Raw genomic sequence first — 144,179 nt, forward strand, 5'->3', positions numbered from 1 at the left:
GCATTCTGCCACATGGTCTCCTGTATTGCCCCAGTGTGTCCAGCATTCTGCCCCATGGTCTCCAGTATTGCCCCAGTGTGTCCAGCAATCTGCTCCATAGTCTCCTGTATTGCCCCAGTGTGTCCAGCAATCTGCCCCATGGTCTCATGTATTGCCCCAGTGTGTCCAGCAATCTGCCCCATGGTCTCCAGTATTGCCCCAGTGTGTCCAGCATTGCCCCAGCCCCAGACAGTCAGACATAAAGAAAAAAAAAAAAAAGTAAAATCCTCACCTCTCCCGTTCCTAGCGTAGGTCCGGTGCAGTCAGCGTCTCTCCGGCTCTGCGACGCTCAGGACAGAGAGGCAGAGCGGCGCGCACAGTAGTGACGTCATCGCGCCCTCTGCTCTGAGACGTCGCAGAGTCAGAGGACGCTGAAGCCGCAGGAACCAGGAGAGGTGAGTATTAGAGCGGGGGGCGGGGTCCGGCGGTGGGGGGAGCTGGCCCTGGTCGTGGCGGCGGACGGCGCCGCCCGAAGATTTAAAGGGGCGTCTTTTTTTTTTTTTTTTCTTCTCCTGCAGCGCCGGCCGCCCCCCACATTGTGCCGCCCGGGGCGGACCGCCCCCCCCGCACCCCCCTTCCTACGCCACTGGTAGGCCGGGTCGCCCTCTGTGGTTTAAAGGGTCCGTGTTGCATCCCTGGGGGACACGCACCCCACGCCTTCTGAGGTTGGTCGGCTTGGGGGCGTCTATGGGCTGGGCCGCATTTGCAGCTGCAGCTGACCGTGACAGCAAGATCTCAATCCGTGGGGTCAAAATGATCACAAGAACAGTGATCAAAAATCCAGAACCACACCGGAGGACCTAGTGAATGACCTGCATAGAGCTGGGACCACCGTAACAAAGTCTATCATCATTAACACACTACGCCGCCAGGGACTCAGATCCTGCAGTGCCATATGTGTCCCCCTGCTTAAGCCAGTACATGCCCGTCTGAAATTTGCTAGAGAGCATTTGGATTATCCAGAAGAGTATTGAAAGAATGTCATATGGTCCGATGAAACCAAAGTAGAACTGTTTGGTAGAAAGAAAACTCGTGTTTTGAGGAGACAGAATGCTGAGTTGCATCCAAAGAACACCATACCTACTGTGAAGCATGGGGGTGGCAACATCATGCTTTGGTGCTATTTCTCTGCAAAGGAACCAGTACAACTGATCCGTGTACATGAAAGAAGGAATGGGGCCATGTATCGTGAGATTTTGAGTGCAAACCTCCTAACATCAGCAAGGGCATTGAAGATGAAATGTGGATGGGTCTTTCAGCATGATAATGATCCAAAGCACGCCACAAGGGCAGCGAAGGAGTGGCTTTGTAAGAAGCATATGAAGGTCCTGGAGTGGCCTAGCCAGTCTACAGATCTCAACCCCATAGAAAACCTTTGGAGGTAGTTGAAAGTCCGTGTTGCCCAGTGACAAACCCAAAACATCACTGCTCTAGAGGAGATCTGCATGGAGGAATGGGCCAAGATACCACCAACAGTGTGTGCCAACCTTGTGAAGACTTACAGAAAACGTTTGACCTCTGTCATTGCCAACAAAGGATATATAACAAAAATTGAGATTAACTTTTGTTAATGACCAAATACTTTCCACCATAATTTGCTAAATAAATGTTGCCAAATCAGACAAGGTGATTTTCTGGATTTGTTTTCTCATTTTGACTCTCATAGTTGTGGTCTACCTACGATGTCAATTACAGGCCTCTCTCATCTTTTTAAGTGGGAGAACTTGCACAATTGGTAGCTGACTAAATACTTTTTTCGCCACTGTATAATTGGCCTCATATACTGCTCCATATGTAATTGGCCGCAAAAGATGCTCCATATATAATTGTCCCCATATATTGCTCCATATATAATTGTCCCCATAAGATGCTCCATGTGTAATTGGCCCCATATACTGCTCCATGTGTAATTGGCCCCATATACTGCTCCATGTGTAATTGTCCCCATATAGTGATCCTTATATAATTTGCCACATACACCGCTCCATATGTACTTGGCCCCATAAAATGCTCCATATATAATTGACCCCATAAAATGCTCCATATATAATTGGCCCCATATATTGATCTATATATAATTGGCCCCATAAGATGCTCCATATGTAATTGGCCCCATATATTGCTCCATACATAATTGGCCCTTATATACTGCACCATATATAATTGGCCACATATAATGTTCCATTTATAATTGGCCCCATATATTGCTCCAGACATTAAAAAATTTTTTAAAAAAAATGAAATACCTCTATTCGCAGCCGCTGCTCTGCTCTGGACTCCTCACCGTCGGCGTCTCTGCGCTGTGACTGTTCAGGCAGAGGGAGCACACTAGTGACATCATCGCGCCCTCTGAATGTCGCAGTGAGAGGATGGATGAAAGACGCCACAGCAGTGGAACCGGGAGAGGTGAGTATCGAAAGTACCGGAGCAAGCGGAGTGAGACCCACTCGCAGGTGTCAGCACTGGCACAGGCATCGGGATCCCATAGCGTGCTGGCGAGTGGGCCCCTGTGCCGTCCCTGACAGATGTTCTGGTGCACATCTGTACATGGAAAATGACTGATAGCACAGTGCAAATTTTTCCTTTATGTACAGCATTATGCATAACATAGCACTATGCAAAATAGAGCAGGGGTGGGAGATTAAGTTTCCCAAGGGGCCACATGACAGACCGTGACTATTGAGGAGGACAAACGAATAGGCTAAAATTAATTCTGCTCAATATTAATATAAAATAAAAAAAATAATTATTAATAATTGTATGATTTAATATTGAGCAGAATTAAGTATGCCGACATCCCCTTCTGCAGTATGAGCCCCCACATAGCCCACTACATACAATATGAGACCCCACATAGTCCCCTCAATCAACAACCAAAGCGATCAAACTATGGGGTCCTTATACATGTAAACTATAACAAAAAAACTTTAAAAATTCTCTTTTATTTAGTTAGTTTAAAAACCCAATACATAATAACATGCCATAAATGCACACACATTTGCACAGAAAACCAGTGATTTAAAAAAAAAAAAGAGCAGAAATGAGAGGAAACAGCGATTAGTTTTGCCGTTCACAATTCCCTTCCTGACAGCGGAGGCTAGCGCTCTCTAAGTTAAAACAGTATGGCACCCCCGCTTCTTGTCGACTGCAACCATGTAGCCCTTCCACTACTGTCTGACCAGGCATCCTCAATAGATGATCAGATAATATGTAATTAACATATATAAATATATACAGTATAGAAACTACTGGGCTAAGGGGGATATATATATATCATCAATATTTTTCAACAATCTGAGCAGAAAAACCCCTATCAAAGTCCAAGAAGAAACATATATGATGTCCTTGTCAAACAAAGAATAACTCTTCAGATCATAAATGGCTTGTCAAGTGGTAGAGCAATTAAAACCACAAAACATCCATATACCTCATAGTCCTCGTTCTATGGACATGGACTTTTCTTCCTACGCTTTTCCCTCCTTTTGGTAATTCAGGATTTTATCAGGGAATTCCTTCAATCAGGGCAAGAAAAGGAGACCATAAACCTTACTGCAATGAGTATAGCATATCACAGGCCCAGGCAATGAGCCCTCACACAGCCTCCCTATATAGAGTATAAGCCCACACACAGACCCCTACATACAGCATGAGTCCTTACACAGCCCATAGATACAGTATGAGCCTCCACATAGTTACCTATATACAGTATAAGGCTCATTTAGCTCCTACAGTATGAGTCACCACATAGCAATCTAGATACAGTATGAGCACTCGCATAACTCCCTATAAACAGTATAAGCCCCACATAGCTCCCTATACACAGTATGAGCCCCCATATAGCTTCCTATTTACACTATGAGCCTGCACATAGCTCCCTATATACTGTGAGACACAAATATACTCCCATATACAGTATGAGCCCCCATATAGCCTCCTATATATAGTACGAGCCCCCACAGTCTCCTGTATATAGTATGAGCCCCCATATAGCCTCCTATATACAGTATAAGCTCCCACATTGCCTCCAATATACAGTATGAGCCCCTATATAGCCTCCTATATACATTATGAACTCCTATATAGCCTCTCATATACATTATGAGCTTGCACATAGCCCCTATATACTGAATGAGCCCTTATATAGCCTTCGGTTAGTGATGAGCGAAATATTCTCGTTACTCGAGATTTCCCAAGCACGTTCGGGTGACCTCAGAGTATTTTTTTAGTGCTCGGAGATTTCGTTTTCCTCACCTCAGCTGAATGATTTACATCTCTTAGCCTGCTTGATTACATGTGGGGATTCCCTAGCAACCAGGCAACCCCCACATGTACTTATGCTGGCTAACAGATGTAAATCATTCAGCTGCGGCGATGAAAACGAAATCTCCGAGCCAGTAGCGTAGCTACTGGGGGGCAGAGGGTGTGGGCGCCCCGGGATCGGTGCGCAGAGCGGGCCCACCCGGAGCTACGATACAGTTACCTTCTGCGGCAGAGCAGGGAGAATCGATCTCCCTGCTCTGCCGCTATGGGGCCCCTGAGCAGGTGGGGGGGACGGTGCCAGCACTGGGCCCCCCTGCCTGTCATCGCAGGGTCAGCTGTATCGGCATTTAGCCGATACAGCTGACCGCAATGATGAGGGAAGGAGTGCTGCGCTGTGCTCCTTCCCTCATCATCCCCCTGTCAACGTCTGACGTTGGCGACGCTGACAGCGGGCGCGATGAGTCACTGCCCGGCGCCCGCTGTCAGGAGACTAGCGGGCGTTCAGAGCAGCGCAGGAACCAGGAAGAAGAGGAGTATTTTTTTTTTTAAGGGTTGCTGCCTTATACTACATAATCTGACTATGGGAGGGTGGGGTGCGGTCTTATACTACAGGGTCTTCCTATGGGGGGTCTGCCTAATACTACAGTGTCGGCCAAATACTACAGGGTCTGCCTATGGGGGGTGCTGTCTTATACTACAGGGTCTGCCTATGGGGGTCTTCATTATAGTACACGGTCTGCCTATGGGGGGTCTGCCTAATACTACAGGGTCTGCTTATGGGGGTACTGCCTTATAGTACAGGGTCTGCCTATGGGGAGTGCATTATACTATATTGAGGACTATCTGGTGCATTATACTATATTAAGGACGATTTGGTGCATTATACTATATGGAGGCTATCTAGAGGGGCATCATACAGTGTGGAGATTACAGTGTTGGAGCCATCAAACAGTTTGGAGGCTACTTAATGGTCAGTATACTGTGTATAGGGGAGCTGTACAGGGGAGACCCGGGACATTATTAAATGTTAAGTGGGCACTTATTGTTATACGGGAACTCAGGTTACTGTGACTATCAAAGGGGCACATAGGGCAATATTATTTTCTAGGGGGCAAAATGTGTGCACTGTTTTCTAGGGCACTTGCACCCGGCATTACTGTATTATAGAGGGGTGCCTTAGAATTTAGAGGGCACACAGAACCACACAGCAAGTGCAGTAATAGGGACACATAGGGCAGAGGCTCAGCATTGGGATATCAGCAGGATGAGGAGTTTGTGCAGGTTGGGAATAGATCGTGATGGGGCTGGAACACGAGAAGTGAAATGTGTCTGTTGTAATCTCTGCAGCCGAGTCGTGGCTGGAAGAAGTTGTCATGTCGGTCTGGGCCAGATGGAAAAGACGGGATAAGTGACGACTCCATCATAAAGAACGTCAGCGGTAAGACATTATCTGTAACTGTGCTGTGATCTATGTTCTGTAGGACTGGTATCTACCACTGACCATATGGCGGTAATATCCATGTTGGTCTTTATATAGAGATTATCTTCAGTAATAGTGCGGTCATCTGCTGAGGTTCTTCTCCACTATTAGGGTGCGTCACCGAGTTGTAATCAAGGATACCTGGTAAGGGGCCCACTCAGAGGCTTGCAAACCCCCCCCCCCCCTCCCAAACCAAAACCCTAGCTACGCCTCTGCTCCGAGCACTAAAAAATACTCGGAGGTCACCTGAGCCTGCTCGGGAAATCTCGAGTAACGAGTATATTCCCTCATCACTACTTTCTACATACAGTATGAGCCCCTGTACAGCCTCTAATATACAGTATGAGCCTGCACATAGCCTCCTATATGCAGTATGAGCCTGTGTATAGCCTCCTGTATACAGTATGAGCCCCACATTGCTCCCTATATACAGTATGAACCCCTATTTTGCCTTCTATATACAGTACGAGCCCCTACATAGCCTCCTATATACAGTGTGAGCCCTCACATCCCAATACACATATTAATAAAAAAATAAACAAACGCATACAGATATACTCACCTCGGTCCCAGTCCCCGAGGCTTCATTTCTATTGGCCAGCGTGTAAATTCTAGCGCGATAATGTCATTGCGCCGGCACAGCTGATGATATCACCGCACTGTCACATCGCAGCAGAAACGATGGGCACTCCCCTGGTGCTGCGCTGCAATTCTATGTCATCGACAGCGCAGTGCCATTGCAGCTGCCTGCTGGGATATGTGCACTGCATCGGCAGCGTGCAAAACATTATAATGAGGGCAATCTGGCAATAGGCCCCCCCGGATGCTTGGGAGGTAGCCTATAAATGGGCAGAGTGTGACCTTAATTCAGTGGCATGCTGACCGAAGTTTACTATGCATGCCCAATCACAGCTGTAACCAGGGCTATGATGTTGGAGTCGGTGTACATTTTGGTGAAGTCAGTCAGTTTAACCTATTCACCCCGAAGCCTCTTTTCACCTTCCTGACCAGACCAATTTTTTTTAAATTCTGACCACTGTCACTTTACGAGGTCATAACTCTGGAACTTTTCGATGGATCCCACTCTTTTGGAGACTGTTTTTTTTTGTGATATATTTTACTTCATGATAGTGGTAAAATATCTTTGATATGACTTAGGTTTATTTCTCAAAAAATCAGAAATTTGGCGAAAATTTAGCAATTTTCAAACTTTACATTTTTATGCCCTTAAATCAGAGAGTTATGTCACACAAAACAGTTAATAAATAACATTTCCCACATCTCTACTTTGTCAGCAGAATTTTTGAATCATAATTTTTTTTTTTATTAGGAAGTTATAAGGGTAAAAAGTTGATCAGCGATTTTCTCTTTTTTTTAAAAAACAAAATTTACAAAACCATTTTTTAGGGACCACATCACATTTGAAGTGACTTTGGGGGCTATGTGACAGAAAATATCCAAAAGTGACAACATTTTAAAAACTGTACCCATCAATGTACTCAAAACCACATTCAAGAAGTTTATTAACCCTTCTGGTGCTTCACATGAATTAATGGAATGTGGAAGGAAAAAATAAACATAACTTTTTTTTCACAAAAATGTTTATTTTTATAATGGTACCTGAAGAAATTGCACCATACAATTTGTTTTGCAATTTCTCCTGAGAATGCTAATACCCCATATGTGGGGGAAAACCACTGTTAGGGCGTACGGCAGAGCTCAGAAGATAAAGAGCGCCATTTGACTTTTTGAATGGAAAATTTGCTGGAATAATTAGCGGATGCCATGTCACGTTTGGAGAGCCCCTTATGTGTCTAAACAATGGAAATCCCCACAAGTGACACAATTTATTATTATGTTCTGTTATATTTGAGCAGTAAAATCATCTGCCCTGATTATTCATTGATTTAAGCTCTTCTAAATGTCGGTTCCTATATGAGTCTTTACACAGGAGCAGTATTGCAAATACGTGTCTTGGTAATTCTACTCCTGTTATTTCTTCAATAATATTTAATTGTGGATTATTCTATCCAGTTGTGTCAGCATACAGGTTTTGGTAACTCCTTGAATAATATTTAATCATGGATTAATCCATCTAGTTGTGTTAAAATACAGTTGAGTGTGAATTGGTGAGTTTAATTGTTTGTCAGGTGTTTTATTCAACACAATTTTTTAAACACAATTTATTTAAAAGTTAAAATTTAACTTATTGGTCCCACCCTGCTTTACTCACAGTACGATTCAGGTGCGGACTGGGGATGAAATTCAGCCCTGGCATTTGAAATCACACAGGCCCATGCTGTCCCCATCCCCAAGCACCAGATGGGATATATTCCTAATATTACCCCGGATGGAGGATAGGAAGATTTTCTACAAGACCAATATTTCTAATGATACCCGTGGCCTGCTGGGGTAAGTGTCTGAGTCCGTGACTTTGTGCTCCATCACAACTCTTAACAGTATGGGTATCTTGAGAACACCGATTCTGTTAACGTTGCAGACAAGGCAACCCATGACCAGACAGGCCCTACTGGCATTTGCCGGAATTGCCAGATGGCCAGTCCGGCCCTGGTAGGATTACAGCAATACCCCATTTATATTGTTTTTTTTTATGTTTTGGTGCTTTTACACAATAAAAACTATTTTTATTATACCATGTTTATTTACATTCGTCTTTTTCATCACGTTTTATTGCACTTTTTGTTCAGCAGTATGATGATAAAGCATTGTTTTTTGCCTCGCTTTTTATTTTTTTTTACGATGTTAACTAGTGAGACAGTTTTAGACAGTGGGTCATTACAGATGCGGCGATATCAGCTATGTGTACTTTTTGTTTATTTTTTTTACCTAAATAAATGTATTTATTGGAATAATGTTTGTTTGTTGTTTCTTTATTTGGGGATTTTTAAAAAATATTGTTACTTTTTAATAGCTTTTTTTTAAATACTTTTTTTTACATTGTCCCAAGATGGGAACAAAGCGATCGCATCGCGTTCTTCTGATGGGAGCACACAGGGAGCCCCCTCCCTACGCAATGCTCCTCGATATCGCTGTCACAATTGGCAGCGGCATCAATGGGATTAAACGCCTGCGATTGGCGCTAGCACTGATCCTGGGCATCGCTGCAGGGTGTCAGCTCTCACATAGTGCTGACGCCCGCATCCAATCGCCACAGCGCTCAGCGTGAGACCGCGCAATCAATGTGCCATACATATACTGCTCTTTGCTGGAACGCAGCTCCCGCAGAGCAGTATATGTATGGTGCATATCGGGAAGGGGTTAAAATGGACTAACTCTAACTCACAAAATATGTAATAAATTGGATACAATAGTACAATGCATGATGTGCTGTAAATGTTTTCGGAAGAATTTGGGAAAGTTATGAAATGTCCTATAAATTCTGTTTTGTTCCTGATCTATGGATCTCAGCTTTTAGTGGAGATGAATCTGTGCTGCACTTTATGTACATGCTCAGTAGTGAGGTCGTGCTGTGGAGTTGGAGTCGGGAGTCAGAGAAACTGAGGGGTCGGAATCAGAGGTTTGGCTTATGGACTTCACAGCCTAGGCTGCAACCACATATTTGGGTGATATAGGGAGCAAAGAGGGCACTGGAAAGATATAAAAAACATGTCTTTGGGCATCATATTGACTTGCTGAGCTGGACTTGGAAGTAAGCGCACACATCCAGAACTATTTATTATCATTATTATTATTATTGCTATTTATATAGCACCATTGATTACATGGTGCTGTACATGAGAAGGGATTACATCAATATACAAATATCACTTACAGTAAACAAACTAACAATGACCGACTGATACAGAGGGGGGGATGACCCTGCCTTTGCAGGCTTACATTCTACAGGATTATGGGGAAGGAGACAGTAGGTTGGGGGTTGTAGTAGCTCCAATGGTGTTGAAGTGGCAGCGTGGTCATTACAGGTTGGCTTTTTTGAACAGATGGGTTTTCAGGTTCTGCCTGAAGGATCCAAATGTGGTGGATAATCGGACGTGTTGGGGCACAGAATTCCAGAGGATGGGAGATAGTCGGGAGAAATCTTGAAGGCGATTGGGTGAGGAGTGAATAAGTGTTGTGCAGAGAAGGAGGTCTTGGGAGGACCGGAGATTACGTGAGGGAAGATACTAGGAGATTAGTTCAGAAATATAAGGAGGAGAAAGGTTATGGATGGCTTTTTAGGACAGTGTTAGTAATTTAAACTGGACACGCTGGGAAATTGAGAACCAGTGAAGGGATTTGCAAAGAGGGGAAGCAGGAGTGTAGCGAGAAGAGAGATTAACTAGTCGTGCAGCAGAGTTAAGTTGGACTGGAGAGGTGCGAGAGTGTTAGAAGGTAGGCCGCAGAGGAGGATGTTTAAGTAGTCGAGGTGGGAGATGATTAGGGCATGCACAAGCATTTTGGTAGAGTGAGGGTTGAGGAAAGGACGGATTCTGGAAATATTTTTGAACTGGGGGCGACAGGAGGTGGTGAGAGCTTGGATGTGCAGTTTGAAGGGCAGTGCAGAATCAAGGGTTATTCCAAGGCAGCGGATTTCTGAGACAGGAGAAAGTGTGATGTCATTTATTGTTATAGATAGATCAGGTAGGGAAGATGTGCGTGATGAAGGAAAGATAATTGGTTCAGATTTGTCTACATTGAGCTTGAGGAAGCGAGAGGAGAAGGAGGATATGGCTGATAGACACTTTGGGATTCTGGACAGCAGAGAAGTGACATCTGGGCTGGAGAGACAGATCTGAGTGTCATCAGCATATAGATGGCACTGAAAGCCATGGGACTTTGTGAGTTGTCCGGTCCTAGGACAGAGCCTTGAAGGACACCAACAGATAGAGGGCTAGATGAGGAGGTAGTGTGGGAGTAGAAAACACTAAATGTGCGGTTGGTAATGTATGAGGAGAACCAGGATAGGGCAAGGTCTTTAACACCAAAGGAAGAGAGGATCTGTAGTAGGAGGCAGTGGTCAACTGTGTCGATGGCAGAAGGCAGGTCAAGTAGGAGGAGTGTAAAGAATTGTCTGTTAGTTTTGGCTGTAAGTAAGTTTGGTCAGGGCAGTTTCAGTGGAATGGTGGGGATGGAAGCCAGATTGTAGGTTGTCGAAGAGTGAGTTAGATGCAGTGTGAGAGGAGAGTTCAGCGTGGACGTACTGCTCAAGGAGTTTGGAAGCAAATGGGAGCAGAGATATGGAGCGATATCTGGACATAGTGCTCGGGTCAAGGGATGGCTTTTTGAGGATAGGTGTGATTGTGGCAGGTTTGAAAGCAGAGGGGAAGGTACTAGAAGTTGGTGATTGGTTGAAGAGATGAGTTAGGGATGGGATAAGTGTGGTGGTGAGATTGGGGAGGTGAGATGGGATGGGATCAAGTGCACAAGTGGTGAGGTGTGATTTGTAGAGGAGATGAGCAAGCTCTCCGGAGAGGGAAGGGGTTAGGGCATTGGTCTGGTATACAAAGGTGTTGTGGTGGTCAGACAATAAAGACTTGCCTTGTTTGGTCTATCTAGTCTGGTTAATTACAATATGTTGCACTACCACTATTCAATGATTTTAAAATTTTGCAGGGATCTTTGCCTAAACATTTGGGTTGCTAGAAAAGCAGTGTTAAATGATAAATGCTGCTCTGTATTTATGTAATAGAAGTAAATCCCGCTGTCAGTTTCTTTTAACTATTTCCATGTTAAGGACCTGAAAAGAGTTTCAGCTTTAGTTCTGTGTTGAAATCCTTAACACATTTCACAAAAGTTCTCATACTATGCATGTTAATGGTGTTTCTGAAATCTACATGGATAATTTTACTGCTATGCAGAAAATAAATCTGCAACAGAAATAAGTATCTGGTTACTAACTTTAAGCAGAAATTCATCATAATATTACAATTGAACTGTGTGTGTGATCTGCTGTCATTATATGATAATAGAGCTAGTGCCGATGTGATCTCTTGTATACCCATATCGTAACAACTTTTTATGGACACTGCCTTAATTCTAACGGAGTAAAATATATAAATTACTAGTTTTCGTTCTTCCTGCTCTAAAACGTACCCTGTTATCGACCTGGTGGTTAGGAGCACCCGGAACGACCTGATGGTTAAACTCACACAGGACAAGCTCTGGGAAGTGGGAGCTCTGCTGACCGCAACCCCTAATCCTATCACACAACTAGAAATAGCCATGGAGCGTACCTAACACGGCCTAGACGCCTCTTCACAGCCTAAGAGGTAACTAGCCCTAGAGACAGAAAATAAAGCCTACCTTGCCTCAGAGAAATTCCCCAAAGGAAAAGGCAGCCCCCCACATATATTGACTGTGAGTAGAGATGAAAGTCACAAACACAGAAATGAAACAGGTTTCAGGAAAGGGAGGCCAGACTTACTAAACAGACTGAGGATAGGAAAGGTATCTTTGCGATCAGCACAAAAAACTACAAAAAGACCACGCAGAGTGTGCAAAAAGACCTCCGCACCGACTCACGGTGCGGAGGTGCCACTCTGCATCCCAGAGCTTCCAGCTAGCGAGACAAAATCATGATAGCAAGCTGGACAAGGAAACAATGAACAAATAATTAACTAGCAGGGACTTAGCTTCTGCTGGAGTAGACAGGTCACTAGAAAGATCCAAGAGCGAACTGAACCAGTACAAGAACATTGACAGCTGGCATGGAGTAACGATCTGATTGGAGTTAAATAGAGCAGCCAGCCAAAGAATAAACTACGTCACCTGTGGAAGGAACCTCAGAAGCAGCAGCTCCACTCACAGCCACCAGAGGGAGTCCATGGACAGAACTCGCCGAAGTACCATTCTGTTGTGAATTCTGTTGTCGGGCTCCCTCCTGTGGTCATGAATGGTACTTCGGCTGGTTCTGTCCATGGACTTCCTCTGGTGGGTGTTTCTGAGTTTCCTTCCACAGGTGACGAGGTTAATTCGTCAGCTGCTGCTCTATTTAACTCCACTTAGATCTTTGCTCCATGCCACCTGTCAATGTTCCAGTATTGGTTTAGTTCACTCCTGGATCGTTCTTGTGACCTGTCTTCCCAACAGAAGCTAAGTTCCAGCTTGTATTTCTTTGGTTTGCTATTTTTCTGTCCAGCTTGCAATTTTTATTGTTGTCTTGCTTGCTGGAAGCTCTGGGACGCAGAGGGAGCGCCTCCGCACCATGAGTCGGTGCGGAGGGTCTTTTTGCGCCCTCTGCGTGGTCTTTTTGTAGGTTTTTGTGCTGATCGCAAAGTAACCTTTCCTATCCTCGGTCTGTTCAGTAAGTCGGACCTCACTTTGCTAAATCTATTTCATCTCTGTGTTTGTATTTTCATCTTACTCACAGTCATTATATGTGGGGGGCTGCCTTTTCCTTTGGGGAATTTCTCTGAGGCAAGGTAGGCTTTATTTTTCTAACTTCAGGGCTAGCTAGTTTCTTAGGCTGTGCCGAGTTGCATAGGGAGCGTTAGGCGCAATCCACGGCTATTTCTAGTGTGTTTGATAGGATTAGGGATTGCGGTCAGCAGAGTTCCCACGTCCCAGAGCTCGTCCTTATTATCAGTAACTATCAGGTCATTCCGTGTGCTCTTAACCACCAGGTCCATTATTGTCCTGACCACCAGGTCATAACAGTACAGGTGGCCCAAAGTACTAATGCATCTCAATAGAGGGATAAGAGAAGTTCTGAGACCATTTTTTTTTCTTTGCAGTGTGTTTTGTCTCTTTTTTCCCCTTTACCTCTGGGTGGTTCAGGACACTGGTGTAAACATGGACATTCAAGGTCTGTACTCTTGGATGGATAATCTCACTACAAGGGTACAAAACATTCAAGATTTTGTGGTTCAGAATCCGATGTCTGAGCCTAGGATTCCAATTCCTGATTTGTTTTTTGGTGATAGATCTAAGTTCTTGAATTTCAAAAATAATTGTAAATTATTTCTTGCCTTGAAACCTCGCTCCTCAGGTGACCCTGTTCAACAAGTAAAGATCATTATTTCTTTGTTACGTGGTGACCCTCAAGACTGGGCATTTTCCCTTGCACCAGGAGATCCGGCATTGCGTGATGTTGATGCGTTTTTCCTGGCGCTTGGATTGCTTTATGACGAACCTAATTCAGTGGATCAGGCAGAGAAAATCTTGCTGGCTCTGTGTCAGGGTCAGGATGAAGCGGAGATATATTGTCAGAAGTTTAGAAAGTGGTCTGTGCTCACTCAGTGGAATGAATGTGCCCTGGCAGCAATCTTCAGAAAGGGTCTCTCTGAAGCCCTTAAGGATGTCATGGTGGGGTTTCCCATGCCTGCTGGTCTGAATGAGTCTATGTCCTTGGCCATTCAGATCGATCGACGCTTGCGTGAGCGTAAAGCTGTGCACCATTTGGCGGTACTATCTGAGCATGGGCCTGAGCCTATGCAATGTGATAGGACTTTGACCAGAGCTGAACGGCAAGAACACAGACGTCGGAATGGGCTATGTTTTTACTGTGGTGATTCCACTCATGCTATCTCCATTTGTCCTAAGCGCACTAAGCGGTTCGCTAGATCTGCCACCATTGGTATGGTACAGTCTAAATTTCTATTGTCTGTTACTCTGATTTGCTCTTTGTCATCCTATTCTATTATGGCATTTGTGGATTCAGGCGCTGCCCTGAATTTGATGGACTTGGAGTATGCTAGGCGCTGTGTTTTTTTCTTGGAGCCCTTGCAGTATCCTATTCCATTGAGACGAATTGATGCTACGCCTTTGGCCAAGAATAAGCCTCAGTACTGGACCCAATTGACCATGTGCATGGCTCCTGCACATCAGGAGGATATCCGCTTTCTGGTGTTGCATAATCTGCATGATGTGGTCGTTTTGGGGTTGCCATGGCTACAGGTTCATAATCCAGTATTATACTGGAAATCTATGTCTGTGTCCAGCTGGGGTTGCCAGGGGGTACATGGTGATGTTCCATTTTTGTCTATTTCGTCATCCACCCCTTCTGAAGTTCCAGAGTTTTTGTCGGATTATCGGGATGTATTTGATGAGCCTAAAGCCAGTGCCCTACCTCCTCATAGGGATTGCGATTGTGCAATTAATTTGATTCCTGGTAGTAAGTTTCCTAAGGGCCGATTGTTCAATTTATCTGTGCCAGAACACGCAGCTATGCGGAGTTATATAAAGGAATCCTTGGAGAAAGGCCATATTCGCCCGTCGTCATCACCGTTAGGAGCAGGGTTCTTTTTTGTGGCCAAGAAGGATGGTTCTTTGAGACCTTGTATTGATTACCGCCTTCTTAATAAAATTACAGTCAAATTTCAGTATCCTTTGCCGTTGCTATCTGATTTGTTTGCTTGTATTAAAGGGGCTAGTTGGTTCACCAAGATAGATCTTCGAGGGGTGTATAATCTTGTGCTTATTAAACAAGGCGATGAATGGAAAACAGCATTTAATACGCCCGAGGGCCATTTTGAGTACCTGGTTATGCCATTCGGGCTTTCCAATGCTCCATCAGTATTTCAGTCCTTTATGCATGACATCTTCCGAGAGTACCTGGATAAATTCCTGATTGTGTATTTGGATGATATTTTGGTCTTTTCGGATGATTGGGAGTCTCATGTGAAGCAGGTCAGAATGGTGTTCCAGGTCCTTCGTGCGAATTCCTTGTTTGTGAAGGGGTCAAAGTGTCTCTTTGGAGTTCAGAAGGTTTCATTTTTGGGGTTCATTTTTTCCCCTTCTACTATCGAGATGGACCCTGTTAAAGTCCAGGCCATTTACGATTGGACTCAGCCGACATCTGTGAAGAGCCTGCAGAATTTCCTGGGCTTTGCTAATTTTTATCGGCGCTTCATCGCTAATTTTTCTACTGTTGCTAAACCATTGACTGATTTGACCAAGAAGGGTGCTGATGTGGTCAATTGGTCTTCTGCAGCTGTAGAGGCTTTTCAGGAGTTGAAGCGTCGTTTTTTTTCTGCCCCTGTGTTGTGCCAGCCAGATGTTTCGCTCCCGTTTCAGGTTGAGGTTGATGCTTCTGAGATTGGAGCAGGGGCTGTTTTGTCGCAAAGAAGTTCTGATGGCTCGGTGATGAAGCCATGTGCTTTCTTTTCTAGAAAGTTTTCGCCTGCTGAGCGTAACTATGATGTTGGTAATCGTGAGTTGTTAGCCATGAAGTGGGCATTCGAGGAGTGGCGTCATTGGCTGGAAGGAGCCAAGCATCGCGTGGTGGTCTTGACAGATCACAAGAATTTGACTTACCGTATCTTGAGTCTGCCAAACGGTTGAATCTGAGACAGGCTCGATGGTCGTTATTTTTCTCCCGTTTTGATTTTGTGGTTTCGTACCTTCCGGGCTCTAAGAATGTGAAGGCTGATACCCTGTCAAGGAGTTTTGTGCCTTACTCTCCGGGTGTTCCTGAGCCGGCGGGTATTCTCAAAGAGGGGGTAATTTTGTCTGCCATCTCCCCTGATTTGCGGCAGGTGCTGCAAAAATTTCAGGCTGATAGACCTGACCGATGCCCAGCGGAGAAACTGTTTGTCCCTGATAGATGGACTAGTAGAGATATCTCTGAGATTCATTGTTCAGTGTTGGCTGGGCATCCTGGAATTTTTGGTACCAGACATTTGGTGGCTAGATCCTTCTGGTGGCCGTCTTTGTCACGGGATGTGCGTTCTTTTGTGCAGTCCTGTGGGACTTGTGCTCGGGCTAAGCCCTGCTGTTCTCGTGCCAGTGGGTTGCTTTTGCCCTTGCCGGTCCCGAAGAGGCCCTGGACGCATATTTCTATGGATTTTATTTCGGATCTCCCCGTCTCTCAAAAGATGTCGGTCATTTGGTTGGTTTGTGATCGCTTTTCTAAGATGGTCCATTTGGTACCTTTGTCTAAATTGCCTTCCTCCTCTGATTTGGTGCCATTATTTTTCCAGCATGTGGTTCGTTTACATGGTATCCCGGAGAACATCGTTTCTGACAGAGGTTCCCAGTTTGTTTTGAGGTTTTGGCGATCCTTTTGTGCTAGGATGGGCATTGATTTGTCTTTTTCCTCGGCTTTCCATCCTCAGACAAATGGCCAAACCGAACGAACTAATCAAACTTTGGAAACATATCTGAGATGCATTGTTTCTGCTGATCAGGATGATTGGGTGTCCTTTTTGCCGTTGGCTGAGTTCGCCCTTAATAATCGGGCCAGCTCGGCTACTTTGGTTTCGCCGTTTTTCTGCAATTCTGGTTTCCATCCTCGTTTCTCTTCAGGGCAGGTTGAGTCTTCGGACTGTCCTGGTGTAGATACTGTGGTGGATAGGTTGCAGCAGATTTGGACTCATGTGGTGGACAATTTGACATTGTCCCAGGAGAAGGCTCAACGTTTCGCTAACCGCCGGTGCTGTGTGGGTCCCCGACTTCGTGTTGGGGATTTGGTTTGGTTGTCGTCTCGTTATGTTCCTATGAAGGTTTCCTCTCCTAAGTTTAAGCCTCGTTTCATTGTTCCGTATAAGATTTCTGAGGTTATCAATCCTGTGTCATTTCGTTTGGCCCTTCCTGCTTCTTTTGCCATCCATAATGTGTTCCATAGGTCGTTATAGCGGAGATATGTGGCGCCTGTGGTTCCATCCGTTGATCCTCCTGCCCCGGTGTTGGTTGAGGGGGAGTTGGAGTATGTGGTGGAGAAGATTTTGGATTCTCGTGTTTTGAGACGGAAACTCCAGTACCTGGTCAAGTGGAAGGGTTATGGTCAGGAAGATAATTCCTGGGTTTTTGCCTCTGATGTTCATGCTGCCAATCTGGTTCGTGCCTTTCATTTGGCTCATCCTGGTCGGCCTGGGGGCTCTGGTGAGGGTTCGGTGACCCCTCCTCAAGGGGGGGGTACTGTTGTGAATTCTGTTGTCGGGCTCCCTCCTGTGGTCATGAATGGTACTTCGGCTGGTTCTGTCAATGGACTTCCTCTGGTGGGTGTTTCTGAGTTTCCTTCCACAGGTGACGAGGTTAATTCGTCAGCTGCTGCTCTATTTAACTCCACTTAGATCTTTGCTCCATGCCACCTGTCAATGTTCCAGTATTGGTTTAGTTCACTCCTGGATCGTTCTTGTGACCTGTCTTCCCAACAGAAGCTAAGTTCCAGCTTGTATTTCTTTGGTTTGCTATTTTTCTGTCCAGCTTGCAATTTTTATTGTTGTCTTGCTTGCTGGAAGCTCTGGGACGCAGAGGGAGCGCCTCCGCACCGTGAGTCGGTGCGGAGGGTCTTTTTGCGCCCTCTGCGTGGTCTTTTTGTAGGTTTTTGTGCTGATCGCAAAGTAACCTTTCCTATCCTCGGTCTGTTCAGTAAGTCGGGCCTCACTTTGCTAAATCTATTTCATCTCTGTGTTTGTATTTTCATCTTACTCACAGTCATTGGGCTGCCTTTTCCTTTGGGGAATTTCTCTGAGGCAAGGTAGGCTTTATTTTTCTATCTTCAGGGCTAGCTAGTTTCTTAGGCTGTGCCGAGTTGCATAGGGAGCGTTAGGCGCAATCCACGGCTATTTCTAGTGTGTTTGATAGGATTAGGGATTGCGGTCAGCAGAGTTCCCACGTCCCAGAGCTCGTCCTTTATTATCAGTAACAATCAGGTCATTCCGTGTGCTCTTAACCCCTTTCTGACATAGGACATACTATCCCGTCGAGGTGGGGTGGGCCCCCATGACCATGGACGGGATAGTACGTCCAGCGCGATCGGCGGCGCTCACGGGGGGAGCGCCACCGATCGCGGCCGGGTGTCAGCTGCCTATCGCAGCTGACATCCGGCACTATGTGCCAGGAGCGGTCACGGACCGCCCCCGGCACATTAACCCCTGGCACTCCGCAATCAAAGATGATCGCGATGTGCCGGCGGTGCAGGGAAGCATCGCGCAGGGAGGGGGCTCCCTGCGGGCTTCCCTGAGCCCCCCGCAGCAACGCGATGTGATCGCGTTGCTGCGAGGGTCTTACCTCCCTCCCTGCCTGCTCGAGCCCCGGATCCAAGATGGCCGCGGATCCGGGTCCTGCAGGGAGGGAGGTGGCTTCACAGAGCCTGCTCAGAGCAGGCACTGTGAAGCAGCCTGCACTGCTCTCAGATCGGTGATCTGACAGAGTGCTGTGCAAACTGTCAGATCACCGATCTGTGATGTCCTCCCCGGGACAAAGTTAAAAAGTAAAAAAAAATTTTTTCAAATGTGTAAAAAAAATGTAAAAAAAATATTCCAAAATAATGAAAAAAAAAAAAATATTATTCCCATAAATACATTTCTTTATCTAAATAAAAAAAAAACAATAAAAGTACATATATTTAGTATCGCCGCGTCCGTAACGGCCCGACCTATAAAACTGGCCCACTAGTTAACCCCTTCAGTAAACACCGTAAGAAAAAAAAAAAAAGAGGCAAAAAGCAACGCTTTATTATCATACCGCCGAACAAAAAGTGGAATAACACGCGATCAAAAAGACAGATATAAATAACCATGGTACCGCTGAAAACGTCATCTTGTCCCGCAAAAAACGAGCTGCCATACAGCATCATCAGCAAAAAAATAAAAAAGTTATAGTCCTGAGAATAAAGCGATGCCAAAATAATTATTTTTTCTATAAAATAGTTTTTATCGTATAAAAGCGCCAAAACATAAAAATATGATATAAATGAGGTGTCGCTGTAATCGTTCTGACCCGAAGAATAAAACTGCTTTATCAATTTTACCAAACGCGGAACGGTATAAACGCCTCCCCCAAAAGAAATTCATGAATAGCTGGTTTTTGGTCATTCTGCCTCACAAAAATCGGAATAAAAAGCGATCAAAAAATGTCACATGCCCGAAAATGTTACCAATAAAAACGATAACTCGTCCCGCAAAAAACAAGACCTCACATGACTCTGTGGACCGAAATATGGAAAAATTATAGCTCTCAAAATGTGGTAACGCAAAAAATATTTTTTGCAATAAAAAGCGTCTTTCAGTGTGTGACAGCTGCCAATCATAAAAATCCGCTAAAAAACCCGCTATAAAAGTAAATCAAACCCCCCTTCATCACCCCCTTAGTTAGGGAAAAATTAAAAAAATGTATATATTTCCATTTTCCCATTAGGGTTAGGGCTAGGGTTAGGGCTAGGGTTAGGGCTAATTCTAGGGTTAGGGCTAGGGTTAGGGTTAGGGCTACAGTTTGGGTTGGGGCTAAAGTTAGGGTTCGGGTTGGGGCTAAAGTTACAGTTAGGGTTTAGATTACATTTACAGTTGGGAATAGGGTTGGGATTAGGGTTAGGGGTGTGTCAGGGTTAGAGGTGTGGTTAGGGTTACTGTTGGGATTAGGGTTAGGGGTGTGTTTGGATTAGGGTTTCAGTTATAATTGTGGGGTTTCCACTGTTTAGGCACATCAGGGGCTCTCCAAACGCGACATGGCGTCCGATCTCAATTCCAGCCAATTCTGCGTTGAAAACTTAAAACAGTGCTTCTTCCCTTCCGAGCTCTCCCGTGTGCCCAAACGGGTTTACAACATATGGGGTATCAGCGTACTCAGGACAAATAGGACAACAACTTATGGGGTCCAATTTCTCCTGTTACCCTTGGGAAAATACAAAACTGGGGGCTAAAAAATAATTTTTGTGGGGAAAAATAAGATTTTTTATTTTCACGGCTCTGCGTTATAAACTGTAGTAAAACACTTGGGGGCTCAAAGTTCTCACAACACATCTAGATTAGTTCCCTGGGGGGTCTAGTTTCCAATATGGGGTCACTTGTGGGGGGTTTCTACTGTTTAGGTACATTAGGGGTTCTGCAAACGCAATGTGACGCCTGCAGACCATTCCATCTAAGTCTGCATTCCAAATGGCGCTCCTTCCCTTCCGAGCTCTGCCATGCGCTCAAACAGTGGTTCCCCTGTTGTGAATTCTGTGGCCAAGCTCCCTCCTGTGGTCGAGAGTGGTACTGTGGCTTCTGAGTTTCCTTCCTCAGGTGATGAGGTTAAGTCGTTAGGTGCTGCTCTATTTAACTCCACCTGGTGCTTTGATCCTGGCCTCCAGTCAATGTTCTAGTATTGGTCTTGCTTCCTCCTGGATCGTTCCTGTGGCCTGTATATCCTGCATAAGCTAAGTTTTGCTTGTGTTATTTTTTGTTTGCTATTTTTTCTGTCCAGCTTGCTTTATTGGTTTTTCTTGCTTGCTGGAAGCTCTGAGACGCAGAGGGAGCACCTCCATACTGTTAGTCGGTGCGGAGGGTCTTTTTGCCCCTCTGCGTGGTTGTTTGTAGGTTTTTGTGTTGACCGCAAAGCTATCTTTCCTATCCTCGGTCTATTCAGTAAGTCGGGCCTCACTTTGCTAAATCTATTTCATCTCTGTGTTTGTATTTTCATCTTACTCACAGTCATTATATGTGGGGGGCTGCCTTTTCCTTTGGGGAATTTCTCTGAGGCAAGGTAGGCTTATTTTTCTATCTTCAGGGCTAGTTCGTTTCTCAGGCTGTGCCGAGTTGCATAGGGAGCGTTAGGCGCAATCCACGGCTACCTCTAGTGTGGTGTGTTAGGATTAGGGATTGCGGTCAGCAGAGTTCCCACGTCTCAGAGCTCGTCCTTTGTTTTTGGTAATCGTCAGGTCACTTTGTGTGCTCTGTACTTCTATGTCCATTGTGGTTCTGAATTACCTGATCATAACAGTACTGGAGGCCCAAAGTACTAATGCTTCTCAATAGAGGGAAAAGAGAAGTTCTGAGACCATTTTTTTTTCTTTGCACTGTGTTCTGTCTTTCTTTTCCCCTTTAAATCAGGGTGGTTCAGAACACAGGTGTGGACATGGACATTCAAGGTCTGTTCTCTTTGATGGATAATCTCGCTATAAATGTACAGAATATTCAAGATTTAGTGGTTCAGAATCCTATGTCAGAACCTAAGATTCCTATTCCTGAGTTATTTTCTGGTGATAGAGCAAAGTTTTTGAATTTTAAAAATAATTGTAAACTATTTCTGGCTCTGAAAGCCCGCTCCTCTGGTGACCCAGTTCAACAAGTTAAGATCATTATTTCTTTATTACGTGGCGACCCTCAAGACTGGGCATTTTCCCTTTCACCAGGAGATCCTGCATTATGTAATATTGATGCGTTTTTTCTGGCGCTCGGATTGCTGTACAACGAACCCAATTCAGTGGATCAGGCAGAGAAAAATTTGCTGGCTCTGTGTCAGGGTCAGGATGAGATAGAGATTTATTGTCCGAAGTTTAGAAAGTGGTCCGTGCTCACTCAATGGAACGAATGTGCACTGGCAGCTATTTTCAGAAAGGGTCTCTCTGAAGCCCTTAAGGATGTCATGGTGGGATTTCCTATGCCTGCTGGTCTGAATGAGTCTATGTCTTTGGCCATTCAGAGCATGAACCTGAGCCTATGCAGTGCGATAGGACTTTGACCAGAGCTGAAAGGCAAGAACACAGACGTCAGAATGGGCTGTGTTTCTACTGTGGTGATTCCACTCATGCTATCTCCGATTGTCCTAAGCGCACTAAGCGGTTCGCTAGGTCTGCCACCATTGGTACGGTACAGTCGAAATTTCTTTTGTCCGTTACTTTGATCTGCTCTTTGTCTTCCTACTCTGTCATGGCATTTGTGGATTCAGGCGCTGCCCTGAATTTGATGGACTTGGAGTTTGCTATGCGCTGTGGGTTTGTCTTGGAGCCCTTGCAGTGTCCTATTCCATTGAGAGGAATTGATGCTACGCCTTTGGCCAAGAATAAGCCTCAGTATTGGACCCAGCTGACCATGTGCATGGCTCCTGCGCACCAGGAGGATATTAGCTTTCTGGTGTTGCATAATCTGCATGATGTGGTCGTGTTGGGGTTGCCATGGCTACAAGTCCATAACCCAGTATTAGATTGGAAATCAATGTCTGTGTCCAGCTGGGGTTATCAGGGGATACATGGTGATGTTCCATTTCGTCTATCTCATCATCCACCCCTTCTGAGGTCCCAGAGTTCTTGTCTGATTACCGGGATGTATTCGATGAGCCCAAGTCCAATGCCCTACCTCTGCATAGGGATTGTGATTGTGCTATCGATTTGATTCCTGGTAGTAAGTTTCCTTTGGGGGTGAAGCAGGTCAGAATGGTGTTCCAGGTCCTGTGTGCTAATTCTTTGTTTGTGAGGGGGTCAAAGTGTCTCTTTGGTGTTCAGAAGATTTCATTTTTGGGGTTCATTTTTTCTCCTTCTACTATCGAGATGGACCCTGTTAAAGTTCAGGCCATTTATGATTGGACTCAGCCAACATCTCTGAAGAGTCTGCAGAAGTTCCTGGGCTTTGCTAATTTTTATCGTCGCTTCATCGCTAATTTTTCTAGCATTGCTAAACCGTTGACTGATTTAACCAAGAAGGGTGCTGATGTGGTCAATTGGTCTTCTGCTGCTGTGGAAGCTTTTCAGGAGTTGAAGCGTCGTTTTTCTTCTGCCCCTGTGTTGTGCCAACCAGATGTTTCGCTTCCGTTCCAGGTCGAGGTTGATGCTTCCGAAATTGGAGCAGGGGCTGTTTTGTCGCAGAGAAGTTCTGATTGCTCGGTGATGAAACCATGCGCCTTCTTTTCCAGGAAATTTTCGCCTGCTGAGCGAAATTATGATGTTGGCAATCGAGAGTTGCTAGCCATGAAGTGGGCATTCGAGGAGTGGCGTCATTGGCTTGAAGGAGCTAAGCATCGCATGGTGGTCTTGACTGATCACAAAAACTTGACTTATCTCGAGTCTGCCAAACGGTTGAATCCTAGACAGGCTCGTTGGTTGCTGTTTTTTTCCCGTTTTGACTTTGTGGTTTCGTACCTTCCGGGCTCTAAAAATGTGAAGGCGGATGCCCTGTCTAGGAGTTTTGTGCCCGATTCTCCGGGTTTGCCTGAGTCGGCGGGTATTCTCAAAGAGGGTAATTTTGTCTGCCATCTCCCCTGATTTGCGGCGGGTGCTGCAAAAATTTCAGGCTAATAAACCTGACCGTTGCCCAGCGGAGAAACTGTTTGTCCCTGATAGGTGGACGAATAAAGTTATCTCCGAGGTTCATTGTTCGGTGTTGGCTGGTCATCCTGGAATCTTTGGTACCAGAGATTTGGTGGCTAGATCCTTTTGGTGGCCGTCTCTGTCGCGGGATGTGCGTTCTTTTGTGCAGTCCTGTGGGATTTGTGCTCGGGCTAAGCCCTGCTGTTCTCGTGCCAGTGGGTTGCTTTTGCCCTTGCCGGTCCCGAAGAGGCCTTGAACACATATCTCTATGGATTTTATTTCGGATCTCCCCGTCTCTCAAAGAATGTCGGTCATTTGGGTGGTTTGTGATCGCTTCTCTAAGATGGTCCATTTGGTGCCCTTGTCTAAATTGCCTTCCTCCTCTGATTTGGTGCCGTTGTTTTTCCAGCATGTGGTTCGTTTACATGGCATTCCAGAGAACATCGTTTCTGACAGAGGTTCCCAGTTTGTTTCGAGGTTTTGGCGAGCCTTTTGTGCTAGGATGGGCATTGATTTGTCTTTTTCCTCGGCTTTCCATCCTCAGACAAATGGCCAGACTGAACGAACCAATCAGACCTTGGAAACATATCTGAGATGTTTTGTTTCTGCTGATCAGGATGATTGGGTGTCCTTTTTGCCTTTGGCTGAGTTCGCCCTTAATAATCGGGCCAGCTCGGCTACTTTGGTTTCGCCGTTTTTCTGCAATTCTGGGTTCCACCCTCGTTTCTCTTCAGGGCAGGTTGAGTCTTCGGACTGTCCTGGTGTGGATACTGTGGTGGATAGGTTGCAGCAGATTTGGACTCATGTAGTGGACAATCTGACTTTGTCCCAGGAGAAGGCTCAACGTTTTGCTAACCGCAGGCGCTGTGTGGGTCCCCGACTTCGTGTTGGGGATTTGGTTTGGTTGTCATCTCGTTATATTCCTATGAAGGTTTCCTCTCCTAAATTTAAGCCTCGTTTCATTGGTCCATATAGGATTTCTGAGGTTCTTAATCCTGTGTCTTTTCGTTTGACTCTTCGGCTTCTTTTTCCATCCATAACGTGTTCCATAGGTCATTGTTGCGGAGATACGTGGCACCTGTGGTTCCATCTATTGATCCTCCTGCTCCGGTTTTGGTTGAAGGGGAATTGGAGTATATAGTGGAGAAGATTTTGGATTCTCGTGTTTCTAGACGGAAACTCCAGTATCTGGTTAAGTGGAAGGGTTATGGTCAGGAGGATAATTCCTGGGTCTTTGCCTCTGATGTCCATGCTGCCGATCTGGTTCGTGCCTTTCATGTGGCTCATCCTGGTCGGCCTGGGGGCTCTGGTGAGGGTTCGATGACCCCTCCTCAAGGGGGGGGGGGTACTGTTGTGAATTCTGTGGCCAAGCTCCCTCCTGTGGTCGAGAGTGGTACTGCGGTTTCTGAGTTTCCTTCCTCAGGTGATGAGGTTAAGTCGTTAGGTGCTGCTCTATTTAACTCCACCTGGTGCTTTGATCCTGGCCTCCAGTCAATGTTCTAGTATTGGTCTTGCTTCCTCCTGGATCGTTCCTGTGGCCTGTCTATCCTGCATAAGCTAAGTTTTGCTTGTGTTATTTTTTGTTTGCTATTTTTTCTGTCCAGCTTGCTTTATTGGTTTTTCTTGCTTGCTGGAAGCTCTGAGACGCAGAGGGAGCACCTCCGTACCGTTAGTTGGTGCGGAGGGTCTTTTTGCCCCTCTGTGTGGTTGTTTGTAGGTTTTTGTGTTGACCGCAAAGCTATCTTTCCTATCCTCGGTCTATTCAGTAAATCGGGCCTCACTTTGCTAAATCTATTTCATCTCTGTGTTTGTATTTTCATCTTACTCACAGTCATTATATGTGGGGGGCTGCCTTTTCCTTTGGGGAATTTCTCTGAGGCAAGGTAGGCTTATTTTTCTATCTTCAGGGCTAGTTAGTTTCTCAGGCTGTGCCAAGTTGCATAGGGAGCGTTAGGCGCAATCCACGGCTACCTCTAGTGTGGTGTGTTAGGATTAGGGATTGCGGTCAGCAGAGTTCCCACGTCTCAGAGCTCGTCCTTTGTTTTTGGTACATTAAGGGCTCTGCAAATGCAATGTGACACCTGCAGACCATTCCATCTAAGTCCTCATTCCAAATGGAGCTCCTTCCCTTCCGAGCCCTCCCATGCGCCCAAACAGTGGTTCCCCCCCCACATATGGGGTATCAGCGCACTCAGGACAAATTGGACAACAAATTGTGGGGTCCAATTTCTCATGTTACCCTCGGGAAAATACAAAACTGGGGGCTAAAAAATAATTTTTGTGGGAAAAAATTTTTGTTTTATTTTTACGGCTCTCCATTATAAACTTCTGTGAAGCCCTTGGTGGGTCAAAGCGCTCAGCACACATCTAGATAAGTTCCTAAGGGGGTCTACTTTCCAAAATGGTGTCACTTGTGGGGGGTTTCTACTGTTTAGGTACATTAGGGGCTCTGCAAACGCAATGTGACACCTGCAGACCATTCCATCTAAGTCTGCATTCAAATGGCACTCCTTCCCTTCCGAGCCCTCCCATGTGCCAAAACAGTGGTTCCCCCCACCTATGGCGTATCATCGCACTCAGGACAAATTGGGCAACAAATTTTGGGGTCCAATTTCTCCTGTTACCCTCGGGAAAATACAAAACTGGGGGCTAAAAAAATAATTTTTGTGGGAAAAAAATTTTGTTTTATTTTTACGGCTCTGCATTATAAACTTCTGTGAAGCACTTGGTGGGTCAAAGTGCTCACCACACCTCTAGATAAGTTCCTTAGGGGGTCTACTTTCCAAAATGGTGTCACTTGTGGGTGGTTTCAATGTTTAGGCACATCAGTGGCTCTTCAAACGCAACATGGCGTCCCATCTCAATTCCTGTCAATTTTGCATTGAAAAGTCAAACGGCGCTCCTTCCCTTCCGAGCTCTCCCATCCGCCCAAACAGTGGTTTACCCCCACATATGGGCTATCAGCGTACTCAGGACAAATTGTACAACAACTTTTGGGGTCCAATTTCTTCTCTTACCCTTAGGAAAATAAAAAATTGGGGGCGAAAAGATAATTTTTGTGAAAAAATATGATTTTTTATTTTTACGGTTCTACATTATAAACTTCTGTGAAGCACTTGGTGGGTCAAAGTGCTCACCACACCTCTAGATAAGTTCCTTAGGGGGTCTACTTTCCAAAATGGTGTCACGTGTGGGGGGGTTTCAATGTTTAGGCACATCAGGGGCTCTCCAAACGAAACATGGCGTCCCATCTCAATTCCAGTCAATTTTGCATTGAAAAGTCAAATGGCGCTCCTTCGCTTCCGAGCTCTGCCATGTGCCCAAACAGTGGTTTACCCCCACATGTGGGGTATTGGCGTACTCAGGACAAATTGTACAACAATGTTTGGGGTCCATTTTCTCCTGTTACCCTTGGTAAAATAAAACAATTTGGAGCTGAATTAAATTTTTTGTGAAAAAAAGTTAAATGTTCATTTTTATTTAAACATTCAAAAAATTCCTGTGAAGCACCAGAAGGGTTAATAAACTTCTTGAATATGGTTTTGAGTACCTTGAGGGGTGTAGTTTTTAGAATGGTGTCACACTTGGGTATTTTCTATCATATAGACCCCTCAAAATGACTTCAAATGAGATGTGGTCCCTAAAAAAAAATGGTGTTGTAGAAATGAGAAATTGCTGGTCAACTTTTAACCCTTATAACTCCCTAACAAAAAAAAATGTTGGTTCCAAAATTGTGCTGATGTAAAGTAGACATGTGGGAAATGTTACTTATTAAGTATTTTGTGTGACATATCTCTGTGATTTAATTGCATAAAAATTCAAAGTTGGAAAATTGCGAAATTTTCATAATTTTCGCCAAATTTCCGTTTTTTTCACAAATAAACGCAGGTACTATCAAAGAATTTTTACCATTGTCATGAAGTACAATATGTCACGAGAAAACATTGTCAGAATCACTGGGATCCGTTGAAGCGTTCCAGAGTTATAACCTCATAAAGGGACAGTGGTCAGAATTGTAAAAATTGGCCCGGTCATTAACGTGCAAACCACCCTTGGGGGTAAAGGGGTTAACCACCAGGTCCATTATTGTCCTGACCACCAGGTCATAACACCATTCATGACCACAGGAGGGAGTTCGATAACAGAATTCACAACAGTACCCTAAGTCTTCTGAAGGGAATTACGCTACTGTTTTGGGTTAGCTTCAGACCCGTTTAATCGAAGCTGGTGGCAGCATACATTTGTACAGTGCCTTTGGGTGTCGTAGCGACTGCGGTGTTGATAATTATTGTTCCTGCCTGAGTGGGAGTAGTTAATTGCGTCGCTGCAGCGTGCCCAATAGCCAGTACATAGCAGGCAGCCTTTCTGGCGACTGATTACCCTAGGTGCAGTACCTAATCTGACCTGAGAGTAAGGGGGGGCGCCAGAGAGCTGCAAGTTTCAAGTGGAACTGTAAGCGGGATATACATCCCTGCAGTTTGTGATATATTGCAGAGCAGTGGGATACCTAGAATAAGCCCCTGCTGTAAACTAAGAGGTCAATAGCCTTGTGTGTGTTTTTTCATCACATTGTGGAGTGGAGGGATAACTAAGATAAGCCCCCCTGCACATGTGATAGCCGTCTTTTGGCCTAAAGTCACCCCGACCCGTGACGTGGGGGTGACGGTCACGGTGTGAATCGTCACATGTAAAGCGCCATGGAATAAATGGTGCTATAACAATAAATAATAATAATACCCATGTCCCATTTTTTTTTCCGCTTCAGATTTTTTAATAAAATACAGATTTAAAATATGCATTCCCAAGTGTGAACAAATCCTGATAAGTTGTTTCCAAAGAGGTTTTAAACTTGCAATTATAAGAAATGCCACATGGTGGAACTAGTGGTTAATAAATTCCAATTATGTACAATGACAATGTTTGAATTCCCTTCTTAATCATTAAATCCAGGTTTTGGATACCCAAGCTACTGCAATGCCCTACATATGGCAAAAGCGACATGGCGAAATCAGAAGAATTATACTGCATATTTAATTGAAAGTATTTTCTAATATTATTATTATTACACTTACTACATATTGGAATAAGATCTTGGAGATGGGAATACCCCTTTAAATCCATTTAGTATAGGTTGGTTAAAGATTGCAGTGCACACATATGCCCCCGCTCCTCATAACATCAAAGCTTCACTTTTTTTTATAATTTTATTTTCCCCTAAACTTTAAATTCCCCTTGAGTTGAACCCAGACACGAACTGAAAATACAGGATTTATGAATCGCATACCCGGTGAGTGTCGTTTTTAATTTTTTTCTTACATGCATGATTTGAAATTCGATTGTGAGCGCCACTGATAGATATGATGTACGGCATATTGCTCTGCAAGAGAGATTTCTGAAAACTATCTATACCGCCATATGCTGGGACTGGTGCCTGATCAGCTTCTCTGGACATTTTTAATTGTTTGCACAGGATATGTTGAGCACTCCATAGCTGAGCCAAAAATAAAAGGGACTATAATTGTAGACTTGGAGGGTGGTTACCTTGAGAGGGGACACAATAACCAAGTATGGGATTGACAAAGCTACGGTTAGGTGGATTTATATCGATACAAGTAAAACAAAAAAGCAGCCAGCTCACCGATCCCACCGGGAAGCAGGGAACTCCGTCCTTGATGAGACGTGATGAAGCACACTTGAGAAGAAAAAAAGAGGTTCCAGCTTCTCCATATAAAATCCAAACGCTTTATTATTATGACATCTTTAAAAAAGAAGAATAAACAGCTCCCGAGACATCACCAATACCAGTAATACAGCTATTGGTGATGTCTCGGGAGCTGTTTATTCTTCTTTTTTAAAGATGTCATAATAATAAAGCGTTTGGATTTTATATGGAGAAGCTGGAACCTCTTTTTTTCTTCATAGGTGGATTTATAGCTGGCTCATTGATCATACTCAAAGAGTGGTAATAATTGATTGCATATCCAATTGGAAAAGTGTGTCAAGTGGGGTACCACAAGGCTCTATCCTGGCCCCAGTGTTGTTCAATATTTTCATAAATGATCTAGATAAGGGAACTGAAGATTAACTGATCAAATTTTCAGATGATGCAAAGCTAGGAGGGATAGCTAACACTAGAGAAGACAGAGAAAGGATTCCGAAGGCTCTAGATAAGCTTGAACAATTGGCAGCAACTAATAGAATGGTATTTAACAGGGAGAAATGCAAAATTCTACATCGTGGGCAAGAAAAACTAAAATTGCATCTACAGAATGGGAGGAATAGAAGTAAGCAACAGCACGTGTGAAAAAGACTTGGGTATACTAATAAATCACAGAGTGCGCATGAGTCAGCAGTGTGATGCAGCAGCAAAAAAGGGAAACACAGTTCTAGAAGTAGAGAGTCTAGATCATATGAAGTCATTATCCCCCTCTACTCCTCCTGGGTCAGGCCTCATCTGGAATACTGTGTCCAGTTCTGGGCACCACATTTTTTAAAATATATTGGAAAACTGGAGCAAGTTCAGAGAAGAGCTACCAGGATGGTGAACGGACTGAAAAGAATGTCCTTTGAGAAACTGTTAAAGGAGCTTGGAATGATTAGCTTGCAAAAAAGAAAGCTAAGAGGAGACATATCTGTCTACAAATATCTGAAGGGATGTCACAGTGTAGAGCAGAATTTCCCAAACTCCAGTCCTCACGGACCCCAACAGGTCATGTTTTCAGGATTTCCATACTGCTGCACAAGTGAGAGAACTCATGATACTTCCATCACCTGTGCAATACTAAGGAAATCCTAAAAACATGACCTGCTGGGGTCTGTGAGGACTGGAGTTTGGGAAACACTGTAGCGAGATCATCCTTATTCTCATTTGTACATGGAAACACGAGAAGAAATGGAATTAAACAGAAAGGGATAAGATACCAACTAGATATTAGAAAAATCTTTTTGACAGTGGGGATCAATGACTGAAACAGGCTGCCACGAGAGGTGGTGAGTTCTCCTTCAATGGAAGTCTTCAAACAGGCTGGACAGACCTCTGTCTGAGATGGTTTAGTGAATTCTGCATTGAGCAGGGGGTTGGACACAATGACCCTTGAGGCCCCTTCCATCTTTAACATTCTATGATTCTATGAAAATATAAAAAAGGGGCAGCATAGGGGTACATTGTCAGAGCATTGTATGGAGAAAATGCAATATGGGTGTGGAACACTGAAATTAGGCAATGTGGAGAGACAGATTAGCGATAGGGAGAGCATGAAAGGAAACGGTGGAGAGGAGACAGTATAAAAAGAAGGCAGTGTGGGGGACAATGTGAAGATGGGAACAATGTGGAAAAAGGACTGCATGAGGGCAGCATGACACAGGCACAGCATAAAGGTAAACCGTGGAGAGGGTATATTATGAAGTGGGGATGGTGTAAAGGCCATAGTTCATAAAGGAGGGCAGCGTGGAATCATGTGAAGAAAAGTGCTCAGCTTACCCTTAGTAGTCTCCCATTGGAATCCACGGGACGAAGCGCGGGATCACGTCCCTGCAAGACGAAGGAGCGAAGTGCACATCAAAAGAAAGATCCATCTTCGATAATGAAAAGTTTAGCGTCTTTATTTGAATGATTAAAATAAAGGCAGTTGTTGTGATAACAACAAAAATATAGTTGGGGTATGGAAAATGCAAAAAAATAAGGTACACTGGACGCATTTCGAACACCTGACGTGAGTTTAAGATCACATCAGGTGTTCAAAACATGTCCAGTTTACCTTGTTGAAACTCAAAAAAGCAGAGGGCACCATCTACTATAATAGATTATTGGGATCTACCTGGAACATGTCACAACAGTAACAGAAAACCAAAAGAAAAAGAAGACATGCTATATAGCTGGGACCACCAAAATGTATACAATATTAAAGTTTATTAAACACCACAAACACCAAAATATTATATTAATTTAAAAACATTTAAAAAACGACAACCGTAATATACATCCCAACAGCAGGGACCAGCCGCCGGACAAAAACTAGATACACGCAATTAAATAATTCAAGGTATAACATCAAAAATACTGACAATAATATCAGAACTGGATCATGCGTTGAAGAAACATGGGGGTGCTAAATTGCCCAACCCCCTAGAAGAAATTACAAAATTCTAAGCCAAAACTCGCAATAAGAATAAAAGCAAGAATGAGTGATCAGCTGCAGAGGACATAAAGTGCCTAGTGCAATGGATGAAACGGGAGCAGGAATGGCCAAAACCCACTCACATATCCATGTGTGCAAAATAAGAAACAAATTGTTGCAGCTTCACAGAATGAAAGAGATTGACTAAAGCCTTAAGTCAGGCTGAAGAATGGTTTACCCCAAGGAATAAATACCTAATGAGCATGACCAGTAAGGATAAGGGTCCAAAGTCCGGGGGCACTGAAGCCCAACTCGTATCGCCACCTGTTGTGGCTTCTTCAGGAGTAGGCTGGTCCCTACTGTTGGGATGTATATTACTGTTGTTGTTTTATAAATGTTTGTAAAATACCGTAATATAATATTTTGGTGTTTGTGGTGTTTAATAAACTTTATTGTGTACATTTTGGTGGTCCCGGCTAAATAGCATGTCTTCTTTTTCTTTTGGTTTTCAGTTTACCTTGTTGTTTGCACCTTCTATACCCCAAATATATTTTTATTGTTGTCACAACAACTGCCTTTATTTCAATCCTTCTAAAAAAGATGCTAAACTTTTCATTACCTAAGCTGAATCCTTCTTTTCATGTGCATGATGTGGAATCATACCTCTTGAGGAGACAGACAGTGTAGTGGCTATTTATAGTCTCTACGGTGGATAGTGTGGAGATTATAGTATATAATATTATAGTTCATAAGGGGGATAGAGTGGCAGTTGTAGGTAAAAAGAGAGGATGATTAGGTATCAGTTCATAAGGGGTGACGGTGTGGCGGTTAGATTTCATAAGGGCAGTGTTATGATTGTGTTACAATTCACCCGGGGAAATAAGGAAACAAACTAAAAACTGCAACTGTCCATCTCTGTTCCTATACAGACTAGAGATCTTGATCATCGATCCCTCAGGGTATGTGCACACGCTGCGGATCCGCAGCGGTATCCCATGCGTTTACAGTACAATGTAAACCTATGGGAAACGAAATCCGCAGTGCAAATGCTGCGGAAAAAAACGTGCGGAAACATTCCGCAGCATGTCAATTTTTTGTGCGGATTCCGCTGCGGGTTTACACCTGCTCCAATAGAAAACTGCAGGTGTAAATCCGGAATCCGCAATAGAAACCGCAATAAATCCGCAGGAAAAACCGCAGTGGTTTTGCACTGCGGATTTATCAAATCCGCTGCGGAAAATTCCGCAGCCCTCACAGATACGTGTGCACATTACCCTAAAGGTTCCTGGGTGAGGAGAGATAGCCCTAACTACAGACTAGAAGATGGCAGCTCAGACCTAAACTACCTGAAAGGTGGTCGAGTGCTTTACGTTCCTCCTAAAGAATCGGAGGGAATTCAGAGAGTAAATTACCTACAAAAGGGAAAGTGTGCTGAAAAGAGGAAACATCCCAGGGTGAGTAAAATTAACCACAAAATAAAGTATGTACTGTTAGTTTATATGCTGCCTACTTCCTAAAAAGAAACAGAAGGTAGGTGCAAAGTAAAGAACAGAATCAGCAAGGAGATAAATCCTAGCTGAAATTCACTGACTGACTATAAGCTATAGCAGAAATGCTTCAGGGACATACAGAGTCAGCAGTTAGAAAGCACACATCAACGCGTTTCTAGTGTCTGCGTACCCTTCAACATGATTCTCTTCATTTTTCATTTCCCACGCCTTGGTGCAGCATTTCTGCGCACACCTCCAGGATGCAAATCACAGTGATCTGGACTCTATTTCTAATAAATGAAAACACCTGTTAACCTACAAAGACTAAAGCAAGGATAACAGACAATAAACACTCTGAAAAAAAGTTGCAATTGCTGTGGATCAGCGGACAGAGAAGCCAACCACAAAGCACAGGCTCAAGGGTTTGAAACCAGATGCATGACAGGTGGACAGTGAGACATAATTTATAAAATGGGACAGTGTAACAATTATTGCTCCTAAAAGCGGATAGGGTGGCAGTTATCTACTATATAATTGTCTAATGGTCACTTCTGTCTGTCAGTCTGTCTGTCACGGATATTCATTGGTCGCGGCCTCTGCCTGTCATGGAAATCCAAGTCGCTGATTGGTCGTGGCAAAATGCCCACGACAATTGCCACGACCAATCAGCACCGGCCACAGTCCGGCGGCAAAATGGCCGCTCCTTCCTCCCCGCAGTCAGTGCCCGCTCCATACTCCCCTCCAGTCAGCCCTCACACAGGGTTATGGCAGCATTAATGGACCGCGTTATGCCCGGGTGTAACGCACTCCATTAACGCAGCTATTAACCCTGTGTGACCAACTTTTTACTGTTGATGCTGCGTATGCAGCATCAATAGTAAAAAGATCTAATGTTACAAATAGTAATTAAAAAAAAATAGGTTATTCTCACCCTCCGACGTGGCGCGCTGTCCTCGACAGTGCAAGCGGCAGGTTCCGGTGCCAAGGATGCTATGCGATAAGGACCTTCCATGATGTCACGGTCATGTGACCGCGACGTCATCACAGGTCCTGCGCTCATACCATCCCTGCGACCGGAAGCTGCCGCGTGCACCGCACACAGGCGCCAGAACTTCAAGGGGCCTTCGGCAGGTGGGTATATGTTTATTTTTTATTTTAAAGGGACACTGTCACCTGAATTTGGAGGGAACAATCTTCAGCCATAGAGGCGGGGTTTTTGGGTGTTTGATTCACCCTTTCCTTACCCGCTGGCTGCATGCTGGCTGCAATATTGGATTGAAGTTCATTCTCTGTCCTCCATAGTACACGCCTGCGCAAGGCAAGATTGCCTTGTGCAGGCATATACTACGGAGGACAGAGAATGAACTTCAATCCAATATTGCAGCCAGCATGCAGCCAGCGGGTAAGGAAAGGGTGAATCAAACACCCAAAAACCCCGCCTCCATGGCTGAAGATTGTTCCCTCCAAATTCAGGTGACAGTGTCCCTTTAAGTCTTTTTTTAACCACGCATATAGTGCCCACATTGCTATGTACTACGTGGGCTGTGTTACATACTGAGTGGGCTGCGTTATATATTACATGGCTGCTATGTACTACGTGGGCAGTGTTATATACTGCGTGGGCTGCGTTATATACTACATGGCTGCTATATACTATGTGGGCAGTGTTATATACTGTGTGGGCTGCGTTATATACTACATGGCTGCTATATACTACGTGGGGAGTGTTATATACTGTGTGGGCTGCGTTATATACTGCATGGCTGCTATATACTACGTGGGCAGTGTTATATAATGTGTGGGCTGCATTATATACTACATGGCTGCAATATACTACATGGGCTGCTATATATACTACATGGGCAGTGTTATATACTATGTGGGCAGTGTTATATACTGTGTGGGCTGCATTATATACTGCATAGCTGCTATATACTACGTGGCCAGTGTTATATACTATGTGGGCAATGTTATATACTGCGTGGGCTGTTATATACTGTTTGGGCTGTGTTATATACTGCGTGGCCACTGTTATATACGGCGTGGCCTGTATTAACGCATCGGGTATTCAAGAATATGGTGTGGCCTGTGCTATATACTATGTGGCTGCTATATACATACGTATTCTAGAATACCCGATGCGTTAGAATCGGGCCACCACCTAGTCTACTTTATAATTGTCTAAGGGTCACTTCCGTCTTTCTGACTGTCTGTCTGTGACGGAAATCCGAAGTCTCTGATTGGTCACGACCAATCAGCGATGGGCTCAGTCCGACCGCGAAATGGCCGCTCCCTACTCCCCTGCCGTCAGTGCCCGCTCCATACTCCCCTCCAGTCAGCGCTCACACAGGGTTAATGGCAGCGTTAACGGACCGCGTTATTCCGTGATGTAATGCACTTCGTTAACGCTGCTATTAACCCTGTGTGACCAACTTTTTACTATTGATGCTGCTTATGCAGCATCAATAGTAAAAAAATCTAATGTTAAAAATAATCTAAAAAATAAAAAATCATTATATTCTCACCTTCTGTCGGCCCCCAGACACAGCCCAGGCCTTTCCAGCTCCTCGCGACACTCGGATCCATGCATTGCGGTCTCGCGAGATGATGACGTAGCGGTCTTGCGAGATCGCTACATCATCATCTCGTGAGCCCGCATTGCACTCTTGGGACCGGAGCGTTGCGAGGAGCATCGGTAAATGCCTGGGCTGGATCCGGGGGCCGACGGAAGGTGAGTATATAACTGTATTTTATTTTAATTCTTTTTTTAACAGGGATATGGTGCCCACATTGCTATATACTACGTGGGCTGTGCTATATACTACATCTCTGTGCTATATACTATGTGGGCTGGGCTATATACTATGTGGCTGTGGTATATATTACATGGCTGGGCAATATACTACATCACTGTGCTCTATTCTACGTGGCCTGGGTTTTATACTGCATGGGCAGTTTTATATACTACGTCTCTGTGCTATATATTACGTGGCTGTGCAATGTATTACGTGGCTGGGCAATATATTACGTGGCTGGGCAATATACTACGTGTCTGTGCTATATACTACATGTCTGTGCTATATACAACGTGGCTGGGCAATATACTATGTGGCTGTGTTATATACTGCATGGGCAGTGTTATATACTACGTCTCTGCTATATACTACGTGGCTGTGCAATATACTACTTCCCTCTTCCCTCTCCTAGTGTATCCTCACCCACCCCCTGCAGACTGTGAGCCCTCGCGGGCAGGGTCCTCCCTCCTTATGTACTCGTGTGCCTTGTTATCTGCTCATGTTTAATGTATTTGTCTATATTTGCCCCGTATTCACATGTAAAGCGCCATGGAATAAATGGCGCTATAAAAATGTATAATAATAATAATAATAATACTACGTGGCTGGGCAATATACTACGTATCTGTGCTATTTACTACGTGGGCTGTGTTATATACTACATGGGCTGTGTTATACGCTACTTGTCTGTGCTACATTTCTCTGCTGTATCTGTACATCATGAATCGTGATATGTGGTAAAGAGGGGGGACAACTGAGACTCTTTCGCCCGGGGCCCTCAAAAACCTGGAGCCGGCCCTGACTTCACTGATTGGTCACGGCCAGGCGTGACCAATCAGCGACAGTCGCAGTCCGCAGAATTTGAACCATGCTTCGCTAATTGGTCGCAGCCGGCCGAATCCTGTGTATAAATTGCATTATTCTGAAAACTTCATAAATAAACTACATATTCTAGAATACCCAATGCGTTAGAATCGGGCCACCATTTAGTAGTTTATAAGGGGGAACAGAGTGCCGCTTGTAGCTCGTAAAGGATTGGAGCTGGCATGCACACAGAAATTGACAGCAGCACCTAAATGGTTAACAGCAGTGTTTGAAGCTTCGCTCTGGCCGCTGCTATAACAGACAGATGCTGGCTGTGTAACATAGTCATCATCTATCACATGTTGAATAGACTCCGTTTCTGAGCAAAGACCGCAATTCCTGACCTGACCAGCCAATTGGTTGTGTTGCAGACCCCTTTACTGCTATTGTGACTCTCCTGTGCCAAGGACTTCATACGAGATTATGATTTTGTCTTATTTTCTTGCAATGCCAAAGAATTAAAGTTGAATATAGTTGAAACCTAAGAAACTAAAAAATTAAAAACGTGTTTAAAAATTAAAAAATAAATGAATCATCCTCCTCACCAGTTAAGAATAAAGAAATAAAACTCTGGTCTATCAAAATTATAAAATTAATTAACACCTCTGTTAAAGAGAAAAAAAAAGATCAATTTGTTAGGATTGTGGTTTTATTGTTTCTAAAAAGATGTTTGTATTTTTGCAATGTAATCCCACTGACCTGTAGAATCATGTTCATGGATGATTTTTCCGATAAAATGAATACAAAGAAAATACAAGAGATTGAATTGCATTTATTCACTGTAGATTTACGTTGCACTGTCGGGAGACATTCAGACAGCAGGAAAGCTGGACTCCACCCCAGAGCATTGGTCTTTGCATATTTATGGCCTGATAGGCAGGAATCCATAAGCTTCAGTTAAGAGAGTGAAGCATTTACACCGAGCTCTTCCCCTTTTCTTCTCATTTGTCTTCATCTCAAAGCTGGAACAACACCCGTCAGACATTTATGGCATCATTAAATCTGTAAATGACTTTGCTGTGGAGCACACCTTACACCTTTCATGCCGCCTTAGCATCACATAACCTGCAGCCTGAGATATATGTGATCAACTTTGAAAGCTAAAGGGTAAAATTACTGCAAAATTGTATAAAACAAAATACAACAAATTCTGTATGCCGCAGGGTAAAGATAAATGCAGTAAACTGCATACAATAAAAAGTTCATGAACCTATTATGCGCTGCCAGTTCTCTATTCCTGTAGCTCCGCTTCATATGTGTAATGTGATTTGTTTTCCAGACTCTACCCTCCAGGTATACTTTTCTACATTAATGTTTTTCATGACACTTACATGTGATGTTCGCTCTCTTGTATGTCATATTCAATAAAATGTATTGAGCCATAAAAAAAAAACAGTATAGTCTGAAAAGCAGGTGGAAATGGATTCACAGGGACTCTCTGTTCAGTATATTTTCTGACCAGCACATATCAACATAGCCTTAAAAAAGTACCGTATACCCATCTCAGACATGTATGGGATATTTACAGAATATCGGCACAACTGAAAGGGTTAAATCCAGCTCACTGGTTCGGTGCTTGTGTAGTATGAGGCTTTCCTGTCACCTGGTATCATCCATTATAGAGTAGAAAAAGGCATACATGCAAGCCATCCTTATGCAAGATTCATATGTTTAGTAGATATTCAAAAAGTTACATAGTTACATAGTTTTAAAAAAAAGGCCTAGGTCCATTATGTCAGTCTTTCTCGACCAGTTACACATCATCTGTGAACAAATTATTATTAATCCACAATGACTTTTATTGTGACAAAAGTAGTCAATATATGGAGTAATATATGGGGCCCATTATACTGTATAGAGTAATATATGGGGCCCATTATACTGCATGGCATAATATATGGGGCCTGTTATACTGTATGGAGCAATATATGGGGCCATTATACTGCATTGAGCAATATATAGGGGCCCGTTATAATGTATGGAGCAATATAAGGAGCCATTATATACTGAATAGAGCAATATATGGAGAATTATACTGTATGGAGTGTTATATGGGGGCACTATACTGTATGGACCATTATATGGGGCCCATTATACTGTACGGAGCAATATATGGGGCCATTATATAGTGTATGGAGCAATATATGGGCCCATTTTACTGTATAGAGCATTATATGGGCCCATTATACTGTATGGAGCATTATATGGGGCCATTATACTGTATGGAGCATTATATTGAGCCCATTATACTGTATAGAGCATTATATGGTGCCTATAATACTGTATGGAACAATATATGGAGCCCATTTATACTGTATGGAGCACTATATGGTGTCCATTATATTGTATGGAGCAATATATGGGCCCATTATACCGTATGGAGTATTATAAGGTGCCCATTATACTGTATGAAGCATTATATGGGGCTCATTATACACTATAGAGCAATATATGGGACCCATTATTCTGTAGGGAGGACTATGTGGAGCCCATAAGACCGTTTGGAGGACTCTGTGGTGCTCATAATACTGTATGGAGGACTATATGGTGCCCACAATACTATACTATCCGGTCTAAAATGATAAGTCTGCAGTCACTCTGTGTGCTCTGCACTGCAAGCATTCGACGGTTTCTGAGCTATTACAATAGATATCACTCATGTAATGTAAGAAGTAAGTGAAATCTTTGGCATTGTACTATACCTATATTTCTTAACTGTGCATCATGAATCGTGGTGTGTTAAAGGGGCCCACTGAGACTTTTTCGCCCAGAGCCCATGAAAATCGGGAGCCGGCCCTAGTCACTATCTACAGTATGTGTGTGATCTAGTGAATCTATGAGCCAAGCAAGCTGAATCCACTATTTTTGCAAGTTCACAACTTGTTTCTATTTTCTAACAGATATCATTGAACACAGACATTTTGTTTTATTGAAATAACTTTAATAAATCACAAAGTAACAATAAATGACACGTAATGAGACACTGATCAAAGGCACAGTACACAATACGAAAACACTGCAGAAGGTAAGGGCATTGAAAGAGTGGTGCAATGGCATTGCAGTTCTGTGGTAATGGATCAAATACAGACTGTGTTCTTATGAAATGCAGCCTAGGTTCACATGTTCAGATTATTTTGAACACTCTATCTGAGAACAAGTTTCTTCTGTTGGTTGTACTCGGCATGTAGACAGTCAGTATGAAATCGACTTGAAGATGACCCTTCACCAGTTTGGGTAAGTGGCTAGATCGTAGAATAATTGATGGAGATCTGAGAATAGTCCAAGTGGCATTACTGGGGTCACGCACTTCTTCCTCTGTATGATGTTGACTAATTAAAAGAAGGCAGCAACATACATGATGAAAAAGAACAGACTTATAATAGGCAATAGCTTAGAACAGGCTTTCTCATGAATGAGTCATGTAAAACAGTCTGCTCTCCTCCCTTATTGCACTGTTGTTGCTCAAGTGTTGAGAGTATAGCAGCGATTGGGATAATTTCCACTTTCATCTCAGTGCAGTCAGTGTGGAGGAAGGGTTGAGCCAATACTTCTGTGAGAGGATAGCAGCTACTGCAGAGGTGTTTCTAGTGAACACAGCACTGCCCCTCCCCCTACACTGACTGCTGTGAGATGAAAGCTGAAGGTATTAGTAATTTTTGCTCTTCTCCTGGCACTTGTAATCACAAATGAGAAAGTGTCACATCACCACCAGGACTGGCTACGGCGATGTCTGTTGCCAGTTGCTGCCATATTCATACTGCAGGCGGCGCTAGTGACTGAAGAGACAATAGAACCAGAAGCTCTGGATGGTGCAGTCTCTGTCCAGCAACTACTTAAATTTGAGTGGCTGGGACATGCAGTGATATCCAGTCTGGCTGTATGGGTATGTGTGTTGTCCAGCTTGAGTTATCAGCTCCATGCTCCAGCCAATCGGAGGGCAGCACACCTTACATAAAGGAAACCTTTCACCAGAAAAAATACTATTAACCTGCAGATATAGGGTTAATCTGCAAGTTAACAGCTTTATAATGCTGATCATTACCTGCACATAGCTTAACATTGCGGGCAGAAAATTTTTCTTCCAAGCAGCATTCTCGTTTCAGTCATGGGGGCGCCGATGTAGGTTCAGTTAGCAGTGACAGCACCCCCTGCACTAATTGACAGCTAAGCCTTTATGCAGATGGAGCGCGGTTACAGCCACCACTCTGTATACTTAGAGCATTGACTGAACCCGCACTAGCGCCGCCCTCATGACTGAAACTACATACCAGGCCCTGACTGACAGCCAGCCCCAATGCTGAGCCAGTATCAATCAGTGTTGGGGGCACGGTTTTAGTCACAGGGGAAGTGCTGTTTCAGTCACGACTCTGAGAATACAATGCAGTGATTGTAACCACCCCCTCGCCCTGACTGAAACTCCCTTTGTATTTCAGCTCCGCTGTCAGTCAGGGCCGGGGAAGCAGTTACAACCACCGCTCTGTATACTCAGAGTGGTGATTAAACCAGGGCCAGCTCGGCCCCCATGACTGAAACAGGAACACTGCTGGGGAGAATAAACTTTATTTTCTCGCCCCAGCGTTAAGCTATGTGCAGGCACCAGCCAGCATTATAATGCTATTAACCTGTAGAATAACCCCATATCTACAGGTTAATAGCATTTTTTCTGGTGACAGGTTCCTTTTAAGCTTCCAGCTTACTGCTGGAATCTGCCAATTATAGCTTCGTGTTTCTCTGATTTAGGTTCATGGATTCTGCTCCTGTGTTGTATTTTTGCTTTCCTGTTTTGAATTATGCTTGTTTATTGATGCTTCTCCAGCCTGACGATTTTTTACCCTTGCAGCCTTCTTGGTTTTGACCGGCCACCTGACTATCCTTCTTGTCACCTCGTGCCACTGAACAGCAGCTGACTCTGTGGCCCTTTCCCTGAGACCTCTGTGTAAGTCCAGATCCCTGTACATGGATTAAAAGGTAAAGGCCAGTGCAACCCCAGAGTTCCTTGAAACTAAGTAGCTTGCGCCGGGCTTGTTCATGGTAGCCATTCTAGAGAAGCCAGGCGACCACTGACAGAGACACCTTCAGAGAGCAGGGCTGTCATCACATGTCTCAGACATGAGAAAACCTGTTCTAAGCTATTGTGGGGGGGGTACTTTTTTCCTCTGTATATTACTGGCTGCTTATGATTGGTCAATGTCATACAGAAGAAGAACATACCCCCAGACAAAATTCTCTAGAACCACCCACCTGGACTTAACATAAATGATGACCTAAGTTTTACAATCTAATATATCTGCAACTGAGGTGAAATTAAAAAATAAAAGCTACGTTTTATTGAGCTCTTTAGCCATTATTCCATGTTGTCAAATTTTTTTGATGCTCAAACTGATGAAACATCCTCTTTAATGTATATTGTTAAGAAGAATGTAACATAATCTATTCAGAAAAGTAAATTCATCATTCCTTTTTATGATATTCGATGGTCTCTTCCACAAGAATTCAATGACTTTTCAATATTTCTATATTTATTTCCATTTAGGGCAATGTATAAAGTCAATTTATTCCAAAATTTCTTATTGTAGAAGCTCCATCATACCAATAACTTAAGTTTAAATTTTCATACGGCCAGAGAGGAAATGACTTGATTATAATGAAGCAGAAGAATACTAATGCTGTTATATGTACAATAAACATACCTGAGTGTTTGCCACTAGAATTATATACCTTTATTTTACCAAAGGCATTATGTGACGGTCCTTTATTACACATGAAAGCAAAAAAAATGTGTACTTGTATCAGGTTTTTGATGGCAAAAATAATCTGCAGGACTATTCTTGCAAATAACAAGTAAAAGAAGCTAAAAGACACATTGTAAGTCAATAGGATCTATCAAGAGTTACTGAGATCTGTTGCAAAACAGATCTATCAAGGCTGTCATAAACGCTTAAAAATGACAAGATTAAACTAGTTCTGTGCACAGGCGTGGCAGGGAACTACATTTTTCATGTGATTTTATTAAAAAAAACTTTTGACACAGCTCAGCATGTTGCAGTATTTTTTTCATGATCATGACAGACACCGTAACAGAAATCATACTGACACCATAACTCTATTTGTCATGGGATGGATCTGTTGCCTCATGATATCTTGATCTGTTGCCTCATGATATCTTTATCTGTTCCTTTAAAGGGGTTCTCCAAGAATATAGTAAAATGGTCCCCATGACGTGAATCAAGCTGTAGCCCATTCCAGTTAACAAGTTAGGATGCTTTGCAGTGTGAAGAAACACCGCTCTTGAGACCTGCGTCTCAGCTGACAGGAGCTGTATCATAAGATCACATATTGGAGCTGCAGCCAGAGAATTACTGTATGTGACAGGAGAAGAAATGTATCTTCTGTTCATGGGAGACTGAGCACAAATGGTTTGTTTCCACCGGTAGGTGTGCTTATAATTCAGCACCTGCCAGTTTAGACACAGGTCTCAGGAGCTGTTTTTCCCAGACTACAGCCTGTCATGACACATGACTAGGACAGGCTGCCTTTTGAATTATGTGATAAGGCAGTTTTATTACATTCTAGGAGAAACCTGTTAAGGGAGCTTCGAATACTGATGTGAACCTAGCCTTCTTTATAAGCTCTATTGATTATAATAAACATTTGAAAGAATGGAAACCTAGAACCGATCATTAGAAGCTGAAGCCAATCCTACATAGCAGATCCAAAATGTAAAATAAGTAGTGTATGTGATTCCTGTATATTCATTCTGCTGCCAACCTTGTGGCTCAGAATTACTTCTTTTGAACAAGGAGAAGTATTTTACACAACAAAGACAACCTGCAAACACTGTATTACCAAAATTAACCAATAGGTATAAAATGCATTTAATCGTATGAAAATATGTGTATTTAATAAAAATGATCATCAATTCAAACACTGTGGATACAGGCACATAGACATTAAGAAAAATAAAAGATGCCATAATACTGAATGAACATCTAATCCCTTGGTACATGTTGAGAATACAGTCTGACAACTTTCAGTTTGGTCACATAGACATGTGTCATTAAGGCATTTTTCACCATTTTAAATGGTTGTATTTTATAAATGGTACTGTAGTTTTAACTCTTGTTCCATGTTTTCAAGGTGCTATATATTATGAACGGTATGCTTATTTTTTTGCCTTGTGCATTAGGGATTTATGGTATAAGTCAATTATTTCTCTATAGATATTCAAGTGCCTAGTGAGTAGTGTTGAGCATTCTGATACCGCAAGTATCGGGTATCGGCCGATACTTGCGGTATCGGAATTCCGATACCGAGATCCGATACTTTTGTGGTATCGCTATCGGATCCATAGGGATGTGTAAAATAAAGAATTAAAATAAAAAATATTGATATATTCACCTCTCCGGCGGCCCCTAGACATCACGCTGGTAACCGGCAGGCTTCTTTGTTTAAAATGAGCGCCTTTAGGACCTGCGAATGACGTCGCGGCTTCTGATTGGTCGCGTGCCGCTCATGTGACCGCCACGCGACCAATCAGAAGCCGCGACGTCATTCTCATTCACTAAACTCCTAATTCTAGGAATTAAGGACCTGCGAATGACGTCGCGGCTTCTGATTGGTCACGTGGCGATCACATGAGCGGCACGCGACCAATCAGAAGCCGCGACGTCATTCGCAGGTCCTAAAGGCGCTCATTTTAAACAAAGAAGCCTGCCGGTTACCAGCGTGATGTCCAGGGGCCGCCGGAGAGGTGAATATATCAATATTTTTTATTTTAAGTCTTTATTTTACACATTAATATGGATCCCAGGGCCTGAAGGAGAGTTTCCTCTCCTTCAGACCCTGGGAACCATCAGGATACCTTCCGATACTTGGTGTCCCATTGACTTGTATTGGTATCGGATATCGGTATCGGCGATATCCGATATTTTTCGGGTATCGGCCGATACTATCCGATACCGATACTTTCAAGTATCGGACGGTATCGCTCAACACTACTAGTGAGTATAAAATAGCACATAAAACTGAACTATATCAAACCATGGAGCTTTCTATATACAGCTAATCTAAAAATGAATAGAAGTGGAATTACTATAATGTCTTGACCCCTGGTAGAACATAGTAAAGCAGAATTGCTTGGCCGGATCTATAGAATTAGATAGCACCAGTCCAGAATGCTATGATCACCTCTAACATCTTTGGAGATTCATACCATCTATTGATAACTGCATTTAATAAGAACGCAATCTGATTTTACTAGCGGATGACAACACAATTGAAAACCTTAATATATACAACAAGTTATTTGTGATAAGAAAATGATCCGTTTGTTGCTGAAATTACACAGGAAGATTTTAAGAGCCCAAACAAATTTGTGTCTCAAGCTCTCACATATATCCTTGTGCACACTACATCATCAGCACCAAAGACCTGTAAAAGGGAACAGTTCAGTTAGTTTAAATTATTGCCAAAGACTCAGTGAATAATTTAATTCAAGAAAAACATTTTCTACATGAATAAAAAATTATACTCGGTTATTCCAGAATACAGATATTCTCACATGCCAAAGACATACTGATAGGGAATTTAGTAAACCTACACACAAATGGCTTAGAGAAAGGCACTTCCCAAATTAGCAATGAATCCCAACAGAGCAAGGAAGCATTTAGTCAAAAAGGTAAAATTAAATAATCTTTATTAACAGAAATCTAGAATCGAATTGAATTAAAAATATGAAGATACAAATACAACAGACTAAAGTCTAATAAGGTAATATACCGAAGTCTGACTGGACTAATGTCACCATATAGAGCTTATCCATAAACTCTAACCATATCACTGCCAAATAAGTAATCTCAAATACAAAGTCCTTGTAAAAAGGTTCAACTACAGATAGAGCACATGAAATTAGGCTAACTAAACCTGAGTAGCAAATTACATAGAGACAGTATATTAAAGGGAATCTGTCACCTACTTTTTCGTATATAAGCTTCGGTGACTGCCATCAGAAGCTTATCTATAATATTCTGTAATGCTGTAAATAAGCCCCCGATGTAACCTGAAAAGTAAGAAAAAGAAGCTCAATTATACTCACCTGGGGGGGGCGGTCCAGTGCGGTCCTGTCCGATGGGCATCGTTGTCCGGGTCCGGCGCCTCCCATTTTCATGCGATGACGTCCTCTTCCTTGCTTCCTGTCACGGTTCTTGCGCACGCGTACTTATCTGCCCTGTTGGGGGCAGAGAAAAGTACTGCAATGCGCAGGAGCTGGGCTTCTCAGACCTTTCCCGGTGCCTGCGCACTGCAGTACTTTGCTCTGCCCTTCACAGGGCAGATAAGTACGCCTGCGCAGTAGCCGCAACAGGAAGCAAGGAAGAGGACGTCATCGCATGAAGATGGGAAGCGCCGGACCCGCACCGCGATGTCCATCGGATCGCAGCGGACCGCCCCCCCAGGTGAGTATAATATACCATGTTTTTCTTATCTTTCAGGTTACATCGGAGGCTTAAATAAGCCCCTGATGGCGGTGGCCGCAGCTTATATGTGAAAAGGTAGGTGACAGATTGCCTTTAAAGCACTTATTACTAAAAAAAGCCAGTATATGTGTAATACAAAACTCCAGTTACCATATATACTCGAGTATAAGCCGACCGAGTATAAACCTAGACACCTAATTTTGTCACAAAAAACTGGGAAAACCTATTGACTCGAGTATAAGCCTAGGGTGGGAAATGCAGCAGCAACTGATAAATTTCAAAAATAAAAATAGATACCAATTAAAGAAAAATTAATTGAGACATCAGTAGGTTAAATGTTTTTAAATATTCATATTGAATTAGGAGCCCCATAAGATGCTCCATACAAAAATATGCCCCATATAATGCTGCATAAAAGTTAATGATGGCCCCATGAAATGCTCCATACAAAAATATGCCCCATATAATTCTGAACAAAGGTTAATGATGGTTCCATAAGATGCTCCATATAACGCTGCTGCAATAAAAAAAAATACATACTCACCTCTTGTCGCTGCTCTTCAGAGTCACCGGCTCTCTGCAGTGACTGTTCAGGCAGAGGGCACGCACTAACCACACCATCGTGCCCTCTGACCTGAATGTCACCGCCAAAGGACCCGGAAGACACAGTGCAACGGTGGAACGGTGTTATGAACTGGTGGTTTAGGAGCAACATGGGACGAGCTCTGAAGGAGGTGGTACCTGTACTGACCGCAGTTCCTAAGCTTAACACAACACTAGCAGTAGCCGTGGGATGTTCCTGTCACTCCCTAGACACCTCGTCACAGCCGGAGAGCTAACTACCCCTAAAGATAGAAACAGAAAAGCTATCTTGCCTCAGAGAAAATCCCCAAAGGATAGACAGCCCCCCACAAATAATGACTGTGAGTGGAGAGGGAAATGACATACGTAGAATGAAACCAGGATGGAGCAAAGGAGGCCAGTCTAGCTAGATAGATAGAACAGGACAGAATACTGTGCGGTCAGTATTAAAAAACTAGAAAAATACACACAGAGTTTACAAAAATCTCCACACCTGACTAAAGGTGTGGAGGGTAAATCTGCTTCCCAGAGCTTCCAGCTTAACTGAATAAATCCATACTGACAAGCTGGACAATAAACATAGAAAGTACAGAACAATTAAGTCCACTACATGTGGACAGAAAAGAGCAAAGCAAGGACTTATCTTTGCTGAACTGGTCAGGATATCAGGGAAATCCAAGCAGAGATGTGAATCCAACCAGGAACCATTGACAAGTGGCACTGGCTGAAGGAAAGAGCCAGGCATAAATAGCCAAGCAGAAAGACAATCAGTGGAAGCAGCTGCAGACTGCTAAATCCAAGGAGCAGCCATTCCACTTAAAACCACCGGAGGGAGCCCAAGAGCAGAACTCACAAATGTGCCACTTACAACCACCGGAGGGAGCCTAAGAGCAGAATTCACAACAGAATGGGGACAATTGAATATCGCATGGCTCACCCTCCCCCAGTCCTACTCACCCTCCTGGCGCTATATATCAGTCCCTGTATCTCGGGCGCCGACATCTCTTTTCCTGTCTTTCTTCCTGTGCTAAGCGGTCAGTGATACTGCTCATTAAAGTAATGAATATGCGCTCCATGCCTATGGGAGTGGAGACGCGTGCATATTCATTACTTTAATGAGCGGTACCACGTGAACACTCAGCACAGGAAGGAAGACAGGATGACACCAGGAGGGTGAGTATGATGTCTTCTGCTCCCCCGCCAGCAATGACTCATGTATAAGCCAAAAGGGGCGTTTTCAGCACAAAAAAATGTGCTGAAAATCTCGGCTTATACACGAGTATATACGATACTTATACAAATTACAACTGTAGGAGATCCTAGACATGCAAATGAAGCTATGCCTCAAAAGGATTAATTAGATAAAGTGAATTGTGCTGGTATATATAATGTGTCATAATGTGCAGCTCCTAAAAGCGCGTTTCGCGTTCAGCTTCTTCCTGCACACAGGAACCCCCCCCCAGGAAGAAGCTGAACGCGAAACACGCATCAGGGAGCTGCAGTCTGATCTGGTCGTATACCCTGCACTTTCTTCTGCACACATGTAGTATTTTTGATCTCTTTTTTGATTACACTGATTACTAATCCGCTTGCTGCTATACTTTAGGCTGGTGCCTTCTTGAGACACGTGCAAATGGCAAATGGTATCTCTTTCAATATTTTTGTAGTCTTTAGGACACATTATACTGTATATACCAGTACAATGCACTTTATTGATTCTTTGGAAGACATACATCTCTATTTGCATGTTTAACATCTAGAGATCCCCTACAGTTGTGATCTGCATAAGTAATTTAAGTCTTGGTTATATACTGGCCTCTATGCATTTGATCTCTTTGCCACTTTCACTGGCTGCTGCTATATTTGATATGTTTACTCCTATTTTAATATTGTTGTAGTCTTTGACACATCTATAATATAACGCTGGGAGCGTCACTCTATCCGAACCCTTTATAGACTGCGCAAGCGCCGGCGCAGTCTGGCCCCCACAGAGTGACGCTCCCAGGAAATCGCGGTATGCGTAAACATTGAACGCACACCGCGATCTCCACCGGAGAGTCAGGGACCGCCAGGAGGGTAAGTATCTGCTATATTCACCTGTCCCCCGTTCCAGCGGTGCGTGCGGCTCCATCTCCCGGGTCCTCTGCTGTGACGTTCACAGTTCAGAGGGCGTGATGACGCGCTTAATGCGCGCCGGTGCCGCCCTCTGACTGAACAGTCACAGCCAGAGCAGCGGTGGAACGGGACAGACAGGTGGGTATAGCAAGTGCTGGGGGCCTGAGCTAGCAGTGATACCGGCACCTGACCCCCACAGCGCGCCGGTGTCCCCGCCTGCTCAGGCCCCCAGCACTCGGCACCCAGCGACCATAGGTGAGTATGGTATTTTTTTTTTTATATATATATGGCAGCAGCATATGGGGCATACACTATGGAGCATCTTATGGGGGGCATATAATACAATGGGGCATCTTATGGGGGGCATATAATACAATGGAGCATCTTATGGGGGGCATATAATACAATGGAGCATCTTATGGGGGCATATAATAAAATGGAGCATCTTATGGGGCCATCAACCATAATGGAGCAGTGTACGGGGGCATATATTATGGAGCATCTTATGGGGGCCATAAACCTTTATGGAGTAGTGTACGGGGGCATACACACTGGAGCGTCTTGTGAGGGCCATAAACCTTTATGGAGTAGTGTACGGGGGCATACACACTGGAGCGTCTTATGGGGGCCATAAACCTTTATGGAGCAGTGTACGGAGGCATACACTATGGAGCATCTTATGGTAGCCATCAACCTTTATGGAGCAGTGTTCGGGGGGCATACACTATGGAGCTTCTTATGGGGGCCATAAACCTTTATGGAGCAGTGTACGGGGAGCATACACTATGGAGCATCTTATGGGGGCCATAAACCATAATGGAGCAGTGTATGGGGCATATACTATGGAGCATCTTATGGGGGCCATCAACCATAATGGAGCAGCTTATGGGGCATATGGATGGGAGAAGCAAATTAAAGAATGGTGGCGCAGGATGGGAGCAGCACATGACAGAACGGGGGCGCAGGATGGGAGCAGCACATGACAGAATAGGGCAGCACATGACAGAACGGGGGTGCAGGATGGAAGCAGCACATGACAGAACGGGCGCAGGATGGGAGCAGCACATGACAGAACGGGCACAGGATGGGAGCAGCACATGACAGAACGGGGGCACAGGACGGGAGCAGCACATGACAGGATGGGGGCGCAGGATGGGAGCAGCAAATGACAGAATGGAGGCGCAGGATGGGTGCAGAACGTCAGAATGGAGGCGCAGGATGGGTGCAGTACATGTCAGAATGGGGGCGCAGGATGGGAGTAGCACATGTCACAATGGGGGCGCAGGATGGGAGCAGCACATGACAGAATGGGGGCGCAGGATGGGTGCAACACATGACAGAATGGGGGCGCAAGATGGGTGCAACACATGGCAGGATGGGGGCGCAGGATGGGTGCAGCACATGACAGAATGGGGACACAGGATGGAGCAGCACATGTCAGAATGGGGGTGCAGGATTGGAGCAGCACATGTCAGAATGGGGGTGCAGGATGGGTGCAGCACATGACAGGATGGGGACGCAGGATGGAGCAGCTCATGACAGGATGGGGACGCAGGATGGAGCAGCACATACCAGGATGGAGACCATATACCAATATAGATGCTCGCCACCTGGGCGTAGAGCGGGTTCAATAGCTAGTTATATATACCAGCACAATGCACTTTATCTAATTAATCTTTTTGAGGCATATCTTCATTTGCATGTCTAGGATCTCCTACAGTTGTAATTTGTGTAAGTAATTTGCGTTTTGTATTACACATATTCTGGCTTTTTGAGTAAAAACTACTTTAATTTTCTGTCTCTATATAATTTGCTACCCAGATTTAGTTAGCTTATTTTTATGTGCTCTATCTGTAGTTGAACCTTTTTGCAAGGACTTTGTATTTGAGATTACTTCTTTGTCATTTATATAGCATTAGCAATTAGAGTTTATGGATAGGCTCTGATTACATTAATCCAGTCAGACTTCGGAATATTACCTTATTAGACAGTAGACTGTTGTATTTGTATCTCCATTTTTTTAAAATTCAATTCTAGTTTAGATTTCTGTTAATAAACATTATTTAATTTTACCTTTTTGGCTAATTGCTTCCTTGTTCTGTACAGTTCTATGGACTTAATGGTGTTATAGTAGTGAGTAAAATAAATAGAATATTTGCAACATCACTGCAACCCTGATTACTAAGATGATCTCTTAAAAAATAAAGCCTGTGCTATGAAATATAGGTATAAATTACATTTATGTGATCAAATAACTAAAAATTGGTATGTGCATATGTATTCACCCATTTTCCTATGAAGCCCCTAAAAATTTCTGGTGCAAGCAATTACCTTCATAAGTCACATGCTTAGATGCACACAGGTGGTCTTCTTTTCACTAAGTGTCACATCATCTGTCAGTATATGAACACCTTTTCTGAAAGGCCACAGATTCTACAACACCATTAAGCAAGAGGCAACACTAACCAAACAACGTCATAAAGACCAAGGAGATCTCCAAAGAAGTCGGCAAAATTACTGAGAAGCACAAATCAGGGTTGGGTTATAAGAAATATAAGAAAAATCTGATGATCCCCCGAAGCACATCCATTATCCTCAAATGCATAGAACATGATACCAGGGCCGGCATCAGCACCCAGACAAGTGCCGGGGTCCTGAGCAGGTGGGGGGGCCCACTCGCCGTCGGGGACATGGCGGGCTATGGGGGCCCTGTGCCGTCGCCCACGAGTAGGCCCCCCTTTCCACTTGCTCAGGGTCTTGGTATTTGAGATACTTACCTGTGCATGTTCCTCCGCTGCCACGTCTTCCGCATGCTCTGACTGTGACGTTAAGGTCAGAGGGCATGATGACGTGACTAGTGTGTGCCTTCTGCCTGAACAGTTACAGTGCAGAGAGTCGGAAGATGTTGACGCTGAAGAGCAAAGCAACGGCCAGCGAGGAGAGGTGAGTATTTCATTTTTTCTTTTTTTTATGTTTGGAGCAATGTATGGGGCTCATCATATAGGGCCCATCCTATATGGAGCATTATATTGGGCCCATTATATATATATATATATATATATATATATATGGAGCATTATATGGGACCCATTATATATGGAGCATTATATAGGGCCCAACATATACTGTATGGAGCATTTTATTGGGCATATTCTGTATAGAGCAATATATGGGGCCCATTATAAACTGTATGGAGCATTATATGGGGCTCATTCTGTATGGAGCAATATGTGGGCCCATTATAAATGGTATAGAGCATTCTATGGGGCTCATTACACATGGAGTAATATATGGAGCTCATTATACTGTATGGAGCAATATATGGGGCTCATTATACTGTATGGGGCCTATCATAAACTGTATGAAGCTTTATATGTGGCCCATTATATATGGAGCAATATATGGGGCCCAACATATACTGGAGCATTATATGGGTCCCATGATATACTGTATGGAGCATTATATGTGGCCCTTTCTGTATGGTGCATTATAGAGGGCCAAGCAAATACTGTATAGACCCATTATGTATGGAACATTATATGGGCCCATCATAAACTATATGGAGCATTATATGGGGCCTATTTTGTATGGAGCATTATATGGGGCTCATTATGTATGGAGCAATATATGGGGCTCATTATACAGCATGGAGCATTATACTGTATGGAGCAATATATGGGATTCATTATACTGTGTGGATCATTATATGAGGCTTATACTGTATCGAGCAATATATGGGGCTCATTATACTATATGGGGCCCATCATATACTGTATGGAGCATTATATGGGGAGCATTATTTTTGAAGCAATGTATGGGGGCCTATCATATACATTATATGAGGCCCATTCAGTATGGAGCATTATATGGGGTAAAGCGTATACTGTATGGAGCATTATATGAGGCCCATAATGTATGGAGTAATATATAAGGCTCATTATACTGTATGTATCATTATATGGGGCTCATTATACTGTATTAAGCAATACATGGGGCTCATCATTATTTATGAAGCATTATATGGGACCCATTATACTTTATGGAAGAATATATGTGCTGATTATACTGTATGGAGCAATATATGTGGCTCATTATACTGTATGGAACAATATATGGGGCTCATTATTTTCTATTGAGCACTATGTGCTACCCATAATACTGTATGGAGCAATATATGAGGCTCATTGTTCTGTATGAAGCATTATGTGGTGCCTAAAATACAGTATGGAGCAATATATCCTCTGTATCTAGCTATCGCCCTATATCTCTTCTCCCTTATGCCTCCAAATTGCTGGAGCGACACGTCCATCTTGAACTGTCCTCCCACCTCTCCTCCTGCTCCCTCTTTGATCGGTTACAATCAGGCTTCCGTTCCCATCACTCAACTGAAACTGCCCTAACTAAAGTCACCAATGACCTACTAACTGCCAGGAGCAAGCGACACTACTCTGTCCTCCTCCTGGACCTGTCTTCTGCCTTTGACACTGTGGACCACTCCCTTTTGCTACAAATCCTCTCATCTCTTGGCATCACAGACTTGGCCCTTTCCTGGATCTCGTCATATCTTGACAGACCGAACATTCAGTGTCTCCCTCCCCCACACCACCGCCTCACTTTGCCCCTTGTCAGTCGGTGTTCCTCAAGGCTCTGTTCTAGGACCCCTACTCTTCTCCATCTACACTTTCGGCCTGGGACAGCTCATAGAATCCCACGGTATGCAGTACCATCTCTACGCTGACGACACGCAGATTTACCTATCCGGACCTGACCTCACTTCCTTACTTACCAAAATCCCGCACTGTCTGTCTGCTATTTTAGCCTTCTTTTCTGCTCGCTTTCTACAACTGAACATGGACAAAACAGAATTCATCATCTTTCCCCCATCTCACTCGACCCCTCCACCAGACCTATCCATCAATGTCAATGGCTGCTCACTTTCCCCAGTCCCACACGCCCGGTGCCTCGGTGTGATCCACGACTCTGCCCTCTCTTTCAAGCCACATATCCAAGCCCTTGCCTCCTCCTGCCGTCTCAAACTCAAAAATATTTCCCGGATCCGTGCTTTCCTTGACCGCGACACCGCTAAAACGCTAGTGCATGCCCTTATCATCTCGACTACTGCAACCTCCTACTCTCTGGACTACCCTCTAGCACTCTGGCACCACTCCAATCCATCCTACACTCTGCTGCCCAACTAATCTACCTGTTTCCCCGCTATTCCCCAGCCTCTCCCCTATGTCAAGCCCTTCACTGGCTTCCTATCGCCCAGAGACTCCAGTTCAAAACCCTCACAATGACATACAAAGCCATCCACAACCTGTCTCCTCCATACATCTGTGACATGGTCTCCTGGTACCTACCTACTCGCAACCTCCGATCCTCTCAAGACCTCCTTCTCTACTCCCCTCTCATCTCTTCTTCCCACAACCGCATCCAAGACTTCTCCCATGCTTCCCCCATACTCTGGAATTCTCTACCCCAACACATCAGACTCTCGCCTACCATAGAAACCTTCAAAAAGAACCTGAAGACTCACCTCTTCCGACAAGCCTACAGCCTGCAGTGATCCTGAAGTTACTGAACTGCCGCACAACCTGCCCTACCCTCTCCTAGTGTTTCATCACCCATCCCCTGCAGACTGTGAGCCCTCGCGGGCAGGGTCCTCCCTCTTTATGTACCCGTGTGCCTTATTTGCTCATGTTTAATGTATTTGTCTATATTTACCCCGTATTCACATGTAAAGCGCCATGGAATAAATGGCGCTATAAAAATGTATAATAATAATATATGGGGCTCATTATTTTGTATGGAGCACTATGTGGTGCCCATAATACTGTATGGAGCAATATATAAGGCTCATTACTGTCCGGTTTCTGAGCTATTGTAGAAGTTACAATAGATATCACTAATGTAATGTAAGAAGTAAGTTAAATCTTTGGCATTGTACTATACCTATATTTCTCTACCATATCTGTGCATCATGAATTGTGGTATTGTCATGCTGGGTGACTGAGAAACTTGGTGCACAACAACGGAAAGAGTGTGGGGAAGCTCAAACACTAGGAAAGGGGGAAGTGGAGACCATTAGGCAGATCTGACAACACCCTGTCTCCCCTAATGTCCCTAAATAGGTTCCACACCTATCGCTGAGCAAGAGCCTAATCCTTGCCTGCCCTTAGCGATAGGACCTGGATAGGGAGGGGATGGGATGTGCACTAGTCAGCCCCCACTACAACTAAAGACAAATAAGGTAAACAAATGAGGGAATACACTTAGCTTCAGAAGACACCAAAGAGATCATGCCAGCTATCCTCCAAGAAGGGACTAGTCAACTACGAGAACTTCCAACAATACCGAAGGAAATAGAACTATCACCATTGCCATGCTAAAGTGACTAAAGGTATTTAAACATCCAGCAAGGGTGTGTTAATCAGCAGCTGATGGTGGAGATCACTAGTTCCTAGAGGGAGAAGGATATCACTCCACAGCAGAGATGCAAGATCCAGAAGGTGCCCGCATAGCCAATTGCATTCACCTCTGATGCAGAAACCTACATCGTCTTTTCTGGACCATAACCCCTCCAGTGTACCAAATACTGCAGGGAATGATGCTGAAGATGAGAATCAACAATCCACGAAATCTGGAACTCCAAATTACCATCAACAATGATTGGCAGTGGCAGCAGGGGAGAGGACTGAAGAGGTTGAACATATTTCTTGAGCAGAGACATGTGGAACCCATTGTGGATTTTAAGAGCCTGAGGTAACTAAAGACGAAAAGCTGCAGTAGTAATGATGACACTTGTTTTATAGGGGCCAATAAACCTGGGTCCCAGCTTCCAGGAAGGGGTCTTCAACTTGATATTCCTGGTAGACGTCTACACAGTCATTTACACTTAGGTCTGGAGCTGGCGAGCGTTTCTTGTCAGCCATAAGTTTGTACCTGTCTCCCATGATCTTCAAATTACTCTAAACCCCCTGTCAGACAGAAGAAAGCGACAAAGCAAAACGTTCCTCCTCAGGGACTCCCGAAGCCTTTCCCCCACTAAAAGTACCAAACTGTGGATGGAAACCATATGCACCAAAGAATGATGACCTGCCGGTAGATTCATGACAATGATTATTAATAGCAAACTTGGCCAACAGTAACTAAGATGCCCAATCCTCCTGGTTTTTGGAGACAAAACACCTGAGGTAAGTCTCTAAATTCCAATTAATGCGCTCGGTCTGTCCATTTGACTAAGGATAGAAAGCAGACTAAAAGGACAGCTGCACCCCCAGTCGAGAACAGAAAGCTTTCCAGAACTTAGTAACAAATTAGGTCCCCTGATCTGACACCACATAGGAGGAGGTTTCACAATCTCATTAATAAAAATCTGAGAAAGAGACTTGGCGTTCGGAAGTGCCGGTAGTGCGATGAAATGCACCATTTTACTGAACCTACTGTATATACAACCACCAGAACCACTATCTTGCCTGCCGATACCGGTAGGTTAGTAATAAAATCCATGGACAGAGATGTCCATGTTCTACTAGGAATGGGCAGTGGAAGAAAAGGACCAGACGGACGGGTATGCGATAAGTTACAACGCACGCAAACACTGCAAGCAGACACCCAATGCAACCCTGGCCACCAAAAACGAGAAAGGAGGTTCACAGTTGCCTTACCCCCTGGATGACCAGCAAGCACCATGTTATGATGTTCCCTAATAACTTTATGGCGCAAATTATACAGTACAAATAACCTCCTCGAAGGGTAGGAGGCAGGAGCGTCCCCTGAGCCTCCAACACCTCTCCCTCCAGGTCAGGGTACAAGGCCGAAATGACTACCCCCTTCTTCAAAATTGAAGCAGGGTTCTCCTGATTACAACCACCAGGGAAGCTCCGGGACAAAGCATCAGCCTTGTTGTTTTTAACTCCTGGATGGAAAGTGACCACAAAATTTTACCTAGTAAAGAACAGGGACCACCTAGCTTGTCTAGGGTTGAGACATTTAGCAGATTGAAGATATGACAGGTTGCGATGGTGTGTTAATCAGCAACAGAGGGTGGAGATCACCTCTAGGTGCTAGAGGGAGAAGGATATCACTCCACACCAGAGATGCAAGATCCAGAAGGTGCGTGCATAGCCAAGTGCATTGACCTTCTACAGCCGGATTCAGAATGACTGTCTGTCACACCTGACACACCCGTGATGGGTATGTATTAAAGGGGCCCACTGAGATTCTTTGGCCTGGGGCCCACGAAAACCTGGAGCCGGAGCTGCATGATACCAGAACAAACCTGCCAAGAGAGGGCCACTCACCAAAACTCTCAGGAGGAGGGCATTAATCAAGTAGAGAGGCAGGACTGAGACCAAAGTTAACCCTCAAGGAGCTCCAGAGTCCCTAAGCAGAAACTGGAGTATCTTTCCATCTGACCACAATAAGTGATACACTCAATCGAGGCGGCCTTTAAGGAAGAGTGGGCAGAAAAAAACCTTTTACTTACACCCAAAAATTGTAAGGCTAGTTTTGAGTTTGCCAAAAGACATTTGGGAGACTCCAAATGTATGGAGGCAGGTGCTGTGGTCAGCTGAGATCAAAATTGAACTTTTTGGCCACCAAGGTAAATGCTATGTCTGGCGTCAAACCAACACAGGTCATCACTCCAAGACCACCATCCCCACAGTGAGACATGGTGGTGACAGTATCATGAAGTGAGGATGTTTTTCAGCAGCAGGGACAGGAAAAATGGTGCAAGTCGAGGGGAAGATGGATGATGGGAAATAATGGGATATTCTTGAGAAAAACATGTTTCAGTTTGTCAGTGATTTGAAACTGGGACAGAGGTTCACCTTTCAACAAAACGACCCAAAGCCACTGCTGAATCAAGACTTGAGTGGTTTAATAGGACATGTGGAAATGTTTTGGAGTGGACTAGCCAAAGCCCAGGCCTTAATCCAATTGAGAACTTGTGGTCAGACTTGAAGATTGCTGTTCACCAAAGGAAACTTGCAGGTGCTGGAACAGTTTTGCCTCAAAAAATGGGCAAAAATCCCAGTGGCATGATGTGGAAAGCTCATATAGACTTATCCAAAGCGACTGTCGGCTGTAATTTGTCAGGAGGCTCTACAAAGTACTGACTTTAGGGAGAGGGAATAAATTGCACTGTGCGCTGTAACATTGTGCTGTAATGACAGCTTGCTACGCACACACACATTCTGCAGAAAAGGCTGTCAGTCAATCTGCAGGCAAATAGTGTTTCTGAAGGGCACAGGTTCCCGTTAAGACCAAAACAGTAATATCATCCAGTCTGCATAAATCTCTCTATCCATGTCACAAGCTGAAATATGGGTCATTGAGCAAAATCGTAGCGCTATAGATCACCATCACAGTTTTTCTTTATCTTGGAAAAATAGCAGCTCTTCATAATAAAAGCAGATTTTTCAGCAAAATATGTTGTTCTAGTTATTATGCTGACCTGGATCTGCTTTCAGAAGTGAAGAGCCACTGTTCTTATTAGAGAAGGATCACAAACCCTGCCAAAAACTACTCTTTGTATGTCAGCTTTATGGTCTTTTTTGAGTGTGATCTGGAACAAATGAGTGAAGTGTATGTAATGTTCCCTTCTTACATTGACAATTTACTTAATCCTAGAAGTCTTTTCTCAGGGCAAAAAGTTGGGTGACTTTTGGCAGTAGTGCAAGTGAGTCAGGTCTGTGATGAATGAAAGATGTGAAAGTGAATGTTATAATTAGGGCAAAAAAGTTAATATTGGCAATTTCAGGGGAAACCAGTTTTTCACACTAGGGTTTTAATGAGCAAGAGCACAATGACCTCTTTGTATATGGATAATGCTAATGAGAGTTTGGTCAGAAAACAAAGACCTTATTGTGTTAATATGATGTTCTTATTGACCTCTGTGTCTGGCCAGCTCATCAGTATATACTAATGAGGTGCATTAGTATCGTTGAGTGTCAATGCAGCCTGTGTACAATGTCATTTAATAATTCCTCTGTCATACACAACAATGGGTGCCAGATATAGCACTTTTTACTCTGTCACTTCTACATAGACTCATTAGTAGAATAAAGTAAACTCTTTTATCAGAAAATATGTTAACACATATTTTGGCCTTCTATCTCTCTCATCAAACATGCAACAATGCCAGGGAAAGAGGCCCACTAAAAATGTGGCTTAATGTACCATGCATTTCTTGATTAAATTCACATTTACATCATTTGATATATGGTAAGGTTTTAATTCTAGAGGTTCGGACATGTTGGGAAGACTTTTACGTTTTGTTTTAATAAAAATTATGTTACCTAAATACCCTATGTTATTTTCATGCACTATTGCTATTTATTCATTTACTCCAGGTATTTATTCTTTTTTTTTTTTATCTTGGGTTTTGTCTATTTAGTGACCAGTGTGAACATGCGCCCTGTTGTGAATTCTGTGGTCAAGCTCCCTCCTGTGGTCATGAGTGGTACTGCGGCTGGTTCTGTCCATGAGCTTCCTTTGGTGGATGTGAGTGGGGCTGCGGCTTCTGAGTTTCCTTCCTCAGGTGACGAGGTTAAGTCGTTAGGTGCTGCTCTATTTAACTCCACCTAGTTCTTTGTTCCTGGCCTCCAGTCAATGTTCCAGTATTGGTCTTGCTCTCTCCTGGATCGTTCTTGTGGCCTGTCTGCCCTGCATAAGCTAAGTTTTGCTTGTGTTACTTTTGTTTGCTATTTTTTTCTGTCCAGCTTGCTATATTGGTTTGTCTTGCTTTCTGGAAGCTCTGGGACGCAGAGGAAGCACCTCCGTACCGTTAGTCGGTGCGGAGGGTCTTTTTGCACCCTCTGCGTGGTTGTTTGTAGGTTTTTGTGCTGACCGCAAAGCTATCTTTCCTATCCTCGGTCTATTCAGTAAGTCGGGCCTCACTTTGCTAAAATCTATTTCATCTCTGTGTTTGTATTTGTACTCACAGTCATTATATGTGGGGGGCTGCCTTTTCCTTTGGGGAATTTCTCTGAGGCAAGGTAGGCTTATTTTTCTATCTTCAGGGCTAGCTAGTTTCTCAGGCTGTGCCCGAGGCGCCTAGGTTTGGTCAGGAGCGCTCCACGGCTACCTCTAGTGTGGTGTGATAGGATTAGGGATTGCGGTCAGCAGAGTTCCCACGTCTCAGAGCTCGTCCTATGTGATTAGCAACTATCAGGTCATTTTCTGTGCTCGTATTCACCAGGTCCATTGTGGTTCTGAATCACCAATTCATAACAGTACTGGAGGCCAAAAGTACTAATGCTTCTCAATAGAGGGAAAAGAGAAGTTCTGAGACCATTTTTTTTTCTTTGCAATGTGTTTTGTCTTTCTTTTCCCCTTTACATCAGGGTGGTTCAAACACAGGTTTAGACATGGACATTCAGGGTCTGTCCTCTTTGATGGATAATCTCGCTATAAGTGTACAGAACATTCAAGATTTGGTGGATCAGAATCCTATGTTAGAACATAAAATTCCTATTCCTGAGTTATTTTCTGGAGATAGAGCTAAGTTTCTGAATTTCAAAAATAATTGTAAACTATTTCTGGCTTTGAAACCCCGCTCCTCTGGTGACCCAGTTCAACAAGTTAAGATCATTATTTCTTTATTACGTGGCGACCCTCAAGACTGGGCATTTTCCCTTGCGCCAGGAGATCCTGCATTATGTGATATTGATGCGTTTTTTCTGGCGCTCGGATTGCTTTATGATGAACCTAATTCAGTGGATCAGGCAGAGAAGATCTTGCTGGCTCTGTGTCAGGGTCAGGATGAGGTAGAGATATATTGTCAGAAGTTTAGGAAGTGGTCTGTGCTCACTCAATGGAATGAATGTGCCCTGGCGGCAATTTTCAGAAGGGGTCTCTCTGAAGCCCTTAAGGATGTCATGGTGGGATTTCCTATGCCTGCTGGTCTGAATGAGTCTATGTCTTTGGCCATTCAGATCGATCGACGCTTACGTGAGCGTAAAACTGTGCACCATTTGGCGGTATTATCTGAGCATAAACCTGAGCCTATGCAATGTAATAGGACTTTGACCAGAGCTGAACGGCTAGAACACAGACGTCAGAATGGGCTATGTTTTTACTTTGGTGATTCCACTCATGCTATCTCCGATTGTCCTAAGCGCACTAAGAGGTTCGCTAGGTCTGCCACCATTGGTACGGTACAGTCGAAATTTCTTTTGTCCGTTACTCTGATCTGCTCTTTGTCATCCTATTCTGTTATGGCATTTGTGGATTCAGGCGCTGCCCTGAATTTGATGGACTTGGAGTTTGCTAGACGCTTTGGTTTTTTCTTGGAGCCCTTGCAGTATCCTATTCCATTGAGAGGAATTGATGCTACGCCTTTGGCCAAGAATAAGCCTCAGTATTGGACCCAACTGACCATGTGCATGGCTCCTGCGCATCAGGAGGATATTCGCTTTTTGGTGTTGCAGAATCTGCATGATGTGGTCGTGTTGGGGTTGCCATGGCTACAAGTCCATAACCCAGTATTGAATTGGAAATCTATGTCTGTGTCCAGCTGGGGTTGTCAGGGGGTACATGGTGATGTTCCATTTCTGTCTATTTCATCATCCACCCCTTCTGAGGTCCCAGAGTTCTTGTCAGATTACCGGGATGTATTTGATGAGCCCAAGTCCAGTGCCCTACCTCCTCATAGGGATTGTGATTGTGCTATCGATTTGATTCCTGGTAGTAAGTTTCCTGTTGTGAATTCTGTGGCAAAGCTCCCTCCTGTGGTCACAAGTGGTACTTCCGCTGATTCTCTCTGTGAGCTTCTGTTGGTGGAGGGAAGTGGTACTGCGGCTTCTGAGTTTCCTCCCTCAGGTGATCTGGTGAGGTCGTTAGGTGCTTCTCTACTTAACTCCACCTAATGCTTTGATCCTGGCTTCCTGTCAATGTTCCAGTGTTGGACTTGTTTTTCCCTGGATCATTCCTGTGGCCTGCTGCTCTGCATAGCTAAGTTCTTCTTTGCTATTTGTTTGCTATTTTTTCTGTCCAGCTTGTCTAATTGTTTTGCTGGAAGCTCTGGGACGCAAAGGGTGTACCTCCGTGCCGTTAGTTCGGTACGGAGGGTCTTTTTGCCCCCTTTGCGTGGTTTCCTTTAGGGTTTTGTGTAGACCGCAAAGTTATCTTTCCTATCCTCGCTCTGTTAAGAAAGTCGGGCCTCACTTTGCTGAATCTATTTCATCCCTACGTTTGTCTTTTCATCTTACTCACAGTCATTATATGTGGGGGGCTGCCTTTTCCTTTGGGGTATTTCTCTGAGGCAAGGTAGGCTTATTTTCTATCTTCAGGCTAGTTAGTTTCTCAGGCTGTGCCGAGTTGCATAGGCAGAGTTAGGCGCAATCCACGGCTGCCTCTAGTGTTGTTTGGAGAGGATTAGGGATTGCGGTCTGCAGAGTTCCCACGTCTCAGAGCTCGTTCTATGATTTTGGGTTATTGTCAGATCACTGTATGTGCTCTGACCGCTATGTCCATTGTGGTACTGAATTGCCTCTCATAACAGTACAGGAAGCCCAAAGTACTAATGATTCTCAATAGAGGGAAAAAAGAAGTTCTGAGACCATTTTTTTTTCTTTGCACTGTGTTTTGCCTTTTTTTTCCCCTAGACATTTGGGTGGTTCAGTACACAGGTGTAGCGATGGACATTAGAAGTCTGTCTTCATCTGTGGATCAGCTCTCGGCAAGAGTACAAAAGATTCAAGACACTATTGATCAGAAATCTATGTTAGAACCAAGAATTCCTATTCCTGATTTGTTTTTTGGAGATAGAACTAAGTTTCTGAGTTTCAAAAATAATTGTAAATTATTTCTGGCCTTGAAACCTCGCTCCTCTGGTGATCCAGTTCAACAGGTTTTGATTGTTATTTCTTTTTTGCGCGGTGACCCTCAGGACTGGGCATTTTCTCTTGCGCCAGGAGATCCTGCATTGAGTAATATCGATGCGTTTTTCCTGGCGCTCGGATTGCTGTACGATGAACCTAATTCAGTGGATCAGGCAGAGAAAAATTTGCTGGCTCTTTGTCAGGGTCAGGATGAGATAGAGGTATATTGTCAGAAATTTAGAAAGTGGTCCGTGCTCACTCAATGGAATGAATCTGCGCTGGCAGCTATGTTCAGAAAGGGTCTCTCTGAAGCCTTTAAGGATGTCATGGTGGGATTTCCTATGCCTGCTGGTTTGAATGAGTCTATGTCTTTGGCCATTCAGATCGGTCGACGCTTGCGTGAGCGTAAATCTGTGCACCATTTGGCGGTATTACCTGAGCTTAAACCTGAGCCTATGCAGTGCGATAGGACTTTGACCAGAGTTGAACGGCAAGAACACAGACGTCTGAATGGGCTGTGTTTCTACTGTGGTGATTCCACTCATGCTATCTCTGATTGTCCTAAGCGCACTAAGCGGTTCGCTAGGTCTGCCACCATTGGTACGGTACAGTCAAAATTTCTTCTGTCTGTTACCTTGATCTGCTCTTTGTCATCGTATTCTGTCATGGCATTTGTGGATTCAGGCGCTGCCCTGAATTTGATGGACTTGGAGTATGCTAAGCGTTGTGGGTTTCTCTTAGAGCCCTTGCAGTGTCCTATTCCATTGAGAGGAATTGATGCCACGCCTTTGGCCAAGAATAAGCCTCAATACTGGACCCAGCTGACCATGTGCATGGCTCCTGCACATCAGGAGGTTATTCGCTTTCTGGTGTTGCATAATCTGCATGATGTGGTCGTGTTGGGGTTGCCATGGCTACAAGCCCATAATCCAGTATTAGATTGGAAATCCATGTCGGTGTCCAGCTGGGGATGTCAGGGGGTACATGGTGATGTTCCATTTCTGTCAATTTCGTCATCCACCCCTTCTGAGGTTCCAGAGTTCTTGTCTGATTACCGGGATGTATTTGATGAGCCCAAGTCCGATGCCCTACCTCCGCATAGGGATTGTGATTGTGCTATCAATTTGATTCCTGGTAGTAAATTCCCAAAAGGTCGACTGTTTAATTTATCCGTGCCTGAGCACGCCGCTATGCGCAGTTATGTGAAGGAATCCCTGGAGAAGGGGCATATTCGCCCGTCATCGTCACCATTAGGAGCAGGGTTCTTTTTTGTAGCCAAGAAGGATGGTTCGCTGAGACCTTGTATAGATTACCGCCTTCTAAATAAGATCACGGTTAAATTTCAGTACCCCTTGCCATTGTTATCTGATTTGTTTGCTCGGATTAAGGGGGCTAGTTGGTTCACCAAGATAGATCTTCGTGGTGCGTATAATCTGGTGCGAATCAGGCGAGGAGATGAATGGAAAACTGCATTTAATACGCCCGAGGGTCATTTTGAGTATCTAGTGATGCCATTCGAACTTGCCAATGCTCCATCAGTGTTTCAGTCCTTTATGCATGACATCTTCCGAGAGTACCTGGATAAATTCCTGATTGTGTACTTTGATGACATTTTGATCTTCTCGGATGATTGGGAGTCTCATGTGAAGCAGGTCAGAACAGTTTTTCAGGTCCTGCGTGCTAATTCTTTGTTTGTGAAGGGATCAAAGTGTCTCTTTGGTGTGCAGAAGGTTTCATTTTTGGGGTTCATCTTTTCCCTTTCCACTATCGAGATGGATCCTGTTAAGGTCCAAGCCATCCATGATTGGACTCAGCCGACATCTCTGAAAAGTCTGCAAAAGTTCCTGGGCTTTGCTAATTTTTATCGTCGCTTCATCTGCAATTTTTCTAGTATTGCCAAACCATTGAGCGATTTGACCAAGAAGGGTGCTGATTTGGTCAATTGGTCTTCTGCTGCTGTGGAAGCTTTTCAAGAGTTGAAGCGTCGTTTTTCTTCTGCCCCTGTGTTGTGTCAACCAGATGTTTCTCTTCCGTTCCAGGTCGAGGTTGATGCTTCTGAGATTGGAGCTGGGGCTGTTTTGTCGCAGAGAGGTTCTGATTGCTCAGTGATGAAACCATGCGCTTTTTTTTCCAGGAAGTTTTCGCCTGCTGAGCGAAATTATGATGTGGGCAACCGAGAGTTGCTGGCCATGAAGTGGGCATTCGAGGAGTGGCGTCATTGGCTTGAAGGAGCTAAGCATCGCGTGGTGGTATTGACTGATCATAAGAACTTGACTTATCTTGAGTCTGCTAAGCGGTTGAATCCTAGACAGGCTCGTTGGTCGCTGTTTTTTGCCCGTTTTGACTTTGTGATTTCGTACCTTCCGGGCTCTAAAAATGTGAAGGCGGATGCTCTGTCTAGGAGTTTTGTGCCCGACTCTCCGGGTTTGTCTGAGCCGGCGGGTATCCTCAAGGAAGGAGTAATTGTGTCTGCCATCTCCCCTGATTTGCGGCGGGTGCTGCAAAAATTTCAGGCTAATAAACCTGATCGTTGTGCAGCGGAGAGACTGTTTGTCCCTGATACGTGGACGAATAAAGTTATCTCTGAGGTTCATTGTTCGATGTTGGCTGGTCATCCTGGAATCTTTGGTACCAGAGAGTTAGTGGCTAGATCCTTTTGGTGGCCGTCTCTGTCGCGGGATGTGCGTACTTTTGTGCAGTCCTGTGGGATTTGTGCTCGGGCTAAGCCCTGCTGTTCTCGTGCCAGTGGGTTGCTTTTGCCCTTGCCGGTCCCGAAGAGGCCTTGGACACATATCTCTATGGATTTTATTTCAGATCTTCCCGTTTCTCAAAAGATGTCAGTCATTTGGGTGGTCTGTGATCGGTTTTCTAAGATGGTCCATTTGGTACCCTTGTCTAAATTGCATTCCTCCTCTGATTTGGTGCCATTGTTCTTCCAGCATGTGGTTCGTTTACATGGCATTCCAGAGAATATCGTTTCTGACAGAGGTTCCCAGTTTGTTTTAAGGTTTTGGCGAGCCTTTTGTGGTAGGATGGGCATTGACTTGTCTTTTTCCTCGGCTTTCCATCCTCAGACTAATGGCCAGACCGAACGAACCAATCAGACCTTGGAAACATATCTGAGATGCTTTGTTTCTGCCGATCAGGATGACTGGGTGTCCTTTTTGCCTTTGGCTGAGTTCGCCCTTAATAATCGGGCCAGCTCGGCTACCTTGGTTTCGCCATTTTTCTGCAATTCTGGGTTCCATCCTCGTTTCTCTTCAGGACAGGTTGAGTCTTCGGACTGTCCTGGTGTGGATACTGTGGTGGACAGGTTGCAGCAGATTTGGACTCATGTAGTGGACAATTTGACCTTGTCCCAGGAGAAGGCTCAACTTTTCGCTAATCGCAGACGCCATGTGGGTCCCCGACTTCGTGTTGGGGATCTGGTTTGGTTATCTTCTCGTCATATTCCTATGAAGGTTTCCTCTCCTAAGTTTAAACCTCGTTTCATTGGTCCGTATAGGATTTCTGAGGTTCTTAATCCTGTGTCTTTTCGTCTGACCCTTCCAGATTCTTTTTCCATACATAACGTATTCCATAGGTCATTGTTGCGGAGATACGTGGCACCTATGGTTCCATCTGTTGATCCTCCTGCCCCGGTTTTGGTGGAGGGGGAATTGGAGTATATTGTGGAGAAGATTTTGGATTCTCGTGTTTCTAGACGGAAACTCCAGTATCTGGTTAAATGGAAGGGTTATGCTCAGGAAGATAATTCCTGGGTTTTTGCCTCTGATGTCCATGCTCCCGATCTTGTTCGTGCCTTTCATGTGGCTCATCCTGGTCAGCCTGGGGGCTCTGGTGAGGGTTCGGTGACCCCTCCTCAAGGGGGGGTACTGTTGTGAATTCTGTGGCAAAGCTCCCTCCTGTGGTCACAAGTGGTACTTCGGCTGATTCTCTCTGTGAGCTTCTGTTGGTGGAGGGAAGTGGTACTGCGGCTTCTGAGTTTCCTCCCTCAGGTGATCTGGTGAGGTCGTTAGGTGCTTCTCTACTTAACTCCACCTAATGCTTTGATCCTGGCTTCCTGTCAATGTTCTAGTGTTGGACTTGTTTGCCCTGGATCATTCCTGTGGCCTGCTGCTCTGCATAGCTAAGTTCTTCTTTGCTATTTGTTTGCTATTTTTTCTGTCCAGCTTGTCTAATTGTTTTGCTGGAAGCTCTGGGACGCAAAGGGTGTACCTCCGTGCCGTTAGTTCGGTACGGAGGGTCTTTTTGCCCCCTTTGCGTGGTTTCCTTTAGGGTTTTGTGTAGACCGCAAAGTTATCTTTCCTATCCTCGCTCTGTTAAGAAAGTCGGTACTCACTTTGCTGAATCTATTTCATCCCTACGTTTGTCTTTTCATCTTACTCACAGTCATTATATGTGGGGGGCTGCCTTTTCCTTTAGGGTATTTCTCTGAGGCAAGGTAGGCTTATTTTCTATCTTCAGGCTAGTTAGTTTCTCAGGCTGTGCCGAGTTGCATAGGCAGAGTTAGGCGCAATCCACGGCTGCCTCTAGTGTTGTTTGGAGAGGATTAGGGATTGCGGTCTGCAGAGTTCCCATGTCTCAGAGCTCGTTCTATGATTTTGGGTTATTGTCAGATCACTGTATGTGCTCTGACCGCTATGTCCATTGTGGTACTGAATTGCCTCTCATAACAGTTTCCTAAAGGTCGACTGTTTAATTTGTCTGTACCTGAGCACGCCGCTATGCAGAGTTACGTAAAGGAATCCTTGGAGAAGGGTCATATTCGCCCGTCGTCGTCGCCATTGGGGGCAGGGTTCTTTTTTGTGGCCAAGAAGGATGGTTCGCTGAGACCTTGTATTGATTACCGCCTTCTAAATAAAATCACAGTCAAATTTCAGTACCCCTTGCCGCTGCTGTCTGATTTGTTTGCTCGGATTAAGGGGGCTAGTTGGTTCACCAAGATAGATTTTCGTGGTGCGTATAATCTTGTGCGTATTAAACAGGGCGATGAATGGAAAACAGCATTTAATACGCCCGAGGGCCATTTTGAGTACCTGGTTATGCCATTCGGGCTTTCCAATGCTCCATCAGTATTTCAGTCCTTTATGCATGACATCTTCCGAGAGTACCTGGATAAATTCCTGATTGTATACTTGGATGATATTTTGGTCTTCTCGTATGATTGGGAGTCGCACGTGAAGCAGGTTAGAATGGTGTTCCAGGTCCTGCGTGCGAATTCTTTGTTTGTGAAGGGGTCAAAGTATCTCTTTGATGTTCAGAAGGTTTCATTTTTGGGTTTCATTTTTTCCCCTTCTACTATCGAGATGGACCCTGTTAAGGTTCGGGCCATTTATGATTGGACTCAGCCGACATCTCTGAAGAGTCTGCAAAAGTTCCTGGGCTTTGCTAATTTTTATCGTCGCTTCATCAGTAATTTTTCTAGTATTGCTAAACCGTTGACTGATTTAACCAAGAAGGGTGCTGATGTGGTCAATTGGTCTTCTGCTGCTGTGGAAGCTTTTCAGGAGTTGAAGCGTCGTTTCTCTTCTGCCCCTGTGTTGTGCCAGCCAGATGTTTCGCTCCCGTTCCAGGTTGAGGTTGATGCTTCTGAAATTGGAGCAGGGGCTGTTTTGTCGCAAAGAAGTTCTGATGGCTCGGTGATGAATCCATGTGCCTTCTTTTCCAGGAAGTTTTCGCCTGCTGAGCGTAATTATGATGTTGGCAATCGAGAGTTGCTGGCCATGAAGTGGGCATTCGAGGAGTGGCGTCATTGGCTTGAAGGAGCTAAGCATCGCATGGTGGTCTTGACTGATCATAAGAACTTGACTTATCTCGAGTCTGCCAAACGGTTGAATCCTAGACAGGCTCGTTGGTCGCTGTTTTTCACCCATTTTGACTTTGTGGTTTCGTACCTTCCGGGCTCTAAAAATGTGAAGGCGGATGCCCTGTCTAGGAGTTTTGTGCCCGACTCTCCGGGTTTGCCTGAGCCGGCGGGTATTCTCAAAGAGGGGGTAATTTTGTCTGCCATCTCCCCTGATTTGCGGTGGGTGCTGCAAAAATTTCAGGCTAATAGACCTGACCGTTGCCCAACGGAGAAACTGTTTGTCCCTGATAAATGGACGAGTAGAATTATTTCTGAGGTTCATTGTTCGGTGTTGGCAGGTCATCCTGGAATCTTTGGTACCAGAGATTTGGTGGCTAGATCCTTTTGGTGGCCGTCTCTGTCGCGGGATGTGCGTTCGTTTGTGCAGTCCTGTGGGATTTGTGCTCGGGCTAAGCCCTGCTGTTCACAGCCAGTGGGTTGCTTTTGCCCTTGCCGGTCCCAAAGAGGCCCTGGACACATATCTCTATGGATTTTATTTCGGATCTCCACATCTCTCAAAAGATGTCGGTCATTTGGGTGGTTTGTGATCGCTTCTCTAAGATGGTCCATTTGGTACCCTTGTCTAAGTTGCCCTCCTCTGATTTGGTGCCATTGTTTTTCCAGCATGTGGTTCGTTTACATGGCATTCCGGAGAACATCGTTTCTGACAGAGGTTCCCAGTTTGTTTCGAGGTTTTGGCGAGCCTTTTGTGCTAGGATGGGCATTGATTTGTCTTTTTCCTCGGCTTTCCATCCTCAGACAAATGGCCAGACTGAACGAACCAATCAGACCTTGGAAACATATCTGAGATGTTTTGTTTCTGCTGATCAGGATGATTGGGTGTCCTTTTTGCCTTTTGGCTGAGTTCGCCCTTAATAATCAGGCCAGCTCGGCTACTTTGGTTTCGCCGTTTTTCTGCAATTCTGGTTTCCATCCTCGTTTCTCTTCAGGGCAGGTTGAGTCTTCGGACTGTCCTGGTGTGGATACTGTGGTGGATAGGTTGCAGCAGATTTGGACTCATGTAGTGGACAATTTGACATTGTCCCAGGAGAAGGCTCAACGTTTCGCTAACCGCAGGCGCTGTGTGAGTCCCCGACTTCGTGTTGGGGATTTGGTTTGGTTGTCGTCTCGTTATATTCCTATGAAAGTTCCCTCTCCTAAGTTTAAGCCTCGTTTCATTGGTCCGTATAGGATTTCTGAGGTTCTTAATCCTGTGTCTTTTCGTTTGACCCTTCCAGCTTCTTTTTCCATCCATAATGTATTCATTATGGTCATTGTTGCGGAGATACGTGGCACCTGTGGTTCCATCCATTGATCCTCTTGCCCCGGTCTTGGTTGAGGGGGAGTTGGAGTATATAGTGGAGAAGATTTTGGATTCTCGTATTTCGAGACGGAAACTCCAGTACCTGGTTAAGTGGAAGGGTTATGGTCAGGAAGATAATTCCTGGGTCTTTGCCTCTGATGTTCATGCTGCCGATCTGGTTCGTGCCTTTCATTTGGCTCATCCTGGTCGGCCTGGGGGCTCTGGTGAGGGTTCGGTGACCCCTCCTCAAGAGGGGGGGTACTGTTGTGAATTCTGTGGTCAAGCTCCCTCCTGTGGTCATAAGTGGTACTGCGGCTGGTTCTGTCCATGAGCTTCCTTTGGTGGATGTGAGTGGGGCTGCGGCTTCTGAGTTTCCTTCCTCAGGTGACGAGGTTAAGTCGTTAGGTGCTGCTCTATTTAACTCCACCTAGTTCTTTGTTCCTGGCCTCCAGTCAATGTTCCAGTATTGGTCTTGCTCTCTCCTGGATCGTTCTTGTGGCCTGTCTGCCCTGCATAAGCTAAGTTTTGCTTGTGTTACTTTTGTTTGCTATTTTTTTCTGTCCAGCTTACTATATCGGTTTGTCTTGCTTGCTGGAAGCTCTGGGACGCAGAGGAAGCACCTCCTGTTGTGGATTCTGTGGCCAAGCTCCCTCCTGTGGTCGTGAGTGGTACTTCGGCTGGTTCTGTCTATGAGCTTCCTTTGGTGGATGAGAGTGGTACTGCGGCTTCTGAGTTTCCTTCCTCAGGTGATGAGGTTAAGTCGTTAGGTGCTGCTCTATTTAACTCCACCTGGTGCTTTGATCCTGGCCTCCAGTCAATGTTCTAGTATTGGTCTTGCTTCCTCCTGGATCGTTCCTGTGGCCTGTTTGTCCTGCATAAGCTAAGTTCTGCTTGTGTTATTTTTGTTTGCTATATTTTCTGTCCAGCTTGCTATATTGGTTTTTCTTGCTTGCTGGAAGCTCTGAGACGCAGAGGGAGCACCTCCGTACCGTTAGTCGGTGCGGAGGGTCTTTTTGCCCCTCTGCGTGGTTGTTTGTAGGTTTTTGTGTTGACCGCAAAGCTATCTTTCCTATCCTCGGTCTATTCAGTAAGTCGGGCCTCACTTTGCTAAATCTATTTCATCTCTGTGTTTGTGTTTTCATCTTTACTCACAGTCATTATATGTGGGGGGCTGCCTTTTCCTTTGGGGAATTTCTCTGAGGCAAGGTAGGCTTATTTTTCTATCTTTAGGGCTAGTTAGTTTCTCAGGCTGTGCCGAGTTGCATAGGGAGCGTTAGGCGCAATCAACGGCTACCTCTAGTGTGGTGTGATAGGATTAGGGATTGCGGTCAGCAGAGTTCCCACGTCTCAGAGCTCATCCTATGTTTTTGGTAATTGTCAGGTCACTTTGTGTGCTCTGAACTTCAAGGTCCATTGTGGTTCTGAATTACCTGATCACAACAGTACTGGAGGCCTAAAGTACTAATGCTTCTCAATAGAGGGAAAAGAGAAGTTCTGAGACCATTTTTTTTTCTTTGCACTGTGTTCTGTCTTTCTTTTCCCCTTTACATCAGGGTGGTTCAGAACACATGGTGTGGACATGGACATTCAGGGTCTGTTCTCTTTGATGGATAATCTCGCTATAAATGTACAGAATATTCAAGATTTAGTGGTTCAGAATCCTATGTTAGAACCTAAAATTCCTATTCCTGAGTTATTTTCTGGAGATAGAACTAAGTTTTTGAAGTTTAAAAATAATTGTAAACTATTTCTGGCTTTGAAACCCCGCTCCTCTGGTGACCCAGTTCAACAAGTTAAGATCATTATTTCTTTATTACGTGGCGACCCTCAAGACTGGGCATTTTCCCTTGCGCCAGGAGATCCTGCATTATGTAATATTGATGCGTTTTTCCTGGCGCTCGGATTGCTGTACGATGAACTTAATTCAGTGGATCAGGCAGAGAAAAATTTGCTGGCTCTGTGTCAGGGTCAGGAAGGATGAGATAGAGATTTATTGTCAGAAGTTTATAAAGTGGTCCGTGCTCACTCAATGGAATGAATGTGCGCTGGCAGCTATTTTCAGAAAGGGTCTCTCTGAAGCTCTTAAGGATGTCATGGTGAGATTTCCTATGCCTGCTGGTCTGAATGAGTCTATGTCTTTGGCCATTCAGATCGGTCGACGCTTGCGTGAGCGAAAATCTGTGCACCATTTGGCGGTATTATCTGAGCATAAACCTGAGCCTATGCAGTGCGATAGGACTTTGACCAGAGCTGAAAGGCAAGAACACAGACGTCAGAATGGGCTGTGTTTCTACTGTGGTGATTCCACTCATACTATCTCCGATTGTCCTAAGCGCACTAAGCGGTTCGCTAGGTCTGCCACCATTGGTACGGTACAGTCGAAATTTCTTTTGTCCGCTACTTTGATCTGCTCTTTGTCTTCCTATTCTGTCATGGCATTTGTGGATTCAGGCGCTGCCCTGAATTTGATGGACTTGGAGTTTGCTAGGCGCTGTGGGTTTTTCTTGGAGCCCTTGCCGTGTCCTATTCCATTGAGAGGAATTGATGCTACGCCTTTGGCCAAGAATAAGCCTCAGTATTGGACCCAGCTGACCATGTGCATGGCTCCTGCGCACCAGGAGGATGTTCGCTTTCTGGTGTTGCATAATCTGCATGATGTGGTCGTGTTGGGGTTGCCATGGCTACAAGTCCATAACCCAGTATTAGATTGGAAATCAATGTCTGTGTCCAGCTGGGGTTGTCAGGGGGTACATGGTGATGTTCCATTTCTGTCTATCTCATCATCCACCCCTTCTGAGGTCCCAGAGTTTTTGTCTGATTACCGGGATGTATTCGATGAGCCCAAGTCCAATGCCCTACCTCCGCATAGGGATTGTGATTGTGCTATCGATTTGATTCCTGGTAGTAAGTTTCCTAAAGGTCGACTGTTTAATTTATCTGTACCTGAGCACGCCGCTATGCGGAGTTACGTGAAGGAGTCTTTGGAGAAGGGTCATATTCGCCCGTCATCGTCGCCATTGGGAGCGGGGTTCTTTTTTGTGGCCAAGAAGGATGGTTCGCTGAGACCTTGTATTGATTACCGCCTTCTAAATAAAATTACGGTCAAATTTCAGTAACCCTTGCCGCTGCTGTCTGATTTGTTTGCTTCGATTAAGGGGGCTAGTTGGTTCACCAAGATAGATCTTCGTGGTGCATATAATCTTGTGCGTATTAAACGGGGCGATGAATGGAAAACAGCATTTAATACGCCCGAAGGCCATTTTGAGTACCTAGTTATGCCATTCGGGCTTTCTAATGCTCCATCAGTGTTTCATTCCTTTATGCATGACATCTTCCGAGAGTACCTGGATAAATTCCTGATTGTATACTTGGATGATATTTTGGTCTTCTCGGATGATTGGGAGTCTCATGTGAAGCAGGTCAGTATGGTGTTCCAGGTCCTGCGTGCTAATTCTTTGTTTGTGAAGGGGTCAAAGTGTCTCTTTGGTGTTCAGAAGGTTTCATTCTTGGGGTTCATTTTTTCTCCTACTATCGAGATGGACCCTGTTAAAGTTCAGGCCATTTATGATTGGACTCAGCCAACATCTCTGAAGAGTCTGCAGAAGTTCCTGGGCTTTGCTAATTTTTATCGTCGCTTCATCAATAATTTTTCTAGTATTGCTAAACCGTTGACTGATTTAACCAAGAAGGGTGCTGATGTGGTCAATTGGTCTTCTGCTGCTGTGGAAGCTTTTCAGGAGTTGAAGCGTCGTTTTTCTTCTGCCCCTGTGTTGTGCCAACCAGATGTTTCGCTTCCATTCCAGGTCGAGGTTGATGCTTCTGAAATTGGAGCAGGGGCTGTTTTGTCGCAGAGAAGTTCTGATTGCTCGGTGATGAAACCATGCGCCTTCTTTTCCAGGAAATTTTCGCCTGCTGAGCGAAATTATGATGTTGGCAATCGAGAGTTGCTAGCCATGAAGTGGGCATTCGAGGAGTGGCGTCATTGGCTTGAAGGAGCTAAGCATCGCGTGGTGGTCTTGACTGATCACAAGAACTTGACTTATCTCGAGTCTGCCAAACGGTTGAATCCTAGACAGGCTCGTTGGTCGCTGTTTTTCTCCCGTTTTGACTTTGTGGTTTCGTACCTTCCGGGCTCTAAAAATGTGAAGGCGGATGCCCTGTCTAGGAGTTTTGTGCCCGATTCTCCGGGTTTGCCTGAGCCGGTGGGTATTCTCAAAGAGGGGGTAATTTTGTCTGCCATCTCCCCTGATTTGCGGCGGGTGCTGCAAAAATTTCAGGCTAATAGACCTGACCGTTGTCCAGCGGAGAAACTGTTTGTCCCTGATAGGTGGACGAATAAAGTTATCTCTGAGGTTCATTGTTCGGTGTTGGCTGGTCATCCTGGAATCTTTGGTACCAGAGATTTGGTGGCTAGATCCTTTTGGTGGCCGTCTCTGTCGCGGGATGTGCGTTCTTTTGTGCAGTCCTGTGGGATTTGTGCTCGGGCTAAGCCCTGCTGTTCTCGTGCCAGTGGGTTGCTTTTGCCCTTGCCGGTCCCGAAGAGGCCTTGGACACATATCTCTATGGATTTTATTTCGGATCTCCCCGTCTCTCAAAGAATGTCGGTCATTTGGGTGGTTTGTGATCGCTTCTCTAAGATGGTCCATTTGGTGCCCTTGTCTAAATTGCCTTCCTCCTCTGATTTGGTGCCATTGTTCTTCCAGCATGTGGTTCGTTTACATGGCATTCCGGAGAACATCGTTTCTGACAGAGGTTCCAAGTTTGTTTCGAGGTTTTGGCGATCCTTTTGTGCTAGGATGGGCATTGATTTGTCTTTTTCCTCGGCTTTCCATCCTCAGACAAATGGCCAGACTGAACGAACCAATCAGACCTTGGAAACATATCTGAGATGTTTTGTTTCTGCTGATCAGGATGATTGGGTGTCCTTTTTGCCTTTGGCTGAGTTCGCCCTTAATAATCGGGCCAGCTCGGCTACTTTGGTTTCGCCGTTTTTCTGCAATTCTGGGTTCCACCCTCGTTTCTCTTCAGGGCAGGTTGAATCTTCGGACTGTCCTGGTGTGGATACTGTGGTGGATAGGTTGCAGCAGATTTGGACTCATGTAGTGGACAATTTGACTTTGTCCCAGGAGAAGGCTCAACGTTTCGCTAACCGCAGGCGCTGTGTGAGTCCCCGACTTCGTGTTGAAGATTTGGTTTGGTTGTCATCTCGTTATATTCCTATGAAGGTTTCCTCTCCTAAATTTAAGCCTCGTTTCATTGGTCCATATAGGATTTCTGAGGTTCTTAATCCTGTGTCTTTTCGTTTGACTCTTCCAGCTTCTTTTTCCATCCATAACGTGTTCCATAGGTCATTGTTGCGGACATACGTGGCACCTGTGGTTCCATCTATTGATCCTCCTGCTCCGGTTTTGGTTGAAGGGGAATTGGAGTATATAGTGGAGAAGATTTTGGATTCTCGTGTTTCGAGACGGAAACTCCAGTATCTGGTTAAGTGGAAAGGTTATGGTCAGGAAGATAATTCCTGGGTCTTTGCCTCTGATGTCCATGCTGCCGATCTGGTTTGTGCCTTTCATGTGGCTCATCCTGGTCGGCCTGGGGGCTCTGGTGAGGGTTCGGTGACCCCTCCTCAAGGGGGGGGTACTGTTGTGGATTCTGTGGCCAAGCTCCCTCCTGTGGTCATGAGTGGTACTTCGGCTGGTTCTGTCTATGAGCTTCCTTTGGTAGATGAGAGTGGTACTGCGGCTTCTGAGTTTCCTTCCTCAGGTGATGAGGTTAAGTCGTTAGGTGCTGCTCTATTTAACTCCACCTGGTGCTTTGATCCTGGCCTCCAGTCAATGTTCTAGTATTGGTCTTGCTTCCTCCTGGATCGTTCCTGTGGCCTGTCTATCCTGCATAAGCTAAGTTCTGCTTGTGTTATTTTTGTTTGCTATATTTTCTGTCCAGCTTGCTATATTGGTTTTTCTTGCTTGCTGGAAGCTCTGAGACGCAGAAGGAGCACCTCCGTATCGGTAGTCGGTGCGGAGGGTCTTTTTGCCCCTCTGCGTGGTTGTTTGTAGGTTTTTGTGTTGACCGCAAAGCTATCTTTCCTATCCTGGGTCTATTCAGTAAGTCGGGCCTCACTTTGCTAAATCTATTTCATCTCTGTGTTTGTGTTTTCATCTTTACTCACAGTCATTATATGTGGGGGGCTGCCTTGTCCTTTGGGGAATTTCTCTGAGGCAAGGTAGGCTTATTTTTCTATCTTTAGGGCTAGTTAGTTTCTCAGGCTGTGCCGAGTTGCATAGGGAGCGTTAGGCGCAATCCACGGCTACCTCTAGTGTGGTGTGATAGGATTAGGGATTGCGGTCAGCAGAGTTCCCACGTCTCAGAGCTCGTCCTATGTTTTTGGTAATTGTCAGGTCACTTTGTGTGCTCTGAACTTCAAGGTCCATTGTGGTTCTGAATTACCTGATCACAACAACCTCCGTACCATTAGTCGGTGCGGAGGGTCTTTTTGCGCCCTCTGCGTGGTTGTTTGTAGGTTTTTGTGCTGACCGCAAAGCTATCTTTCCTATCCTCGGTCTATTCAGTAAGTCGGGCCTCACTTTGCTAAAATCTATTTCATCTCTGTGTTTGTATTTTCATCTTTACTCACAGTCATTATATGTGGGGGGCTGCCTTTTCCTTTGGGGAATTTCTCTGAGGCAAGGTAGGCTTATTTTTCTATCTTCAGGGCTAGCTAGTTTCTCAGGCTGTGCCCGAGGCGCCTAGGTCTGGTCAGGAGCGCTCCACGGCTACCTCTAGTGTGGTGTGATAAGATTAGGGATTGCGGTCAGCAGAGTTCCCATGTCTCAGAGCTCGTCCTATGTGATTAGCAACTATCAGGTCATTTTCTGTGCTCGTATTCACCAGGTCCATTGTGGTTTTGAATCACCAATTCATAACAGTGCCCACACGTTGCATGCATACCAACTTATATTCCAGTTCATCCCTTGAGGTTTTTGTTTCAGGTTTTTGCACTCTGTGCAAATAAGTCTGTGGCCTCCCTTTTCTTTAAGCTGGACATTACTTTTATATAGCTCCCCATGGCTGGGTGTCCATTATTGGGTGTCTCGATCCTGCTCGGCCCTTATTCACATTTACATCATTTGACATTGACATTGACATTTGATAACGTTTTAATACGAGAGGTTAGGACCGTACTGAATAAGATCACCTTGAAGTGGTGGGATGGCTTTTTTTTTTTACCAAAATGATGTTAACTAGGTGCCTATGTTATTTTCAAGCACTCTTGTATTTATTTATTTACTGCACAGTATTTGCTCATTTTGTTTTTATCTTAGGTTTTGTCAGTTTAGCGGCCAGTGCACCTATACATTTGCATGCATACCAACTAATATTCCAGTTCATCTCATTAGGATTTAGTTCTATATTGTGCTTTGACACATGCAGCTGTGCCTAAGGTAAATTAGAGCAAGAATGGGAAATAGTAAGTAAATGGTTGGTATATAAATTTGGTATCCCCATAATATTACTGATCTGTAGAACAAGTTAACATGCAATTTTATCAAGACAGTAAACTTTGTCAAAACAAAATCTAATTAACAAAAGTGGCTGTGTTTCTTATGCCATAAATGTTACTCCGGTCTTTGACTGGAGTAGCATTTCTGACAATTAGCATGGAGTCGCATGTCACTGATAAGATGCTCCAAATTCATTAAGTGGTGTGTGACTCCTAATTAATTAGGCACATCTTATTCCTGCACACGCCTCATTAAGACAAGAGTATGAAACTCCAGTCTTAATGAATTGGCGCCATTATGTATTCCACCTCTCTAAATATTGCCATGTCAATAGAAATACAGTATAAAGATAGAAAGCGCTTGACTATGACTGGAGTTGTTGCTGTGCATCCACTTCTCTTCTGTGCTCCCACATGTTACAAGTACATGAGGATGGGCCATGGCTACTGGTTCTGGCCATTGAGCTGGACAGAGAGAAAAACTTGGAATCTATCTAAAGTTTGAGGAAGATGAAAGGCAGTGGGCACCTTAGGGCCAACCTAAGTAATATTTCTAAGTGTACCCCTGCAGATAGTTCAAAGTGCCAGATTCATTAATAAAGTGGATAAATATCCACTTTATGATTAATAATAACATCTACTTTATATTAATATATAGAGAGAGTAAATCATAAGTACTCTCCGACACTCAGAATAAATTTAAAGTTTATTCACAGTGTAATAATGAGGTTAAATTATTTCCTGGTATGCATTTAGTTTCCAAATTATCATTTCTAGATGTTATTCGAATTTCGAAGGTTATCTAGAAATCGCTGTACATGTAAAGATATTGTCCAGCCATTAATAAAAGAACATTTTAGAATGCTATAACATATTAAATGAAGCCATACTCACCTTCCTGGTCCCTCGATAGTCTTTGTACTGTCATCCTTTTTATTTTATAATATTTTAAGCTAATTGTTTGTTTTTGTTTTTTTATGGCTGGACAACCCGTTAACTTTACAAGAAATAATCAAACATACATATTATTGTATCGCCTCACCAATATCAGTTCGTCTCCTATGAGCTCTCGAGTCCAGAAAGTCTTGGGCCCGTTCCCATCTACCAGATTTTGCTTACAGTAGATCTTATTTTCTTTTTCCCAAACAGGAAAACTCTGATAAACAGAAAAAAAAGTTAGCTTATGTTACGCTTGGGTACGTGCATAGTAAGCAAAAGCAATATTATTAGTAGCATTGGAAATATGAATGTAAGAAAGATCTCTACAATTCATTTAGAAACACTTAGCTGCGTTGTTCTATTTGGTCATAATGTTGTAAACCAAAATCAACTCAAGAAATCAAATAAAAAATCACTGCTTTTGCAATTCTAAAATATATCTTCATGCAATTTTCACTAACTTTTAAATGATAATTTACTTTAATGTTCAGTAATGCAAGAAATTTCTGATTTAAAAAATGGGCCACAATCAATGTAAATACTAATAGAGTGGTCTCCAAGAAGCTGCTGTCACGGTTCCACCCCTCAGGGTGTCTGGGATGTAGTTATTGACAGCTCGGCCATCCAATCTGGTATAGGGGTGTGCTGAAGCTGTCAGTGCGTTGATTGGCAGCTCGACTATCTAATCTGAGACTGTAAGGCATCGGCTGTCTTATGTGTTTATTATTCCCCTTAATGGCCAAGCTTCTTAACTGAGCTGACTTTCCAAGAACACTGCGAGACGTACATTCATCTTGTGAGGTTAGTGCTGTGCTCTCTGTTCCTTGAGTTCTATGTTTGATCTTTTGCCTCACCTTGGACTTTGTTCTGACTACCCACCTGTTTAACCCCTTCTGCTCTGATCCGTTATCCTCCAGGTACTCTGACCTCAGAACATTACCTGACTACGCTTTTGTCTCTTCCTTCTATTTATGACGTACCCTCCTGGCTTCTGACCTCGGACTCCTTGACCACTCTGACTCATGGCTTGGCCGTGAGAAGTGACTAGCGTCACAGCTGCACACATCATGTCTGGCCTCCTGACACTGGCCAGTTAAAACACATACTTTTTGCCAGAGCTGAATATATAAGAGACCACTGCACAGTTTTATAACAATCAGCTTCTCTAAATGTTTGACAGCCGTTCCATTCCAGTGTCAGTTAAATTCCAACCAGAGTAAACCTCATTCTACTTAATGTGCTTCTGATTAGGTGATCACCTGAACCAAATCTTATTAACTGAAGATAAATATAAAAAACACTGCTGTGGTGTTCACAATCCTCTTGCAATAGGACAAGCTGGATGGCAAAACAAGTGCCAGTAATATCCCAAAAGTAATAGGAATGAAAAAATAACTTTTAACCAAGCAAAAGGAGTTGAAAAGTCTTGAGTGAGGAGAAGAAGGGCTCAATTCTGGCTTTACTAGCAGAAGGACAAAGTGAGCGTCATGTTGCCTCCATCCTCAAAATTTCTAAAACGCCTGTCCATTACAACAAGGTCAAGCAACAGACATTGAGGACAATAAAGCTACAGACTGGCAAATGGAGAAAATGACTCTCCACTGTCCAGGATGACCGTCATCTTGTTCGAATGTCAGTCAGCAACCGCAGAATGACATCAAGTGACCTACAAAAGGAATGGCAAATGGCAGCTGGGGTGAAGTGCATGGCAAGAACAGTTTGTAACAGGCTCCTAGAGGCAGGACTCAAGTCATGTAAAGCTAGAAAAAATCCTTTCATCAATGAGAAGCGAAGCAAAACCAGGCTGAAGTTTGCGAAAGACCATAAGGATTGGACCATAGCGGACAGGAGTAAGGTAATCTTCTCTGATGAGTCTAATGTTCAGCTTTGCCCAACACCTGGTCATCTAATGGTTAGACGGAGACCTGGAGAGATGCACAAGCCACAGTGTCTTGCACCCACTGTGAAATTTGGTGGAGGATCATTGATGATCTGGGGATGCCTCAGCAAGGCTAGAATTGGACAAGTTAATCTTTGTGAAGGACGTAAGAATCAAGCAGCATACAAGGTTATCCTAGAAAAGCAGTTGATTCCTTCTGCTCAGGCATTGTTCCTCAACTATGAGGACTGGTTTTTCCAGCAGGACAGTACGCCATACCACACAGCTATGTCAATCAAGGTGTGGATGAAGGACCACCACATCAAATCCCTGTCATGGTCAGCCCAATCTCCAGATCTGAACTACATTGAAAACCTCTGGAATGTAATCAAGAGGAAGATGGATTGTTACAAGCCATCACACAAAGAAGAACTGCGTACATTTTTGTACCGGGAGTGGCATAAGGTCACCCAAAAGCAGTGAGAAAGACTGGTGGAAAGCAAGCTAAGACGCATGAAAGCTGTGATTAAAAATCCTGGTTCCACAAAATATTCATTTCTGAACTCTTCCTGAGTTAAAACATTAGTATTGTTATTTCTAAATCATTATGAACTTGTGTTTTTTTTTGTTTTTTTTTTCTTCATTACTTGAGGTCTGCAAGCAATGCATTTTTTATATATATTTCTCTCTCTCTCTCTATTATCTATCTATCTATCTATATATATATATACATATATATATACAAAAAACACAAAAGTGAAAATACAAAAATAGAGTCGGGTGCAGAGCCCCCCAGGCATAGACCAAACCTCAAATGTAGGAATCCAAAAAGCGGAGGCAGCACACCATTGGTAGTGAAAAAAGCAGGAGCTACTTTTAAAAGTAGCTCCTGCTTTTTTCACTACTAATGGTGTGCTGCCTCCGTCATTTGGATATATATATATATATATATATATATATATATACAGTGGGGCATAAAAGTATTTAGTCAGTCAGCAATAGTGCAAGTTCCACCACTTAAAAAGATGAGAGGCGTCTGTAATTTACATCATAGGTAGACCTCAACTATGGGAGACAAACTGAGAAAAAAAAATCCAGAAAATCACATTGTCTGTTTTTTAACATTTTATTTGCATATTATGGTGGAAAATAAGTATTTGGTCAGAAACAAAATTTCATCTCAATACTTTGTAATATATCCTTTGTTGGCAATGACAGAGGTCAAACGTTTTCTGTAAGTCTTCACAAGGTTGCCACACACTGTTGTTGGTATGTTGGCCCATTCCTCCATGCAGATCTCCTCTAGAGTAGTGATGTTTTTGGCTTTTCGCTTGGCAACACGGACTTTCAACTCCCTCCAAAGGTTTTCTATAGAGTTGAGATCTGGAGACTGGCTAGGCCACTCCAGGACCTTGAAATGGTTCTTACGAAGCCACTCCTTCGTTGCCCTGGCGGTGTGCTTTGGATCATTGTCATGTTGAAAGACCCAGCCACGTTTCATCTTCAATGCCCTTGCTGATGGAAGGAGGTTTGCACTCAAAATCTCACGATACATGGCCCCATTCATTCTTTCATGTACCCGGATCAGTCGTCCTGGCCCCTTTGCAGAGAAACAGCCCCAAAGCATGATGTTTCCACCACCATGCTTTACAGTAGGTATGGTGTTTGATGGATGCAACTCAGTATTCTTTTTCCACCAAACACGACAAGTTGTGTTTCTACCAAACAGTTCCAGTTTGGTTTCATCAGACCATAGGACATTCTCCCAAAACTCCTCTGGATCATCCAAATGCTCTCTAGCAAACTTCAGACGGGCCCGGACATGTACTGGCTTAAGCAGTGGGACACGTCTGGCACTGCAGGATCTGAGTCCATGGTGGCATAGTGTGTTACTTATGGCAGGCCTTGTTACATTGGTCCCAGCTCTCTGCAGTTCATTCACTAGGTCCCCCCGCGTGGTTCTGGGATTTTTGCTCACCGTTCTTGTGATCATTCTGACCCCACGGGGTGGGATTTTGCGTGGAGCCCCAGATCGAGGGAGATTATCAGTGGTCTTGTATGTCTTCCATTTTCTAATTATTGCTCCCACTGTTGATTTCTTCACTCCAAGCTGGTTGGCTATTGCAGATTCAGTTTTCCCAGCCTGGTGCAGGGCTACAATTTTGTTTCTGGTGTCCTTTGACAGCTCTTTGGTCTTCACCATAGTGGAGTTTGGAGTCAGACTGTTTGAGGATGTGCACAGGTGTCTTTTTATACTGATAACAAGTTTAAACAGGTGCCATTACTACAGGTAATGAGTGGAGGAAAGAGGAGACTCTTAAAGAAGAAGTTACAGGTCTGTGAGAGCCAGAAATCTTGATTGTTTGTTTCTGACCAAATACTTATTTTCCACCATAATATGCAAATAAAATGTTAAAAAAACAGACAATGTGATTTTCTGGATTTTTTTTCCTCAGTTTGTCTCCCATAGTTGAGGTCTACCTATGATGTAAATTACAGACGCCTCTCAACTTTTTAAGTGGTGGAACTTGCACTATTGCTGACTGACTAAATACTTTTTTGCCCCACTATATATATATACAGTGGGGCAAAAAAGTATTTAGTCAGTCAGCAATAGTGCAAGTTCCACCACTTAAAAAGTTGAGAGGCGTCTGTAATTTACATCATAGGTAGACCTCAACTATGGGAGACAAACTGAGGAAAAAAAATCCAGAAAATCACATTGTCTGGTTTTTTTAACATTTTATTTGCATATTATGGTGGAAAATAAGTATTTGGTCAGAAACAAAATTTCATCTCAATACTTTGTAATATATCCTTTGTTGGCAATGACAGAGGTCAAACGTTTTCTGTAAGTCTTCACAAGGTTGCCACACACTGTTGTTGGTATGTTGGCCCATTCCTCCATGCAGATCTCCTCTAGAGCAGTGATGTTTTTGGCTTTTCGCTTGGCAACACGGACTTTCAATTCCCTCCAAAGGTTTTCTATAGGGTTGAGATCTGGAGACTGGCTAGGCCACTCCAGAACCTTGAAAGGCTTCTTACAAAGCCACTCCTTCGTTGCCCTGGCGGTGTGCTTTGGATCATTGTCATGTTGAAAGACCCAGTCACGTTTCATCTTCAATGCCCTTGCTGATGGAAGGAGGTTTGCACTCAAAATCTCAAGATACATCGCCCCATTCATTCTTTCATGTACCCGGATCAGTCGTCCTGGCCCCTTTGCAGAGAAACAGCCCCAAAGCATGATGTTTCCACCACCATGCTTTACAGTAGGTATGGTGTTTGATGGATGCAACTCAGTATTCTTTTTCCTCCAAACATGACAAGTTGTGTTTCTACCAAACAGTTCCAGTTTGGTTTCATCAGACCATAGGACATTCTCCCAAAACTCCTCTGGATCATCCAAATGCTCTCTAGCAAACTTCAGACGGGCCCGGACATGTACTGGCTTAAGCAGTGGGACACGTCTGGCACTGCAGGATCTGAGTCCATGGTGGCGTAGTGTGTTACTTATGGTAGGCATTGTTACATTGGTCCCAGCTCTGTGCAGTTCATTCACTAGGTCCCCCCGCGTGGTTCTGGGATTTTTGCTCACCGTTCTTGTGATCATTCTGACCCCACGGGGTGGGATTTTGCGTGGAGCCCCAGATCGAGGGAGATTATCAGTGGTCTTGTATGTCTTCCATTTTCTAATTATTGCTCCCACTGTTGATTTCTTCACTCCAAGCTGGTTGGCTATTGCAGATTCATTACTTTAGCAAAACAAAAGTCCAAACGTAACGTTCTAGACGCCTCTGACCAATATTAATACACAAAACAGCAAAGCCAGCCACAAAATTTTAAAACTTAACATTTAATATGTATACTTCTAAAACAATATCTTATGTTTAAAATTATAATTAGGTGCTCATGCGTACCAGTGCACTAGACAAAAAATAGTTTGATCTCACCAAACGCCGTTTCTCTCCTTCTTATAGATTTCTGTGCTTTTTCAGAGCACGGCGTAGGGGAGAGACAAGTAAACCTTTTCCCCTCAAGGGGGAGACGAAGGGGAGGGGGTGGGGGTTGAAACCTATCTCCCCTGTCGTGCCCCGTGTATAAGTCTCCCGCCCTGACAAGGGCAGTTCCCAAGTTTGAGCCTGTTTAAATGAAGCCCATTGGAAAATATAGCCACCCTGGATAATGTATCGTCTTATACTTCCTTTTTTCTTCCCGACGCGTTTCCCTCCCCGTTATGGGGGTTCATCAGGGGATTGAAAGAATGTCCAGGTTCATGAAGGTATTCTGCAGTGGCAGACAAAACCTCATCTAGTAGTATCCTCCATCTAGCAGACTGCTTGACCCTCACATGGAGGATACTACTAGATGAGGTTTTGTCTGCCACTGCAGAATACCTTCATGAACCTGGACATTCTTTCAATCCCCTGATGAACCCCCATAACGGGGAGGGAAACGCGTCGGGAAGAAAAAAGGAAGTATAAGACGATACATTATCCAGGGTGGCTATATTTTCCAATGGGCTTCATTTAAACAGGCTCAAACTTGGGAACTGCCCTTGTCAGGGCGGGAGACTTATACACGGGGCACGACAGGGGAGATAGGTTTCAACCCCCACCCCCTCCCCTTCGTCTCCCCCTTGAGGGGAAAAGGTTTACTTGTCTCTCCCCTACGCCGTGCTCTGAAAAAGCACAGAAATCTATAAGAAGGAGAGAAACGGCGTTTGGTGAGATCAAACTATTTTTTGTCTAGTGCACTGGTACGCATGAGCACCTAATTATAATTTTAAACATAAGATATTGTTTTAGAAGTATACATATTAAATGTTAAGTTTTAAAATTTAGTGGCTGGCTTTGCTGTTTTGTCTATTGCAGATTCAGTCTTCCCAGCCTGGTGCAGGGCTACAATTTTGTTTCTGGTGTCCTTTGACAGCTCTTTGGTCTTCACCATAGTGGAGTTTGGAGTCAGACTGTTTGAGGGTGTGCACAGGTGTCTTTTTATACTGATAACAAGTTTAAACAGGTGCCATTACTACAGGTAATGAGTGGAGGAAAGAGGAGACTCTTAAAGAAGAAGTTACAGGTCTGTGAGAGCCAGAAATCTTGATTGTTTGTTTCTGACCAAATACTTATTTTCCACCATAATATGCAAATAAATTGTTAAAAAAACAGACAATGTGATTTTCTGGATTTTTTTTTCTCAGTTTGTCTCCCATAGTTGAGGTCTACCTATGATGTAAATTACAGACGCCTCTCATCTTTTTAAGTGGTGGAACTTGCACTATTGCTGACTGACTAAATACTTTTTTGCCCCACTGTATATATTACTGTACATATTAGACCGATTCTAACGCATCGGGTATTCTAGAATATGTATGTAGTTTATTTATGAAGATTTTAGAATAATACATTGAATACACAGGATTTATCCGGCCTGGCGCAACCAATTAGCGAAGCGTGGTTCAAATCCCGTGCCAATTCGCGGCCGGACTGCGCCTGTTGCAGATTGTTCGCGGCCGGCCATGTAGTATATAGCACAGCCCACGGAGTATATAACACAGCCACGAAGTATATAGTATATAACAGCCCACGGAGTATATAGCACAGCCATGTAGTATATAACACAGCCCACATGGCATATATAAAACAGCCACGTAGTTTATAACAGCCCACGTAGCATATAACACAGCTCACATAGTATATAACAGCCCACGCACACAGTATATAACACAGCCCACGTAATGTATAACACAGCCCACATAGTGTATAACACAGCCCACGTAGTGTATAGCAGCCCACGTAGTGTATAGCACAGCCCATTTAGTATATTGCACAGCCCACGTAGTATATAGCAACGTGGGCACCATATCCCTGTTAAAAAAAAGAATCAAAATAAAAAATAGTTATATACTCACCTTCTGTTGGCCCCCGGATCCAGGCGAAGCGTTTACCGAGGCTCCTTGCGCGCTCCGGTCCCAAGAGTCCATTGCGGTCTCGCGAGATGACGTAGCGGTCTCGCGAGACCGCTAGGTCATCATCTCGCGAGATCGCAATGCGTGGAGTGGTCACCGGAGTGTCGCGAGGAGCGGGAAAGGCCTGTTCTGGATCAGAGGGGCCGATGGAAGGTGAGTATATAACTATTTTTTTATTATTATTTTTAACAGATCTTTTTACTATTGATGCTGCATAGGCAGCATCAATAGTAAAAAGTTGGTCACACAGGGTTAATAGTAGTGTTAACCGAGTGCGTTACACCGCGGCATAACGCGGTCCGTTAATGCTGCCATTAACCCTGTGTGAGCGCTGACTGGAGGGGAGTATGGAGGGGGCACTGACAGCGGATAGTAGGGATGCGGCCATTTTGCCGCTGAACTGTGCCCATCGCTGATTGGTTGTGGCTCTTTTGCTGCGACCAATCAGTGACTTGGGATTTCCGTTACAGACAGACAGAAAGATGGAAGTGACCCTTAGACAATTATATAGTAGATATAATACTGCTCAAAAAAGTAAAGGGGAACACTCAAATAACACATCCTAGATCTGGATGAATGAAATATTCTCATTGAATATGTTGTTTTGTATGAAGTTGAATGTGCTGAAAACAAAATCACACAAAAATCATCAATGGAAATCAAATTTATTAACCAATGTAGGCCTGGATTTGGAACGATACTCAAAATCAAAGTGGAAAATCAAATTACAGGCTGATCCAACTTCAGTGGAAATGCCTTAAAATAAGGAAATGATGCTCAGTAGTGTGTGTGTGTGGCCTCCATGTGCCTGTATGACCTCCCTACAATGCCTGGGCATGCTCCTGATGAGGCAGCGGATGGTCTCCTGAGGGATCTCCTCCCAGATCTGGACTAAAGCATCCACCAACTCCTGGACAGTCTGTGGTGCAACGTGACGTTGCTGGATGGTGCGAGACATGATGTCCCAGATGTGTTCAATCGGATTCAGGTCTGGGGAATGGGCAGGCCTGTCCATAGCTTCAATGCCTTCATCTTTAAGGAAATGCTGACACACTGCAGCCACATGAGGTCTGGCATTGTCCTACATTAGGAGGAACCCAAAGCCAACCGCACCAGCATATGGTCTCACAAGGGGTCTGAGGATCACATCTCGGTACCTAATGGCAGTCAGGCTACCTCTGGCGAGCACGTGGAGGGCTGTGCGGCTCTCCAAAGACATGCCACCCCACACCATTACTGATCCACTGCCAAACCGGTCATGCTAGGGATGTTGCAGGCAGCAAATCGCTCTCCACGGCATCTCCAAACTCTGTCACATCTGTCACATGTGCTCAGTGTGAACCTACTATCATCTGTGAAGAGCACAGGGTGCCAGTGGCGAATTTGTCAATCCTGGTGTTCTGTGGCAAATGCCAAGCGTCCTGCACGGTGTTGGGCTGTGAGCACAACCCCCCATCTGTGGACGTCGGGCACTCAGACCATCCTCATGGAGTCGGTTTCTAACCGTTTGTGCAGACACACGCACATTTGTGGCCTGCTGGAGGTCATTTTGCAGGGCTCTGGCAGTGCTCCTCCTGTTCCGCCTTGCACAAAGGCTGAGGTAGCGGTCCTGCTGCTGGGTTGTTGCCCTCCTACGGCCCCCTCCACGCCTCCTGATGTACTGGCCTGTCTCCTGGTAGCGCCTCCAGCCTCTGGACACTATGCTGACAGACAAACCTTGCCACAGCTCGCATTGATGTGCCATCCTGGAAAAGCTGCACTACCTGAGCCACTTGTGTGGGCTGTAGAGTCAGTCTCATGCTACCACAAGTGTGGAAGCACAACCAACATTCAAAAGTGACCAAAACATCAGCCAGAAAGCATTGGTACTGAGATGTAGTCTGTGGCCCCCACCTGCAGAACCACTCCTTTATAGGGGGTGTCTGGATAATTGCCAATAATTGCCATCTGTTGTCTATTCCATTTGCAAAACAGCATATGAAATTGATTGTCAAACAGTGCAGATTAAACCAAAAGCATTTGTGAGCACAGGAGGAGGACAGGGCAGTGTGGTGAGTTTTGAATTACTCTTTTACCACATTTTTACAAGATAGCTAACGTAACAATAAAGCTCCAGGACATTTCATATATATATTTGTTGGTAATCACATAAGGCTTGTGATAGTGTCAATATTGCTTCTTAGGGCTGTCAGTTTTCGTGTGAACTTAGCCAGTGTTCATCAATGAGGCTGTTCAGATAACTGATTCTTTTCAATGAATCGATTGCATGAGTTTTACATATTATCTGTGTTAGCAAAATTATTTTTTACAAATGGTGAACGAAAATCATAGTTTAACTTTACATCACCTTCCTTTCCAATTGTTCACAGAGTGATGTGAGGTATAAAAAAATAACTAACACTTTCCCTTGCTTTTGTCATTTCAAGTCCAATAGTTTGCTATGCGCCTGATCCAAGGATTCCAAATGTCGGTTCCCCTTCCACTTGCAGGGACGTCAGCTTGAAAACCACCACCATGGCCGTTGGGCAGCATTTCCTGCTCTGGCTCCCGGAAGAACCTGCAATCTCTGAAGAAACAGGTTTTGAAGGAAATCCCAAGCAGTGCCATGGACTTCTTTATCAGGGCACACTTCACTATGAAATTCTGGCCCATCAGTTTCCCTCTGATTGGGCTAAAGTGGCATTTTGATGTCCCACTTTGGGGGAGAGGCCCTTGGTAACCATCTTCTGAGAGGTTTTATTCTGAGGGATTAAGGACGAACTGTCAGGAGGAGACATAACTGCTACTCTTGATGACCTAATTTCCCTGGCTATACAGATCGATCTCAGGTTCCAGGAATGAAATAGAGAGGCAACACCTGAGAGGAGTCTGAGTTGCCTGGTCCATCCTTCCTATGACCGCTCATTCCCAAACCTTCTGCGGCATCTGACTCTCCTGAACCTATTGAGGTTGACTGTGTTAAGATGACTGCGCAATGGGAGGAACACTATCGTGCCAAGGGGTTATGCTTCTACTGTGATATTACGGAATATCTTATCCGTTCTTGCCCCAAGAAGTCTGGAAACTCTCAAGCCTACTGTCTTTAGGAGAGCCTACCCTGGGCGAGAGTAATTCCTCTCCACCATTGACTCTGGCTGTATCCATGTCATGTGGAGTTACCTGGTTCATTGAGACAGCCCACCAAGATTCTGCTCCGGCTGGAAACTTCATGCAGCAAGCCATGGTAGAACGGTACCAGATTGCCACCCAAAGCCTCAAGAGTCCTTTGATCATGTCTCATGTTCCATCTCATAAGTTAGGTCCTCGCTTTATCGGTTCCTTCGAGGTCATCAAGCAAATCAACACCGCGTCCTACAAGTTGAGGTTTCCAGCCTTGTTACGTGTGTCTAATTCCATCCACGTATCTCTCCTCAAGTCAGTCATCTTGATCTTGAGCCACTTCTTCAAGGATCCTGGTTCACATTTGCACTAGTCTGCTCTGAGGATGTCTTTAACGTGAAGAGCATCTTGGCCATGAAGAAGGTGAGGGGTTAAACTTTTTTTTCCTGGTGGATAGGAAAGGATTTGGTATCGAAGAGAGATTGTAGGTGCCCATGGAGAGATTCCTCTCAAGTTTGGAGAGGAAGGGGCATAAGGATGGTGGCACTCTAATTCCAGCATCCCTGCATTGTCCCCCTTCTTCTCCCTGGCAGGGACTCCGACATGCTTACCACCACAGCCACTTGGCGACATCTCCGGCTCCTACCGCTGTTTCCAGGTTTCCGCACCCATCGCACAGGTTTCCCAGTAATGTGTGCTCCTCGCTTCTTAGAGGCAGTGCACGCACTCCGAAACTGTCCCCAGCCTATTGCTGGGTGGTATTAGGGACTGTAGGGTGCCTGAGCAACTTCAGTACCTAGTGTGTCTCTACTAGTCCATTGTTAAGTCCCTATTCCTGAATAAATTCTGTGATCCCGTATCAATACTTATCCATTGATCCTGAGCCCGTTCTGTCTGTACCCGAACATGTTCTGTCTGAACCGGCACCAGTATCCATGCTGCTAGTCATCCTTTTCTGCCTGATACTCTGTGTCCATACGTGTGTCCCTGACTTCTGGGGATAGCTGTTTCAGTACTGGAGACTGCCGTGGAGGGGTACCTGGTAGATACCTGCAAGTACAAGCCTAACCTCACCATCAGAGGCTCTAGTGAAGGACCAGATAGTCACTTAGTTACGCCCCTCCCGGGTAAGCCTAGCCCGTGGTGCAGTGGGTCCAAATCCACCTGCGTGACAGTATTGTCTGTGCCTCTCACCATAGATGAGATCACACTAATAGGACTGCCATTATTTTATGGTGTGAGATGCATACAGTAGGGGAAATTAAGGTCATGGAGTGGCCTAGCCAGTCTCCAGACCTTAATCCCATAGAAAACGTAAGGAGGGAGTTGAAGCTCCAAGTTGCCAAGCAACAGCCTCAATCTTAATGATTTAGAGAGGATCTGCAAAGAGGAGTGGACCAAAATTCCTCCTGACATGTGCGCAAACCTCATCATCAACTACAAAAAACGTCTGACTGCTGTGCTTGCCAACAAGGGTTTTGCCACCAAGCATTAAGTCTGGTTTGTCAGATGGATCAAATACTTCCCCCACTGTACGTCTCCCTCATATATAGGCACTTACTGTAGTTCTCACTACAATCCCTGCATCAATTGCAAAATGCAGTAGGAAGCAGTAAGGGAAGAACTTCTCAAAGGAGGCAAAAGTCTAAAGCAAAAGTTGCATATCATAATTTCTCCTGTAGATTACTTGAAATGTACTGTAGAATCTTTTAAATACCTTTTGGGCTTTCAGTAGAGAAAATAATGTACTCTAGATTAAAATTTCAATTTACAGATTTTTTTTTTAATTTAATCCCAGAAGATGATGACACCATATAAATAAGAATCTGCCCCCGTGTCTTTATAATCTATATATATAATCGTCTAAGGGGTACTTCCGTCTGTTTGTCTGTCACGGAAATCCCGCGTCGCTGATTGGTCATGGCCGGCCGCGACCAATCAGCGACAGGCTTAGTCTGGCCGCGAATTCGCCGTTCCCTACTCTCCTCAAGTCAGTGCCCCCTCCCTACTCCCCTCCAGTCAGTGCCAGTGTGTCGCCCCATCCCGAACCAACTTTTTACTATTGATACTGCCTATGCAGCATCAATAGTAAAAAGATATAATGTTAAAAATAATAAATAAAAAATTGTGCTATTCTCACCTTCCGCCGTCCACCGATGCATGTGATGCTGCCTCCAGCTTCCGTTCCCAGTGATACATTGTGAAATTACCCAGATGACTTAGCGGTCTCGTAATTTCGCAATGCATCACTGGGAACGGAAGCTGGCGGCAGCATCGCGCGCATCGGGACCGCTTCGGTGGACGCCGGAGGGTGAGTATATAACTATTTTTTATTTATTTTTTTTAACAGGGATATAGTGCTCACACCGCTATATAGTATGTGGGCTGTGTTATATACTGAGTGGGCTGTGTTATATATTACATGGACTGTGTTATATACTGCCTGGCTGCTATATACTACGTGGGCAGTGTTATATACTATATAGGCTGTGTTTTATACTGCGTGGGCTGTGATATATATTATGTGGGCTTTGTTATATACTGCCTGGCTGCTATATACTACGTGGGTTGTGTTATATACTGCATAGGCTGTGTTATATACTGTGTGGGCTGTGTTATTCACTGTGTGGGCTGTGTTATATACTGCATGAGCTGTGTTATATACTACGTGGGCTGTGTTATATACAGCTTGGCTGCTATATACTTTGTGGGCTGTGTTATATACTACGTGGCCTGTGTTATATACTTTGTGGGCTGTGTTATATACTACGTGGGCTGTGCTATATATTACGTGGGCTATGTTATATACTGCTTGGCTGCTATATACTACATGGCCTGCGTTATATACTATGTGGCCTGTGTTATATACTTTGTGGTCTGTGTTATATACTACGTGGGCTGTGCTATATATTACGTGGGCTATGTTATATACTGCTTGGCTGCTATATACTACTTGGGCAGTGTTATATACTGCGTGGGCTTTGTTATATACCACATGGCCTGTCTTATATACTACGTGGCCTGTGTTATATTCTGCGTGGGCTGTGCTATATATTACGTGGGCTGTGTTGTATACTACATGGGCTGTGTAATATACTACATGGCCTGTGTTATATACTACGTGGGCTGTGTTATATACTGCCTGGCTGCTATATACTACGTGGCCTGTGTTATATACTACGTGGCCTGTGTTATATACTATGTGGGCTGTTATATACTGCGTGGGCTGTGTTATATACTACGTGGGCTGTGTTATATACTGCCTGGCTGCTATATACTTCGTGGGCAATGTTATATACTGCGTGGGCTTTGTTATATACCACATGGTCTGTCTTATATACTACGTGGCCTGTATTATATTCTGCATGGGCTGTGCTATATATTACGTGGACTGTGCTATATATTACGTGGGCTGTGCTATATATTACGTGGGCTGTGTTATATACTACGTGGCTGCTATATACTATGTGGCTGTGCTATATACTACGTGGTTGTGCTATATACTACGTGGCTGTGCTATATACTGCGTGGCTGTCTGTGTTACATGGGCTGTGCTATATACTATGTGGCTGCTTTATACTATGTGGCTGTGATATATAGTACGTGGCTATGCTATATACTACGTGGCTGACTGTGTTATATACTACTTGGCTGTGTTATATACTGCGTGGCTGTGCTAAGCGTGACGTACATACATACATATTCTAGAATACCCGATGCATTAGAATCGGGCCACCATCTAGTTGTTCTATAATTCATTAGTTCTGCTCATAGTTTTGCTGTTTGCATTTGAACTTCTTCACTATTATTCATCATTAGCTAATTGTGTTAAATATTTTTTTTAGTATAAGTTATTTCAATTATTTTCTTTATGGATTTATTCAGTTTTTCTTCTTCCGATACAGTACATTGTGAAGTCACAGCTACAAAGTTTTAATAAGTAATGTAACAAAGAATTATACATATTAACTTCAATTTAAGCTACAGCTTAGCTGAACGTATTTCATTACTAAGGAGGAGCCTTGATCAATACCTTGCTCTATTGCATCATTAGTGCTGAGCCCTTCCTGCAGGCTTGGGGATCCAATAAATTCACCCTATCTTCTGGCCTGGAAGGCACAAGGAGGCAGATGGGAAGCAGTCATATAAATCAGCAGTCATGCCTTGCTGTGTCAGATCTAATATACACTGTGTGGACTGTGTAATGTCTGGGATGTAGTCATGTAGCCAATTCACATTCAATGTGACAGCCAAAGATATATACACCTAATGGCAGCCCATTATGTGTATCATCCGTTATACTAATGTACTTCCATTGACAGCTGCACCATATCTGGCTAATTCGCTCACACTCTACCTCTCTGTATGTTATATTAATGCGCTCACACTTATACTACTTGCTGTCTTATTTTAAGTGGATAATACATTATTTTATGGTTATTTTTATGGGACCACAGTAGATAATTAAAATGAAGCATTTCCTTAACAAAGGAGGTAAATTATTAAAGAGCTATGTTCAAGAAGTTATATAGAAATAGGCCTAATAAATATCTCACACTATAAAATTAGATTGTTTTAGCATTTCTATGTTCATTTTATGGTAAAAAAAATGTATAATTTTGCTTAACAGGCGGTCTAGAAATGGTGAATTGCACTGATAGTACTGCAGAAGAATACATTTCATTCATGTAACACATACCGGTATATAGTCCTTCAGTAGACCTTAATATAGAAACTTAATGCTTATTTGTAGCCAGACATTTACTGAGGTCTGATGTTCATATTCTGTATGCCAGCAACATGAACTGAAGGAATGTAAGACGTTTATATAGCACCCTGCATACTATTTTTGCAAAGTAGCTTGAGCCCCGAAATAATAAAAAAAATCAGGTTTCACAGTTAATCATATTGTTTTATACAAGAGCGCTTTCTGAAAAATGCAGGAGAGGTGATATTGTAAATTAATGTGGTACTAGGGTAAACAGACCATCTGCATTGTGCATATGGTTTAGCACTCTCCTGGGTCCAAATATGCAGCTCTGTTATAATTGAAAATAAAGTCCTTCTTAGAATGCTGCAGTTTTTATGCTTTCTATTAGAGATTACCAGCTCTTATCACCTTCTGCCACCTCCAACTCAAAAATATCTCCAGAATCTGTCCTTTCCTGAACCCTAGATCTTCTAAAATGTGATTGCATGCCCTCATTAACACTATTGCCGGCACCCCTGTATGATCCATCTGTCTTTTCCCTTCATACAGTGAGGTCGACATACTTCCCTGGCCATGCACTGAGCTCCCTGTCTCCTGCTTCCTGGTCTGGGCACTTCGCATAGGCCTCCCAGCGGTGCAGGGCTGCTCTCCTGCTCTTATAGGGGAGGCATCCACATTTTCAAAATGGCTGGGAGGCACATTGTATAAAAGGCACCCTCCCCAGCATAGAAATGCCTGAGCAACCTCTGTAGCTCCTTGTTTAGTGTGAGTGCAACTTTGTCTTGCCAGGTCCCCCATCCTAGTATTTTTTGTATTTTAACTTCAACCTTGTGTGCACAGGGTCTGAACCTGAACCCCTGGCCCTTGTGTGCCATGGCCTGAACCTTAAACTGCATCTGGTAGTCCCTGTAACATGAAGCTGCGGTACCTGAACACTGAACGCCCACTTTGGTCTGCTTGGAGGAAGTGTTGATGGTGAGAAGCATCCTAATCATGAAAAAGTTGAAAGAAGTAACCTTTTTTCTAGTGGGGTGAAGAGAACATGCCCCTGATGAGAAGTTGTTGGAGTCCATAAAGAAGAGTATGGCTCCACTTTCTTTGAAGAGAGTCCTTGCAGGCTTGAAGAAGAGGGTGCATAAGGAGGGGTGGGTAGTGTAACACTATTGCCGACACCCCTGCATCATCCCTCATCCCCCTTCATGCAGGGACATCGCCATATTTACAGTCCCGGCCATGTAGGTAGCTCCTCATTTCTATCTTCCTAGTCTGTGCACGCCATACGGGCTTCCTGGTGGCGCATCTAGTTAGCCCGCTCCCCTATTCTTAAAAAAAGCAGTGCACACACTTTGAAATAGCCCTCAGTTAATGGCTGGGAGGCATCTTGTAGAAAAGGCACCCTCTCCAGTATGGAGATGCCTGAACAACCCCTGTAGTTCCTTGTTTAATGTGTGTGCAACTGTATCTTGCCAGGTCCCCCATCTTAGTATTCCTTGTATTTTAACGTCAACCTTGTGTGGCCATGGCCTGAACCTGAAACTACACCTGGCAGTCCCTGTAGCCTGAAGCCGCATCGGCAGTACCTAAACTCTGAAGCCACATGGGTGGTACCTGATCAATGAACTGTTCAATCAGTACTAGACCCTGTGCCTTGGTCAGTCCTGGTTAGTGTTCTAGAGTCCATGCTGTGTGAGCCTGTTCCTGTATCCAAATCCAGCCCCGTCTGTGACCCCGTGTCAGTATCCTTTCTGCCCAAGAATCACTGGGGTCAGCAGCTGCAGCATCGGGGACTGTCTAAGAGTGGTACCTGGTGGCTACCTGCAGCTCAGACCTGACTCCACCAACTGGAGCTCCAGTGAAAACTTAGCCACGCTCCTCCTAGGTAAGCCCAGCCCCGTGGCACAGTGGGTCCATGATCCACATTCACCACCTGCGTGACAATTTGTTTAGGCCATGGATCCAGAAGATCCCCATGGCACTTTGCACTCAGAATTATATCTGCAGTTGTTTTGCCAGTGAGAGCAGCTGGAAAAAAAATTGTTCTATCTACAGATGTTGGATGGTTGGAAGCGCCGATGTCAGCCTTAAATTTACGCTACTGAAGTTTAACCTGTCCTGTTTGATCTGCCCCATTATGATGGGTATCGGTAGTGAAGGGGATTCCTAGAGCATTGCATGCAGCACTATGAATTACTAGGCCAACAGTTTACCTATGATTGGGTTAAAGTGGGATTGCTTATGTTCTACTTAGTAGGAGATGCCTCAGCGTGGCTCAACATCACTGTGGCAGAGAGTGGATCCTGTGACCTTGAAATGTCTTTGGTGAGCCGATTCTTGAATCTTGTGCTACATATTCCCTTCCCAGCCTCAAAGAGCAGACCAGAGAGGTGATATGTGTCTGGAAACAGTCACATCTGTCTCTGTCCTTCCAGAGACCACCGGTACCCCAGCTTTTTTAAGCTGCTGTCTGTTCTGAATTCATGCACATTGACCCTGTTGGACTGGCTGAGCAGCAGCTGGTACTCAGTCATGACAAGTAATTGTGCTATGGCTGCGATTGTGTGGAATATCCTATCTGTCTTTGTAATGAGAAATCTGAAAAACTCCCAAGCCTTGGGTAGGAGAGGCTACCAAGGTGAGAGTATTCCCTCTTCACATAAGGCTCTGATTGTATCTGTATCATGTGGAGATGGTGGGAAATGTCTTGCTGCAAGCCGTGGAGAACCGGTATTAGATTCCCAACCGACATCTCCAGAATCCGGTGAAGATGTTGTTTGGCGATGGAATATCCCTATCCAAAAATAGTAAGGTAATTTCTGAGCAAGTAAAGCTCCAGATAGAAGACTTGCGTATGGAGAGGTTTGCCTTTTAGGTGCTGTCTGGTTTATTTCATTCACTTCTCTTATGTCTTCCGTGGCTACGTTCTAGTATGGCGGTCCGGTGAAGTGCTTCATTGGGAACTGTTGAGTCATGATATGTGTCTTGTCCCTGTGCATCCAGTTTGGCCACCACTGTCACCATCTTCTCTGCCAGATCTGCTACTTGCCGACTGTGTGCGGACATCTCTGAAAGAAGGGAAGCTGAGTCAATATCTCTACACAGTTCGATTGTTCCAATATCCTGTTCCCAGGAACCTCCCCGCCTCAAGGATGTATCTTTTTGGATACCCGTTTAAAGATTGACCCAGAGAAGGTATCTTCAGTTTTCAGGTGGTCGGATGACGAGAACATCAAGGAATCTTCCAAGTTTCTACTATCCACCAACCAAGAAGAAGAACTCTAGTTTGTTTACTGCAACCCCCGACCTACTGTCTCCTTCCCCATAATCCAGTAGAATGTTAGAACGCAAGGGCAGGGTCCTCTTCCCTCTGTACTAGTCTGTCATTGTTAGTGTGTTTACTGTAAGTGATATTTGTATTTTGTTGTAACCCCTTCTCATGTACAGCGCCATGGAATCAATGGTGCTATATAGATAAATAATAATAAAATCTTCCAGGCTGGTAGCTGGTCTCATCGGGCAGAGATAGACTTTGCAGTTCAAGGGTCCTGTTACTATGCCCGCTTCGGTCTGCTTGGAGGAAGTGTTGATGGTGAGAAGCATCCTAATCATGAAAAAGGTTAAAGAGGTAACCTTTCTTATAGTGGACTGGAGAGAACATGCCCCTGACGAGAAGTTGTGGGGGTCCATGAAGAAGAGTATGGCTCCACTTTCTCTGCAGGCTTGTAGAAGAGGATGTATAAGGGGGGTGGGTACAGTAATACTATTGCTGGCACCCCTGCATGATGACTCTTCCTCTTTCATACAGGGATGTCACCATATTTACAGCCCCGGCCATGTGGGGAGCTCCTCATATCCAGCTTACACACCACACAGTCTTCCTGGCGGCGCGCCTAGTTAGCCCACTCCCCTATTCTTAAAGGGGCAGCACACATATTTTGAAATAACCCCCAGCCAATACCTGGGAGGCATCTTATATAAAAGACAACCTCCCCAGTAGGGACGTACCTGAGCAACCCCTGTAGTTCCTTGTATAGTGTATGCAACTGTATGCTGCCAGGTCCCCAGTCCTAGTATCCCTTGTAGTTGAATGTGAGCCTGATCCCGTGGTCATTGTGTGGCCAGCGCCTGAACCTGAAACCACACCAGGCAGTTCCAGTAGCCTGAAGCCGCATCGGCGGTACCAGAATCCCGCAGCCCCATCATCGGTACCTGAAGTGACACTGGCGGTACCTGATCCCAGGAACTGTTCCATCAGTAGTAGATCCTGCACCTGTGTCAGTCCTGGTTAGTGTTCCAGAGTCCATACTGTCCATACTGTCAGAGCCTGTTCCAGTATCTGAATCCCAGTCTGTGACTCCGTACAAGTATCGGTTCTGCCCGAGGATCCAGAACCTGTGTAGTCTGAACAGAGTATGAACCCTTTCCTGCCAGTCACTTTGAGACCATTCTGTGTCGGCGTGGCTGTGTCAGCTGCAGTACCGGCGACTGCTTAGGAGTGGTACATGGCTGCTTCCTGCAGTTCAAGCCTGACTCCACCATCCACCATCAGGAGCTCCAGTGAAAACCAGTTAGCCGCTTGGCTACACTCATCCTAGGTAAGCCTGGCTCTGTAGCCCAGTGGGTCCATGAACCAGGTGCACCACCTGTGTGCGTGACACCATCATTATCTCCCACCTCGACTACTGCAATATCCTTCTCTGTGGCCTTCCTGCTTGCAGCCTTACACCTCTCCAGCCCATCCTTAAAGGGAACCTGTCACCCCCAAAATCGAAGGTGAACTAAGCCCATCAGCATCAGGGGCTTATCTACAGCATTCTGGAATGCTGTAGATAAGCCCCCGATGTATCCTAAAAGATGAGAAAAAGAGGTTAGATTATACGGCGCAGGCGTACTTTGCCCTGTTGACCTTTCCCGGCGCCTGTACACTGCAGTACTTTGCTCTGCCCTCAACAGGGCAGACAAAGTACGCCGGAGCTGTAGCATGAAGACAAGAAGAGGACATCATCGTAAGAAGATAGGAGGCCCTGGACCGGACCGCGATGCCCATCGGATCGGACCTCCCACCCAGGTGAGTATAATCTAACCTCTTTTTCTCATCTTTTAGGATACATCGGGGGCTTATCTACAGCATTCCAGAATGCTGTAGATAAGCCCCTGATGCTGGTGGGCTTAACTCACCTTCGATTTTGGGAGTGCCAGGTTCCCTTTAACTCTGCTGCCTGACTAATCCACTTCTTTTCTTGCTACTCCTCTGCTTCTCTTCTCTGCAAATCCCTTATTATTATTATTTGTTATTATAGCGCCATTTATTCCATGGCGCTTTACATGTGAGGAGGGGTATACATAATAAAAACAGGTACAATGATCTTGAACAATATAAGTCACAACTGGTACAGGAGGAGAGAGGACCCTGCCCGCGATGGCTCACAATCCATTCATTAGCTTCCAATTCTCCAACATATCGAGTTAAAACTACTAACATTGACCTTCAAAGGACTTTCATTCTGACTTCTCCATATATCTCCAAACTACTCTCCCGATATCTTCCCACACATAATTTCTGGTCGTACCTCGTTCTCTCATCCATACTTCTTCACCCAATTGCCTCCAAGGCTTCTTACGAGTATCCCCCGTCCTCTAATTCTGAGCCCCAACACGTTCAATAATCCACCACTTTCGGAACTGTCAGACGGAACATGAAAATCCATTTCTTCAAGAAAGCTTTACAGCCTGCAATGACTATGTCGCCTCCTCATCATCATCGAAGCTGCCGCAAACCCCCAAACTATTGTCTCCTTCCCCATCATCTGGTAGACTTGAAACCTGCAAGGGCAGAGCCCTCTACGCTCTGTTCCAGTCTGTCATCGTTAGTTTGTTCATTGTAATTTATTTGAAATTTGTATGTAACCCCTTCTAATGTACAGCACTATGGAATCAATATTACTTTAAAAATAAATAATAAAATAATTAATTAATAATAACAATAATAATAGAAAAAAATAAATCAATAAATGGATTCTCCAGAACCTGAATTTTTTTAGATTTGATTATTTTTAGGTCCCGAGATGGTACAAAAAAAAATTAAAATATTATACTTACCTCGCTCCTCTTCCTTCTTCAGAGCCTCTGGTGCTGACTATGTCTCAAGTGATGTCATGACTTTGCATGAGGTCTAGTGGTTGTCTGAGTGTGAAAAAAGGCTGAAGACCAAAGCGAAGCCTGGAACTAAAGGGAGGAAGCAAGCCAGCAGACAACTGGAGAGGGAGTCAACTTTGAGCAAATTAAGTAAATCAAATGTCATATTTCCTCATTTCTACTGACTATACATTTGAGATAGCTGTTATCTGGGCCCATTCAGATAGATATTTCTCTACATCTTGCAATAAGCATGTATACAAAGTATGCGTATATTAATAGGGAGAAGGAAATGAACCCCTGCTACATTTTGCTTGCAGAGGGTAATCTATGGGAGCAAAAATAGAAATATGCTTACTATCAAAGTTTATAGTGGGTTTCATTACCAGTCTTCTACATGTCCACAACTAGGCCACAGTCAACGTGTGATTTTAGTGACGTGTCACATGGCTGCATCTTTTAGTAGCCACATTAAATTCACTTGAATGAAACATTGCTGTGAGTGTCACTACAGTCTGCAGTCAATGAATGGCACAGCAATCTGATGACATTACTATAGACTGTTTGTGAGAAAACCTTTTTAACATAGTAATCCAAGTACTCTACTTCTCCATACACCCAGAAGTAAATTACATCTTTCTGATTTTAATGGGTAATTGCAGGCTTCACTAATTTTATTACTAAACTCTACAACAGACAGCAAGTGATTTAACATTCAACAGTTAAAACTTTTAAAACTGTACTTGGTGCTTTGGCAGTGGTCACACTTATGTCCTCAGTGCTTGAGCTGTCCCCAACCACTTGAGCAGTCAACTTCCCATGTTATCAAGGCCTATAAATCCACTCATACTTACAGCTTCATTCCCCAAATTGCAAACATGTTATCAAAAAAATAGCTTAGTCATTTGCGGTTTGAAGCTGGATTTTACTAATTTACATTTGTTAACAGCATTTGCTATCTATACATGAACAACTGTACAAAAATCTGATGTAGAGGCAAAAAATTTCAAAATGCAGTGCAATGCTGGCCTGGGAGACTTGGCAGGTTTAGGGAATTAGATGATGCTACTGTCTTTAGCCATTTCCCTCAGTAAGACGTCGGGGGAAGAAGAAAAAGAGGTTGAAAGTGCTCACGATTGGGCATCATTGGAAATCTGAATGAACAAAGTTCTTGCCTTTTTATCAAGGAACAGGAAAAGTTTTGTTCCCAACCATTTCTAAAATATCGTTTTTCAAGTCCATGTATTTGGATTCCCCTTCGAGCATGGAGATCACCAGTCTGTTGTACTGTTCAACATTTACATTTTCTGTTAATATAGATTTTATATTGGACTTAAGAACCTGCTACGTGTACAGTATTTGAGACGAGAATCTACCTTGCATTTTCTGCCATCCACAGTCTCCTCATCATATTCTTCTCCAACTGTAAATTGGATCTCTGTTGTTCTGACTGTGGTGGATGTTTTAATATAAAACCGGTCCCCATTCTGACGGATTTCTACGTGAGGCTTTGAAGCTGCAGCCACTGCTACCTTCCTGAGCATTGCGTTCACACCTATACAACAGCAATTGAACAAGTAAGTATTAAACTATTCTCACTCACTCAACTTAGAAAGAAAACTTTTCACATAGTTTTTTCATTACTTAGAGTGTTAACTGTTGAAAATTTTATATTGTAAGAAAATGTATAAAAAATATACATATTGTATTAAAATTGATCAGCTTTTAGTTGCCCCTACCATAAGTGATTACAATGTACAGCAATTATAGTAAGTGAATTCACAACGTTGATTTCTACAATGGCCATGAATCAGCCCCTTAAGTACATGCTACAGTGAAAATGGTGTAATAGTACGCAGACCATTTATGAAGCCAATTAATACTTTTCCAACCAGTCCTTGTATAAATGATAAAGGTGGAATTATCTGAAATCTTGTACATCATGTCTTTACATTTTTAGCAGATATGCACCAAATTGTGTAGGTTGTTCTAGAAATTATTAGTACATGACAACTTTTAGTATTAATACATGACAACTTTTAGTATTAGTAAATTACTAAATTACATATTTTTCTATTTGAAACCTCAGTATTGTTTGCCTTTTTAGAACCATCTAGAACAAATGTAATTTTGGATTTACTTTTCTTACTAGTAGTTTGTTAGATATTACCCAGTAACAGTAGCTGTGAAGCATATTAGGATGCTGATGGAATTCTTGGCCAAACTTAGCACAACTTATGTTTCGTGGTGGAGTTTAAGATGGGGGTTTCTTAACCTCTGCAGTAACAAAAATACATTGGCTGCTGGATATGGTAAAAAGCTCAGTCAAAGGCCTCATATGCATAATAATGATTGTTTATGACGTAACCAGAAAAGACTATAATTAAGATTATTATTATGTATGTGTTGCCAAAATGATTAAGTATAAAAACATATTACTGGCAGTAACCGTGATGAAAATGTGGTTAATTTTTTTTTCTAGTCTTTATTCATTTCTTGCATATCGGTACTTATATGATCTGTGAGCCATCAGGAATTATTATTATTTTTATTGCAAATCTAGAAATGTCATTGTGTTGAAAAAGTTATACTGACACAACTTGCTGTACTCTGCAATTCAAATTACTTGCACAAAGATACAAATAATGCATTTTAGTTTATACATTACTGCATTGTAATTTTTCTTTATATAGATCTAGTGTATTTCTTAAAGATGAGCAATTCAAAAACAAAGAGGGTTTGGGTGATCTGGGTCAAATGTAATGACTGCCTCTCAAAAGAAGGGGACTATGAATATACAGCAGTTACCAAAGTAATATTATTTTTATGCTGAAAATCCATGAAATCTTACAAATCTCTAGCTGAAGTTATTGCTAGAGTGACAGGGCATGAAATACACTCAGTCTGACAAGAGCTTAGTCAGAGGCACAAGCATTAATTCTCTTGAGCAACACCTACGTCAGTCTTAAGTAAGTCTTCCAGTCTGTCACCAGAATCATGTGCTCCCGAATGGTGAAATCTCTGGATATATTGTTTAAAAATATCCAGACTATCATATTTATATATTTTTTATATTTTAGAGCAGATCATTTTTATGTTTTTATATATGTATGGTCATTTCAGTCACAACTCGTGTAATGTTTTGTGCCTGTATCAGTATTGTCAATGCACTGCATTTCTCAGCCATTGTTTTATGCCTTGATTCTTTTCAAATACAGTATTACAAAATAACCTGCCCATTTAATAAAAAAATAAAACAAATTAGAAAGACTCAATTCTCAAATCACTTGATAAATTGCAGCAGATCTACTTTTTATAATTCTGCCAGATTCACAACAATCCCATCGTTAAACCATATAATCATGTATTGTTAAAACTATTGTCCATCCAGTACATATAGTGATTTTTTTCCCTTGGATTTGTATATTGATTATGTAATCTACCTGTGGATATTTTCCTATTGTTAAATTTCATGGAATCAACTTGTTTTTTTTTTCCAATCAAATTTCTCCATTACATAGACACATGTGGTAGAGCTCAATTTGCTTATTTTTTCTGCAAAGTAATTAATTTCATAGCCATCTCATTAGATTTACCTGCAGTTTTATTTATGCTACTCCTGCCTATATATATATAAATATGAAAGACCAAAAACATATATATTACATAATAACAAAATAATATTAATCATGAAATGTATTCAGTATTGACAGATATTCTTAAGTTGGTGCTTTATTATGTAAACTTATAATTGTATAAAGAATGCAAAAAATAATTTTGATAAATTAGTTGGTAGTATGATACTTTTCTGTATTAAATACAATAAACGTAGATTTATGTAGAATTGTTGTCCAAATATATAAAATCCTATATAATGTAACATTTTGGCATTAATGCAGGTAAATTGTATAACCATTTGCCGATCTTACCAAGAGCTTTTAGAAGTTCGTCAAAATTCTCACTGCTTTTCATTTTCCAAATTCCGGCAAAATTCGGCATGATGTATGTGTAAGTTCCACACAGACGTTGGCCGTAAACGGGGTAGAAATGAAGGAACTTGGGATGGTTCAATGTCAGAGGACGTTCTGATTCCAGCCAGACGTCTAAATGAGTCCTGTCTTATTCTCTCATGTGTTTCATCGTGATGGAGAAGAGAGTGGGTGCCCCTCCTTCTGCCCTCTCCAGTGCCCCCCTTCAGAAATGTTAGATTTTCATTAGAAATATAAGCACCTTACAAGGACATTTCTACAATGTCGAAATAATACAAATTATTCGGTCTGTGCTGCGGCTTCTGTGCTAAGGTCTAATGGATGAACGGCTAGAGTGGTTTTATTATCGGAAAGCATTCTTGCATTATATAAAGGAGTTTAGATTCTTGCCTAGAGCAGTGCATTCATAGCAATATTTCCTAACTAATGCTTTTAATATTTGACCGATTTTTTCTTGAGTATATAAAACCTTGCTTTTTGGAATAAATGAAAAGAAGGTAACAGAATAGTTCTGATTTTGATGGTAATAAATTTTTTATTAATTTACTACACATTAGCTAATTGTCAAAACTTTATCAATAATGTGTCTACCTACCTGTTTTAAAATTATGGTTAAAACGTCTCACTATACCAATTCAAGTTGAGTCATGAACGATACAGAGAAATCAGACAAACTGATACAAACCGAACCTTAATATGCCCCCAGCATTTGCACAGGATAGGAATTTTATTATGACTGCTGGGTAATCATTGTCAATACTAAACACTAAAATATGCTCCTCTAACTTCTCTAAGCCATTTTAGAATGTTGCCTGGTATAGAAATACAATGGTTAAGTCATTTAATTATCACACTAGGAACAATTGGTCTGAGCATCCTCCCTCAGGCAGTGGAACAGTTAATATATGTCACAGCTGCAGATTGGGTTTGATAGACTGTCCCAGCTGGTATATGGGTGTGAGACATTGGGGCCTAGATGTAGACATTAAGGTGTCATAAATCCAAGTCGCTCCTGGCAATAACGACATACACTCCTATAAATCTGCATAATATGACACTCCCATTATTATTTCCATGTGAGTTTTTTCAGCTGATTCTGAGTTGCCTGCTGAGAGTGGCATCAGCATTGGGTTAAGAGGTCAATTTCATGTAAGACAAAATCTGACTTAAAGGGGGCATGTCTGCTGTGACTTCATTAACTCTTTGTACTTTCTAAGTTATGGTGAGTAAGCCACATTCACCAGATGTGATATAATAAATTACAAATTTGTAAAGTACAAAGGCTGTCCTAATGGACTTCATCATGGTTCCTTAGACTAAAAGGTTGCGTAAGTGTAGAATTATGTAGCTTATAGCTCTTACTGTGTTTGCTTATAATATGCCTAGAAATGTATTTATCATTGTGTGGTTTATAATAAAAAATAATAAATATTAGTTCTAAACAAACTTCATCTCATCTGTGATACAAGAGGTGGGTTTCCAAAAACAGCAGAACACAGGTGCCTGAGCTGTTTGCATAACTCTAATAATAACTAATTTAGGAAAGGAAAAGGAAAGGAAACTAATATAGGAAAGCGAGTCAATTTATTGGCATAAGTTCTGAGTTGCGATAACTGAGTAACTCAATGTGTTACTTTGCTTCCATAAGGCTATGGCCCACTACCATATTTTCTCCCATCCTAGAAAATCGATCCGATTATGCTAATCACACTCTGATCATGCTCTGATCAGAGTGTGAGCACAGTGTGATCCAATTTTCTCGGATGTGGAGAAGATGGAAAAAAGCCTCCATCTTCTCCATTCTGTCAATTCGCTGTAAGACGGCCGCTGGACAGGTCATGATGGGAGATATGCATCATCGAGGTTCGTAGCCTCCGTGATGGAAGCTTGGGAAACAAGGCTCCAGTATGTATGCTGCTGAGAGAGTTAATAGAGCATATCAGGGCCAGATTTATGAGCAGTCAAAGAAATGGGTGGGACTGGCTGCCCATATATCCCCACCCCGGGGGGTGGTATTGCAGATAAATAGGAGACCAGTTGTCTCATTCCTAGTCTGTGTCTGGAGGTGTGTAGACCTCCAGTATTGCTTGTGTTTGCTAAAGGACTCAAGAGCTGGACACTAACCTGAGTGGATGAACCATCACTACTGTATGGACTATTTACTTTCTGTTTTCACTCTGTGCTGGAAAAGGCTGTCTTTTTGTTTTGGTTATGCTGAGTGGTTATGAAGTTTTAATAAACCAGCATGGATATTTTACTGAAACCGTTCTGTGCCTACCTCAACCACAGTAGTAGAAACCCTACACAGTGCAAATTGGACCACACTCGGTTGTCATCCGAGTGCGATCCATTTTTTTTTTTTTTAACGGACCCATAGACTTGCATGGCCGAGTGCAAATCGCTTTATGAATGCAAGTCGTGCATGCTGCAACTTTTTCTTCAAACGCTCATCGACTTGCACGGCCAAGTGTGATCCAAATATCAGATCAAACTTGGGCATGCAGCCATGTTTTCCTTAAGGCTATGTACACATGTATAATGGTCCACAGCGGATTTGATAAATCTGCAGGGCAAAAACGCTTCGTTTTTGCTGCAGCTTTATCGCGGATTTACCGCGGTTTTTCTGCGGATTTCACTGCGGTTTTACAACTGCGGTTTTCTATAGGAGCAGCTGTAAAACCTCTGCGGAATCCGCAGAAAGAGGTGACATGCTGCAGAATGTAAACCGCTGCGTTTCCGCACGTTTTTTTCCGCAGCATGTGCACAGCGTTTTTTGTTTCCCATAGGTTTACATTGTAATGTAAACTCATGGGAAACTGCTGCGGACACGCTGCGGATCCGCATTGTTTTCCGCATCGTATGCACATAGCCTAAAAGTCTCTGAGGAAAAAATCAGACATGTGCACGGCCACATATATGGCATGGGTTTCCATGGTAATTCAGCTGCATACAAGTGTTACATCTCCAAGCACAATACCAAGTGAAGGATGAAGTGGTGTAAATCATGCTGCCACTGGTATCGGGAACACTGGAAATGTGTTCTTTGGAGTAATAACTTCTCTATTTGGCAGTCTGATGGACGAGTCATGGTTTTGTAAATGCTAGGAGAATATTATCCATCTGACATTTGGCATAATACCAACTGGAAATTTAGTGGAAGAGGGACAATGTGATGAGTCTCATTCTCTTCATGGACGGACGGTTCCCGTTTTGCCTCGGACATTTCCATCAAGACATCTGTCACGACCGGGTTCTGCTTTTAGTGCCAACTCTTCTGGACGAGCCTTCGCCAAGATGGGCATTGGCATCTTCCTCATTACCACTCTGGCAATGCCGTTGTAAGTCTGCAACCATCATCTTCTTCTCTGGTGGAAGACCTCTTAATGCTTCTCTGATCACTTCCACATCTTCCATTAATGCCTTATACACACTTTGTCATGTGGACAGGTGACCTCTAAGCTCAGAGACTTCCTTCTCTAGCTCATCCACCCTGTGCTCAGCCGCATGTCTCAAGACCCTTTCTCGTTCGACATGGTCTCTTTAATCAGCTCAATTTCGTGATCCTGTTCTCTTTTGGCTAGCACGTGTCACACCATCACTTCTTTAAATATATTTTCAGATGGGCCAACTTGCTCACCCACACTGTGCTCCTTCAGAGTGTTACCTATTTCTTCATCAACAGGTTCACCTTTCTCTTGGGTATCTGAGTACCCCAGCTTCTCCGCATCAATCTTCTCAGAGGGGGCAATTTGTACAGCCCCTTTGCCTCCTTTGCTACCTGTACCTGAGTCAACTTTGCTGCACTCTTTTCCGCTTTCGTGACCATCTGAATGGGAGTCACCACCACCCAATCGGTCACCCTGGAACCAGTAGTCCCCACTCTCGACCTGGCAAACTAATGGAGGGGGTGGCTGCTTGGCACATTGCTGCACATAAAAGACTTGTATGCGGCGCTGTTCACACAATGGAGATGCACAGCATCCAGGCAAGCCCAGTAGTGACACCCTTCTATTAGATCAGGCGGGCCTGCCCAGCGCTAAACAAATGCACCCCATGTGAACAGACACCACAGTTTACAAGACAAAAATGGGCCCAACTGCACCCCGGAAAAAAGTGCAAAAAACACATAATTTTTTTTTTTTTATGTGAGGTATTAGTTGATATTTTGGCCAAAATACGGAAGCTCATGTCCCGCGACAAGGGTCCCCACGCTCATGAGTCCTAATTCTAAATAGCAAGAGCACAAAAAGAGGATTCAGAGATCCTCCAAAAATTAGAAAAAAACTGCAAAATAAGGCAGAGATGCTTACCTGCCTAGGCCTCAAAAAAATGCAGGGGTTCCTGCCAGTCCATCACAGCCTGTAGCTTGGCAGGATCCATAGCCAATCCCTAGGCAGAGATGATATAACCAAGGAAAGGCAAGGACTCCTGCTCAAACACACACTTCTCCAACTTGGCATAGAGGGAGTTAGCCCGTAAGAGGTCGAAGAACTTGCAAACATCTCTCCGGTGGGAGTCTATATCTGGAGAGTAGATGAGAATATCATCCAGATAAACTACGACCGAGGTGGTAAGCATATCCCGGAAGATGTCATTTACAAAGTCTTGGAAAGCGGCTGGGGCATTACAGTGCCCGAAGGGCATCACCAAATATTCATAGTGCTCATCCCTGGTGTTAAAAGCCGTCTTCCATTCGTCCCCCTCACGGATGCGAATCAGGTTGTAAGCACCCCTCAGATCTAATTTAGTAAAAACCCTTGCTCCCCATAGCCTATCAAAAAGCTCAGATATCAGGGGTAGTGGGTACTTATTCTTAACGGTGATGGTGTTAAGACCCCTGTAGTCTATGCATGGACGCAGTTCTTCACTCTTCTGTATGAAGAAGAACCCAGCCCCTGCAGGTGACACTGACTTCCTAATGAATCCTCTTGCCAGATTCTCTCGGATATACTGTGATATTGCCTCCATCTCCGGGAGAGACAATGGATAGACTCGACCCCGGGGAGGCTCAGCACCAGGCAAGAGGTCAATAGGACAGTCATAGGGGCGGTGAAGCGGAAGGGTCTCCGCAGCCCTTTTGGAGAACACGTCTGCATAGGGCCAATATTGCTTGGGGAGAGAGGATAAATCTGCAGGTACGTCAGTTGTAACAACCTGAACACTTTCCCTCTGACATCTACCCTCACAAGATTCACCCCATCCTAAAATTCTGCCTGTGGACCACTCGATATGAGGAGAGTGATACCGTAGCCAAGGCATCCCTAACAGGATCTCATCAATTCCCTCAGGAATGATGAGCAGAGATATTATCTCCTGATGAGATGGCGACATGGACAGAGTGAAAAGGATGGTCTGGTGTGTTATCTGTGAGGGCAGTGTTGACCCATTTACCACTTGTACAGTTACTGGTTGAGCTAGCATTACCAGAGGAATTGCGTGACGTTGGGCGAAGGCAGAAGACATAAAATTGCCCTCCGCCCCAGAATCCACGCAGAGCTCTACCGAGTGAGAGAATGAGCTTATTGTAATTGTCCCCTTAAAGGACAATTTGGAGGCAAACGTCGCTGTGTCTAGTGTACCTCCACTTACTACCACTAGACGCTGACGTTTCCTCGACCGCTGTGAACATCTGGTGGCAAGATGTCCAGACTGCTGGCAAACATGGCAGACCTTGTGTGCAGGAGCGGTCCGGGACTTGGATCCCGCTCGTGACACTTCCATGGCCTCATGTGACTCAGGGACCTGGACTAGAGATTCCAAAGGTTTGGCAAGGTGGGAGCCAGCCGAAACCTCTGCCTACACTGGGCCTGCTCTAACCTCCGCTCGTGAAAACCGACGTCTCCACTTAGCAGGCTCCACTGCGGCTGATGCAGAATGGGAGACTGCAGCAGATACGGCTCGAGATTCCCCCTGTGCAGCGGTGGGAACTCGACTCCTAACATACAGTTATTTTGTTCAGGTGTCTGATTCCTGTTCTCCTTCCTCAGGAACCTGGGGGAACCTACTTTCTGAAACCTGATTCTCAGGTGCCTGGGCTGTAAGTGACCAGGCTTTGGGTGGTGCCATAGCCTCCCAATATATAGAAATGTGTGACAGCCCCCTTTGTCACCTGCACCATCCCCTGCTCCTGCATAGGAGGTGGGGACCCCAAGGACAGTCCGATCTCTCAGGCATGTTCATTTTTCAAGATTGGTTCATCCTGCTCCATTCCTTCTCTGATCGCACCCACTATATGCCGGCAATTTTGCCCCTCCATTTTGAGGTACATGACCCTGGTTCCAGCCATTAGCTCTTGCAGCCTTTGAAGCAAGAGTTCTGTCTGTACTGTCCAGTGGTTGAACGAAATGTGATGACGGGTCCCAAACTCATCAATGGACCCCCATCTCCGCTGCCAGTCATATGTTATGACCACCTCCCAGGATGCTAAGTTTTTATACATTACAGCTAGCAGGCCCGCCAACATTTCTCCAACCTTGGCCCCAGCTCACCTACTTGTCTGTTCCCACCAGCTGAGGCCCTGCAGTCCACTCACCAGTTTCTGGATTCTGGCTCTCCCATTCGCAGTATGGAAGAATGCCAGCGGTGAAGGCTGCGGCCTGGGTTCAGGCTTTGGTGGTTCTAGGTAAGCAGCTGGTTCCAAATGACAGGTTCCTGCCACTTCCACTGTTGCACCTGCTTCCTCTGGCTCACATTATTCCTCAAGTCACTCCCTCGGAGTCTTGCGTGATTCTGACATCTTTGTGGCCCACAGAGCATGTAATACTCTATGGATTAGTAATTGAATACACAAAAATGTTTCAACACTTTTTTGGAGTGTTATATAACATAGAAATCTAACAAAAAGCATGTAATGCTCTATGGGTGAATAACAGGTCTGCGACTAAAAAGCTGGTTGATTATTTTCATCTAATTTCCATGTATTTTGGTGTGCTGAAAACGAAAAAAAATATTGAAAAAAATCCTGGACGTTAGGATTTGCCACAAAATACAAAATTCTCTTCAAATTTAGTATATTATCAATTTTTGGTATTTTTTTTATCTTAGGGTTTTGAAAGTCAAAATCACTATTAATTAATTCACATCAATGCATTGAAGATAAACAATGCCAAAAAAATATAACTTTCAAAGAAAAGAACTTTCAGAGTGAGCTAATGAAACCAGCATCAACATGTGGCAAGCTGAACGAGCAGGCTCTGACATGCTCGGGCTTGATTCAGTTGTTTTATCTTGGTTCTCATCTGTTCACACTTTTTCATCTCAGTTCGTGTTAGCTCGTCATATTCAACCGTGTTTTCCAAAATTAGCATTATGGCTCAGCGGAAGTGTATTGATTCGCCTGACAGTTTCTGTTACATTTGTGGTGAATATCCTCAAAAAGAAGGGTGGTTTGCATTTAAAGAGGTCGTAGAGAAATTTTTAGGCAATAACAAAGACCCTGACTACAAAAAAATCATTGGACGAATGCTGAAAGCATTTCAAGCTTCAGGTTGCCTGATGAGTTTGAAAGTGCATTTCCTCCATTCCCACCTTGACAACTTTCCTGAAAATTTGGGAGCTGTGAGTGAAGAGCAGGGAAGATGGAGCATTACAATGATGGCAGGCTACTGTTGGACGCTTCAGAGAGACATTCCAGATGCTACTCACAAGCCTAAATGTACCAAGAGAAGCCTCACAGGGAAGAAGAATCGATTTTAGTGTGTGTTAGTGAGCTCATTGCAGTTAAAAAATGATTTTCATGAAACATTTGTAATAAAAATTAATTTTGAGTCTATTTTCATTTATTTTGAGGTATTGTCTTATTTAACATAGTTACTTAAATTGTCAGAAAACGTGATGTCCTATGACAAAACGGAGGTCATTTTCGGACTCAGTGCACTTAAAAACCTAAAGATTACGTGGAATAACCAAAACAGCTCTTGAAAAACATTTTTTTGCAGACCTGTGTAATGGAATACTGAAAGATGTTTCAAGGCTATTTGGGAGTGTTTCATACAGTACAGACCAAAAGTTTGGACACACCTTCTCATCTAAAGATTTTTCTGCATTTTCATGACTATGAAAATTGTACATTCACACAGAAGGCATCAAAACTAGGAATTAACACATGTGGAATTATATATTTAACAAAAAAAAGTGTGAAACAACTGACCGAGAAAAGGGTAGACAGGACTCAAAACCCGGTCTGGATCATGACACTACCCTCCTCTCAAGGGGACCACTGAACCCCCAGGTTTCCCAGAATAAAGTACATGAAACACCTGAACCAATCGATCAGCATGGACAGATCACACCAGGACCCAAGATTGATCCTCAGGACCGTAACCCGTCCAATGGACCAAATACTGAAGTGAATTGCTGACCATGTGAGAATCCACAATCCATTCCACTTCATACTCAGCCTGGCCTTCCACGGAGATCGGAGGTGGAGGGGATGGAGACCCAGCAGAGAAAGGTACAAATGACTTAGGAAGGGACTTATGGAACACATTGGGGATCCGAAGCAACGGAGGTAGGTGCAAGCAAAAGGCAACTGGATTGACAATCTCAATGATCTTATAAGGACCAATAAACCTGGGCCCTAGCTTAGTAGAAGGAACTTTCAGATGAATGTTCTTGGTAGACAACCACACTTTATCTCCTACCAGGAATATCAGTCCTACAGACCATCGCTTATCAGCAAAATGTTTATGTTTGCCCTGAGCCTCCCCAATGTTCTTCTGGACCTCCCTCCACACCTCCTCCAACCGTTGAACTGCCGTATCAGCCCCTGGACATCCTGAATCCAGCCTGGAAAATTTGACAAAATGGGGGTGAAAGCAGTAATTACAAAAGAACGGAGAGGTGCCAGTGGACTGGTTAATCCGATTGTTAAATGCAAGCTCAGCCACTGGCAACAAAGAACACCAATCATCCTGCTGAGACATAGCAAGACACCGCAAAATCTGTTCATGTGACTGATTGATCTTCTCCTTCTGACCGTTGGTCTCGGGATGATAGGGAGAGGAGAAGGTCAAGAAAATACCCAATTTTTTACAAAATGCCATCCAAAATTTGGAAACAAATTGTACCCCTCTATCAGAAACCACACTCAAAGGCACATCATGCAACCACACAACGTGTTCAACAAATAAGTGTGATCAACTAGAAAGGGAAAACATGTCAGTAGTGTACCTACTTGTTCCCTTCTCTTCCCTCATGCACCGACCCTCTTTTTGGTGGCCCTAGACATGGTTCCATTCAGCAGCATGAGGAAGAGAGAAGTTACTTTGATAAAATGGTAGTATCTAATTTGACCTAAAAAAGCTTGGAGTTTTTGTCAAGTTGTTGGGCAGAGGCCACTGCGGTACTGGCTGTACTTTTGTCTCCATGGGCTGGACCCCTTCCTTAGTTATGTCATGCTCTCTCAGAACAAAAAAACATTGCTTGGCATCAGGTTTAGATGGGCTAGCCATGTCAGCATCAGATACTCTTAAAATACTCAGTGAAATATAATGAAGATAATGTTATAAATAAATCAATAGGCATTCAAACTGTATCTCTCCTAGACATAACTCCATGAGTCTCTGTGAGGTTAGTAGGGTATTGGTAACACCAAATGGCATCCAGAGGAAATCAAAAAGTTGTGGGCTGTAATAAAAAAGCATATTGTCCTTCTCTTTCTTGGCCACAGGACCATGTCAACATCCTAGAGTTAAGTCTTGGCTGAAGAAAACATGGCTCTTCCTAGGGTCACCAGGGAGTCATTTGTCAGGTGCACTAGATAGGCATCTTGGAAGGTACCTGTATTCAGTCACATGTAACTAAAAGGAAAATTGTAATTTCACATATTTCTTTTTCATCAGCATGACAGGAAATGACCATGGGCTCTTACTTGGCTGGATAATATGGTCTTCTAATATTTATTTCATCAGGATATTAGCTGGTGTAATGGGGCAATATTGTTGTATGATGGACCTGACATTTCCAGTGGAGATATTTTGTTCTAAAGTGCGAGTAATTACATGGTCCATATCACTACAACAGAAAGTGCCAAGGTAATCTCCCATCATTTTGGCCACCTCGCTCAGTTCTTCAGAAAATAACAAAGAACCCTTTAGCTTCACTTATTTCAGGAACTTTTCTTCTATATTGGCTATTAGCTCAGAACCAAATTGGCACAATACAAGTATCAAGTTTGATATCAACATTTAAGCCACTAGCTCTCTAGTTGTCTAGGAGGCACTCTGAAGCATGCTGCAGTCCTCTGGATCAACAAGGTTGGAAATAACCTTGTAAGATTGCTTATAGGGATTTTTAGCTCAGGATGTGTTTCCATTGATTCTGCCCTAATTTACCGCCGACAAATTTATATACGTTCATAGTTACATAGGTAGAAAAAAACCTAGGCCCATCAAGTTCAACCTTCTTCCACCAATTGTACATTTTGTCACTACGGTAATTTAACTATAACCCACATGTTATGTGTATTGAGGAGATCAGTCAGCTCTTTTTTTAAAAGCTGTCTTAGGCCATGTTCACACGATCCTTTTTTTCATGCGGAATTGCCGCGATTTTCCCGCTGCGGGTCCGCAGCTGTTTTCCATGCAGGGTACATTACATTGTACCCTATGGAAAACAGGAACTGCTGTGCCCACAATGCGGAAAATCAAAAAAAAAGCCGCGCTGAATAGCTGCAGGAAAAAAGAAGTACCATGTCACTTCTTTTTTCGGAGCCGCAGCGGTTCTGCACCCATTGACCTCCATTGTGAGGTCAAACCCGCAGTAAAACCCGCAGATGAAAAAAATATCTGCGGGTTTTACTGCGGTTTGTGGTGCAGAACCGCTGCAGCAGGAAGTGCGGGGAAGCAGGCGGAAGTGCGTGGGCGGAGTGTGGCTGCCCCCCCGTGCTCCGATCCCGCCCCCCCCGTGCTCCAATCCCACCGCCCCGTGCTCCGATGCCCCCCCAGTGCTCCGATGCCCCCCCGTGCCCTAATCTCCCCCCCTTATACTTACCCGGCGTCCCGGTGTCCGTCCAGCCGTCTTCTCCCTGGGCGCCGCCATCTTGCAAAATGGCGGGCGCATGCGCAGTGCGCCCGCCGAATCTAGTGCGCCCGCCGAATCTGCCGGCCGGCAGATTCGTTCCAAAGTGCATTTTGATCACTGATATATAGCCTATCTCAGTTATCAAAATAAAAAAAAATAGTAAATGACACCCCCCCCTTTGTCACCCCCATAGGTAGGGACAATAAAAAAAAATTAAGAATTTTTTTTTTCCACTAAGGTTAAAATAGGGTTAGGGTTAGGGGTAGGGTTAGGGTTAGGGGTAGGGTTAGGGGTAGGGTTAGGGGTAGGGTTAGGGTATTTTCAGCCATTTTAACCCTAAAAAACTTCCTAGAAAACACACAGACTCTGCATAGACAACTGCATAAAAAAAGGATAAAAAAAAGGATCAAAAAACGCATCAAAAAACGCATCAAAAAAGGACCAAAAAAGGACCAAAAAAAGGACCTGCGTTTTCTGCCAAGAGCTGCAGTTTTTTAAAAAACAGTCCTGAAAAAAAAGGATGGAAATCAGGAACGTGTGAACATACCCTTAGTGTTGACCATTACTACATCTTGTGGTAGGGCATTTCACAGTCTGACTGCTCTGACTGTAAAGTACTCCTTTCCTATTTAGCTACTGGAATCACCTTTCTTGCACACAAAATAAGCGCCCCCTGGTCCTTAATATGGTATTTGGAGGGAATACGTCATGTGCCAGTCCTTTGTACTGACCACACATGTATTTATACATATAAATTAAATCTCCCCTGAGGTGTCTTTTTTTCTAAGATACACAAGCCCACCTCTTCCAATCTCTCATCATATGAGAGGCCTTCCATTCCTTGTAATAATCCAGTTGCCGCCTAACTGACTCTAACTTCTAAGTATTCTTTTTAAAATGTGAAGCCCAAAACTGGATCCCATATTCTAGATGTGGCCTCACAAGTGATTTATAAAGGGGTATCAATATGTTGGATCACAGGATTTTATCTATTCATACACTCTAAAATCTTGTTTGCTTTTGGGGCTGCTGCTTGACATTGAGTACTGCTGCTCCGCTTACTTGTAACAAGAATACCCAAGTCCTTCTCCTGTTCTGTAGTCCCATGTCCACTCACATTTAATGTATATGCAGCAATAGGATTAGTACGTCGTAAGTGTATTAGTCTACATTTATCTACATTAAACCTCATTTGCCAACTTTATGCCTATTCATTCATCTCATCTAAATCGTTTTGCAATATTGTAATGTCAAAGTCAGATTTTAATATCCTACATAGTTTGGTGGAAAATTAGGGTTCATTTAGTTCTCCACAATTTTAAACTACCGTATATACTCGAGTATAAGCCGAGATTTTCAGCCCATTTTTTTGGGCTGAAAGTCCCCCTCTCAGCTTATACTCGAGTCGTACCCGGGGGTCGGCAGGGGAGGGGGAGCGGGGGCTGTGTAATTATACTCACCTGCTCCTGGTGCGGTCCCTGCAGTTCCTGCTTCTTCCAGCGCTGCAGATTCTTCCTGTTATGAATAGGTAATTCAGAACCACAATGGACCTTGAAGTTCAGAGCACACAAGTGACCTGACAAAAACCACAAAACATAGGACGAGCTCTGAGACGTGGAAACTCTGCTGACCGCAATCCCTAAACCTATCAAACCACACTAGAGGTAGCCGTGGATTGCGCCTAACGCTCCCTATGCAACTCGGCACAGCCTGAGAAACTAGCTAGTCCTGAAGATAGAAAAATAAGCCTACCTTGCCTCAGAGAAATTCCCCAAAGGAAAAGGCAGCCCCTCACATATAATGACTGTGAGTTAAGATGAAAATACAAACACAGAGATGAAATAGATTTAGCAAAGTGAGGCCCGACTTACTGAATAGACCGAGGATAGGAAAGATAGCTTTGCGGTCAACACAAAAACCTACAAACAACCACGCAGAGGGGCAAAAAGACCCTCCGCACCGACTAACGGTACGGAGGTGCTCCCTCTGCGTCTCAGAGCTTCCAGCAAGCAAGCAAAAACCAAAAAAGCAAGCTGGACAGAAAATATAGCAACAAAAGTAACACAAGCAGAACTTAGCTTATGCTGAGCAGACAGGCCACAGGAACGATCCAGGAGGAAGCAAGACCAATACTAGAACATTGACTGGAGGCCAGGATCAAAGCACTAGGTGGAGTTAAATAGAGCAGCACCTAACGACTTAACCTCATCACCTGAGGAAGGAAACTCAGAAGCCGCAGTACCACTCGTGACCACAGGAGGGAGCTTGATCACAGAATTCACAACAGTACCCCCCTTGAGGAGGGGTCACCGAACCCTCACCAGAGCCCCCAGGCCGACCAGGATGAGCCATATGAAAGGCACGAACAAGATTGGCAGCATGGACATCAGAGGCAAAGACCCAGGAATTTTCTTCCTGACCATAACCCTTCCACTTAACCAGATACTGGAGTTTCCGTCTCGAAACACGAGAATCCAAAATCTTCTCTACTATATACTCCAACTCCCCCTCCACCAAAACCGGGGCAGGAGGATCAACAGATGGAACCACAGGCGCCACGTATCTCCGCAACAATGACCTATGGAATACGTTATGGATGGAAAAAGAATCTGGAAGGGTCAAACGAAAAGACACAGGATTAAGAACCTCAGAAATCCTATACGGGACAATGAAACGAGGCTTAAACTTAGGAGAGGAAACCTTCATAGGAATATAATGAGATGACAACCAAACCAAATCCCCAACACGAAGTCGGGGACCCACACTGCGTCTACGATTAGCGAAACGTTGAGCCTTCTCCTGGGACAAGGTCAAATTTTCCACTACATGAGTCCAAATCCGCTGCAACCTGTCCACCACAGTATTCACACCAGGACAGTCCGAAGACTCAACCTGCCCTGAAGAGAAACGAGGATGGAACCCAGAATTGCAGAAAAACGGTGAAACCAAGGTAGCCGAGCTGGCCCGATTATTAAGAGCGAACTCAGCCAACGGCAAAAAGGACACCCAATCATCCTGATCAGCAGAAACAAAACATCTCAGATATGTTTCCAAGGTCTGATTGGTTCGTTCAGTCTGGCCATTTGTCTGAGGATGGAAAGCCGAGGAAAAAGACAAATCAATGCCCATCCTAGCACAAAAGGCTCGCCAAAACCTTGAAACAAACTGGGAACCTCTGTCAGGAACGATGTTCTCTGGAATGCCATGTAAACGAACCACATGCTGGAAGAACAATGGCACCAAATCAGAGGAGGAAGGTAATTTAGACAAGGGTACCAAATGGATCATCTTAGAGAAGCGATCACAAACTACCCAAATGACCGACATTTTTTGAGAGACGGGGAGATCCGAAATAAAATCCATAGAGATATGTGTCCAAGGCCTCTTCGGGATCGGCAAGGGCAAAAGCAACCCACTGGCACGAGAACAGCAGGGCTTAGCCCGAGCACAAATCCCACAGGACTGCACAAAAGAACGCACATCCCGCGACAGAGACGGCCACTAAAAGGATCTAGCCACCAAATCTCTGGTACCAAAGATTCCAGGATGACCAGCCAACACCGAACAATAAACCTCAGAGATAACTTTATTCGTCCACCTATCAGGGACAAACAGTTTCTCTGCTGGGCAACGATCAGGTTTATTAGCCTGAAATTTCTGCAGCACCCGCCGCAAATCAGGGGAGATGGCAGACACAATTACTCCCTCTTTGAGAATACCCGCCGGCTCAGGCAAACCCGGAGAGTCGGGCACAAAATCCTAGACAGGGCATCCGCCTTCACATTTTTAGAGCCCGGAAGGTACGAAACCACAAAGTCAAAACGGGAGAAAAACAGCGACCAACGAGCCTGTCTAGGATTCAACCGTTTGGCAGACTCGAGATAAGTCAAGTTCTTGTGATCAGTCAAGACCACCACGCGATGCTTAGCTCCTTCAAGCCAATGACGCCACTCCTCGAATGCCCACTTCATGGCCAGCAACTCTCGATTGCCAACATCATAATTTCGCTCAGCAGGCGAATACTTTCTGGAAAAGAAGGCGCATGGCTTCATCACCGAGCAATCAGCACCTCTTTGCGACAAAACAGCCCCCGCTCCAATTTCAGAAGCATCAACCTCAACCTGGAACGGAAGCGAAACATCTGGTTGACACAACACAGGGGCAGAAGAAAAACGACGCTTTAACTCTTGAAAAGCTTCAACAGCAGCAGAAGACCAATTGACCACATCAGCACCCTTCTTGGTCAAATCGGTCAATGGTTTAGCAATACTAGAAAAATTACAGATGAAGCGACGATAAAAATTAGCAAAGCCAAGGAACTTTTGCAGACTCTTCAGAGATGTCGGCTGAGTACAATCATAAATGGCCTGGACCTTAACAGGGTCCATCTCGATGGTAGAAGGGGAAAAAATGAATCCCAAAAATGAAATCTTCTGAACACCAAAGAGACACTTTGATCCCTTCACAAACAAAGAATTAGCACGCAGGACCTGGAACACCATTCTGACCTGCTTCACATGAGACTCCCAATCATCCGAGAAGACCAAAATATCATCCAAGTATACAATCAGGAATTTATCCAGGTACTCTCGGAAGATGTCATGCATAAAGGACTGAAATACTGATGGAGCATTGGCAAGTCCGAATGGCATAACTAGGTACTCAAAATGGCCCTCGGGCATATTAAATGCAGTTTTCCATTCATCGCCCCGTTTAATACGCACAAGATTATATGCACCACGAAGATCTATCTTGGTGAACCAATTAGCCCCCTTAATCCGAGCAAACAAATCAGATAGCAGCGGCAAGGGGTACTGAAATTTGACCGTGATTTTATTTAGAAGGCGGTAATCAATACAAGGTCTCAGCGAACCATCCTTCTTGGCCACAAAAAAGAATCCTGCTCCCAATGGCGATGACGACGGCCGAATATGACCCTTCTCCAAGGATTCTTTTACGTAACTCCGCATAGCGGCGTGCTCAGGTACAGATAAATTAAACAGTCGACCCTTAGGAAACTTACTACCAGGAATCAACTCGATAGCACAATCACAATCCCTATGCGGAGGTAGGGCATTGGACTTGGGCTCATCGAATACATCTCGGTAATCAGACAAGAACTCTGGGACCTCAGAAGGGGTGGATGATGAGATAGACAGAAATGGAACATCACCATGTACCCCCTGACAACCCCAGCTGGACACAGACATTGATTTCCAATCTAATACTGGGTTATGGACTTGTAGCCATGGCAACCCCAACACGACCACATCATGCAGATTTTGCAACACCAGAAAGCGAATATCCTCCTGGTGCGCAGGAGCCATGCACATGGTCAGCTGGGTCCAATACTGAGGCTTATTCTTGGCCAAAGGCGTAGCATCAATTCCTCTCAATGGAATAAGACACTGCAAGGGCTCCAAGACAAACCCACAGCGCCTAGCAAACTCCAAGTCCATCAAATTCAGGGCAGCGCCTGAATCCACAAATGCCATGACAGAATAGGAAGACAAAGAGCAGATCAAAGTAACGGACAAAAGAAATTTCGACTGTACCGTACCAATGGTGGCAGACTTAGCGAACCGCTTAGTGCGCTTAGGACAATCGGAGATAGCATGAGTGGAATCACCACAGTAGAAACACAGCCCATTCTGACGTCTGTGTTCTTGCCTTTCAGCTCTGGTCAAAGTCCTATCGCACTGCATAGGCTCAGGTTTATGCTCAGATAATACCGCCAAATGGTGCACAGATTTACGCTCACGCAAGCGTCGACCGATCTGAATGGCCAAAGACATAGACTCATTCAGACCAGCAGGCATAGGAAATCCCACCATGACATCCTTAAGGGCTTCAGAGAGACCCTTTCTGAAGATTGCTGCCAAAGCACATTCATTCCATTGAGTGAGCACAGACCACTTTCTAAACTTCTGACAATAAATCTCTATCTCATCCTGACCCTGACAAAGAGCCAGCAAATTTTTCTCTGCCTGATCCACTGAATTAGGTTCATCGTACAGTAATCCGAGCGCCAGAAAAAACGCATCAATATTACATAATGCAGGATCTCGTGGCGCAAGGGAAAATGCCCCGTCTTGAGGGTCGCCACGTAATAAAGAAATAATAATCTTAACTTGTTGAACTGGGTCACCAGAGGAGCGAGGTTTCAACGCCAGAAACAGTTTGCAATTATTTTTGAAACTCAGAAATTTAGCTCTATCTCCAGAAAACAAATCAGGAATAGGAATTCTTGGTTCTAACATAGAATTCTGAGCCACAAAGTCTTGAATATTTTGTACTCTTGCAGTGAGAAGATCCACACATGAAGACAGACCTTTAATGTCCATCACCACACCTGTGTCCTGAACCACCCAAATGTCTAGGGGAAAAAAAAGGCAAAACACAGTGCAAAGAAAAAAAAAAGGTCTCAGAACTTCTTTTTTCCCTCTATTGAGAAGCATAGTACTTTTGGCCTCCAGTACTGTTATGAATAGGTAATTCAGAACCACAATGGACCTTGAAGTTCAGAGCACACAAGTGACCTGACAAAAACCACAAATCATAGGATGAGCTCTGAGACGTGGAAACTCTGCTGACCGCAATCCCTAAACCTATCGAACCACACTAGAGGTAGCCGTGGATTGCGCCTAACGCTCCCTATGCAACTCGGCACAGCCTGAGAAACTAGTTAGTCCTGAAGATAGAAAAATAAGCCTACCTTGCCTCAGAGAAATTCCCCAAAGGAAAAGGCAGCCCCCCACATATAATGACTGTGAGTTAAGATGAAAATACAAACACAGAGATGAAATAGATTTAGCAAAGTGAGGCCCGACTTACTGAATAGACCGAGGATAGGAAAGATAGCTTTGCGGTCAACACAAAAACCTACAAACAACCACGCAGAGGGGCAAAAAGACCCTCCGCACCGACTAACGGTACGGAGGTGCTCCCTCTGCGTCTCAGAGCTTCCAGCAAGCAAGCAAAAACCAAAAAAGCAAGCTGGACAGAAAATATAGCAACAAAAGTAACACAAGCAGAACTTAGCTTATGCTGAGCAGACAGGCCACAGGAACGATCCAGGAGGAAGCAAGACCAATACTAGAACATTGACTGGAGGCCAGGATCAAAGCACTAGGTGGAGTTAAATAGAGCAGCACCTAACGACTTAACCTCATCACCTGAGGAAGGAAACTCAGAAGCCGCAGTACCACTCGTGACCACAGGAGGGAGCTTGATCACAGAATTCACAACATCTTCCTGTACTGAGCGGTCACATGGTACTGCTCATTACAGTCATGAATATGCGGCTCCACCTCCCATAGAGGTGGAGACACATATTCATTTACTGTAATGATCGGTAACTGTGACCGCTCAATACAGGAAGAAGATGCAGCGGCGGGAGAAGCAGGGACCTGCAGGGACCGCGCCGGGAGCAGGTAAGTATGAGGGGAGCGCTGCGCGATATTTACCTGCTCCTCACTCCGGTGCGGCTCCGTCTCCAGCATCCTCTGGCAGTGACACTCAGGTCAGAGGGCGCGGTGACGTAGTCAGTGCGCGCCCTCTGCTGAGCGTCAGTGCTGGAGACGGAGCCGCATGAGGAGCAGGTAAATATTGAAAGCGCAGGCGTCCTGAGCAAGAGAGGTGAGTATGTGATTTTTTTTTTTTATTGCAGCAGCAGCAGCATTATATATGGCACAGCTTTATATGGAGCATCTATGGGGCAATAATCAACGGTGCAGAGCATTATATGTGGGGCACAACTTTCTATGGAGCATCTATGGGGCCATAATGAACAGTGCAGAGCATTCCATATGGCACAGATTTCTATGGAGCATCTATGGGGCCATAATTAACAGTGCAGAGCATTATATGTGGCATAACTTTATGTGGAGCATCTATGGGGCCATAATGAACAGTGCAGAGCATTCCATATGGCACAGATTTCTATGGAGCATCTATGGGGCCATAATTAACAGTGCAGAGCATTATATGTGGCACAGCTTTATGTGGAGCATCTATGGGGCCATAATGAACGGTGCAGAGCATTCTATATGGCACAGCTTTATGTAGAGCATCTATGGGGCCATAATGAACGGTGCAGAGCATTATATATGGCACAGCTTTATGTGGAGCATCTATGGGGCCATAATGAACAGTGCAGAGCATTATATGTGGCACAGCTTGGTGTGGAGCATCTATGGGGCTATAATGAACGGTGCAGAGCATTATATGTGGCACAGCTTTCTATGGAGCATCTATGGGGCCATAATGAATGGTGCAGAGCATTATATATGGCACAGCTTTATATGGAGCATCTATGGGGCAATAATGAACGGTATGAAGGATCTATTTTTATTTTTGAAATTATTATTTTGCTGCATTTCCTACCCTAGGCTTATACTCGAGTCAATAAGTTTTCCCAGTTTTTTGTGGCAAAATTAGGGGGGTCGGCTTATACTCGGGTCGGCTTATACTCGAGTATATACGGTACTTCAGATGTTGTTCCCTATCCATATTACAATGTTGATGTACATGATCCTCCAACAGAAATGGATTATTTGCAGCCTTGATGCACACTCTAGTGGCACGTTCTTCAAATACAAGGTTGAGAAAATGTTTTTTAACACTGACCGCACATTATGGGATTGGCACTTTGGGATTCCTTATCTACCAGTATCTTAATTTTGTTAAAGTTGGCCACCACTCTCAGACACTATCCCACCAAGTCCTCTTCTTGTAAGGCCAGAGTCACACTAGCGAGAAATACGGACGAGTGCTATGCAATAAAAAATCGCATAGCACTCGGACCGATGTTAATCTATGGGGCAGCTCCCATCATCCATTGTTTTCTCGGCCGTATTATACGTGCGGAGGAAATCACAGCATGCTGCGATTGTCACCGTATTACGCCCGAAATACGCCAATGAAAGTCTATGGGTGCAAGTAACTCGCACACCACACGGACCATCAGTGTGACTTGCGAGAAATACGCACCGGTGTCCAATAGAAAAGCCGACAATTCATTGCGGTGCATTGTAAACTCACACTGATGGCTTACAATAGAATAGATAAAATGAATGTCTACACATAGTAAATGTAGATATATATATATCAGTGACACACACACACACACACACATATATATATATATATACACATATTTATATATCTTTATATTTCATAGAGAGTTAGATAGCAGAATAGCCGATAATTCAATTGTCGGTTTCTGTGAAATCATTGCAGAACCTGACAGGATATGAGACATGGTTTACATACAGTAAACCATTGCATATCTGTTTATATATGTCCCTGACTAATAATGTTAGTAGTTTGTGTGTAAAATTTTGGAGCTGTAGGCGTTAAATTAAAGGATTAATTCACGGAAAAAACTGGGGTGGGCTCCCACGCAATTTTCTCCGCCAGAGAGGGAAAGCCAGTGACTGAGCACAGATATTATTAGCCTAGAGAGGGACCATTGTTATTGCTCCCCCCCAGCTGCAAAAATCTGCCCCCAGCCACCCCAGAAAAGGCGCATCTGTATTCCAGGCACTTAGCCACTATCTTCTCACTGCCCTGTAGCATTGGCATATGGGGTAATAAGGGGTTAATGTCACCTTGCTATTGTAAGGTAACATTAAGCCTGGTTAATAATGGAGAGGTGTCAATAAGACACCTCTCCATTATTAATCCAATAGTATGAAAGAGTTAAAAATACATACACACATTAAGAACTAAAGTCTTTTAATGAAATAATGAAACACACAGATTTAACATTTTTATTGCACACTCGATCCAAGCAAAGCCCTCGTTCTTCTGTAAAAAAAAAAAAAGCAAAATAAAAAAGCAACAATATTCCATACCTGTCCGCTGTACAATCAAGTCCCATGCTGAAATCCATCTCAAGGGGTTAAATAGTTTACAACCCGGAGTGGTGCTAATGGAGGAATGGATGAAAAGCTGCCTGTGCAGCCTCCCCGCCTGACCGGACATGAACTCATTAGCGTGGGAAAGTTTCTGAACAAGTTCACCGCGTCAGGCGGGGAGTCTGCGCATGCTCAGTGACTACTGCTGACATCACATAGGCTGCGCTACCTTAGAATGCGCAGAGATACTACAAGCAGATACGTGTTCAATCACATCCCGATGCAACCCTGGCCACCAAAAACAACGAGAAATGAGATCTGCAGTTGCCTTACCACCTGGATGGCTAGTAAGCACAGAGTTGTGATGTTCCTTAATTACTTTGAAGCGCAGAATAGATGATACAAATAACCTTCCTGAAGGGCAGGAGGCAAGGGCGTCCCCTTGGGCCTCCAACACCTCAACCTTCAGCTCAGGATACAATGCCAAAATGACTACCCCTTCTGCAAAAGCGGGGCAGGGTTCTCATGGTCAGAAGCACCAGGGAAGTTCCGGGACAAAGCATCAGCCTTGATATTTTTGACCTCTGGAAGCAAAGTGACCACAAAATTGAACCTAGTAAAAAACCTGGATTTCATAGTTCCACACCTCAGCATGTCAGAGATGCAGTTACTGACAGCTCGGCCATCCAATCTGGTATAGAGGTGTGCTGAAGCTGTATTTTGATTGGATGGCTAAGCAGTCAATCTCGTACAGGGGTGAGCTGAGCTGTCAGTGTGTTGATTGATAGCTCGACTATCCAATCTGGGACTGTGAGGCATCGGCTGTCTCATGGGTTCACTATTCCAGTTAATGGCCATGCTTCTTAACTGAGTTTCCTAGAACACTGCCAGACATACATTCATCTTTTGAGGTTTGTGCTTAGTGCTCTCCTGTGCCTTGAGTTCTGTATGCTTGATCTGTTGCCTGACCTTGGACTTCGTTCTGACCATCTGCCTGTTTATCCCCTTCAGCTCTGATCTGTTATCCTCCCGGTACTCTGACCTCAGAACGTTACCTGATTACGCTTTTGTCTCTTCCTTCTGTTTATGATGTACCCTCCTGGCTTCTGACCTTGGACTCCTTGACCACTCTGACTCACGGCTTGGCCGGGAGAAGTGACTAGCGTCACAATGGACCATCTAGCTTGCCTAGGGTTGAGACGTTTAGCTGATTGAAGATATGAGAGGTTCTTATGGTCAGTAATAATAGTAATGGGATGGACAGCCCCCTCTAACCAATGTCGCCATTCTTCAAATGCCAATGTAATCGCCAAAAGTTCCCTATTGTCCATGTCATAATTTCTCTGAGCCGAAGACAATTTCTTAGAAAAGAAAGCGCATATATGCCATTTACCCGGGGACGTACCCTGAGACAACACTGCCCCAACCCCCACCTCCGACTCATCAACCTCCACACAAATGGTTGGGAAACATCTGGTTGACTGAGTATATGGGCCATGGCAAAACAGCTCTTTAGGGAGGAAAAATCCTGCAGGGCGGCATCCGACCATTTGGAAAAATCAGACCCCTTCCTTGTCATATCAGTAAGGGGTTTCACAACCACAGAATAATTTTGGATGAATTTCACGAAAAAAATGGTAAAGCCCAGAAAACGTTGTAGAGACTTCAGGTTCTCAGGATGGTCCCAATCAAGGACAGCACGGACCTTCTCTGGATCCATCTGAAAATCCGAAAATCCGAAGATGACAACAGGTACCCCAAAAATTGTCCCTCCTGGACTGCGAAAACACATTTTTCTAGTTTGATATATAGTTTGTTGACCCTTAATATTTGCAACACCTGTTTAACATGCCCCCGATGTGTCTCAAAATGCATTGAGTAAACCAAAATATCGTCTAGATAGACCACCACAAACCTGCCCACCAAATGATGAAAATATCATTAATGAGGGGTATTGAACGCTGTCTTCCATTCATCCCCTTCTCTGATTCCAAACAAGTTGTAGGGCCCCCTTAAATGCAACTTGGAAAACACCTAAGCCAAAAAACGGGGCAACTACTGTATGAACTCCGCCATACGATAATTACAGAAACCCAAAAGAAAATGGACACTAGAGCTATTAAAACGTTAGAAAATTATTTTATTGAAAATCATTCTAAAAATTGTATTTAAACAATCTTATCTAATTTTATAATTAAATAAGACGCAATACACAAGAGATAGACAACAATCCTAGTACCAAGTACAGTAAAAGAACAATGCAGGTTAAATGTATAAACCTCTTCATATTTCATACAAACTACACCTATAAATGCATAGATAGTCTCATAATAATAACATTAAGGGTTTGCGAAGATGAATAGAAGAATACTGAACGTGGATTAATGGTTCAAAATATCGTACCAGATACGTACAGTATATATCATCAGCTACTAGAACTTTTTCATTCCAAGTTCAGGAGCAGGTTGGTTCAATTATCGTATCGGTCACTTTTCCCTCCTTTTGAGTATGGGATTTTCTCTCTATTCACTGCCGTTTTGTTGATTATTTCCAATATGCCACATCTGCTAGCCCATATGGGTATCGATAGGAGGATATGGTGATTAGATTTCTTATTTGGTCCTAGTGTATGGTAACAGTATTTTATATTGTGTGCCCCCAATGAGGTATTGATAGAGTGTAATCGCTATTGCAGCGTGTATCTGGACTGTGTACATTGCACTATTTGGCACTTTATCTACGTAGGATCTGTTATTTATCTATAACCTTCCATAGGTATAATGAGATTATTTAATCAGTATATATACTATTAATATGACTTGATGCATTTATTTGGAGCTTACATTCTTTGCACTATTGGCACTTTGTATGTACATTTCTAGTAGCTGATGATATATATATACGTATCTGGTACGATATTTTGGACCATTACACGTTCAGTATTCTTCTATTGATCTTCATAAACCCTTAATGGTATTATTTTGAGACTATCTATGCATTTATAGGTGTAGTTTGTATGAAATATGAAGTGGTTTATACATTTAACCTGCATTGTCCTTTTCTTGTACTTGGTACTAGGATTGTCTATCTCTTGTCTATTGCGTCTTATTTAATTATAAAATTAGATATGATTGCTTAAATACAATTTTTAGAATGTTTTTCAATAAAAGAGTTTTCTAACGTTTTAATAGCTCTAGTGTCCATTTTCTTTTGGGTTTTTGGAAAACACCTTAGCTCCCACGGCCTGACTGAACAGATCCGGAATCAGAGGAAGAGGGTATGGATCTCTGATGGTAATGATTTAATTTCTGGAAATCTAAACAAGGATGTAGACCACCATTTTTTTTCTTCACAAAAAAGAACCCTGCCGCCACGGGCGAAGATGAGGGTCTGATTTGTCCCTTCTCCAGACTTTCCGCAATTAAATCCTTAAACAGTCCTCATGGCAGTAATCTCCCCACTCAACTAAATATGCACGGCCGGCGATAATGTCATGCACAGTGTGGGAAGACTAAGTGCAACAAGAGGGGAAGGAAGACCATACTCTAGGGAAAAGGGGAGTGGAGACCCCTAGGCAGATCTGATAGCACTCTGCTTTCCCTATCGTCCCTATATTAGCTCCATACCAATCACCGAGCAGGAACCTAAGCCCTGTATATCCCTAGAGCTGGGTCCTAAATAGGGAAGAGGGGATGAGCACTGATCAGTCCCCACTGTCAGGGCTGCCACTAGAAATTTCGGGGCCCCATACTGGCATCATTTTCGGGGCCCCCTTGAAACTCCGCCCAGGCCCCACCCCAGCCCCGCCTCCAGGCTCCACCCCACGAACTGTCCACAGTCCCACCGCTCTCTCTTGGAAAATCTCCACTTCTCACCTATCACACATTGACAGTTCCCATCACCAGATCACACATATAGCCGGTAGCTTTTGTTTTGGCCAAAAGATTTTTTAAGCCGCCACCATAACACGGTTGACACTTTTGGCCGGGCCCTACTCTACTGTAACCTACTAAATATTTGTTAAAATATGCAATACAATTTAGGTATATTTTTATTTATTTTTCAATTTTTAAAATGACCTATAATACTACATACAAGGAACAAATACCACAGCACTATGACCAGATGACATATTACCACCACAGTGATCGAATAATATAAAATACAAGGAAGAAATACCGCTACACCATGACCAGACCGCATATTACCACAAATGACTGAATACTACAATACTGATCAGTAATAAAAAAAAACCACAATACTATCACCATCAGTGCCATTATGCACAGGAGATCTGTAATTATTAAGCAGTGTCTGTGTACAGGTAATACAGTGATCACCGGTGACATTACACACAGGAGCTCTGTATATAATGTATAGGTAATACAGTGATCACTGGTGACATTGTACACAGGACCTCTGTATATAGTATACAGTGTATAGTGTCAGTGTATAGGTAACACTGACTCACCAGTGACGTCTCTAGGTGAAGTCCTTCATCTTTCATCCAGCACAGACCGCCATCACTTCATCCAGCCAGGACTCGTCTCTGCAGGAAATAAAACAGTTATCTCGAGTTCCGCTTGTAGAACACATTGCTTAATTTTCCCAACTTCTACATTACACCACATGAAGAAGGCAACATAGTATCACTCTACACAGTAACAGGACCGCCCCCCCATTTAAAACAGTATACTCAAAAAATAAAATAAATACATCACTGCAATAATAATATCCCTTAATTAGCCCCTATGGTAATATTCGCCATCCTAGCCCCCGTGTGTTTCATTCCAGGCTCCAGCCATATGTTCTCCCATCCTGCCCTCATGAGTATCCATTCTGCCCCATATGATCTCCCCATCCTGCCCCATCTGTCTCCATCTGTCTCCATTCTGCCCCATCTGTGTCCAGCACTCTGCCCCATCTGTGTCCAGCACTCTGCCCCATCTGTGTCCAGCACTCTGCCCCATCTGTGTCCAGCACTCTGCCCCATCTGTGTCCAGCACTCTGCCCCATCTGTGTCCAGCACTCTGCCCCATCTGTGTCCAGCACTCTGCCCCATCTGTGTCCAGCACTCTGCCCCATCTGTGTCCAGCACTCTGCCCCATCTGTGTTCAGCACTCTGCCCCATCTGTGTCCAATCCTGCCCCATCGGTGTCCAGCACTCTGCCCCATCTGTGTCCAGCACTCTGCCCCATCTGTGTCCAGCACTCTGCCCCATCTCTGTCCAGCACTCTGCCCCATCTCTGTCCAGCACTCTGCCCCATCTCTGTCCAGCACTCTGCCCCATCTGTGTCCAGCACTCTGCCCCATCTGTGTCCAGCACTCTGCCCCATCTGTGTCCAGCACTCTGCCCCATCTGTGTCCAGCACTCTGCCCCATCTGTGTCCAGCACTCTGCCCCATCTGTGTCCAGCACTCTGCCCCATCTGTGTCCAATCCTGCCCCGTCTGTGTCCAGTACTCTGCCCCGTCTGTGTCCAATCCTGCCCCGTCTGTGTCCAGCACTCTGCCCCATCTGTTTCCAATCCTGCCCCATCTCTGTCCAGCACTCTGCCCCATCTCTGTCCAGCACTCTGCCCCATCTCTGTCCAGCACTCTGCCCCATCTCTATCCAGCACTCTGCCCCATCTCTGTCCAGCACTCTGCCCCATCTCTGTCCAGCACTCTGCGCCATCTCTGTCCAGCACTCTGCCCCCCATGTGTCCAGCTTTCTGCCCCCTGTGTCCAGCTTTCTGCCCCCCCCTGTGTCCAGCTTTACTGCCCCCTCTGTGTCCAGCTTTACTGCCCCCTCTGTGTCCAGCTTTACTGCCCCCTCTGTGTCCAGCTTTACTGCCCCCCCTGTGTCCAGCTTTCTGCCCCCCCTGTGTCCGGCTTTACTGCCCCCTCTGTGTCCGGCTTTACTGCCCCCCCTGTGTCCGGCTTTACTGCCCCCTCTGTGTCCGGCTTTCTGCCCCCCCTGTGTCCGGCTTTACTGCCCCCTCTGTGTCCGGCTTTACTGCCCCCCCTGTGTCCGGCTTTACTGCCCCCCCTGTGTCCAGCTTTCTGCCCCCCCTGTGTCCAGCTTTACTGCCCCCCCTGTGTCCGGCTTTACTGCCCCCCCTGTGTCCGGCTTTACTGCCCCCCCTGTGTCCGGCTTTACTGCCCCCCCTGTGTCCGTCCTTACTGCCCCTCCTGTGTCCGGCTTTACTGCCCCCCCTGTGTCCGGCTTTACTGCCCCCCCCTGTGTCCGGCCTTACTGCCCCCCCTGTGTCCGTCTTTACTGCCCCCCGTGTCCATCCTTACTGCCCCCCCTGTGTCCGGCTTTACTGCCCCCCCTGTGTCCGGCTTTACTGCCCCCCCTGTGTCCGGCCTTACTGCCCCCCCTGTGTCCGGCTTTACTGCCCCCCCTGTGTCCGGCTTTACTGCCCCCCCTGTGTCCGGCCTTACTGCCCCCCCTGTGTCCGGCTTTACTGCCCTGGGCCCCCCCCCCCCCCCCCGTATCGCCGCTCTCAATAAAAAAAAAAAAAAGTTCTGCTTACCTGCCGCGCTCCTGATCTCTCCACGCAGCTGCACCGTGCAGTCGCCGGCGACTGACAATGACGTCAGACGCCGGCGACCTGCACGCTGCGGCTGGCGGCTGTTAACTATTGACGTGCGGGCGCGGGCCCGCATGTCAATAGCGTACAGCTGTAGCGCCGGCCGCCGCTAAGGGCCCGGTTCAGCCTGCGGCTGCCGGTAGGGGCCCGGTAAGCAGGTAAGAGGGGGCCCGATGCGGGCCCCCTCTGCTCACCGGGCCCCATACGCCAGTCACGGCTGTAATGCCCTGATGGCGGCCCTGCCCACTGTACACTAAAGAGAAGGGAGACAAACAAGGGGGAAGCAACTTACAGTGGGTATGGAAAGTATTCAGAACCCTTTACATTTTTCACTCTTTGTTTCATTGCAGCCATTTGGTAAATTCCAAAGAGTTCATTTTTTTCTCATTAATGTACACTCTGCACCCCATCTTGATTGAAAAAAACAGAAATGCAGAAAATTTTGCAAAAATATTAAAGAAAAACTGAAATATCACATGGTCATAAGTATTCAGACCCTTTGCTCAATATTGAGTAGAAGCACCCTTTTATTATTATTATTATTATTATTATTATTATTATTTATTTATATAGCACCATTAATTCCATGGTACTGTACATGTGAAAAAGGGGTTAAATACAGGGCTATAGATATCGTTAGCAGTAAACAAATTTACAATGACAGACTGGTACAGAGGGGAGAGGACCCTGTCCTTGCAGACTTACATACTTTGAGGCTACATACTTTTGAGCTAGTATGGCCATGAGTCTTCTTTGAAAAGATGTAACAAGTTTTTCACACCTGGATTTGGGGATCCTCTGCCATTCTTCCTTGCAGACAGGGGCGGACTGGCCCAGGTGGAAAAGGGGCATTTGCCCCCTGGGCCGGTCACTAAGCAGCTGATTAAGGCCGCCAGGGGGCCGCCTTGTTTTAGCTGTGCAGGCAGCATCACAGTGGAGGAGACACAGACGCAGGCACAGCTCCCTGTGTGCGGCCGTCTGCTCTGCTGGAGTGGGGGAGCGCGGCTGTATATCTTCTTCCGGCCGGAGAGGAGCTTGTGGGCGGCTCAGACAGGAGACCTGATGGTGAGTGCTGTAGAGCTTCTGTGTGGTGAGCAGGGGATGCTGATAAGTCCAGGGCGGCTTCTGTATAGAGTCAGCGGCCGCTCTGCTGATCACTGAGATTTATTGCAGGAGAGTGAACTTTCAGGGTCGCCCTGTCAGTGACAGGTTATCAGCTCCAGGGTCACCAGATCTGGAGGAAAGTTCAATCTCCTGCAATAAATCTCCATCCCTGTACCTCAGAGTGACCAGAGACACAATACTGAATCCTGCCCTGGACTGATCCAGCCGGAGCCTGGTACAAAGAATAATACAGAGATCAGTGGTTATACCCTGTACACACTATCCTAGATCTGTATTATACATACAAAAATGCATATACTGTATAAGGCTAAGTTCACATTAGCGTTTGAGTCCCCTGCGTGGTGCTGCGGACTTCTTTCCTTAAGTTCCACCTACTCTGCATGCGTCCTGCGTACCTATCTTTAACATTGTGTACGCAGGGACATGCATTGTATGTGGATGCATCCGCGTGCATCATTTTGACGTCCCCTTAGAACACAAGAAAATGCAACATGTTGCATTTGGCAGGCACATCAAAACGTCGCACCGCATACAACACATGTCCCTGCGTACACAATGTTAAAGATAGGTAGACAGGACGCATGTGGAAGTAGGCAGAGCTTAAGGAAACAAGTCCACAGCACCACGCTGGGGACTCAAACACTAATGTGAACCCGGCCTAACAGTATATCAAATGCCACTTATATGTTATGTTGTATGTGTTAGGGCCTGTGCACACGCTGCAGATTGTCGCAGATTTTTCTGCACAGATTTGTCACAAAACCTAAAGGGATTCCTAATGCCATCAAGTGACTGAGAATCCTGATGTCTCGTGCAAACATTCCTTATGTTTTTTCCTTGCAGATTTGGTAGAGATGTAAATCTTCAGCATATCACTTTTATCAGTGCTTTTGCTGCAGATTTCACGCAGACTAAAGGTACCTTCACACTGAGCAACTTTAGAATGATAACGATAGCGATCCGTGACGTTGCAGCGTCCTGGATAGCGATCTCGTTGTGTTTGACACGCAGCAGCGATCAGGATCCTGCTGTGACATCGCTGGTCGGAGCTAGAAGTCCAGAACTTTATTTTGTCGCTGATCACCCGCTGACATCGCTGAATCGACATGTGTGACGCCGATCCAGCGATGTGTTCACTTGTAACCAGGGTAAATATCGGATTACTAAGCGCAGGGCCGCACTTAGTAACCCGATATTTACCCTGGTTACTATTGTATATGTAAAAAAAAAACCACTACATACTTACATTCCGGTGTCTGTCGCGTCCCCCGGCGTTAGCTTCCCTGCACTGTGTCAGCGCCGGCCGGCCGTAAAGCAGAGCACAGCGGTGACGTCACCGCTCTGCTTTACGGCCGGCGCTTACACAGTGCAGGGAAGGTGACGCCGGGGGACAGACAGATACCGGAATGTAAGTATGTAGTGTTTTTTTTTACATTTACAATGGTAACCAGGGTAAACATCGGGTTACTAAGCGCAGGGCCGATATTTACCCTGGTTACAAGTGAGCACATCGCTGGATCGGCATCACACACAGGGTGGCGCAGGGCCGCGCTTAGTAACCCAATATTTACCCTGGTTACCATTGTAAATGTAAAAAGCTCTCCAGCGACCACACAACGACTAAACAGCGACGCTGCAGCGATTGGCATCGTTGTCTATATCGCTGCAGCGTCGCTTAATGTGACGGTACCTTAAGGCCGGAGTCACACTACAGTGAGATACGGCCGAGTCTCGCAGGTTAAAACCAAGCTCTGGCACCGACACTCCAGAGCGTGCGGCTCCATGTATTGCTGTGCGGCCGCACGCTCCGCTCTGGAGTGTCGGTGCCAGAGCTTGGTTTTAACCTGCGAGACTCGGCCATAGCGCACTGTGTGTGATCCCGGCCTAATAAGTGGGGACAAATCTGCAATAAAATTGCATGTAAAAAACACCTCAAAAACTACTATATGCAGCCTTTTTCCTGCAAAGAAAGACAGAAATGGGGCAGAAATATCTGTGGACATACCCTTGGGGAATGTGCACAAAGTAAAATTTCAGCCTTTCTTTGCAGGAAACACGCAGCTACAAAACCAGTATTTTTTATCCCTGCGCTTTTAACTGATTGTGAAATCAATGGTGAAAAACGCAGGGAAGAATGCACAGAGAATTGACATGCTGCAGATTATTCTCTGCACCAAATCTGAAAGGGTAAGTTCACACTATGCGGTTTTTCTGCAGCAAAACCTGATCTCTTGGCAGGAAAGAAGCTGCAGAAAAACGTTTGTTTTTCCTGCGTTTTTTGCTGCGTTTTTAATGAGGTTTTTGCTGCGGTTTTGGCATCCTAGATTTGTCTCTTGTGCATGCTGATAAAGCTAAGTGTTGAAAAAAAAAGTCCTATTCTATAGAATCAGGGTTTTGGCACAAAAACGCAGCAAAACCTGATACCTGAGTTTTTGGTGTGTTTTGTCAGCATTTTTTCACCACCCATTCATTTCAGTGGGTAAACAAATGGTGAAAGTGACATGCTCCATTGTGCAAAAAAACATGCAAAGCACAAAATCCTGATGACAAAAAAACAGTGTGCATGAGATTTCTGAAATCTCATAGACTTTGCTGGTTCTGTAAAATGCAGCTGAAAATTTGCATAAGAAAAGCATCAACAATAACATACATTGCAAAAACGCCCTGTGTGAACTAAGTCAAGAAATACTCAACATCTGCAGGACACTTCACGTTTCTCATTCACTTTGCTGGCATCAGGTTTTGTTAACAAATCTGCGCAGAAAAAAAACATGGCAAATATGCGCAAGTGTGAACATGGCCTTATACTTTGCGTACAGACATGAGATGTTATACAGTATGCACACTCTCATGTATACGTATCTACATACATACACATGTGTATACCGTACAACATCTGATGTTTGTATGACAATGTTTCATATGCAAGTAATATATTATCCTGTATGTGTAAGGGCATGTTTCCACGTGGCATAATACATCAGGATTTGCTGCGGATTGGACACTGTGTATATCCGCAGCGTCCAGATAATACAGCATAGTGGAGGAGATTTTATGAAATTCCATCTCCACTATGCGTGCAGGGACGCATCTGGCGGCCCTGCATTTATGCACATGCAGCGCGTCTTTCTAGATCGCAGCATGTCTATCTTGCGGAGAAGACGCTCCGTCTCCGCAAGATAAATAACCCACTCTATGTACAGGATGCGGTGATTCCGCATGCGCATGTGCTCAATGAACACAGGCGGAATCACCACGCGTACAAAGGGGGGCAGCACTTTGGGCAGAGCGGGGTATCCGCTGCATCCAAAGAGCTACGTTTCCTGACCATGGAAACATACCCTTATACTATGTGTACAGATATCAGATGTTATATAGTAGATAATATTGTATGTGATGGTCAAACACCTGATGTCTGTACTCGTAGTATTATATACAGTATACCAGTCACATACTATCCTGTATATGACATCTGATGTTTGTAGACATATCACCCACCAGTCACATATCCTGTATACTATATGTAATATACTACGTGCACAGACATCTGATGGTATATACTGGATATGTGACTGGTGTAATATCTGATGTCTGTAGTCATTGCGTAATATACACCACTTACATATTATCCTATATACATAGTGGGTATGGAAAGTATTCAGACCCCTTTAAATTTTTCACTTTTTGTTTTATTGCAGCAATTTGGTAAATTCAAAAATCTTCATTTTTTTCTCATTAATGTGCACTCTGCACCCCATCTTGACTGAAAAAAAACAGGAAGGTAGAAATTTTTGCTAATTTAATAAAACAGAAATACTGAAATATCACATGGTCATAAGTCTTCAGACCCTTTGCTCAGACACTCATATTTAAGTCACATGCTGTCCATTTCCTAGTGATCCTCCTTGAGATGGTTCTACTCCTTCATTGGAGTCCAGCTGTGTTTAATTAAACTGATAGGACTTGATTTGGAAAGGCGCACACCTGTCTGTATAAGACCTCACAGCTCACAGTGCATGTCAGACCAAATGAGAATCATGAGGCCAAAGGAACTGGCTAAGGAGCTCAGAGACAGAATTGTGGTAAGGCACAGATCTGGCCAAGGTTACAGCAGAATTTCTGCAGTTCTCAAGGTTCCTTATAGAACAGACGCTTATAAATGGAAGAAGTTTGGGACCTCCGGAAGTCTTCGTAGACCTGGCCGTCCAGCCAAACTGAGCAATCGTGGGAGAAGAGCCTTGGTGAGAGAGGTAAAGAAGAACCCCAAGATCACTGTGGCTGAGCTCCAGAGATGCAGTAGGGAGATGGAGTCAACTATCACTGCAGCCCTCCACCAGTCGGGCCTTTATGGCAGAGTGGCCCGACAGAAGCCTCTCCTCAGTGCAAGACATAGGAAAGCCCCAATAGTTTACTAAAAAAACACATGAAGGACTCCCAGATTATGAGAAGTAAGATTCTCTGGTCTGATGAGATGAAGGTAGACCTTTTTGGTGATAATTCTAAGCGGTATGTGTGGAGAAAACCAGGCACTGCTCATCACCTGCCCAATACAATGCCAACAGCGAAATATGGTGGTGGCAGCATCATGCTATGGGGTGTTCTTCAGGTGCAAGGACAGGATGACTGGTTGGCATTGAAGGAAACATGAATGCGGCCAAGTGCAGAGATATCTTGGATAAAAACCTCTTCCAGAGTGCTGTGGGCCTCAGACTTGGCCAAAGGTTCACCTTCCAAAAAAACAATGACCCTAAGCACAAAGCAAAAATAACAAAGGAGCGACTTAAGAAAAACTGTGACCATTCTTGACTGGCCCAGCCAGAGCCCTGACCTAAACCCAATGGTCATCTTTGGAGAGACCTGAAAATGGCGTCCACCAACGTTCACCATCCAACCTGACGGAACTGGAGAGGATCTGCAAGGAAGAATGGCAGAGGATCCCCAAATTCAGGTGTGAAAAACTTGTTGCATCATTCCCAAGAAGGCTCAATACTGAGCAAAGGGTCTGAATACTTATGACCATGTGATATTTCAGTTTTTCCTTTTCAGTCAAGATGGGGTGCAGAGTGTACATTAATGTGAAAAAAATAAACTTTTTTGAATTTACCAAATGGCTGTAATGAAACAAAGAGTGAAAAATGTAAAGGGGTCTGAATACTTTCCGTACCCACTGTATACAGAGCTGGTTGGGAACCCAGAGGACATTATTTGTTATAAATAGGGAAATTAATAGTTTTCATAGGGGCACCTGAATCAGAAAAAAACGTCATCTGTAAGTTACTATATATGACTGTACTGTAATCACATGTATGTGCAGGGCTGGGATCTACCAATATACGGTTACTATAAGGTGGTATTATTGCTCTTTAGTAGCATTTTTGTTTTCTTTTTTTTATTTAGTAACAGCTTAATGTGTTTCAGTCATTATGTAGTAGAAGGTGTATAGTGGTGTCATTGGTATTTATATAAAGTGTTTTGTTATGTAGAGGTAATGGTAATATGATAATATTATGTATTCGCTGTGTAGTGGTTATGGTAGTTGACATTGTGTAGCCGTATTATTTGTCATTTTATAGCCGTAATTTTATAATATTGGTCATTGCATTGTGTGTTTTTGGTTAGCAACAGTATATACTGTAATTATACACGTATAGATGCTATTTTAAATAGCTAGAGGGGGGTCGTATGGGGAGACATGCACTTTGGGGCTTGGGCCCCTGATCTTTTATGACCCTAGCAACACCCCTGCCATACTGTGTGTTTTACATGTCCGTGTTTCTGGAGTTGTATGTATGTTTGTAAATCAGCTCAGTTATAGTACCATATGTAAGCAGTAAGCTTGGTTCTGGCACTGTATCAATGTAGTAATCTAGATTCTGGTACCATATGTATGCGGTAAGCTTGGTTCTGTTCCCATATCTACGTAGGAGTCTTGGTTTTATTGCTCTATCTATGTAGTAGACTTAGTTAGCGAAAGCTTGGCTCTGCTCCCTTATCTCTGTAGTAAGCTCCGTTCTTTTCCCATAGCTTTGTAGCAAGCTTGATTCTGCTCACATATCTTTTTTGTAAGCTCATTTCAGTTCAGGTATGTATGTAGTAATCTTGGTTCCATTCTCGTGTCTATGCAGTCAGCTTTCTTCTGTTGCAGTATCTATGTAGGTAGTAAGCTTGCTTGTGTTCCCATATCTATTCAGCAAGCTCCGTTCTGTTCCCATATCTATATACCTTCCCATTTTTTAAAGCATGTTATTTCTGCTGCTTTAATGCAGGGACCAGAGATAAGGAGGGCAGGGGTGGTCCACCGCAACTGGTGGGCCACTGCCTTGTGATTGCCCCCCAGGCTGAAAAGTGCCAGCCAGCCCCTGCTTGCAGATCCTCTCCAGTTCCGTCAGGTTGGATGGTGAACATTGGTGATCAGTCAGATGGCCATAAAAACCAGAACAGGATCAGAATGCAGCTCACGGACTGACCGGCAGGTCTCCCGATGCGAGCTTGAAAGCTTCATGTATTTCTATGCAGCTGTCACGCTCGTGTCGGGAGAGCCGTCAGCCAGTGTGTGCACTGCGATCCAAACTCGTTCTGATATACAGCCGTCTGACTACCCTAAGTATCTGATGGATACTCACTTGGAATTCAAATCCAGCATTTGTGCTGTCCTTATGCAATTCCCAGTTGAGACTGAAACTTTCAGTGCAACAGTACATACTTGGAGGCTGTATCTCTTCACCACACTCTGCTGGCTCATGTACTACAACCTCCCTGCCAGAGGCCAGTATATTGGTTGCTACCTGTGCAGCCACACAAGGGTCCAAGAGGAAATGGGGCCCACAATCGCCTCCAAAGAAGGTGGAATTGTGCATTTTGGTGAGTTATTGGACTGTCTGTGTGCAAAGTACTCACATGTGTTTTCATGAAACCTCCCTACTACACAACACTCTATTTTAGTTGGATCTTCCTTCCTCAGTATCTCCTGAACAATGGTTTGTGCCCCATCTGCTGGGCAATTTTGATACATTTACAAGGTGTCTTTGCTCAGCAAGTGCAGCATTGTCTCTGTATGTTTCTTGTAAGGTACTGATAAGCAGGGCCGCCATCAGGGCATGACAGCCGTGACTGGCGTATGGGGCCCGGTGAGCAGAGGGGGCCCGCATCGGGCCCCGTCTCATCTGCTCACCGGGCCCCCCCTGCAGGCGCTGCGGCAGCGGCACACTATTGACGTGCGGGCCCGCGCCCGCACGTCAATAGTTAACAGCCGCCAGCCAGTCTGAGGCTGGCAGCTGAATAGGGCCGCAGTGCGCACTCGCCGGCGTCTGACGTCATTGTCAGCCGCCGGCGGGCCCGGCGAGTGCGTCTGTGTGGAGCCTGGGGGGATCTTCGCCTGGCGCAGGAGCACGGCCAGGTAAGAAGTCGTGTTTTTTTTTTCTTTGAGAGCTGCGATCCAGGGGGGCCCGGGGGGCAGGATGATGGACACACAGGGGCAGAAATGCTGGACACAGTGGGGCAGAAATGCTGGACACAGTGTGGCAGAATGGTGGACACACGGGCAGAAATGCTGGACACATTGGGACAGAATGGTGGACACAGTGGGGCAGAATGCTGGACACACAGGGGCAGAAATGCTGGACACAGTGGGGCAGAATGGTGGACACAGTGGGGCAGAATGCTGGACACAGTGGGGCAGAAATGCTGGACACAGTGGGGCAGAATGGTGGACACACAGGGGCAGAAATGCTGGACACAGTGGGGCAGAATGCTGGACACAGTGGGGCAGAAATGCTGGACACAGTGGGGCAGAATGCTGGACACAGTGGGGCAGAAATGCTGGACACAGTGGGGCAGAATGCTGGACACAGTGGGGCAGAAATGCTGGACACAGTGGGGCAGAATGGTGGACACAGTGGGGCAGAATGGTGGACACAGGGGCAGAAATGCTGGACACAGTGGGACAGAATGGTAGACACACAGGGGCAGAATGCTGGACACAGTGGGGCAGAATGCTGGACACAGATGGGCAGAATGCTGGACACACAGGGGCAGAAATGCTGGACACAGTGGGGCAGAATGCTGGACACACAGGGGCAGAAATGCTGGACACAGTGGGGCAGAAATGCTGGACACAGTGGGGCAGAATGGTGGACACACGGGCAGAAATGCTGGACACAGTGGGGCAGAATGCTGGACACACACAGGGGCAGAAATGCTGGACACAGTGGGACAGAATGGTGGACACACACAGGGGCAGAATGCTGGACACAGTGGGGCAGAATGCTGGACACAGTGGGGCAGAAATGCTGGACAGAGTGGGGCAGAATGCTGGACACACAGGGGCAGAAATGCTGGACACAGTGGGGCAGAATGGTGGACACACAGGGGCAGAAATGCTGGACACAGTGGGGCAGAATGCTGGACACACAGGGGCAGAAATGCTGGACACAGTGGGGCAGAAATGCTGGACACAGTGGGGCAGAATGGTGGACACACAGGGGCAGAAATGCTGGACACAGTGGGGCAGAATGCTGGACACACACAGGGGCAGAAATGCTGGACACAGTGGGACAGAATGGTGGACACACACAGGGGCAGAATGCTGGACACAGTGGGGCAGAATGCTGGACACAGTGGGGCAGAAATGCTGGACACAGTGGGGCAGAATGCTGGACACACAGGGGCAGAAATGCTGGAAACAGTGGGGCAGAATGCTGGACACACGGGCAGAAATGCTGGACACAGTGGGGCAGAATGCTGGACACACAGGGGCAGAAATGCTGGACACAGTGGGGCAGAAATGCTGGACACAGTGGGGCAGAATGGTGGACACACAGGGGCAGAAATGCTGGACACAGTGGGGCAGAATGCTGGACACACACAGGGGCAGAAATGCTGGACACAGTGGGACAGAATGGTGGACACACACAGGGGCAGAATACTGGACACAGTGGGGCAGAATGCTGGACACAGTGGGGCAGAAATGCTGGACACAGTGGGGCAGAATGCTGGACACACAGGGGCAGAAATGCTGGACACAGTGGGGCAGAATGCTGGACACACAGGGGCAGAAATGCTGGACACAGTGGGGCAGAAATGCTGGACACAGTGGGGCAGAATGGTGGACACACAGGGGCAGAAATGCTGGACACAGTGGGGCAGAATGGTGGACACAGTGGGGCAGAATGCTGGACACAGTGGGGCAGAAATGCTGGACACAGTGGGGCAGAATGGTGGACACACAGGGGCAGAAATGCTGGACACAGTGGGGCAGAATGGTGGACACACAGGGGCAGAAATGCTGGACACAGTGGGGCAGAATGCTGGACACACAGGGGCAGAAATGCTGGACACAGTGGGGCAGAAATGCTGGACACAGTGGGGCAGAATGGTGGACACACAGGGGCAGAAATGCTGGACACAGTGGGGCATAATGCTGGACACACACAGGGGCAGAAATGCTGGACACAGTGGGACAGAATGGTGGACACACACAGGGGCAGAATGCTGGACACAGTGGGGCAGAATGCTGGACACAGTGGGGCAGAAATGCTGGACACAGTGGGGCAGAATGCTGGACACACAGGGGCAGAAATGCTGGACACAGTGGGGCAGAATGCTGGACACACAGGGGCAGAAATGCTGGACACAGTGGGGCAGAATGCTGGACACACAGGGGCAGAAATGCTGGACACAGTGGGGCAGAAATGCTGGACACAGTGGGGCAGAATGGTGGACACACAGGGGCAGAAATGCTGGACACAGTGGGGCAGAATGCTGGACACACACAGGGGCAGAAATGCTGGACACAGTGGGACAGAATGGTGGACACACACAGGGGCAGAATGCTGGACACAGTGGGGCAGAATGCTGGACACAGTGGGGCAGAAATGCTGGACACAGTGGGGCAGAATGCTGGACACACAGGGGCAGAAATGCTGGACACAGTGGGGCAGAATGCTGGACACACAGGGGCAGAAATGCTGGACACAGTGGGACAGAAATGCTGGACATAGTGGGGCAGAATGGTGGACACACAGGGGCAGAAATGCTGGACACAGTGGGGCAGAATGGTGGACACAGTGGGGCAGAATGCTGGACACAGTGGGGCAGAAGTGCTGGACACAGTGGGGCAGAATGGTGGACACACAGGGGCAGAAATGCTGGACACAGTGGGGCAGAATGGTGGACACACAGGGGCAGAAATGCTGGACACAGTGGGGCAGAATGCTGGACACACAGGGGCAGAAATGCTGGACACAGTGGGGCAGAAATGCTGGACACAGTGGGGCAGAATGGTGGACACACAGGGGCAGAAATGCTGGACACAGTGGGGCAGAATGCTGGACACACACAGGGGCAGAAATGCTGGACACAGTGGGACAGAATGGTGGACACACAGGGGCAGAAATGCTGGACACAGTGGGGCAGAATGGTGGACACAGTGGGGCAGAATGCTGGACACAGTGGGGCAGAAATGCTGGACACAGTGGGGCAGAATGGTGGACACACAGGGGCAGAAATGCTGGACACAGTGGGGCAGAATGGTGGACACACAGGGGCAGAAATGCTGGACACAGTGGGGCAGAATGCTGGACACACAGGGGCAGAAATGCTGGACACAGTGGGGCAGAAATGCTGGACACAGTGGGGCAGAATGGTGGACACACAGGGGCAGAAATGCTGGACACAGTGGGGCAGAATGGTGGACACAGTGGGGCAGAATGCTGGACACAGTGGGGCAGAAATGCTGGACACAGTGGGGCAGAAATGCTGGACACAGTGGGGCAGAATGGTGGACACACAGGGGCAGAAATGCTGGACACAGTGGGGCAGAATGGTGGACACACAGGGGCAGAAATGCTGGACACAGTGGGACAGAATGGTGGACACAGTGGGGCAGAATGCTGGACACAGTGGGGCAGAATGCTGGACACACAGTGGGGCAGAATGCTGGACACACAGTGGGGCAGAATGCTGGACACACAGTGGGGCAGAATGCTGGACACACAGTGGGGCAGAATGCTGGAGACAGTGGGGCAGAATGCTGGAGACAGTGGGGCAGAAATGCTGGACACAGTGACAGGGGCAGAATGCTGGACACAGTGACGGGCAGAATGCTGGACACAGTGACAGGGGCAGAATGCTGGACACACAGGGGCAGACTGTGAGACCCAGGGGCAGAATGCTGGACACACAGTGGGGCAGAATGTTTGAGACAGTGGGGCAGAATGCTGGACACAGTGACGGGGCAGAAATGCTGGACACAGTGGGGCAGAATGCTGGACACAGTGACAGG

At 44.6% G+C, this 144,179-nt stretch overlaps 1 protein-coding gene across 1 annotated transcript; it reads right to left on the minus strand.

The window, feature by feature from the left end:
- Positions 1 to 44,952: 44,952 nt before the first annotated feature.
- On the minus strand, positions 44,953 to 104,440 carry CRABP1 (cellular retinoic acid binding protein 1). The gene is made up of 4 exons (XM_069765562.1): positions 104,256 to 104,440; positions 101,703 to 101,881; positions 78,641 to 78,754; positions 44,953 to 45,377 (listed from the first exon to the last, which is right to left on the minus strand). Exons 1-4 carry the CDS (start codon positions 104,323 to 104,325, stop codon positions 45,327 to 45,329), a joined length of 414 nt encoding a protein of 137 aa, XP_069621663.1. The 5' UTR covers positions 104,326 to 104,440; the 3' UTR covers positions 44,953 to 45,326.
- Positions 104,441 to 144,179: the final 39,739 nt, after the last annotated feature.

This window comes from Ranitomeya imitator, chromosome 4, assembly GCF_032444005.1.
Source record: "Ranitomeya imitator isolate aRanImi1 chromosome 4, aRanImi1.pri, whole genome shotgun sequence".
NCBI lineage: Eukaryota > Metazoa > Chordata > Amphibia > Anura > Dendrobatidae > Ranitomeya > Ranitomeya imitator.

What these genes read in the sequence shown, in the direction of transcription:
- CRABP1 (XM_069765562.1), bottom strand. Translation starts at nt 104,325, where the DNA reads ATGCCGAATTTTGCCGGAATTTGGAAAATGAAAAGCAGTGAGAATTTT. An exon ending in TGGATGGCAGAAAATGCAAG is followed by an intron (nt 78,755 to 101,702) that starts GTAGATTCTCGT and finishes TCTGTTTATCAG; the next exon opens with AGTTTTCCTGTTTGGGAAAA. An exon ending in TAGGAGACGAACTGATATTG is followed by an intron (nt 45,378 to 78,640) that starts GTGAGGCGATAC and finishes TCCCTTTTACAG; the next exon opens with GTCTTTGGTGCTGATGATGT.